Raw genomic sequence first — 144,179 nt, 5'->3', positions numbered from 1 at the left:
TCCTGAAAACCTGCATGCTTTGCAGTAGATGTTTCTCTCCTATGTTTACTGAAATAGAAATGGATATAGTGTTTGCTTCTCAAATTTTTGGTCTGACTCCTGTGACTCTGACTCCAGTAAGTAATGTCAGTAGCATGGGTAGATGGATCTGACAGGGTTGAGAACTAACAGCATGTCAGACGCTTTTCTCCAATGAAGGCTATAGATCAGAGCTGGGAATCTGCTGGAGCCGGAGAGGGTGACAAGGGAATAACATCCCTTTCTCTTCCATCGACAGGAGTAATAACTCCTGGCTCTCTGGGGACAGATTGTAAAAGCCAATAGCCAGAAGCTGTGAAGCAGGGAGGGTAGAAGAATTGAAAATTAAAGAGGGAGTGAAAATTTTGCGTAATGCTTTAGTGAGATGTTGGTATAAACCATCAAGTGTCAGTCTTTTAATTGCCTTATTGTTGATAGAAAGGGTTCTTGCAATATTAGTTTTTATTACTTTATAAAGTTAAGATATTAGTAAATACTAGGTAAAATCTTTAAGGTGTACCGTGCATGCTTTTATGTGTAGCTAGGTATCATATATTCTGTGATAACTGCTGTTATTGGAAGAGTGTTGAAAAAATGTTTTAAAAGTATAGCTCTAAAATTAAAAATCTTTGAATAGTAAAAAATTTGTTAGTATCATTAGTGTATATAGACATATTTTGAGCATGGTGATACTGTATATTGTATACAAATCAGATCATGAATTCAAATGCCTGTGTGATTTGTAGTTGATATGTCTTGGTATGTAAAATCTCGCATTGTTGAATCTTTCCTAGTTCACAAGTATTTAAACTTTGGCTGCGTTTGTATCCAGGTGGAGTGTTCTATTATGGTACTACTAGATTTTACTCGTGTTGTGATACCTGCATTATACCATGAGTCTTTCATTCATTTCTTTGCAGAGCAGTAGCTTTTAACAGCTTAATGATGAACACTTAAAGAAGCAAAACCATAATAAAAAGGCATAGCTCCCAGACTTTTAAGCAGCCCAAGTGCTTAAAAGCAGTATTCTTAATAAGAGTTGTTCTTGCTTATTTTTTAAACTGTGACTGGTGTTTAGTTAAATCTTTTACAGACTCAGTTCACTGAAGGTGACAGAAGTACTCACTTGAGCTCAATGAAAAGTAGACGTGACAGTAAATTTTTCAGTCAGAGACAGGAGATCTTGTTATAGGAGTCAGTATGGGGGTCAGGGCAGAGCCTGTTGATGATTGAGGAAAAGAGAAGTAAATTCATTCTGCTTCAGGCACTTTGTCAAGTGCCAGTAGCTTACCATTGAGAACTAGTCACCCGTTCTAGTCTTACGGCCCTAGAGGTCACTCATTTGATATAAATCATGGCACTGCATAGGCTCAGCAACCTATTGCCATTTGAGATGAAATAAAAAAAGAGGAATGCTTCATTCTGAATTGAAATGACTGTGAATATCCCACCACATGTTGCTGTTTAATGCAATATGTGGTTAGATATTGATCGCCAAAATCAAGTCATTAAAATGTGCAGTTTTTGTTTATTGGAATGAAGCAATTAAATGGTTCAGTTATGCCAGACCTTACCTTTTCTGATGAAAACTATTGATTTCTTGCCACAGCTTTATAAGCGACAATGTTTTTGATTACTCTTGACAAACCTCCTTGGAGTGTTAATTAAAATTGTACCAGATGAGCAGGTGTGGGAGATCATTAGATCGCCCGGATCACACACTACACTTCATATTCTGCAGCCTTGCATAATGAATAGGGCACAAGAGGGGGAAAACAATATCTTCATCAGCAGAATTAGCATCTCTCTCTTTTCTTTTGTAACTAGGTAGCATTACATTTTACAGTACGTTCATTTATCAGCTATTGAATAACTTCCACTGCATCCGATTAAATTCAGTTTCTTTTGAAATATTACATTACTACACAAATGAAAAAAAATTAAGTACGTGGTTGGTTGGTGTGTGAATGCTCGTAAACTCATTATAACCACTGCATTCTTTTAGAAACCAAGCAGAAACCTTAGACTTTTTCCTAGATAAGGCATGTTGTTAAAGTCTGCATTTTTCTTTTGCTTAAACTACATGACAGAATAAAATAGCATGAGAAGTATTGACTGTATTGGTTTTGAAAGGGCAAATTATTTCATGATTTATTAATTTACAATAGATTTTTTGTCTGATGCAATATTAATCAGTTGATAATTTTTTCACACCTTAATGTTATGCTGAGACAATAACTCTGTAATGTGTTTGTTGTACTTAGGTTGCACAACACGAGGATGGAGTTTGCAATTGATTATGAAGCCTGGTGTGATGGGCAGCTCTGATTAGACAGTATAAGGAAAAAAAACAGGGGGGAGGGTAAAACAACTAAGAGACTTAAGGATGTAATGTGATTTAGGATGGGATGTGTGTTCAGAACAGCAGAGAGAAATGTGCCAAATATTTGATCATAAACTGCCTGGCCTGTAAATAAATAGCTTCAATTTCCATTAACATCACAGGTGAGTCCCAGTCAACAGTTAAATGAAAGCTTTTGTGATATGTTTGTAGCTCAACCCAAGTCTTACTGAACTGACTGTTTGGGACTTCATGGTTTTAAACTAAAAAAAGGGGACGTATTTTTAAAGAAATACTTCAAGTAATAATTGGAAAAGGTAGTGCCTGAGCATCAGCAGCACTTAAGACAGGTGTTCTCTTTAACAGAGCTAAAACTAAATGTCACGTGCCCTTTGACGAAGCTGCCTTTTTCTGTGCCTGTCTACCTTTCTGGAAATTAGATAAAACACACTGTATAGTACTTGCAGTTCAATGGTACTGCAGCATTTATTTAATGTTTGTAAAACCGTTTCAAATCCTAGCATAAATGTAAATTCAGATCCCAGATCTACTGTACACTTCTTAATGCTTAATTGACTGCATCATGCTTTCCAAAATAGAAATAATGTTGAAAAGAGGCAATCCTGTGTCAACTGTTAGGATTGATAACATGTTACAAAAATGCAAGAGAAGCTTTAGAAGTTACCTACACATTGGAAATGCAGATATATTATTGTCTTCCAGCAGAAATCCAGTTAAATAACTTGAGTTGTCCTATTGATTTAGACAAGCAATACAAATGAGCTGGATATTAACTCCAGCTGGAGCAGTGACTCCTTTACAGTAATAGTGATCTATGTTGGAACGTGGTAATTTGATCATGTTTTTTGAGCTTGAATGCAGAATATGTTGATCGCCTTTATTTTTTGACCTGATGCTGTAAGATGTGGGTATTTTGAAGTTATGTAAAGCATTATTTAAATTAATGAGTTTACTACTTCTGACTTTACTAGGAGACATCGTTTCTTTTCATTACGTTTGAAAACTATGACTTTCATTCAAATGTGTATAATTTGCAGGACGATTTTCCGTAGACTTAAAATAAAATCTGAAGCCGCTCTCTGTAATCTTTTTAGAAGGCGGCATGTCTGTTCTTGGGCTATAATTTCTTTTGGGTTAAACTGAAGAAAAGGAAGGAGGAGGTTATTTCCAAACAGTGACTGAAATTGCCAGGTCCATAATGTTTACTTGGTGGCTTCAGTGTGGATGAAAGATGATAGATTCTCGCAGGATGGTTGAATGTGGACACTTCTGTATTGCCTGGTACTCCGTGGAACAGCCTTTGTGAGAGGCTGTTAAACAAAGTGGAATGGAAACCAATACGTACTCTCAGCCTCTGTCAGAGCTGAGGTATAATGTGAGAAACCTTGGAGTCGCTGCTTACATGCTACCTTTTTGGTGGATAAATAGGTTACTGCAACGGCTTGCAAGAGTCAAACTTACAAGAGCTAAACTTTGCCTGAAAAAGCAAGTAACAAAAAAGATTAAATAATCTAACAGGTATAACTGAAAGAGAAAAAAGATCATATACTGTAATCATCTAGGGTGTATTTTTCCTTCTTATTCAGTACTTTTTTTCCTGTTGATTTGAGAGTTTAAAAAAAGATGAATGATATGAAGATTTTCAGTGGCATTCCAGATGCATCAAGTGATTTATTAAATAATAATACTTCTACAGGTAGAAAAACAGTTTTGTACTACATGATCAACATCCTAAGGGAAGGCTGAGCTAAATTATTTGCATTTTCTACCCTAAAACTGAAAATACTGTGAATGCATCCAAATAAGCTTTCAGACTTTTGCCTTTTCTGCTTTCCGAAAGCTTCTGCTGAATTGTGCAAAGCTGAACTCAAGTGGTGGTTATGTGAAGATGCAAAATAGTACCGGTAATAACAATTCTCCTTTGCATATTCTCTTTAATTTCAGGAGTCAAAGCATTTCACAATTAGCAATTCAACATGAAATGGCCAACATGCCTGAACAATAGCTTTGATCACCTGCAGAGAATGCATCACCAGCTAAAATGTAAGCGGGACATAATGTAATATATTATTGGTTAGACATGGAAAAAAACCTCTCTGCTTCTAACTGTTGATTTCCTATACTTTTTTTTTCCCAAAACAATTACATCTTTGTGTTTATTAGTAACTTTATTTTGTTACATTCAAAAGACTGTTAGCTAGATTGCATGTAAAATGCGTGAAACCTGGAATCTCTCAGGATTACTGGTTCTCTTTATTCTTTGCTACATGTTGAAAATAATTCCTGTCAGCTGATGCTCTTCAAGCTGCCTGGAAGAACTTTGGCATAGTTTTCCTAACCTTTCAAACAGTAAAAGCAAAACTCTGCTTTGATTAAAAAAAAAAAAAAAAGCTGGAGGACTTTGGCCCAGAGCCATTAAGGATGCAGGCGACTGCGCTGCGGTCTGACAGCATATTCCACAAAACACTGAAAAGTTCTCCTCAGGGTCCCTGGAGTGGGCTGAGGCACTTTGCTTGTACTTAACATACATCAACTGTCACCCGACGGCAGTCGGTGTTGAACTGAACACAATGGAACATCCAGATGGTCTAAACAAAGTGAACAAATGTTCACTGCTATTAAAAGCTGTTTACATCAACTTCCAGTATTTCATGTGCTGAAGTTTATACTGTGTCGCTCCTGGGGTGCTTAACTCCATCCTCAGTTCATATCAGGGATTTCTAAGCTATTGTTGCTTATGTGTTAAAATAACATTCTGAATATGCCCTAAATACATGCCACTGAACTTTTTCTTTTTTTTAATAGGAAATCGGTCATTGTATGCAAATCACGTCTTTCAAATATTGTAATTGATTGTCCTGTCTAATTTCCCCTTGCTTTTCCCCCAGTGTAGCCTCCTTCCAGCACCCCCCTACCAAACGTGCATTGAGCATGTACGGTGCCGCTGCCGGGCCGGGCCGCCTTGCTCCCTGGAACAGGCTGCCACCGGTGCCGGCGGGCCGTCCACGGGAATGTGTGTGCCTGCCATAGTTTGCTTTCTTCTCTGAAAGACCCTGAGATACCTACTGCTGTCCTATTAGTGATTAAGATGTGCAAGTGACAAATGGACATTTTACATCTCCTTCCTCTGAGCCTTGTTCCTGGTGTCCACTCTGCTGAAAGTCCGGATCTGTGCCTTATACTCAGTAAAAAGTTAATTGGTGAGACACAAGCTTAGCTCAGTTGTTTTTTGTGAAACAGCAATGACATTCTTAGGAAGACTGCGAATGAGGAAATCTTTCCAAAACAGTGCTGTATCTTGCAAGAATGGGTCCTGGTTAATTGTATGTTGCTCTTGAAAGAATGACCAGAAGTGCTTGAAGCCCTAAAAAAAACCCCTTAATTGCACTGATTTAAAGAATTAAGAGATACAATATTATTTCGAATATTAGTGAAAAGATCACATGCAGTGAAAAGAGTGCAAGATCACATGCAAGCTGTGATCCATCTGCAGAGTGTTTTTTTGCAAAATACAAACCAACTGTTTTTTCAATTTGTTTTAAAATGAAACCTAACCAGCTCTCCCTCCTCCCCACAAACATCAGATTGTTAAGGTCTTAAGTAAGATGGAATTGGACCATTAGCTTTTTCAGGTAAGGACTTTTTTCCTGTAGTTTGTGCCCTGTAGACCTAGCTGTTACTGTTGCCATGGTACAAATAATAAAACGGAAAAAAAAAAGGCATCTGAAATATTTTTAAACCACAAGAATCTGATATTGTTGTTCACTATTTCTTTATAACACTGGTCGAATTTATCCCAGCATATGTTACTCAGCTACTTGTTAGTGATAGCACTAACCTTCACTAAGTGGACAAAACCATGCATATTTCTTCGGAGAGAGAAATCCTGTCACACTTTATAGGTTTTGAATAAGTAGAGCTCTGCAGCATTGAAACGGGGCTGCTGTGAACACGTTCTGAAGGTCTGTATGGAGTATGCTAGTATTCTAAGTTAGTGCATTGAACAAAGTGGTTAGGGAAATTATCATTCTGAATTCAGGATGTTTCTTTAATAAGCTATTAATATTTTAAAAGGATGGTAATTTTATAATACATGTGTAGAACAGCTTATGCCCTCACTTTTTTTTTTCCTCGTTCAGAAATAGTAGTTGTTACTCTCTAAGCCTGTTAATTACAATGTTGAATACCAGACTTTTATTTTAGCATTGAGAAACATGATGTGATTTGTTAATTTGTGTGATTTTTAACTGTCTCTTTGTAAGTGTATGAAAGAACAAATGAAACTGTCTCAATCTTGCTTGATATTTTTGAAAACTCACAAAACAGAAGTACTTGTAATAAAATGTAATATTTTACAGAGCCATTTTCCTTTCTGACAACAATAGGTGACCATAATGTAAGCTAAAAATATTAAGTTTTAATATCTGGTTTCAGCATTAGTTGCAAAGGTGGTACAGCACATTTTTCCTGGTGTATTTTAGCTGATAATAATTATGTTGAATACAAGACCTATTCTTGTTTTCAGAAGCATTGGACATAGGTTTCCCAGATCCAAATTTGGTATGCATAACTTTTTCAAGTCAGTTCCATTTCATTTTGAGCTTTAATAAAATATTTAACTTCAGGCTATTGATTTGAGAAATCTTGTTTGTGGACTTTTTTTTTTTTTCCCCTCCCTAAAATGTTGCAGAGAACCAGAACAATCTCCCAGGTTTTTCATGCTCTTGTCACTATTAGTTTTTTGCTGCATGGCTGAATCTCCTTTCCTTAGTGCTGTGTCTGTTGTACAAAGACCAAATCCTTGGCTTGGCAAACATCCTTAGGAATAAAGCTACTGCTGGTAATTTCCTTTGAGTTCTGCATCACCCACATCGTTTCCAGAGATGAAATGGCTCCTTACCGGCATCTTTTTCTGTGGAATGTAATGGAAGGGGTCTGATACCTCGCTGTCATGAAAGGTCTGTGATTCACCTTATTGTCCTGAGTTTTTGTATCATTTTCCTGTCCCCTGAACCCTTGAACCCAGCAGGTATACAGCACTGCTCTGCACGGGGATCATTTCTTGGCGTTGTGGTGAACGTGGCTTGGAGGACACGTGCTTTAGAAACACCAGGGTAAGGTTTTGCACAATGAACTTGCACAACACTTAATTCTTATGGGGTCAGTGTGTCAGAAGCGTATGAAATATTTAGAAGTAGTAAGGTTAAACCCTGGTGACACTGGTGGGTGTAGTATTTGAGACTTCTTTTCTAGGTCAAGCTAGTTCCTATGTTGTGCTGGGATGTGACAATAAAAGAGATGAATATTATTCTTCATTACAAAATGATTAATCTCTAATGTTTCCATTCTAGGGAGTTTGTTGCCAAAACTATAGGAAGTCATTGCATGAGGAAATGTTTTACAGTAAAGGTGACATCATTAATTGTAAGTATTTCACTAAGCAAGACTTTTCTTGACCATACAGAACGACAAAGAAAGATTTTACTTTACATAAGGGAGCCGTGAGAGGTATCAGGACAGAAAACTCTTACAAAATCACAGTTCTCATGTTCGACAGGGGTCAAGCATTGTGCCCACTGTAGATGAGCCGTTTGCAGCCAAATTGTCAATCCAAATGCAAGCTGCTCTGTTTCCTGTTTATGCCTGTGCAGAGTTACACATCCTGACCCGCTTGCCTTCAGCTGCAGGTTTTTCCGCACTCCCTAGGAGATTTCTTCCTTAAAATGGCTTGTTATTTATCATTTAAGTAAGCCATTGGAATTTTGTTAATTCCTGTTTTACTTAGCACATGCAAAATGATATCATTAGCTAAAGGAAGATAGTGTTAAGGCACTGAGAGTTACTGATACTACTAATTAAATGACCTTTGCAAAACAAAATCTGATCAGACTATGCCTAAATGTAGGGAATTGATGCCAAGTTTACTGCTTCACAGAGGCCTGGCCTATTGTATATCCGACCTGAGGCTATCAGCAATTAAAACCTGGTCTAGTAATTTAAAAATAAACTTTTTATATATTACACACTTACATTTTTCCATCTGTTGTAAGATTAATTAAACAAGTTCACACTATGAAGCGACATTCTTAGCAGAGGAGTTCGTTTGACGTGTTTATGAAGTTCCTCCATGGACAGAGGTTGTTGGGATTTTTGTTTTTCAGCAGGATATCTTTTTTTTTTTTAATCTTCTCAGCCCCCACATCTAATAAAGTGAACTGAAAACTGAACATACCTGACAGTTCACTGTGCTTTGTCCTTTCTCCTTAAATTGGAGCACAATGAGAAATAATTCTGATTATAACCAGAACTCTGTCAGAAGAGTTCTGCATTGGCTAAGTTATACCTTTCTTTCAAGCTAAAGGTTTACTAAATTTAAGGGGCTTTCTTATAGGTAGCAGAGAACTTCTGTTAATTACCTACATGCCTGGCTTAAAAGCTAAAGGAGGGTAGTTACTGAGGAAGGAGATTGCTAATTAAGCTTTGCTTCCAAGCAAATGTGGATGGTGTTTGATTAAAATGACTGACAATGAACTACATATTTCTCCCCCCACCTCTTTTGTTGCTTTACTGTAATTAGAAATTAGATCTTTAACACATGCTACACTGATTTATATAAAAGCACCAAATTAAATTTGGAAGGGATTTTATTAATCTGACAGTAGATTTTCCCACAAAAGAACTGATATATGGCATGAGAAGAGTAAGGGTAAAATAAGAGTTCAAACTATGTTGAACCAGCATAATTGCAAGGGGGGGGAAAAAAGAGACCATTTTGCAGTTCTTCTGCAAATTTGACAGAATTAGGAAGAATCGTATTTTCACTGTACTCAGTAGGAACAGCGTGGGACATGGTCTTCAGCTGCAGTCAGTTGACCCATTTTTAAAGTTAATAGCCCTTTTGCCCTTTACACTATCAAATAATATAACCTGCGAGATACTAGTAAATACTTTATCAAAATTATCTAGGCACCTATAATGAAAATTAAGAAGTACTTCACCTGATCACTTATTCCTAGTTTGTGAATAACACCCTTAAACTTGATAGCACCATCTTTACTTATTAATATGGTTTATCTCAGTATGATATCTAAATACTTACCAAGGATTAATGGGTTTTAATTTAGTAATACCTTTATGAGGCGTAAAAATCTCATTGCTTCCATTTTACAGACTGAAACTGAACAAAAGGTTCATGTATGTAATGGTTTCTGTAACTTAGCCTAAGACTGTTTGAGACATGCCTTAAGTCCTTGGTTTTTCCAGTCCCAGCTCCAAGATGGGCTCAGCTGCTTGTCCTACAAACTTAAGTACCGAAGATTCACACTTGCAACCTGTGTTCTGAACTTTGTTCCCATTCAAAACTCCCTCCCTCCCCAACAAAAAGAAAACCCAAACAAAAAACTAAACAAATGACCTCAAGCCACAAGTTCGCTTTGGAAAAGTCATTACAGAAAATATCATTCATATATACAACGGAATGAATTCCTTTTCTCCCAAGGGATGATTATATTTAATGACAGAGTAAAGCTGAGGTTTGGAAATTTGGTTTTAATAGATGTTAAACTAATCATTAAATACAATCAAGTTTATTTCCTATGTTATTTGAAGTCAAAAGGGCGGTCGGAGTCTCTTTCCAGACATTCCCTGTTGTCTTGATAAATTTTGTTAAATAACAGCTGATGAGAGTATTTATATCTTCAGTCAAGTGAGTATTGTTAGACTATAATTTTCTATTTTTATCGTCATTTATTGTTTGCTTCTTACATTATTGATGTACTTGATGTGAATTGCAGAAAAAAGCATTTTTAACCTTTTTTCCTCAATTATCTTTCCAGTACACGTAAGATCGTGAAAACACTCTGCAGTACCCAGGTTATCTTTAGAATAGTTAAGCACCAATTCCCTTGATGACCATGTTCACATTGTGAGATGCATCGACACACGTTTTGTCTATCAGGCCAAAAGAATATCCCATTTAGGGCTTTTCCCCACAGTAATCAAGGCTGAAGACAGCAAAACAGGGTTCCCTTCACAGGATGCAACAACCAAATGAACTCAGCATTTGTTAAAGACTAAGCCCTGGTATTAGTTCCTTTTTATGGTATATCCTAGTGTGACTTCAGTTCTGTTTAGCAAAGGCAGCCAAGGTAAAAAGCACAAGACTGCAGATTATTTAGCAAAAATGCATTGCTGTGCATAAAGCTCTTTAGGTTCGGACTTGTTGTTGGTCAAAGCTGGCCTATTGACCCCTGTCCACGCTAGCAGGGTAATCCTGCAGGTCTTTGCTGAGGTATGCTTGCAGCATCAAACGTCTCAGGCTCTAACCAAATGCAGAACACGTGTAAATAGCCTTTCCAGATGTGTTAGTTAATGTAATTAATATCAATCTGAGCCTAACGCCTTCCTTTATTTAGGAGGTGAAGGAGTTGGTGTGAAATATTAGTGGCTTCGAAAATATTGAAACATAGTATTTGTTTTCGCCTTATGATTTTCACTATTTTTTTCTTTTATTTATAGCAAACCCCATTTTTCTATAAGCAGCATATTGGCTGCCTTTTCCTGGGGAAAAAGACCCAAAACTGGCTGGCATAAAAGCAAATAGCCTGTAGATTTGGCAAGATGATAAACAAAAAGATTGTCATTCGTTTCGAGGTATTTGTCTTCCATTTGCAGTGGAATATTCCATTATGCCTCTAGTTGAGAAATGAGAGTAGTAATCTCACTTTTTGGTACCTTGGGATGGCTTGCTGGAGATCTCTTAGAATTTTACTTTAAAAACGAACCAAACAAAACCAAGGTAAACAAACAAAACCAAGGTAAACAAACAAAACAAGCAATGTTCACAGCTTTGTTTTAAAGTATCATAGGCATATTTTTACTACAGACACAGATTTACTAGCCTGTTCTCTGTAGAATTCCCATCTGCTCGAATTATTTGATAAAGGCTAATTTTGTCAGGTTGCTTTGCCTTTGTTTAGTTGGGGTTTTTTTGGTTTTTTTTGGTTTTTTTTGTTTGTTTTTTTTCCAGAATTCTTAACCTTTCCATACTTTTGGTGTATTTTTAAATTATTGCAAAAATTCTCCTTCCTTCTCCTGTGGCTAGCAGGAAGCCAGCAGGATACCAATACTGCTTACTCACGGAAACTAAAACCAAAACAATAGGTAAGAAAAATAGAACAAACAAGAGACACTCTCTTTTCTGTTACAGTTTAATTTGTTATGCATTCATTATTCAATACACTGGAGCTTAAAGTATTGAAACTTCCCCGGGAGTGTTTCTGCAGAATTTGGCTCCTAGTTATTTCAGTGTCTGCAATTGAAATACAGTGTTGAACTACTAGTCCTGTCTGTGTGCACATAAAATGGGTAAAAAAGCTATAAGCCAGCAACAGGAGTAGCCTTGCAGCCCAGAGTCCATATTCAAGGTACGATAGTTTATATGGAGAGGTGGTCTATTAATTAAATTGTTTTTCTTATACACCTGTAGATGCCGGTGTGTATGGGACTCGCTGGGCAGGTGATGTCAGGTTGCCTGGACGCGTGTTCATCAATGCCCTCAACATGTGAGGAGTCTCTCACTCTCCTGTCAAGTCTGTCTCGAGGTGCTTGCACTATCTCGCACTCCTGCTCCCAAGCAGACCTGCAGTGGTGCCAGGGGAGCTCTTCCCTTCAAGAGCACTGTCCTGGGCAACTCATCGCGCTGCTCCTGCTGTTAAAAATGACATTAGTGAAAAAGAAAAGGGGAAAATATGCTTCTGTCTTCATTTCTGTTTCTCCTAGTGATGCTGGTGATATGACTGTGATCAACCTGCCTATTTCCGCTTGAATCAAAATATAGATCCTTAGGGTGTCTATTTGAAACATTTTTTTGATGCACTTTGCTTAATTTTAATGGAACTTGTAACCCATCCTCCCTTCAAGAAACACTGGTTTCAAGTTCTTGGTCTCATATTTTCCTCTAGAGCTTACATATCTTATTTTCTTTAGTCTTTATTCTAAGTTTATCAGCACCATGGACATATGATCGGACGCTTGTATCCAGTTCAACATCTTCACTCTAGACTTTGGGATAAATAGACTTCTCCGTTTGCCACTGACACGTGTATGAAGAACAGCTCATAACATGATCGAACTCTATTGATTTTTCATAAAAGTTTAATAAGATGATACAGGTCAAAAGCTTTGCAAAATTTGCAATAAATTCCTGTGGTGATCTGAACAAGACTTAGTGGGGAGAGCTGACACCAGAGGAATTTAAATACATGTCGGATTACATGGTGGGTAACGAAGACTTGAAACTTTTTGGTTAATCACTTTGAACCTTGAATTTCAGATGATGAGATTTACAGCATTGCATGACTCTCCTTGTTTATATTTTGGTTTTCCTTGTGTGCCTAATTTTTACAGGCGTCTTGCGAATAACAAGTGCTTTAGTAGGCAACAGCACCCAGAAAAATACTTGAATCACTCCCCCGAAAAAGGAAATATCAGATTTGCATGTATCATTCTTTTGCCCATTTTCCTCTGAAATAGTTGACTAACATTGCATGAATCCATTCAAATCAGGTGAGGCTCCAGCTGTGCTACAGTTTTTAACGAAGTGCAGGGCACAACTGTCTAATAAGTTCCCTGAGCTGATTAGAGTATGAGTTAGATGGCATTTAAAAATTGCCTTGCCGAAATGCAGAATCAGTGGTAAATCAGTTACGGATGTCCTCTGGGCTTACAATACAGAGAACATCTCTGCAGAAAGCCTCAGTAGCTCCTCCAAGAGTTCAGAGGTTGTCCCCAGGCCCTGTCCCCTCTGCTGTGCTGGTCTGGGAGCCCTGGCCACCGGCGGGGTAAGCCTCGGGCACACGCTGCTGCGCACCGCTGCTGCGCATCGCTGCTGCTGTGCTCGTGGCCGCAGGCCAGAGTCGTGGGCTGAAGACCGGCCAGGTCGATCTGAGGCGTTGTCCCTCAGGACAGGAATTTATTATGAGCAGCAAAACCTTTTTACAGTTTTACTTGTTCCCTGAGATTGCAGACTGCGGAGCAACGGGATGTTTTTTGTTTGTATGGCGACCATTTCTACTAAGGAGCGCCTGCCTCCAGGGTGGGCACAGCTCCCTTCTGGGGGCTGCAACAACCCTGCCTTGACACACGGTGCTGTGTAGGTGCAGGTCCTGAGGACCTCCAGTGGCAATGGGGGCTGTGCCTGGGGAGTCTGTGCCTGCCTGTCCTTATTTCTCTTTTCAGCAGCAAGGAGGCAGATTCTTCTTTGCTCCTGTGCTTAGCACTTGCCTCTTCCCAGTGCCTGGCAGGCACGTTGCCTGGTTTTGCTCTCCGCACTGAACTCCGAAACTCAGTGCAGCTCTGCTCAGATGGAGGGAGCAGCACAAGGATTCAAAATCCAGGTTTTGTCCTTCACCCTGCCACTGAAGCACTCAGAGACCACTTCATTGCCTTTGCCTGTTTTTAGCTTGATTATCTCCTTTGGAAAAAAAAAAAGGCGCGCCACCCCAGAACATGATCACTCCCACCTTTAAAGACTATACTGCTTTTGGTGGGCTTTGAGCTAGGAGCGCCTTGAGTTAACGTGAGGATTTCATTGAATTGCAGCCTTGCCTGTAGCGTGATAGTGGTTCCATACAGCTTTTCAGGAAGATGCGTGTGGTGTTCTTTCCAGATGCACTAAGAACAGAATTCAGTGCAAATAAGGTGCTGTCTCTAATCCTCAGGTTAGCATTATCAAATGATGTCTTAGACATAGGGTATGGTAAAAGTCTTAGTATCATTAGCTGATGTTTTTGTCACATGTACTATATAGTTGACTTAATGAAAAGGTGTAGAATTTTCTTTTCGATTCAAAATCACAAAATGTAGTTTACTGAGAACATTGATAAGTTTTGACCACAGGTTTTGTGGCCCGGGGTAGTTTCATATTAAAGATGAGCAAGAAAGCCAACTTCCATATGAGTCTACCACTGAAAAACGAGCTTGGTGCTCCCTTGTAGCTGAGCAGTATGAGAGGGGAGAATTCAGTGCATAAATCTAAAACCCTCTGGAAAACATTCTTTATAGCTCCAATAAAGTCCTCTAGCTAGTTCAGTGTTTGCTGTTGACACCAAAGACACCTGAATATTCCTTAATGTGCTGAAGTGCCCCAGAGGGTCACCAGTAAGAATTGTGCATTTTCTGGTATGGCACACAGTTTTTAGAGGTTCCTCTCTTATCATCCTCATTGCTGTCCTATGGATGAAAAACCAGGCAATTCTCCATTTGCTTTACGCACTGCCTCAGTGCAACAGCTATGTCCCAGAGTGGTGCACTCAAACTGTCAACTATGGACCCAAAACTGTGAGAGGATTCTGCAGGTGCTATAAATTCCCTCTTCGCCAGAGGTTATTTCTGGTCTCATCCTTGGTGTGTGAAACTTGTTTCCGTGCTTGGGTTAATGTTTAGGTTTTATTTGTAGGTCATCTTTTATTCTAAAAACGAAATTGAAATTCTTCCATTCACCTATTAAATTTGTGGATTCTCTATATTGTACTATATATATATTTTAAGGGGGGAATCATTTTTTGAATTATAGTTTTTCAAATGAAATGGTTATTTTCTCTGTAATCTTTGCTGTCAGTGCCTTCAGAAAAACAGTCTAGCAATGGGTTAGCTGCTGGTATTTTATAATTAGTATCTTAGAATAAAAATGTTTAAATATAATTTTAATTTATCCAGAATGTATTTCAGGCTCTAGATCTTCGGGCAATATCTGTTGCTACTAGGACACTGTAACTTGTCAGTACTTCAGCATCTGATCTGTTCCACATTTCTTCAGTTCCTTCACACACGTCTGTCTTGATGTTTCCATTAGTATTTGTTCCGGTAGAGTGTATTTGTGTACGGAGTAGGGCCTGGAGCTGGTTAGCAGGTTACATAAGTCATCACCCTGGAGTGATATTCTAGCTACGTCAGCAAGCCCAGGTGGCTCACCCAGCAAAAAGCATCTTCTGAGCTGGGGATGGACCCAGGAAAAGGGGTATGGAGGATGGGACTCTGTTGCCCACTGGTGGGTGGACAGTGCAGGTCTGGGCTGCTGCCTTCTGCCTTCGCTCCAGCTCTGCTTTCAGTTGGAAGGGCAGGGTCCTGTGGTCACCTAGTGCTGTGATGTATGTGAAATGCAGACCAGTAAGCTACTGGACAACGTAGCAGATCAAAGTAGTTTATTTTCCATTTCTATTCTGCACATCCAAACTTACTCTGTGGCTATCCCCGAAGTCACTCAGGTTGGATAGGTCTTGTCCCCTCTGCCTCCCTGTATCTGTAAAGTGTGGATTCACCTAGGTGAAATATTTTTGGGACCTGCAGGAGAAATGGACTATATAGAACAGCTTTTTTTTTTTCTTTTTTTCTCTCCCAGGTCTGCTATATGGCCATTGATTTTACACATAAGCAAAGTTATTTTTATGAGGCATTTCCTTCCCTTTGAAAATTGTGTACTCTTTTGATGTGTGTTATTTTTTTCCTTCTCTACAAAGACTTGTCATTTTCCAAATGCGTCTGAGTAGCATTTGTGCCCCCTACCCAGTAATGCTGTGACTACTTATGTTTTGTGCTTCTGAAGGATTCAGCGCTGTTGGAAAATACAAAATGCTGCATACCAAAGAAACAGAAGAATATGAATGCATTCAAATGAAGGGAAATAAAAATTGAATCCAGACTTGCATTTGCCAGTAAATTATTAGAATGTGTACAAGTATAATTTAATAGAGAGTAACTTACCTATAGCTTAGTAATTGCATACTTTTTTCTAAATGCAAACAATACGAAGTGTGGGGTTTTTAGTCAGAGAAAACAGTGTCTCTTACAGGTTACAGTAGACCATTGGAAAATATTAATGTAGGGAATCTTAGAGATAAGAACAGAAAAAACAAGTCAGCATTCATAAAATTGGCTATTTTATGTATAAATGGATTTCTTTATAGGGGTTGAGTGTGTTCGTCTTCAGCCAGACTCATCCAAGGGAGGCAAAGTGAACTCCAAGCACTCAGGAAACTCTAAGCACTGTTTTTTGTCCAAGGTCTCTGCATTATATCCTTGTCTCCTGCTTGTCTTCTCTGCCCTCCCTGCCTCATCCACCTAGCTTTCCCCTTCCCTCCTCAACAATTCTTGTTCCCCTTGCGTTGTCTCAGGTCCGCTCACCTGCCCATGGAGGTGGACACTAATGCTAGCACGTGGCACCAGCTTCCACAAGGCAATCTAAAGGTGGAAGCACTTCAGGAACCATCGAGTTGAGAACTGTCAACACCAGCGATGCCAGGCTCTTACCATTCTCACAGTGGCTTTGTAGCCCAGCATAAATTCCACTGCCCTGAGCAGGAATGAAGGACACCTGGAGAGGCTGCAAGAGATCCCAGCACCATCAGCACACACCACACAGGTGGTGAGAAGGACCAGGGAGAGCTGTCCAGTGGCAGTGACCTGTGCACCAAACACGGCCACTTCTCAGCAGCAGGGACTTCAGGAGCACAGAGAAGGAGAGCAAAAAGAGCCTGGAGTTTACGGGGCAGTGGTGAGGTTCATACACAGAAATAGGCCACGTCTTCTGCGGTGAGAATAACCTGCTCCCTCAGACACACCACAGTGCTGAGTGGGTTTGGGGAAAGGTCCCTGAGAGAGAGGGCTTGGCTCAACCCTGGGGATGCTTGTCGGAACTTCAGCCAGGTGCTTTAAAATTAAATGTGTTCTTGTTTCCTCTCTGGGAAGAGCTGTGCCACTGGGAAATGGGCAACTCTTTGAATATGGAGGGCTTGTGTCTAAGCTAAATTTGCTGGTGCCAGAAAAGGAGCCCAGCAAGCGTGGGGCTGAGGACAAGGCATGCAGCTGAAGGCTTTGTATATGTTGCTATTGTTTTCTGCAATAATTGAAGCACCTGTGTAATTGTGTTTGAAGTGCTTTAAGTGAAATTTATGAATAATTTATGAATAAATAATAGGAGGAAAGATTTACATTGTGGCCATAAAAATAATTTTGGATCAAGCTTTTAATGTTTCACCTCTGTACATCAGGCTCTATAGTCCCAAAGGACAACCAAGTGGCTTTCATTAATTTCGATTTCCCTTTTACCATGTAATTTGGACAGTCAGTTCCTTGTCACGGTGTGGGGCTCTAGTTTGTGGAGTGATGGGCACCTTTACTTGTTCAACCCTTGTGCTTCCCTTTTGCCACCAGTCTTTGAGCCTGGGAGAGAAGAGCTCATGGTCTTCTGCTGCACTGCCTCCTGTGACAGCCTTGGTGCCTCCCAAGGTCCATTAGGAGAGAGGGGTTAAAAAGAGATTTGTTTGTCCCTCAAAACAGAGGCAAGCAAATATCAAAATACCTGAAAGCTCATAAGACCTTATCTGAAAGAAGGAGTTTCAGACAGAATGTTCACAATTACGGATGCTTCTAAGAGCTCCCTGTCCATGCTCTAATTTCTGCTTTTGTTTATGCTGGAGGAGTGACAGCAACAAAGAATCGTGGGTCTGAAATTTTCTGTTGTTGTTACTTGGGTGTAGTTTTTCTGAAAGATTTTTAGGGAAGGCACTTTCTTCTAATTTTCCATCAGTTTATTTTTATTGGTGAGGATTTTAATATTTTTTTAAAAATTTATTTTCTGTTTGTTTCCAGATGATAATTTTGTTTTCTCCCTTCTGTCTTTATTTTGCTGCAGGTACTTAATTTTAACTTTTTTACTTTCTCTTCTGTTACGTTCCAGCTTGTTATTCTCATTTTGACCTTTGCACTTTTGCAAAATACCCTTCCCAAAATACGCATGTCTGCATAATCTGATTTACTTTGTAGGCATACATGCTCATTGGTCAGACTGTTTTGGGCGTGCTTCTTGCAAGGAAACATCTAGAGGAGACCTACATATTCTATTGGAACAGTGGAATGCAATTCTCTTATATCAGAGAAATTAGAGTGATTTATTTGTACAAACATTGCCTGTATTGCCAGGTAATTGGTGTTACTGTCTGCACTGACTAAAGTCTCATAATATCATGGAAAGTCATGTGATGAAGATAATCAGTTTAAGTTTTCCTTAAAGGAATTGAAACAGGGTGGAAGACCTCTCATTTTAAGACATTTTTTCCCCCCTTGCCTTTCTGCAAATAATCTGTTAGTAATATAACATATAACTCACTAGTATGGTCTGTGTTGCGAAATGAGTAACTAAAAAGATTAAATTTTCATTTCGTTAAGGTTCTCCATAGATTGCCAGCAGAAGAGAGGGTGCTGGGCAGTGCTGGGTGCATGAGTAATATGATGAGTATGCAGCTCACTGTTTTGGTGGGTTTCTTGGTACGTCACTGCAAATGTGAGCAGAGTGTTTAAAATTAGGGAATTTTTTGGAAATCATTTCAGTATCTTCCCCAGCAACGCTTTTTGAGGAAGGTTGTCTTTAAGAAACCCTTTGTTATTGCTGAGTCTCTGCTGGCTGTTTTGAGGAGGAGCTGGTTGTGTGGAGGTTTGGTTGTGACTGCAGGACGGATGATCAGTTCACCTCCCTGGCACCCAGCGCAGGGCAGAAGGCAGGGACGCACCAGCACTCCCCTCTGTGTACCCCAACACAATCATCCACGCCGACGATTAGGGTGTATTAGGTGGTGGACTGTGAAATAGCTTCTTGGGAATATTGATATTTATCAGTAGATAACTACAGCCTTCTGTCCTAAGTCAACACTCTTGTTTTTCAGAAATTAAAAACCAAACCAAACCCCAAAACCAAACAACCCAAACTCATATAAGATAGGTAAGTTGAAAAAACTACAAAACTTGAACTCAGAGCTTTCTGGCTGTTGCTGTGTTTTGGAGTAATACATTGTCCAAGATACGGCACTGCTATGATGTATTAAACTAATATATCAGAAGAGTGTCATAGCTTTGATGTATTAATGTCATACATCATTAAGGTGCCATTGCTCTTATGATGCATTACTCAAAACATTGCCAATGGGTTGGGTTAACACACAAGCATCTGTGTATATGAAGTAGTGTTTCTATACCTAAAACTGCAATGAAACTGGAAAACATCTTGCATGTGCAAGAACAAGTTAGGAAGATCTGAAAACCAGGGGCTTCTAAAGGGAGAGCTGAGTGGAGTGCGACCAAAACTGAAGTTGGAGCTGTGGGCTTGTAAAATCTGTCTGAATTTACAGAAAATGTGGGGAGGGGAGGATAAACTGCCTTTGTTGGAAACAATGGCAAATTTTCATTCCATGTCAAAGAATAAACTGATATGTGCTATAATACGTGAACAAATTCGGCATTTTTCCAAAATGTCTTGACGTGATTTTTTTTCCAGAGTACTTTTTGCAATTTGCCTTACACCTTGCAATTTGCTGTTGTATTTTCTGGGAAAATTAGCTTGAATGGATTTTATGCAGACATAAAGCTCTTTTGCCTTGGCTTTTATTTGTTAATTTTTTTTGTTTTGCAGGTATGTCAGCCATTTCTGGTTTCAGAAAGGAAAGCAGGGTAGGTTCTGTTAAGTGTGACTGTCTTTCAACAAGGTTTGTTTTTACCACATTTCCAGAGGTATCCAGTTTTGGACATGCTTTGGAGAAATGTTTGGAAGAACACTGAAAAATCACCCTCACCCAGAAATGGATATCGAACTCAAACAAAAGGTATTACAAAACACATTAAATACTAATAATGATAAATACTGATGATGATGCTGTTAATTACTCATCTCCTTGTTTTCTATTAATAACAAAAAGGCTTTAGGTGCTAAGTATGAGTTTATGAACTTTCTGTTTCTTGCCGTCTTTAAATGCACTGTAATGTAGTGAATGTTATGGATGTTGTTGACTGCATGTATGTTCTTGAACGGACTGTATTTATTGCCTGGCTTCGTCGAAAATCCAACTGAGAAATGCTCTGGTCTTGCAATGGTACATATTGACTAAATTTAAATATTGGCATTTAATCTAGTTCATCTTTTTTGCCATTCGTAGATCTGGGTGTAAGGTTTACCCATTATTGATTTTTTTTTTTTTTTTTTTTTTTTTTTTCCCCCTCCTCTGCCGTGTTCAGAAACAGAAGAATGAAGAGACAGATGTAAAATGCCATTCTTTGCTGAACCCATTGGGAAGAAAGTTCAGGAACATTTCCAGGTATTGAAAAACAACTTTTCCAGTATAATTTGCTCCTTTGTTCTTTATGATGAGAAGCATAAAGCATCTAGTATAGGAAGTTGCATTTCTCAGGTTCCAACCCAAGCGATATTTGTGTAACTTTACCCACTTTTTTACATCATGATATCTTGACCACTAGATGGCATTGACATTGTTAGAAGTGGGGAGGAAATGGAAGATGCTCAAACCTCGTCCCTTCAATGGTTCCCATCTTCCTCCCTGCCATTCAAAAAGCACAACCAGACGACAAAAATCCTCAAGTACCCAGAGTTAAGACTATGCCAAGTACTGAATTTTCAGGAGGTCTCCACTAATTAGTGCACAGTGACTGCAGAAATGCTGACCCAGCCTACATGGCAGATTCTTGTTACTGGACAGTTTTCAATTGACTGTGCACAATCCCACAGCTGAGATGGCACCTGCAGCAACCCCCAGACAGAATCTGTGGAAGACACTGGTACATGGACTTGCCAGCTACTGTGTTATAATGTTATAATGCATTCACAATGCTTAGCAGACTTGGTGTCTTGGTGGTTTTGTTTGTTTGGGGTTTTTTTGTGTTTGTGGTTTGTTTGTTTGATTGATTTGGGGGTGGCGTGGTATTCTGATAATCTCTGTAATAGTTATAGCCATGGTTAAGTTGTCCTGATCCTGTCACCACTCTTGCTTATAATTACTGGAAATTGATGTTAGTGGGTATTCCAGGCATCTCTCATAATAAGAAGCAGTTACAGTTGGCTTTATCAACCAAGGATATTAAAACAGATCTGTGTATAATATATAGGTTTACATGCTTTCCAGGCCAACACAACAGTGTTTTGCAGCATGAAAGCTGATATTAGAAAGTCATATTGCTGACCTTTAATAGTGCTTGTATGACCTTGATCTAGTGTAACATTTTAACCTTACTTATGAAAGCCTAGATGGAGAACTTGAAGAAAATCTAGGGAAGCTGGTTGTGAGAAGTAATGCCTCTAGAAAAAAATATGATGAACAAAGTTGTATTTAAGATCTACTTCTAATATTTTTCGTCTGTGGCTCTTCTGATATTTTTGAAATTGGAATTCCAGTGGTGTGCTCCAGCCTCAGGAATAGGATTGTGCTCTGGCCAGTACATGGACCTCACGGCCTTCTCCCTTGGGCAGAAAGGGAATTTACCTGTAGGTTTCTTAGCAGCAGAGACATAGGCTTGTTTGTATTTAGTTTGAGAAACTATAGGTGTCTTCTGCTAACCTGTGCAATGCTGGAGGAATGTTTCATTGGGTGAAAGTCCTAGGAAAGTTTTTTGCTGCTAGGTTTGTCAAACTGTTACTGGTACAGAAGTGAGATGAAAAATACACACAAGCAAACCTCAAACCTTTTCCAACATCTTCTTCCGTCACGGTGGCTTCTGTGTCTGGTGTTGGCTTTCGAAAGCATCTCAAGTAGTGTAGCAGCAACAGCTGTGATAGGTCACTGGCAATTCAACAGTTTAGCATATTTTGTGAGAAGAAACAGTTCCTAGAGCTAGCAGATGTTGCCTTGCTAGTCTCTGCATGCCCTGGAGGTGCTGCTGCGTGTCTCGTTTGTGCTTCAGAGCTTGATGTCGACTACTATCAAGCGACTGCTTCTGGGACCGAGACAGCAGCCTGTGTGATGTGGGAACTTGGCATCTTCTCAGTGATGCCCTAGACCTTCTTTAAATGTCCCTTCTGACCCAGAAGGTTTGCTCTGACTGACTGATCCTGTTTCTTTCAGGATGGCTGTGTACCAAAGGGCTGTGAAAGCCATTTGTGATTGGTGATAGAGCAGGATGAGACCAGTAGTAGAACCTCAATTCCCTTCTTCCAGAAATGTGCTGATTAAAATATCCTAGGTGGGTTCCCCCTTTTAATTTGCATTATTTATGGAATTTAGATATCATAAGTAGCAAATGAATTGTTTAAGAAACAATGCTTGTGTTCCTCCAAGATAACAGTGTAGTCTGTGCAAGGAGCTGTAGTCCTTGACTGGGGAGTCATTAATAACCTGCTATTAGAAGCAATTATTTTAATGACCGTTTAGTGACATGACACCAAACTTCAGGCAGATGGGTAAATGGATTCTCAGAAAACTGTGGGTTTTGTTTGGTGATTATTATTTTTTTTTTTTCTGATTAAAATTGAGGCAGGAGGTGGCATAAGAATGGAACTAGCAGAACCTGAAAAACTGAGAGGTAACAAAGCAACTGAACTGTTTCATATAGATAGTAGTAGAGAAGTATGAGAGCAGTGCCATCTCTTGCTTGCTATTCTTTTATGAAGCATTAAACTTTTTTCAAATGCATGTTGTGGTTGCAGGCAGGTACTCAGCCAGGTCAGGGCTTTGTCGTGCTAGTGATAAACATACAGCTTCCTGCACAATGGATGAAGTTTTGATAGTTTTTTATAATGATAAAAAATGATAGTTTTTTTCTTAAAGGCAAGACGACAGAAAAGCTCACGGAAATGGTTTGACATTGCATGTTGCTGCTTCACCCATCATGTACTTACTATGAGCTGCATTATCCAGAGCTGGAGTGTGAGTGCACTTGTTCTCACTGTTGGACACTCACTATTTTGAAGAAAAAAAGGAAAGAGCTCTAGGAACTAGGCTGTGGAATTTTTACCGTTTACTAAACTATATGCTACCAATAGCAGGTCAATCCAGTCCTTACCGGTGTATCTGAAAATGTCAATTGTCCCTCTGAAACTGAGATTCCTCTCTGAAGAAGCCATGAATGTGAAGCAGGTAGGGACCCTCTCTGGGAGTTCTGTAGTTTGGTCTGTCACTCACAGCTCAGATCATCAGGAAACCCCTGGTAACGTCAAACAAAAAAGGAGACTCAGTCTTATCTGTAGTTGAATTAGGAGGTCCAATGCAGAATTTTCTTAGGGATGTATTTCCAGATTAGTCTCCTTTCTCCAAGGAAAGTTGGAAGTTGTGTTCCAGGACCCTGTATCTTCTCCTACAGCTGGATTTAGTTACTACATTGTCAACACATTTGCTTTAATATTGCAAAACAATCCATTGCCTTTCACTCTGGTTTCCCAGCTCCACATTTCTAAAGAGCCAGCTGAAATGTTTCCTGTGTGGCTTTGGAGAGAGGAGGTCGGCCAGGTTGAAGAGGCTGATGGCCTCTGTGACTTACTTGGATATACTGGTAGTAATGAAATAGCTAGGCACCAGCTGCACTGGGCTTGCACATTGGCCAGTTATTACCAAATTTTAAGCATGAAAATCAAAACGAAGTGATGATGTTTTCCACTGAGTTAGACCTGAGCTAGGTTTGAGGGTTTGTTGCGCAGATAGGTGGGGAGTGAATAGGACGAAAGTTACTGGAAGAGAGAGATGCACAAACTTCTGTTAAGTTTATAGGGGATGTTGTCTCGCTTTTGGAAAGAAATTGTGTATCTGGTATGTTTAAATGTATTTGTTTGGCTCCACTGCAACGTTGCAGTATATTTGTAACAGTCGGTGAAACTCTCAGCACTTTCATTGTAATAATACAATGTGGTGCCCTAGCAAGTTTTGTAACTTAAATTTATTGATGTCAGTGCTGGTTGTACATATCAATGATCTCAGTATTGTTGCAGCTTTGACAGTGGCAGCGTGTGGTCTTCCTGAAAATATCTTAAGTTATTATGTGTATTACTAGAAACTGCCATGTATTCCTCTTTAAAAAGAGAGGCTGGTCTCAGAAATCAAAAGAGCTCATTTTTTTATCTATTAGCTTCACAAGGAGTTCCTCATAACTATAACCACTGACCCAATGAGCCAAGTGCCTCCATCAAATGTTTCGCTTAATGATGTCTTTTATTACAGTTCAGCGACCCAATACACTGAGTATCCGCATGGTGAGCTAAGTGCCTCCGAAAGCTCAGCAGTAAAACTTTCTGCACATAAACGGCTGTGAAAATGTTCTCCCATGGCTCAAGTAGGCTTTTTTTTTTTAGTGTAGCTTAGAAGAAATTACACAGTAGCAAAACAAATCAGGATCATCAGTGACCACACCACCTACATGTAATAATCAAAGATCAGTTTGCTCAAGAGAGACATTTTACAGTGGGTTGATATCACCAAGCACATCTCTGTGCTCAGATCCTCAATAGCAAATACAGGATGAGATCCATTCCTAAACTAAGTTTTGTATTTGCAGGTGATCATTCTCCTAAGTACAGTTCTACCTGGGATGCCTTTTTTTTCTAATAACTCCATGCAGTGATGCAGTCTTTCTCCCTCCTATCTCTTGCAGAGAAGTGCTCTCTTGGCTTGATTAGCTGGTGGAGTTTACACTTTACAGTGCATTAGAGTGACCAGAAACCAAATAAACCATGTTAGGTGAATGTGCTATGGAAATAAACTTCTGCGTAATAAAGTGAATTGACTACCCTGAGTCGTTTTCAGCTACTCTCTTTGCTCTAATTGGAATGAATTACTTTGTTTGCATTTCTCTTGTGGCTTTGTGTGGCTTCTTATAAAACCTTGCCTTTTAATTTTTCCGTTCTCACTTATCTGTATAATAGATCTGCTAACTACCTATTAATAGCTCAGCCTGTAAAAGGAGGAAGATTTCCATCAGCAATGTCTTGCCGGTTGTACCCATCATACACGTGCTATGTAAGTGCTACTCATCAACCAGCCTGCGCTGGGCACAGAGATCCTTTTGTAATTTCTGAGGTACGTCGTACCTACAGGAATGAGGCATGGTAAAGGTCTAAAACTCTATATTTTACTTCTGTGGCAGTTCAGATCCTTAAGATCAATTTTGTAATGCAAGCTCAGGTTCTTGGAAAAGGCCTCACTTCATTTTACGTTAATAAAAGATGTGTATTTGGCTTCGTGTCAGAAACAAGAATTCAGAGAGTTTGAAGAACCTTTGAAGACCATTACAGCCATAATTGGTGTGTTTTGTCTTGAGTGGAGAATTTGAAAGGTTTATTTCAAGAAAATACACTCTTAAGGGCAGGAACTGTTACTCATCTGTGTTTGGAAAGCAGCACCAACACAATCTGGATAACAATAATACTACAGAAGGCTGAAAGAACAATTAAAGCGTGGAAATAATGACCTAAGGGAGGAACACTTAACTTAGCACGCCGACGACTGCACATCATGTGTTTGGGGAAATCAGAGAGGGGAGAGAGACCGAGAGGGTTGTTAGGCCAATACTCTCAGAAGAAATGTGCTGAAATCTCCGCTTACATTTGATTGAAATTATATAAAATAACTTGAAGAAAAGTCCTTTGAAACGAAAAGAGGGAATTTGTCCTCATTTGTGTTTCTTCCCAGGAGAGCTTGCCTCGTTCTTTGGTTCTTTCTCTTTCCTTCTTTAGTACCTTGGGACGGGGGAGTCTGTCAATAAAACACCGTCCCCAAAGCCAGACTCTATTTGCGAGTGCCAGGAGACGTGCACACGAGCTGCCTGGCAAATCCCATGGGAAGGCTGTCCCTCAGAGCAGGCCGGGTGCTCTCCGGGCAGCCCGGCTCCCTGCGGGGTGGAGGCACCAGGAACGCCTCGCATTCTGATGGCGCTCATCAACTGTTTCTCATGTTTCTTACGGGTTTTAAATGTTATTGTGACAAATAATCCTGTTTCTGGAACAGTGTGGGATGTAGGAGGGTCTTGGCTGTGTGCTATAGGTGGGGGGACAGAGGCAGCATATCCTGGGGATTTTCCAGGATCACAGGACAGTTTATTACTTGAAGGGATTTAGGGATTCCTGGGTTATCTGCTCTGGGTCTCCAAGGAGGCATCTCTCATACAGGCTGAACTGCAGACCTGAGCCTCAAATACCCCATGACTAACACACCTATCAAAATAGAACAGATTTTTTTTTTTTTTTCTCTTTTTTAAAAGAAAAAGTGGGATGAGACTTTATGCTCTTTCATCTATCTTCTGGAACACATCAAGTATGTCTGTACGTACACTTTTTTCTAAAATACTTCTTTAAACTACAAACAAACGATCATTTTGTTCCTGGCTACACTAGTTTGTATTGTATTACTTACGGCTTTCATGAGAAAGCATTAAAACAAAGCAGAACAACTACAAAGTAACTATCAGGAAGAAAACAGGGTTTTTCTAGTGTCCTTGGCCTCGTTTTTATCATTCTGAAGTGATCACTTCCTTTCTGGAGCTTTTTTCTTGTTTTGTGTATATTATTTCTGCGTGTAGTTGTTCACATGAAATCAGCCTCCAAACAGTGCCAAAATGTGAATTTAACAAGTCAGGTGAGAGGTAAATTGGGGTGAAGTTTGTAGTATCAGTACAGTGATCCTTTAATAAATCAATTATACTCTAAATATTTGAAAATATCTGTTATTAAAATTCTACTATTTTCTTTGCAACTCCCACACTCAATAAACGGACTATGATTCTGCATTATTAATTCCTTCCCAGTGTATAAATGGGGGAACCTAGTTCTAGAGCAGCAGATAATCTCACCAAATCTACCTCCTCTATCTGTTCCCAGGCCGGCAGCCCCTGACACCAGCGTCCTGCACCATCACTCATGGAGCAGTTGGGCTTTGCAGCGCTCGCCTGCAGCTTCTTGGCCAGAGCCCCTGTTGCCTGCTTGGAGTCATTGCTCCATCCTGAACAAACTGTTACTGAGACCCTGTTGTTGCTTCTCCGCCAGACTTCTCCAGGACCCTGACACACTAGGTGAGGTACCAGCCAGTTTTCCTGACAAGGAAAGGTGGCTTAAATCTGTCACCTCAGCAAGTGCAGTGGGTTTGCTTCTTAGTTTTCTTTTTTTTCCCTGCAGGATGCCCAAGGGGTAAACTTGAGTCAAAATTTGATATATAAAAACCAACCAACTAACCAACAAAAATCCAAGCCAAAACCAAACAAAAAAAACCCCACAAAAAAACAACAGAGGGGAAGGAAAAAAAAGAAGATTTTTGTTCCCTTTACTTTTTTTGGCAAATGCTGTTTTCCTGGTTATATTGAATATTGGTGTGTTGTTGGAGTAAAAAAGCCTGTCTTAAAATAATTTAATCCTAGCCCTGATGCCACTCCTCTGTTTAGATTCCACTGTTAATATTTACATGCCATTCTTGAACTAAAATTCTTAGATGTTTCCTATTTTCCTCCTGAAAACAATGTTTGGTAGGAATTGTTGGTTAGTCCGGTCTGTATAGCTGATCATTGTAAGCCAAGACATAAGGAGCTGACTGGTGACCTTGTCTCGCTTTTGGCTGGAGTTTCTTCAGCCTGGTCTGACCAGGCCCAGCAGTCGCTTTCCTGTTTTGACATTTGTGGTCACTTTGCTGCTTTGAAACATTCAGACAATATTGTGATGCATTGGGTAAAGTTGAATCGTGAGTTTCGTTTGTGATACAAAGAAAAGGAAAATGGAAGCAGAAATATGTAGCCTGAATTGGGGTGTGGGAATCTGAGTGGTACGAAAGGAGTGGAAAGACAGCAAGAAGCTCATGGGAAGAGCGAGGGCTGTCACTGGGAGGATTAACGGGGATTTCAGTGATGTGAGCAGAGGACGGAGGCTCTCGTGAAGAAAGAAACAGCAATCCTGAGGTGCACCCCAGGCCCAACTTCTCGAGGTCAACGCCTCTCTCAGCTTCAGTGTCTGAGTTCTGTATCCAAAGACATGCAGGACTTGGGAGGAGGTTGAGCTGCAAATCCAACCATTGTAGGGCTCATAGGAAAAGCAGGACATTGCTGCAGAATATTTCAGCTGAATTTGCGAAGTGAAAAAACAACTTCACACAGTTTGTGAGGTACCATAGTGTTTGATTTTAAATAAAACCATACTCCAATAATAAGCTTCCGTTTTCACAGCATGAGTTGAATGAATTGATTAAACATATTCAATCAATTATTCCATGCCGTGCTTCTTATCTGGAATTATACACATTGTAAAATAAAACTATGTTTATTAAATGAAAATTAAAACCAATATCACTTACTGTGGCAGGTCCCTAAAATACATAAATGATAATTTATTCAGGCCTTGTTAATACTTCAAAGCAATGATAATAATCTGGCATATTTTATTTAGTTTTTTTCCTTTAGATTAAAAGTGAATCAAGATTAAATATTTATGAAAGAAAAATATCCTTATGTCTCCTCCACGTCCATGTGCTTCCTTTTTATTACATTTTCTTTTGGAGCTATTCCTCCCGTTATGTTTTGCTTTCTACTGTGGTTTATGGACTGATCATAATAGACATTTACAATACTCCGTATTTCTTGCTGTGGAATCAAAACACAGGCAGTCCTACAGACCTCCTCTTAACATACAGCTGTAATGTGCTGCTTTGCTGTAGGAAGCGGAGCACTCAGGAGAGCTTCCCTTCTTTGAGATACCTGTAGGTTGAGATCAAGTTGTAATGAGTAGGACAAATACAGTGAGGTGATGCAAGGTAGAAATGGCACAGTATTGATGAGAAAGGCCTGTATCACTTGTCTGCTTTTCTGCACCAACACTCTGTGCTTACACGAGTAAAAGGACACCCCGGTGAAACAGGAATCAAACCGTGTAGGTGACTGAAGCTCAGTGTCCCTGAGGAGCGGTGCCTTGTGAAATTTTTGGTATAGGAACAGGAGTGCTGATGTTTGGATGTGCGTTAGGAATTCCCATAGGTGGCACGTGGTGGGGGGGTGTGTGTGTTTGTAGGCATGCCAGCAGCTACTGAATGGCCGTCAGCAGTTTCTGCTGGACAAACAGTGACTCGTTTGGGGTCCTTCCCACAAACACACTTTATTCCCTCTGGTGCGGTGTCCCTGTTTTACTATCTAATTGCAACTGACAGCCTGGATTGGTAGTATCCAGCCAACGTTCAGCAGCAGCAGTTGCAGGGTGATTGATGTGAATGCCACGCAGGGAGGCTCTTGTTCTGTGAAGGTTTTGGTTTGCAGCAGCATGATAAACAATTGGTGTTACTGGAAGCGTCCTAACATCCTGCATCTCAAACAGAGTCATTTCCCCCTTTTGCAGGGAATTCCTGAAGCATAGGAAGAGCAAGATGTGAGTAAACAAACTTGTGACTCCAACGCTAGATTTTTCTGTTGTTCATTTCACCCCGTGTCTTATTATGAACTAATGTTAAACCCACAGTCTTTACCAAGGCAGGACACTGGTGGCATGAGCAGGTCACCGCAGCTGAGCCACCATTAACAGAGACAGCATCAGGAGTCTGCATTCCACCAACATCTTGCTTTACCTTGCATCTGAACTATCCATTTGAGTGTGCACAGGACATAGATAGCAGAAACTGCCACAAGCCTGATAGTTAATCTAGGACTGAAGGAAATTACACTGAATAGGAAGTAAGGGTCAGGACCTTATTGGGACAATGGTGAAAACTCACCTAGTCTTGCAAGTCCAAGCTTGCATGCCAGACTTCAAGGCTGTCAATAAATTGGAGAGGGTTTTGTTCTGCAGAGGAGCAAAAATAAGGGGTTTGGAAAGCGCGCTTGCTGAAAGGAAGCTTTGCATTGTCCAACTGATGTGTGCTGTGTCTTTCAAGTAGCTTTGGTGTTGCTCTCCTCTGCTTGGGTCCAATGATGTCAGGGTAGGCATGTCTGTGCTCTATCTTCTGCCTTTATCTTTTAGCACAGGTTTTTCATATCGTTGGCTAGAAAATGAATCTTTTCTCCACAGGCTTACATGCAACTGAAATTGCTGGACTGGCACAAAAGTATTTGGGCTCATGCCAGTGTCACAGGGTTACCTAGCTGTAGGATCTGATGCCTCTAAAAATTTGCTTGCCATTAATTTAGTGCTTTTTGTCTACCATTCCAAATTCAACAGTGCAGCAAAAGCACCCATGTAGAATTTCCCTGGAAAACAATAGCAACTATTTTGGAGATGGTAGAAATATTCTTAGAATTTTATGGTGTATCTTGACTGCAGGCTTCACATTAGGGGTTAATAAAAAGTGTTATTCAGTATTCCAGGAAATTTGTCAAGATCACCAAGTGTTGTACTGACTTGACCTATGTTACATTGAACTCACTCTTTCCACGTTTCCAATAAAAACATACAGCAGATTGTTCCATAACCAGTGTCAAACTCAGTTAAAAATAAATCCCCTCATAATTTAAATGTGTAGTGTATAACCTAAATATATTACCCAAAAATATATATCTCGTAAAGAAAACTGTCTAAAATACATCAACTCTGAAATCTCCCCTGGGTCTTATGCAGAATCATGGTTTTCATTTATGATTCCTAAAAGTTAAAATAATCCGTCCTCACTTGTAAACCACCTAATCCTATTTGTTTTACCCTGTTTTTATTGCAACACTGAACCAGCTTTGTTTCATTGAAGTGCAGGATTTGTGAATAACTAATTATAGCCCTGTTTTTTCCTCTTGAAGCGTTAACATTTGGCACCTCAGAGAACAGCCTCTTTTCGACTGCCAGACGGCGCAGGGAGGCAGTGGACTTGGTCTCGAAGCAGGAGGGTGCTGGTGACAAGCTGTCTTGGACCACTTCACCTCCTGCTCTCACCACGGCAGTCAGAGGAGCCAGAGGGCAACTTCAGGAAAATATTTTTCTCTGGTAGCAGTAACATCTGCCTCCTTGGCAGCCTCCACTGGCAGTTGTCTTGGAAGCTGTGGGTTTGCCCCTGGCCCTGCCGCATATTTACATTGCTGAGAGGTTATCCTGAGCTCTGCTGGATCCTGTTACCTGATTTGCTTTTGTTCTGTCATTTTCCCCCTCTGATGCTTTGGCTGCTTAACTCTTTGTGGGTAACGTGTACAGCAAAAATTAAGTGTGCAGTATAAGATGAAATGCATTAATTTGTAAGTATTAACTGGCAAATTCCTTTTTGATTAGAGATTCAGCTTTTCTGAACTGTTTAGCTGTATTTACTTTGCTTCGGCGTAGGCAATTTCACCATTGCTGCCTGAGCTTTTCACAGTGCCACTCTCCATGTCTGTGTCCTGAGCTCTGCATCACATTCTCTTCGGGGCTCTTATTTCTCTTGCATTTTACTTTCTTCTTGTGAATGACTGATTTCTGACTGGTGCTTCATTTCAGTGGAATGATGTTATCATAAAGACAATTATAAAGTAATCAGCACGGGCATATCAATATTTATTGAAATACTGAAAAAAAAAATTCCATTGGTGATGAGAAACTCCTGGCAAGAACTGACATGACAATATGTATTTCACCGATACAGTAAGAGAACTTCAACTCCAACAAGTAACTCACTGCACATTCTAAGAGTTGCATGGATTTAAATCCAAGGCAGCTGCAGAACACCTGTAATACAAATAGTCAGACTTTACAGATTGTCTGTTTACAAACATAGAACATCTATAATATACCAGCCAAAGCCAAACCCTTTGAATTTTAGTCTGCTTTTACTAATATGCCCTGTGATCAATAAGGCAGTCAGAAGTAAATGTCTGGTTACAAAGATGTTAACAATTAACATGACGGGAGTTTTTTGGTGAAATTTTTGTTTTGTTTTGTTTTGTTCGTGTACTTTGGGCAATCTGGTGAGATTCTTGGAACCACAGATGTGGGCAAATATATGTTAGATTATCTAAAATTGTTTCCATAAAACTATATGAAAGTCTTCTTCTATGACCTATTTTAATGCTTTTGTCCCATATTTATGTAATAGTGCTGTGAATATAGTTAGCAACTTTTTAAAAGTTTTTTTCTTTCAATATTCAGTGAGATTCACCGAAGCATTTCATCAGGGAGGAAAAAAAAAAAAGAGAAAATTCAGAACGTAAACACTTGAAATGTGTTTGTTTTTCCATTTAAGAAGGAAGGAATGACCACACTTGTCTTGTACGCATGCGTATATGTATTTCACAGCCACTGTCTATTGCCACCCGCATCTTCCTTTCCGTTAATTTAGTTTGCTTGAGGAAGAACGCTGTCATTTAAGTAATGCTTGTGTGCCTGCTGTGTGGGATGACTACAGGAGCTGTGCTTGCTTTGCTTTTGGTCCGTATGACAGTACGTGTTTTCTGTGATATAAGACGGGCATCTGGGAGTCACAGACATGAGGCTTTCCTGTGTTTGTACTCTATGCATGGAGAGAATATTAGAGCTGATTAATACAGGTGATTAAAATAGTGTGCTCTGTACTAATGCAGGATGTAAAAACTGATGTCTTTGGTATACAACGTACAAATGGTTGGAAAAAAATACGAGAAATGCACCTTTTCAAGTTCACATGAAACAGAAAAAGCTATAACTCAAATAATTTACAATAGATTTAAATAAACTACATTTAGGATTATGAAGATTTACAGACATTTAATCAAGTGAATGATTTTAATTTGTAAAGACCCTTGTGTGTCCCTGAACTATGTTCCACTAACTTGAAGACATGCTACAGTAAACACATATATTTGGCTTCTTCATTCTGGCTATATCTTATATAAAGACGAAACCAAAGAACAATAAATTAGCATAATAATTGTCTACAGTGGAAACTATCATATACAATATAAATAAACTATCAAAAGCCAGCAATCTTCATGAAAAAAATTAAAGGATTAGGATTTTATACAGTTTCTACAAGTGATTGTGCAGCCAATAATCGCAAAAATCAAAGTCAAAATGAAATACCTCTATTGATTTTAGTGTCTCACGACGTACAGTAATTAAGTACTGGTAAAATAATTACCAATTTAAAAGAAATAATAAGGAAATCACTGCTCTGCAATTTTATCACAGTTTTTTTTTCCCCACAGGACCTAAAGAATGTAAACACTATGTCTTTGTTTGTGTTAGAGATTAATACTTTATTTTAAGCATATGTTGATCCACACCTGCAGAGTTACCTTTAAGGATAATGAAATAAGGCAAGACTTATAATGGTGGCACTACATGTTAATACTGATACCTTCATTTGGACAGAGAGAGAATTGTTTGTTCTCCTCTAATATTTGTTCTGCAGCAGACTTTGGCCTACACAGACATAGCAGTATCACTCTTCTTTCTTTGCATAAAATATGTGTATTACCTAACTTTAAAAAGTTTCATCAGCTGTTGGATGTCTGAGTTGTAATTTAGTTTCTTAATTACTGGCAATTTAAAAAAATCATTTCTTAATAAGCTCCATGACATCATCAGCTTATACAATTCATTTGTCTATTCTTGCATCACTAAATGCATTTTTTTTTTAAATTTAAGTTTTAGTTTTATTTTTTTAACATTAGTATTAGCTGTCCTAGAAAAATTTTTGTGTGTGTCAAAGAAGCTGTTTTTCATGATGTCTAAAATATCTCCATTTCCTTTATTTGGAAATGGCCATGAATATATAGCAAAGCCATATTTCAGCCACTGCACTAGTTAAGTAGATAGTTGAATTAGCTAATTTGTTTTGGAATATTTATCTTTGCTATTTAACAGGTATCTGATAGCAGCACTAGAAGAGGGATACTGCCTGACAGAGCAACATGAACACATGACAAAACAAACTTCAGAACACGGTAAGGATGCCAAGCGAACGGGATAACAGACTCTTCATTTTAGCGACTTGCAGGCCTGAGAGGCCGACAGGCACCACCAGCCTCCGGGGGCGCGGTGGCCGCACTGCATCGCATGGGGCTCGCGCCAGCTCTCTCTCACGGGTTGTTGCATGGATGCCACATCATTTATCACAGAAGTGTTGGGTCCTTGGAAGGATGACAGAAGATGCTATAGACGCAGTTTTGCATCTATTATAACTGTTTAGAAGTCCTGCTATACGGTGAAGGAATTTAGTGCACTCAAATTCCCCACTATCTTAGCTTGATAATACAGATCAGGTTTGTTGTTTTGTTTTTTTTTTTCCTCTTAAGTTTCTTCATATTGGCAATCAGCAGAGTTAAATATACAAGAATCATTCTGTCCTTTTTCATGTTGACATTGGTGATAGTATCCACTTGGTAAGTTCACTTCACTCCAGTATAAAGTCCTATATAGATTCCTTTGGGGATGTGTAGCATATGATTCACAGTTTGCAATACAAATACCCTGATACATCACTTATTTACTATTAGTATTTGATTATTATATCATTTTGCAAAGTCTTAAAACCACGTTTTAATTAGTGTTGCTTGGAGCAGTTTGGAATTTTTATTTTTTTTTTCCTTGAAAGCAGAATCTCTAATGGTGAGTATAATTTATGCTCTCTTTGCATGCAGCATTTCAATGAGAAGGTTATTACACGGCACATCCCCGTTCAGGTGTTTGTAGTAGAGGTATTCTTCGGCCTGCATACTGATGGCCCGGATTTCTGGTAGCCGCAGGAGAAGCTGCCCAAATTTGTCTGTTTGCTGTGGGTAATTACACATTGTGTAGTCCAGCAGAGCAGCATTCACTTGTTCCTGAACACCTTCCACAAGCTGGAAGTTCTCAAGATTTTTGACATCTGAATGATAATAAAAAAAACAACAGTTCAGTTACATTTTAATTCCTGTTTATGAAGGCAGTGTTTCACTAAATGGATGGTTTTTTTTTTTTTTCCTCCTGACAAAAGCATACTTTACAAGCTGCTGAATATTCAGTGAACCCTTTTGCTAACTTTCCTGGGAAAATGATCACAAAAGAACTTTAGCGGAGTGTCTTGTTGAAATTCTGCGTATACCTCAAATCAATTAGACACCAATGGAGTCTGAGCAAGGTCAGCTCTTTTCATAGCTTACAAAAAGAAAGGTTGAGGATTCCTAAAGTATAAGACCATAATATATTGCTAGCAAATGAGTCCCAAGAGGAAGCCCTATCTTTAACCTAGTATGTTACACAATTCATATAATTCTGTATTAATTTTTCTGACCCAAGGTGAAATCTGTGTCCAGGGTATGATGTAGTTAATTCTAATAAAAAGTGACAGGGTTCTTGTTTCTGTTTGACATTTTCTAAATGATTCTGAAAGCCTTTGACTTGTCTAGCCTATGTTAATGAACCATCTGGTACACTCCAGTGACTGCCAAAATAATCTTCCCTACTAGAAACTCTCTAAAATATATATTTCACTGACTAATGATCTTTATAAAATGAAATCATTGTCCTTTGGGTGGAATACCAGATAAGAATGGTGCCCTTTAACCTGAATATGGTTTCTGAAATCCAATACAAATTTTCTTTTTTTCTTTTCGTATTGGACAACAGGGGCATTTACATCAGTAAGGCAGGTACAGTTTGTTCTCTCTGCCTCTGATTATCTTCTGTTCCTATACAGCAAGTTCAAGCTCTGGAAATGCTGGTCAGAGATAAATGCCAGTAAATTACCTCTTCATTATTTGCTTCCCCGTGTAAAATTTACTCTGATGGCATTGTCTTTTGACATGTCTGGAGAATGCAGAAGTTATTCTAAAGCTTGCAAATTAGAATGCTGGTATAATGCAGAAAGACTAAAGTGATCAAAGTGCTCTTGCTGGGAGAACTTGTTTTGGCTGGTGTTTGATCATTTATACTATCAGTAGAATACTGAAACACAGTTTCTTGTAATGCTAAAGCACAGTGATACTGAGTGTAACTATGCTGCTAATTCACTTTGAATAAAGACAAATCTGCTATTCTATGGATGTTCTTGGAGCATAGGAGATGGGGAATTTGGCGGAATTTGGTTCATTGTAAATGCCAGCCTTTGAAGGGGAAATGAGTGTTTTCCTTTGCAAAACAGGAACACCCGTTGGTCCCCCAATCCATCACCAGCCTGGGAGGCTGTGTACATCGGGTCTCGCTGCGCCTTTTCCTAGAAGTGCTTTAAATAGAGCAAATATTGGTTCCTGCACGTAACTGTGTGCTGGAACGTGAGGGAAGTGGTTGGAGGGGGCAAACATTTTCCTCAGGACAAGAGGACGGGAAGGTGCCAAGGCCGCCGGTGGCGGCCCAGGGCGGCAGGCGCAGGCTCGGGGCCGGCGCAGCAGGCCGGCAGCGGGAGGCCCTGTGCGCGCCCGCTGCGTGAGCTGGGACGCGCTCCCTGCCGCGGCCCTTCCCGCCTCCCTCCTGCCCCTGCGAGGGGCCCCGCACTCGTGCTGCTTGTTTGGGAACTGGGCACACAACTTCCGGCAGAATTCTGCTAGCTGGCTTAATAGCGAATCCTGGCTAGCAATACTGAAATTGTGACGGCTGTACAACAAGAGTTGCCTGAACTTTGTGTTATCCGGAGTGAGGAGAACCGGGAGCTTCAAAGCTGCTATCCCTGGTCCCTTAACTATTCAAAGTCATTTATCCAAAGTCTTTTTGCCGTGTCTCTGGAGATCTTTGGATAATCATGTTTTTGTGTATTCCATTGGACGTTTTCTCACACAACATATAGCTGGTTTTTGTTTTATGTACCTACATAAAACTCCCAAGGTATTTTGTAGTGAGTCTAACCTGGTTTAAAAATTTTGTGTTCTAAGCATATTTTTATAAAGTTAAGAAAGGCACAGTATCAGCTATCATGATTATTTTAAATAGGTTGCTTTCAGATGCAAAATACAATCCTGAATGTATTGTTAGAACATAAATTCCCACAGAAATAGGGACTGTGCTGGAGATTAAACTGTTAAACAGTGAGATAAAATGTATAATGATTTCAGAGTCAGTATTTTGAACTTTTTTTTCAGGAAGTTTTAAAAACTGCTAGCTGATTCAACCCTTTTTAAATTCAAAGGGCATCTTTCTGTTGCTGTCTGTTTTGAATCATACTGTGAGATTAAAGTCTGTTGACTTCTTGGAAAATGGGGTTCATCCTCATTTTTGATCTCTGTCTAAATGTTACTGCATGGAATATATTGGCAACATCATAAAATCAATTTTTAACAAGAACAGTAAGAAAACCTGAGAATTGCAGATTTTCATGTTTTCCTGCAAAAGTGGTGAATTCAGTGTATGTTTTATAGAGATGCATTCTGTCTTCAGCTGTATTGGTATCATACTCCACGTCAGAAGGAGGCATAAGATTACCCTCATATACAGAATCGGTGGCTTCTGGCAGCAGGTGCACCTGTGTGTTGTACAGATGTTCCTATAAGCTCATCGGCTACGTGGCCTGGCTGAATTGCATGGAAGTTGCAGAATTATGGGGGAATATGGTCTGTGTTCTTTTCTTTGTTGTTGTGGGGTTTGTTGTTGTTGCCTCTGTTGTTTTCTTCTCCTAATGTCACTGGACAGTACTTTAAATACTCACATGACAACAAAAGCACTGAAGTCAGATGTAAAACCAAGTCCAATTAACACTAAGAGTAAACAAAAAGTAGTTGTGGGGCTTCTCTACCACATCCAGCCTGAGAAAATACTTTTAATGTATTTCCTCTGCACAAATTCTTGATATTTGTGGTGAGGCTCAGTGCTTGTAAACAAGATGTTATTAGTTCACCTGTGAAAATAAGTGGAATTTTCTTGACTGCTTCTATACTGAACCAGATACTCGTAGTCCAGATGATTACAGTTTAGGACATCACTACACAGTTCATTTGTGCGGATCTCTCCAGGACTGCAATCACAGTGGTGGGGATGTAGAGGCAACCTGATGACCTGATGATGTGTTTTGGAATGAGTCTTCATGAAGTAACCAAGATTTCTGGATACGACTTTTGATAAGTGCTCTAGTCTCATGTAGGTTAACAATAAATGCTGCACTAAAGCAAACGAGACAAATTGGACAGACAAGTCAAAGGATATGTGCTGACACCACTGGGTAAAGCTCCACTGTCCTATCTCCAGCTTTCACAGGATATTTTATATATTGTTAAAAAAGAGGTTTGCTGAACACATAGTTGAAATATAAATTATGTAGCTCTTCTTGAGAGAGAATCACAAACTCTAACAAAGATGAGTAATAGCAAAGGAAAACATGCGAATATTATTTCCAGCAGCTCCAAGTTCTGCAGGTAGAACAAAAAATGCTACACAGTTTTCCCTTCTGGTACTTAGCATTTAACTGATAGTAATATGAACGGTATTAAATAGTAACTTTGGTTGTAAGTAGGTGGTTTTCCTGTGCTTTGGGTTGGTTTGTGTTCTTGGTATTTATTGTTTAACTCTGGCTAAAGGTACATGATTTCGTTTTCCAAGTATTTCCTTTTTTTATAAAGATCCTTTGAATGCTAATGAGTTAACTTGGTAAAACATCAAGCAACGCTGAGGCAAGTCTGCTGAAGGCAGTGGTGTACAATGAGCATGCAATCTGCTGATGATGTGTACAACACAACGATCTTTTACGCTTTCGTATAATTCTTCATTCCTGTCTGCTTTTTAGAATGGGAATGTCTCTTATCAATCTTTAAATTGGTTAGTAACAATTTAAAGTACACATGTTTAAGCTTAATGCAAGAAATAATTTTCTGAGGTTTAGACACTTGTAAATTAAATGAGTAGGAGTAGGTCTCCCCCTCCAACCCACACACCCTTTTAGCAGCTAGGAAAAGTGTTTTGTGTTGCTACAGTAAGTATCAGTCTCTTATCTCTTCTACTTTATTCACTCGGGGACTAATTACCAACTTTTTACATGAAACAGCCTTACTGTGAGCTCACAGTGGGGCGCACATCTTTTTCTAGCCTTATTGGAAAGTAAACCCTTAGGTCTTCTGGAATATATTATATGTTTTACAAGAAATAGCAATTGCTTTTCTGTCAAACAAAGAATTTTTGTTCTCTATAGCTTACTTTTGACGATTAAGACAAAAACAGTATTATAGTGTGTCAGGATCTGCTCTGCACAGTAAAGATCTGCCACTATTCCCAGAAATCCCTCTGTTTAGATTATTTTCTACATCTTCTGTAAAGCTGTGCATTAAGCTGAAACTGCACACAGCATTCAGCCTGATGAGAACACTTTTGCATATTTTCCCCAAAAATGGGTCTGGTCTTTAGAGGGGGAAAATATTTAGCTTTCAGAGAGATTTTCTTTTTCTCATATTCGAAACATGAAATACTGAAGATTTAGTGGTCTACTAATCTGTAGAGATGTTCCCTAGGTCTGGGAATTTTGAAAAGAAAAATGAAACAGAATGAGAGATTTAAAATTTGAAAAATAGTAACTCCTTAAGAGCAGCGTAAGTATTTCCCAAAGAAAGCTGGTTAAATCTTACTGCTCACATCTTTTATCACATACTCTTCCTACATGAAGCAATGAAGAGGGGCGTGCACACACAGCTCATCTGCCTCTCTGCATTTTGCACTATTGCAAGCATGAAATAAGGTTGTGTTTAGGCTTCTCCGATGGGAGACATTTCTCACTTTCTTAAGGCTGGAAACAGTCTTACAGATACTACAGGCAACAGAACTCAATACCAGCCTAGGGTTGAGCTTCCTCACCCTGAATAGACTGACAAGCCCCATCGCTTAAGGACTTTATTAAAACCCAACTGATTGCCAGTCTTAGATCTTTGGAATGACTGTTAAATGCGTTGGTAAAATATGGTGTTTTCCAAACTCTAGTGGTGGTCTTTTTGGCCAGGATGGCCTTCAGGCTCATCCTCTGCGAGGTCTGTCTGTCCTTTCCAGCCAGACTGCACGGCCGAGTGAGCAGCATTGCCTCCGCTTAGAAACATGCTGTTTTATCAGGGAAAGATAAAACAAGCCGCCTTGGCCTGAACTCGGGGATCCTGTCTGGGGCTTTGGTGTGAGGCCAACGCCTGTTTGACCTTGAAGATGGAATATATTAATTCTGATGAAGGTCTTTCCCAAAGAATAGGTCGAAGAAAGGGGACTGCTCAGGATGGAGGTGACGTTACCAAACCTTCCTCTGTTCAAACACAGCTTTTTCCTAGTTTCTTTGCGCACTTTCCACTAGCCTTGCAAACCCTCTGGGTTATGGGACTTAAAACACAGGTAGATTTTTGACATGTGATAAAAAATTTGTCGAGAGCAAGAGTAGTAATGGTTGATAAAGTGCCAATCTCTGAAAATTACCCACAATTCTCCTTCATTGAAACTAATGGCAACAACAGCGGTTCCATCTAGCACATCTGTCACGAAGGCAGATGTATGCCATTCTATAGCTAAGCCTTCTTGACAGACAAAATGCTATAATGAAGGAAGATTTATGGTAAAGATAAGCTCCTTACTGCAAAATTCCCCTCAGTTTTATTACAGCAGGGTTGTGCTGAATATTATTTACTTAGAAGTCCTGGGAAACAATTTTTGATAGATGTGTTTGTTAATCGGTGGTAAGGTGCTATATTTAGCACTTTCCAAACCTTGAAAAACCTTTATATTATAACAACAGAAACCACTTTTGTTTTCTTAAGACTCCCAAGTCCAAGCTGAATGTGGAGAAAACTCTTCTGTCTTAAGAGGGATTCTTTTGGGTAGTGGTTAAGCTATCTGTAACAATGCAACGATCGATCTCTGGCTCTTTATTAGGGTCATAAAGCAATTTTCATTTTTGGTTGAACATAACATCAGATAATGGGCACATTGTTTTGAAAGTCTTGATTAATTTCTTCTATAGCAATGTATTTCATTCACACTTAAGTACTGGGCAAAATTGTACTTTTTTTTAAAGCAAGAATAAAATGCTTATGAGAGAACAAGCTGTAATTCTTAGTCTGAATCCTATTTCATCCCCTCAGTATTCAATCTTGATGGACCTTTGTTTCAGAACAACTCAGACTCAACTAAAACATATTTGGTGTTGTTTTATAGTGGTAGGCTTCTTTCTAGTGTTATTGAAAATACTGAAGCATATTCTTCTATTCCAAAAAGATTGTAAAGTGACAGATTCTTCCTGAGAACATAATCTCCTAATGTCTAGTAAGAGCCGTGCTTATTGACTTTAGCGAAGAATTTGATAGTTGCTTTTTCTACTGTAAGCAATGGAAAAGGAGACATGGGGAAACAAGCTGGATTCCTCTCCTTTTGCAACTTTGAATAGATTTTCCTAAATTTCAGTTGTTTCTTTTCTCACAGTCCAAGTAAAGACGAAGTCAAAGCCTGATTTGATCTCTCGAATCTTTGACTGGTGTAATAACTGAGTCATCACTCAGGAAAATAAAACTGCTCGACTTTCAACAGCTCAGGCTCAATTTACTGACCTGAAAGTTAAACAAACAATCAAAATCTCCACCTGCTTCTCATCCTGGCACCCCAGGAACCAACATCCTTATTACTTGCAAATGAGACATACGTGATATAGTGGTCATTGAAACACAATAAAACAAGATCCTGCCAGGCCTCTTTGGAGGAAGAGCTGCTCGCAAGTCCTGGCCCAAAGTCCACAGCCAGCTGCACCCTTAAATAAAGTCCTGTGTTTCTTACTGAGACCCACGAGGGAAAAGCATGGCCAGGTACAGCCATGCAGCCAGGGCTGTGGCCAGCCAGCTGGGATAGCTGGTTGAAACTACAGCCCAGCCCAGAAGGTGCTGGGACAGACCACAGGCACCAAGTCCCAAGCAGTGGTTCCACTCCAACGCTTCGCCTTAGCCATGCCTACACCCCAGCACCACCTCTCTTTTTCTCACTTTCTCGAGCTCCCTCCACGTCTGGAGTTCTGCCCCTGCTGATGATCCAGACTCGGTCCTGCTTTGGGTGAGCAATGCAATGTGTTGCTTGTCCCTTGCTCATCTGGGACCGAGGGCGGCCTGAAGGCTTATTCTGTAGGTATTTTAATCCATGCGTAGCACTCACTGATAGGATTAGGTTCCACATAAGAGTAGCTGCTGCTTCTTTCTTTGAAGACATGGCAGAGGAACAGGAATTTGAACAGCACTTGCTCTATCGTGTCTTCAAGGAACTTCCCCAAACAAGCGGAGTCTGTCTCTCACCATGCCCACGGGTGGTCTTGGTTATTGCAAGTTACAAGCTTTTCGCAGTGTTCCAGTCTTTGGGTTGAAGCTCTGCTGCTTCATTGAAAAAAACACCTTAGGTGGGTTAAGCCCAAATTTATAGCTTGGCTTTGTAGGCTGGTGGTGAGGGAACCTGCCTGGGCTGACGTGGGTTTCTCGTTCCTCCTTCCAGGTTTGTTTGTATCTTTCACCCGGTGACCACTTTAAGGTAAATGACAGATCAATTCTGGAAAAAATGTCTCAATCCAAGCCTCTCTTTTCCAGGGAAAAATTGTGTAACCGCTATCCTGTCGCGACATGGTCATATTTATATGCTGGCACACGTCAATCAACTGGGGCAGAAGTGATTCAGTGAAGGTCTCACAGAGAAACTGAGACAGAACGTGAGTCAAAACTCATTTTCCTAACTCCTCACCTAATCCTAGGTTCCTATTATATGTCAGAGCTATAAATGTTTGTCTTCTGAATACTCAGTTGGAATAAGCATACATAAGAAAACTAGTATGTTAATTATCGTGCTAACAGCAGGCTTCGAAAAATATATATGCTTAAATGCAGACAATTCTATGGCCATAACACTAGTTTATATCACTTTTATAGTTACCAGAGAAAGTATCATGTTTGTTAAAAGCAGAAACTAGGCCTCTGATAAGAGTTTAGAAAAAAATTAGAATAAATATTGAATTTATTGAACAAAATGGTTTTCCCAGTTAATTTCTGAAACATCATTTTAATCTTCAATAGCAGACAAACAATAGAGGATTGTTGGTGTTTTAAGGGAAGGGGCTGTCAATGTCTACAATTTGTAGGGTGTGAATAGTTTAAGATGTCATAAATATTTATGAAGTTCCTGGGAATGGTGATAGGGACATCATACAAAATCCTTGAAGTTATGAACTGAGGCAGAAAGGGCGTTATAAGCAACTTGCAATAATAGACAGAATGGTATAACATAGAGAGGAGCAAGAAGCAATCTATTATTTAGCTGAGAAGAAGCTGAATGTTTAGAAAAAAAGGAATTGAAATTTTAGAAGGATTTGCTTTTATCTAGAAAATATTTGCTCTGCTTTGCTTAGACATTCGCAGCTTTTCTGAATGATTGGATTTATTGCACTCATGAGAAACTTGCACATTATTTATCCTTTCCGTTTCTATCCCTCTCCTACTACTCAAGTGCTGTTTAAAATAGGAATAATGGACCAGATTAATCTCAGAGGTATTTCTACTGCCGCCACTGGAATTATACCAAGGGGCGAAATAGTCCTAAAAGAAGAAATATAAATATTTTCTGGAAAAATATCGAGCATAAATTTCTACTGAGGTTAAAACACAGAAGTGCAGCTGCCACTGAAACTCTTTTGAGTAGCAGGCTGTATCCTTTTATAAAGCCCATCTGTCTCTGCAGAGTATAAAAAATGCATGATCATAAAAAGCAGTACTCCTTAGGGGAAAAAATCTCGCTGTACTAATCTTGTAGTCACTTTACAAAACAGTTTTTAATCCCAAATTTGCATTTGATTTTCAGTCAGGAACTTTTGTGGTTTTTGCAAAGTTTTCTTATTTCATTAGAATAAGATATGAGGTACAGTTTGTTCAGGTGGCAAGTCCAGACTATGAATAAACCAACGTTATCATATGAAAGAGAATTAAACAGGCAGATCCAAGTGGGGATATATTAAGCCAAATTTAAGCTCCAGTAGTTGAATTTAGCCTGTACTAGATGTCTGGTTTGCCTCAGGATATATTCAGCTTTCCAGCTAATCGACTGAGGAAAACTGCCTCAGGTATGATAAAATTTACAAGAGAGCTCAGTCGAACAGCTCTTGTTATAAATACTAGCTTAAAGGCATTCTTCTGGTCTTTGGGATCAGGACTGTATTTGCATTTAATTATTATATTTCAAACTTTTTTGAACTTGGTTAAAAATATTAGACCAGCCAGTTATATCATTATAGTGGTTTCCAGATAAGGGGAGAACTTCATACCACTTTTTTATTACTTGGCAAATTTTGTTCGGCTTTATCCTCTTGTTTAGAACCAAAGTCCCACAGGAGCAAAACCGATTACAATATATTCTCTTTAAAAGAAGGAAATGTAGTTAAGCAAAGGTGTTTTAGCGGTATGCTGATCTAAGAGGTACAATACTGTGACTCTGTCAATGTAATTGACAAATAATTCAGTTTCAAGTGTCTTGCACTATTTTTAGATAAGGCTTAGTGTGAGACAATCCACTAGTCATCTTTAAGATATATTGATTTCAAAACCCTATGTTTTTCCTCTTTTTAGAGACTTTTAAAGACATGATTTTACTAGTTTTTTATGTGACAGTATTTGCACCAACAGGCTTTTTTCACTGAATTAAGTTGTATCAGTGGAAGCCGTTTCTAGTTTAGAAAGAACATGAAAAAGATAATCACCTCTGCCTGTGTAAGATATGGGAAGTGGAAATCAGTAAAAGAACTATTTTTTTACATAATTGTGTTGAGATAATATAAAGCGTTCATTTAATTGCTCAGTGCTGAAAGCGCTACAGTGAAACTACAGTGGAAACACATATGTGAGTCCTATTAGCCATCATTTGAATTTTACTCTTATTATTTAGAAGAGCTAGACTCTCTTTTGGGCAGTTACAATTATTTTCTGTGTAAATATATCTGCAGAAGCTCACGAGACCACTGACGGTCCATTGAAGCCACTGTCTCCCAGATGCTTTTTCAACTCCCTATCAAATTGGCATTGACAAAAAATGTGCTTAGATGAAAAGAGCCAATGAGTTTGGTCCCATCACATCCGCGCATGTACCAGTCATCAGATCCTCACCACACCTGATGGCAGCAGCCTGTGGATTTGCTTAAACACAATGGGCCATACCCTGGGGGACAGCAGAGCTGGTGGCCCTGGGACAAGGCTCCTGCCCTGTCCCCCTGGCTGACCCAGGCAGCCGCGCCTCCTGGGACGTTGTTCTCCCGTGCTCCCAGCCTTGCTTTCCTGGATGGTAAGCACAACTAAGGTAAGCGGTTTTCTGCTGCAGTATTTCAAAGCGTATTGTTTATGACGTTGCCTATTGGTCTGAGCGGAAATTGCGAATTTCATTTTTTACTGTGACGTACGTCTGTGCCGGGTTGTGGAAGTGGTTTGGTGAACAAGAGTAACAGAAGCCCAGATGGGGACATCTGCAACTACACTGGCACTCTATAAGCGTCAGTGCTGGCACATAGGAAATGTGTGTCAGCCTGAGGTCGATTTTTCCCCAAAGACTTTGATGTGTGTACCACTGTTCTTCATCCTTGTTGCTTACACTTTTAAAAATATAAACATGAAAGCTAAAGAAAAGCCCACCTGAAAGTCCCTCTGGCAACATGGTTACTCATCAGTGAAACAGAGAGGGTAGAGAAGTGTGGAACAGAGGAAAGACTCTTACACCCGCATTTCAAATACTCTTAGAGTTTTACTTCTCAGCTAACTCTGACTTCCTGACAAAAAGCCCTGGTCAGAAAGGACTGTAGGGTCTTAGATAAGTTAGTGCCTCTGCACATTTTTAATATTTCAATTGCTAAGTAAGGAAAAGCAGAAATAAGTCAGGTAAACTCCAGATTTGTGCTTGCTGCTCATCTCAGACTTCAGTGTTTGGTCAGATACGGATGTTTCCATAGACAACATAGTCATAGATTTAACATGAGGAGCATGAATCAAGGGACCCCAGATCCCCATTAGTCTTTGGCTGGAGCCACCCCTAACGTGGTGCCAAAAACCTCACGTGCCCTGCACAAGGGCAGAGGTACTCTTTGGTCCCCTGATGGCAGATGAAGGACGCAAGCGCACCTCGGGCACTGCACAGGGCCTGCTGCGATGGTCTGCACAGGGCTCAGGGACGTGAGGGAGCTCAGCCTCCTGCAAACTGAGGTTTGTACTTCTCCTGGTCTGGCCAAGTTCACCCTACCAGTGACACACATGCCCTTAGGGCCCTGGTGACACTCTGCTGGGTCCCTCCATGCCTTAGTGAATTAGACTGTGGGTTTTGCCTTTATTGCTTAGGATCTGGAAGGATTTTTAATTCTAGATCCACCCTCAACTAAATCAACACTCATTGGATTAAGGTCAGTTCTAGCTAGATCTCAGTGTTGTCTTCAAAGCAGGCATTTTTCCCCACCTGTAGGTGTGTTTTTTTTTTACAGACAGGACTATGAATTGACATTGGGAATGAAGTTTCTGGTAAAACTTATATGAGTTAGTACTATGAAAATTGTCAAAACAATTTGGACTTCTTTAAAGGTTAATTTTCCTGAAAGTTATGTCCAGGTCAAGAAATAGTTCTTTCCTGTAACCTTGCAGCCTCAGCAGACAGTGCATTTGGCAGCATACAATTCATGTAAGTACACATGTGCATCCTTGTGCTTTAGTCTCATGGAAATGCACAGGCTTTCAAATCGAAGGTATTCAGCAACAAACAGTGCATTTATAGCTGTAAATCACCACAGTCTCAAAACGCCAAAGCAACCACTAACTCCTGCATCAGAATTGCCCGCCCGCCCTGCAGGAACTCCTGCCCAATTGCTGGTGAAATGGCCTGAAATGCCAGTTGCCCTGGACGTGTTCAAGGCAACACGCGCTCACTGTTGTTCTTGCCATTCTTGTTTACATTTACTAGTTGGAAGTTAATGTGTTCCCAGAGACAAAGAAATAAATTTAATCCAAAAACTACACTGTTTTTTCTAAACTGTGCATTGAAAAGCAACTGGGTGCTTTTCCTAGTGCACAGTTCTAGGAGCATTTTTGAGTCTGCGGTAACACTGTAGAACCTCTTTCACCTCTATTCTATCTGTGTGTTTAACACATGTGTTCACCTTAATCGAAGTGAGCTTACTTTGACTAGTGAGATACAGACCAGTTCAACAAAGATTAGCACAATTCTTACCACTGCTGTCCAAGCAAACCTAATTAGCTTACAGTTAAACACAGCCCAGAAATACTTCATTTTGATATTAATTTCCTGTGTCAGCTTCAGGTTTAAAGAAATACACAGATCTTGGGACAGAAAAGACAAATCAAGCCTGACACGTGGAAAAAAATCATACACTGGCAAAACTTGACATAGAATCCAATGGTGTCAAAAATCCTAGATATTTGATGTTTCAAACTCAGACATTCTTCATTTAGAACAAAATAACAGACGTTTATGGTGGACCTTACTGCTGGTGACTATTTAACACCTAGGTGCTCTCACAGCATGGTACTCTTTATGTGCACAGTAATGAAAGTTTGCTATTGATTTTTCTGTAGCTGCTTGTAACTATTATAGTTGATACATCAATAGAAAAGGAAAGCACAATGTTTCACAGGAGGCAGAAAATCAGAGAATACATGATGCTGTGACAGTAAATCATGGCATAATCTCAAGAATTGATAGATGGTTACTGCTAACTTGAAACCCATGGCTTTCTCTGAAAAGACTAGCCTATAATCGCCCAATATGTTCTAACAGACTGACTGCCTGCCTGTAATAGTGGTAAAGGACACAACACAATGTTTCATCGTCAAAATAATGGTTTCCACAAGCCAGGTTGTTCTGTTGCAGTGGAATTCGTTTTGTGTGTTATTGCAGAAGGACAGAGCAAGAGTGGTTCGAATGCCATTTAGACTAAAAGAGCACAGAAGATTTTGTGCCTTTTTTTTGTTTTTAATTAAAAAAAAGAAGAAGAAGGTTGTCATTAATTTTTAACTTGCAAAAGTCTGCAGTTAGTTGAAAGGGAAACACAAGAGCTGATTATTCTTGAGATCAAAATATTGGAGCTGTTTTGTCAAGAAAGGCAAATGCAGAGAAAATACATTTACCATGGCTGTTTCCAGTTCCACGGCATCCTGAAAGGAAGCCAAAGGCACGTAAGTAATTGAAAGCTCTTTTAAGCGTCTGCTTCTCTTTGCCGCATTTTTGAGGGGCACAACGATCTCTGAATTTTATAGTATGCCTAGTGAATTTTTAGCAGGACTGTTCTTAATTGCTTTGTTCCCTCTTTACTCCCTGGTTAATCTCTGGTAGTTTTATCTATGGTTTTAATTAATTGTGAGGGTCTTTTTTCTCTGTCTCAAAACAGAAAGGGAGGAGGAAACACAGGTGAGAGCTGGTGAGCTGGAGCATAGCGTGCAGTCTAGGTGATGCCGCTCCCACAGTAAACTCTGAGCAATGGTCCTCTCTGAAAGAATACTTTCAGTCTGCAATGTTGTTTTTCCAGCACTACTTCAGGGAATGCGAGTCTGTCCTTTTCAACCTTGCTGGTGATTCCATTCTCTAAAGCCAAATGTCTCCCAGAAGAGATGAACTTAGACAAGAGGTAAGGACTTTCTTAAGCTACCACCCAACCAGCATGCCTCAGACTGGCCTTGAAGAACAATCTTATCATTTATCCTGCTTAGGCTACGGGTTTTCTTCCAGTGAAAGTCTGGATAGCATCGTCTGTCTTGTCCTGAGCAGTTTACTGATCTCTATTACAATTTTTGGTGTTGGGAGAGAGGAAAGATGCTGTTGTAATGTCATTCCCCATTCTGATGTTGAAATCTTTCTCTTTCTTGAGACTTTCCTTCACCTGGCAAGCAGAGATGCTGTGCAATAAGTTTATAATACACATCAAACCCTCCCAGTACTGGAGATGGTGCTAGAAGTAGGATTTTCCATATTAATCCTTGCATAGTCTTACAAAGAAGAACACTGAAAATATCCTTAGGAGGATGGCCACATGCAGATTAAACTTTTGCAAGCCACATGGACTGTTTTGGGGTTTACTCTTTCAGTTTGGCCCATGCTCGATGGCTCTGCACAGGACTAGAGCAATACTGCTCTGAGAGGTTCACCCAATCTCGGCAGCAGCTTTGCCAGAGCCTAAAGAGTTGCAGCCTTCACCCCGTCCCGTTTCCTGCCAGCAGAAGTCATCGGGACACACTCCAAGCTTGGGAAAGCGTTTCTGCACAGTCCCCTTCTGCCTCCCAATTCATGATCACAGCTGCATTCAAGGCTGGACCATAAATTTGTTTCTGAATTTTCCTTTATTGTTTCTTTCCTGTTTGCTTCTATTTCCTCGCTCTCCACCTCTGGCTTGGCTTTGATCACGGTTCCGTGGTTTCTCTTTCCTTCCTGGCCTTTTCCCTCTGTTTTCTTGACTCCTTTCCCATCCCAAGCCCCCGGTCTCTCTCTGTTCCTCTGATCCGCACCACTGCTGTCCCTAGTTTTCATCAACCACTCAAGGCTTTTCTCTGCCCAGATATCCTCCCTGCCCTTCTTCTCCCATCAGTCTTGCAGATCCCTTCTTTCCCCTTGCCTCCTGTTTAATTCTCCTGCTACTTTTCATTGCTTCTTTATGGGATTTCACCTCTCTAATTTACTCCCTCAGAGACAGCCATTGCTTCATTTCTCTTCCAGTGCCCAATCTTGCACAAACAGCAAAGGGGTAAGAGAAAGGGAGGAATTTGGCAAAGTCTACAGTGCGTCTCAAATAAATGGCCGACAGTCACCTATATGTAAACTTTCAGGTAAGACCCTCTGCAATGCTGGTTTTTAAGTAAAATACGTGAGGAACAGTTTTTAGTCTATACATTCTGGTATTAAGAGTATTTAATAAGTTGTCTGTTACAACTGCAAAGTGAATTTAACTATTATATTCCTCTAGCATGTTCCTCATTCAGTTAAGCATTTCAGCACATGTTCAAATTAAAACTGTAGGATGGTCTTACTGGATCAAAATTTAAGGCTATTTATTTACTTATCTATACTTTATTATATAGCCTTTTATTCCATGTTATGCTGGGAAACTTGGCTAACAAAAGCAGCCTGCTGATGTTAAACATTTCTGCCAACAGAAGCCAAGAAAATTCTACATAATCCCATACTTCCTCTGTTACATATATAATACACTCAAACTTGCATCTTAAACATCTAAAATATTTCTTAAAATCGTAAAAGTATTCCAAAAGTAGAGACACATGTACATGTGGGTGATGTGCAGGTAACTTTTCCCCCTGACAGGAGCTGTTTAAAAGCCATACTTACCACTATTCTATAAGCATGTGAGAGAGGGAAAAAGTGCAGAGCACACTGATTGGGTTGTTCTGAAATCCCCACTGTCTCCACACAAAGGCAGCAGTACAGAATACAAATATCGCTTGATATCCATGTTTCTAATTGCCTGCAAGATTTGTATCTAACAGATATATGACCTAATTTTCTCTCAAGGCTCTAATCCTATTGTTATTTCCAAACTTTCTAAAATATGCATTTTAGAAGAAAACAACATGAAAAGAAATAGTACTTGCTGAAGATGGTTAACCTTTTTTTCCGTGGCTTGCAGCTGCCAGACAAGCAGACGACATACACCAGCAATGATCAGATTGGATCAAATTCATGCCTTGAATAATGCCATTGTACTCAACAGTTACATGAGAGATGAATTTGCAACATTCATTGCATTTTATGAAATAAAATCAGGGCAAATCAACAGTGATCATTACATTTCCTCTATAATTTAGTGTCGTTTATTCAGTAAACTCAATCAGCCATGAACGAGGCGGCTCTCTCTGGAATTCCTGCAAGAAGTTCATAATTCACAACTCCTACATGCAGGACTGAGATGTATTATTAAAGATGTATTTATTAAAAATACTGGTTTAATTCTTAACTATACTCTATAACCCCAGCATTTGTATTTTATTCCATTCATGTTATGTGCTTTTTTTCACAAAAATAATTGATTGGAGATTTCATTAAGATACTTGTAAGATAGACACTGTCCTAGATTCTTTCATACTGCCTGCGTGATGTGTGGCACCTGCATGGGAAGCTGGACTAAAACCTGTCAGCTCACTGAAAAAGTGTTCTCAGGAGCCAATGGTGGTTTATCGGTTGTCACTCCATACATCATCATTTAGCATCTTTAAGAAAGTTCAGGACTGATTTTTAGTTGTTTGGCTTTGCTATGGGCTTTGACAGATCAAGTGAAGGCAATATGTCTTTGCTTTTGTTTCTCTATAAAGAAATTAGAAAAAACAGAGAAATAAAAGAACAGGGCAAAAGAAAATTTGCTTTGTCATGCATGTGCTAAAATGCTAAAATTAACTTCTAAATATAACCTCTTCAGAGATTTTTCAAATTTTTTTGCAAAGTTTTAGACCCTAGTATGAAAATACTGCGAAGAACTACTTTCATGTTGAGTAATTTTGCAAAATCTAGTCAAGATATTTTAAGCAGATTCCTTTTCACAATGGCCTTTCTTATGGTATCTGAAGATATTTGAAACAGTGTTGTTACGATTTGGTTGTACCTTACGAAGTATCTTTAATACTCTGGATTTCACCACTGCATACAAAGACAGATAGCTATTGTTTTCATTTAGCAGATAGAGTAGTTGAGATATCGTTTGAGAGACTTCAAAGCTCCATAGTCAGTAATGGAGTCAGAAGCAGAATTAGAGACAAGAGGGTTGATTTCTCTGTTGGGCAATGCTGGCTCCATGAAAGGAGAACGTCCCTCATGAGACAATTCTGAAATGAGGTTTTGTCTGTATTCATTTGCTTTACTTTCCCAGAAGATTAAAGTAGAAAAGTGGAAAAGCTCTTCCAGTGGCAGAGTGGAGTCATCTGGCTGCTTTGCTTGAGGCCCAGAGAAGAGTTACATGTTCCAGGAGCAGACTGGCTATTTAACTGTTCTCCTGGCCCTCATCATCTCGAATAAGAGATTTAGCCCTAGTTTACCAGGCAATGTAGGACTATATAAGATTGCTGACAACCGCTCACATTACAAGTTATCAATTTCAAACTCGGGAAATGGAGGAAAGTTTGTAAGAGGCGTGAAATTAGGAGACTCATGCTAATTTAAACTTCTTGCCTATTAAATTTACTTTCACTGATTTGAGGACAAGAAAGGACCCATGTAATCATCACTGTGACCTCCTTCAGCCTACTGCCCAATGCAAGCCATAGATCTCTGTCCAGCAGTTGGTCAAGTCTATAACTTCTGACTTTATAATAATAATTTAAAGAAGCAGTCGTCTTGATTTCAGATTTCAAGAAACGAGCCTCCGTTATACCCAGAGATGAGGTCTTCCAAAAGACAGTGATCTTCGCCTTTGAATTTGTCTATTTCTAATGTAATCTCAAACTAATAATAGATAGCTAATCCTGCAAAGTTATTCTCATTGACTTCATGGGATGTGCACAGGAGCCATTGTTTACTAGATTAAACTTCTAACAAATACCGTGTTGCCTCATCATATTACATCTCAATCACCTCAGCATTTCTTACTTTGGCCTTGGCAAATGGTGCTGCCAAGACACCCTTCTGAGCTCGTTGCTTCCTCGTCTTTTTGCATCTTCCCTTTTCCTTGCTACATCAGACAGAAATGGTGTTCACTTTCAAGGTCTTGTAGCTGTTACTTCCTTACCTGTCATCAGTCATTCAGTGTCACAAGGTCATCTCCTGCCTCTGACTTGCCCACAAGGCCATCTCTATTTCCCACTTGCCACCTTTCCGGACCAAGTACTTTTCTGCTCTGAAATATGCCAGAATTCTCCTCTTAAAATGCCAGAGCTCTTCATCCAGCTTCTTCATATTCCCTCTCAAATTTTTTTGCTGTGAAATTTGAGACAAACCTGGGCTTGTAGGTGTGCTGCAATTGTGCCTGTCACCCATGCATTGTCTGCCAGTCAACACCTGTTCATCAGCATGTATGTAGATTGTATACTGTAAAGGAGGTCTTTAAAATATCACCTGCCATTCAGGATTCCTAATCATAAAGTTAAGAATTGTTACTGTTAATAAGTTTGACATAGTGCAGGTATCGTCCTAGCTAGATGTCTCATTCCGCATTCATTGGTTTCATTTCCAGCCTATCTGCAGATGAGACATTAATTACAAAAAGTCTATTTGAAATACTGTTAGTACAGCAAAAAATAATCAAGAATCAAAGGGGGCAAATATTTTGTCAGAAATTAGGGTGTGGGAAAACATACTTAAATCAATCTTGTTTTTATCTATTAGTCAGCTGTCAGCTAATAATAAATTATACTCAGTCCCTCCCTTGTTATAAATACATATTGATTAGTTTTAAACTCTGAACTTCAGAATGAGTTATATCTAGTCAGTGCTAAACTGCTCTTTTCACTACGAAAAAAAATCCCCAACACCTATTACACTGCATTTAATTAAGACAAGCATCAGCTTTATGTACCATTATTTGCTTCTGCCAAATCTCTATGGTATAAATATCGAGTAGTCACATCTCCTGAATACTAATCGATCCTTCCTGAATTCCAAATGACTACCTGAAGTTTAGGAAGTGTTTCTTTGCCCGTATTATCCTCCAGTGCTTACTGTAGTTAGACATTAGGGTTGAGATATGAGCGCGGATTTGACAAGTGGGCAGTAAGTATTTTTCTAAATTCAAAAGCCTGAAAGCCCTGGCTGAACACTAATCATACAGAACCCCTCAACTGCTCGCTTGCTGGTGTTCACCAGATGTGATCTTACAAGTACACTTGGGTAGCAGAATGGATGAATACAAGAAAACAGCAAATTAGATTTATTAAAACCACCTCCTAATAACAGCCCACTTATAAATGTGTATGATAAATAACATATTTGTAAAAGACAGGTGTAAAAGTAGTTGTGAGTAACCATTTTGAAGATGACCATATTAAACCCTAAGTACCGTTTGTCACTGCAAGTAAGAACTGAACACATTCATGATGTCCATCCCTGGATAAGTGCTCTATCACTGACTTGCATTGGCTTGCCAAGGAAGACTGTTGTTTGATACTTTTCGCTTCAAATTCACAGCACCTACTTCAGATCCTAGGACTGAAGGTGCTTTGTGAAGACAAAGGAGTGTTATCTGTGAGCTGCTTTGTGTCCTGCCAAAGAATGACCGGGCTCATTTTGCAAGAAGGAGAATAGCCCCTGAGAACTCCAAATGGCTCGCACCTTCCCACTGAGAGTGTGAGAATGGCCGTGCTAGCACTCTGGATCATCTAGGCCACTGTCCCATCTTTGACAGTGACCAGGAGCAGCTGCCCTAGGGAACAATGTAAGAACAAGAAAAGCACAGAGCAATACATCCCAGGAGCAGTTGTTCAGGCTCCTGCAGCTGGAGGTTTGCAACAGCCAGAAGCAGTGGGGTGGGGTTTGTATTTTCTAGCTTTCAATGGATTTTTCTTCTGTTAAGTTCTCCAGGTGACTTTGGTAACTGTAAAAACTTTCAGTATCCTCTGCATCTTGGAGCAAGGAGTGCCAGAGTTGGATAATAAGCTGCGTTGAAGAATGAACTCTTGCGTTTTGAGCCAGTCGCCTGCTAGCTTAGTTAATTTAGTTCTGATATTAAAATATCAGAATGATGAGAGGAAGAAACTTTTTGGCTGATTTTTTTTCTTAGTAAGTTCCCATGTTTCATGGACTGAGCTTTGAAGAACTAACACAGCCTTATTAAACAGAGAGTGTAAAAGGCAGATCAAACGTTTATCGTTTCTGTAGGACCCTCTTGTCTCATGTTAAGTGAGATGTGAGATCAATAGTGGCTCGGCAATTATTTGTCCATTGATAAAGCCTTCATTTCTTAAATGAAGTACATTTCTCTGTGTCCTGACAATGATAAGGCAGCAGTACCGGTCAGCCGCTGCCTAGTCTAGCGTTTAGCTCCGCAGGCAGACAAGTGCCTGGCCACGGGTCAAATGATGTCTAACTTTCTTCCTATTGGCATTTCACTTTACAAACTGCTCTGATGGGAGGTTTGACAAATCATCCTGGCTGAGTTCAGATAATAAAAACTAGAAGGACAAATGGGAAGTTTTGGTAAAGAAAAAAACAATGGCTGATTTCAGGTTAAGTGACCAGTCTGTAAAGCTTCTGGATGGTAAAATGAAGAGATGTGTTGTGTCAGAGATGATATAAAGTATTCCTTGTAAGGAATCATTCATTTGGTTCTTCAAATATCATTTAAATTAAAGTCAGTTAGCAAATTTAATTACTGAAAAAATCATCTGAACTTTATTCTGTGATAGGAAGAAAATCAAAGAAACACCGAGGCAAATTTTGGGTCCAGTAAAAAGAGTGAAATTTTCCTTGGCTTTAGTGAGGCCAATATTGCCAGTGGAACATGCCAATCTATTTCAGCCTTAGAATTAGAGAATTCAACAGCGTATGTGGGGGGAGGTTTTTTTAAAATTTCTGATTTATGATGAAGAAAAAGGGGAATTTCCAAACTTATGTCAAATTTAGTAATGAAAATTCAAAGGGGCTTGACACATTTGTGTTTTCTGTCTGTGGTGTGTCTTGATTCAAACCAGAAATTATTAAAGACCAAGAAACGATTTATATTTATTTTTAGGCCTATTTTTTGATAACGTGTACTGTGGACTATACTGGTTATATGCTATACAAGCATCAGGTATGTTGTTATTCTGAGATTAAGGTAAAGAAATTGCATTGTCCTCAATTTGGCTAGCTTTGAGAAAGCCAGATATGTTTATTCTTGTTTAGTGGTAAATCTGATAAATAGTTACACAACTATGTGATCAGCATCTTTCTCTGATGTGCTCTTCCCATGTTTCAGACATGAGTTCATAAAGGTAAGACCTGCAGAAGTAGTGTTAAAAACAGGTTTAACACTCAAGTCTGTCCAAGATTTCTTTCTTCTTTCCTAGTTTTGCAACACGTGCCTGGCCACTAACTTTCCGCCAACTGTGTGATTACAGTTGCTGAATAGTCACGGCTCTGCCTTGGTTCTTTTTGCTTGAAAGAAACCTGTCAAATGCAAGTAAGTAGTCAAGAAAATCCAGGTTCTCATATCTGTTGAGCTACTGATTTTTTTAATTTTTTTTTTAAATCTGCCAGGTGTAATGGGCTTGCTCCTCTCCAGAGATTGGCAGTGACTGGACTGATGGATGGCATGAGGAACCACTGAGGGCAGACAGACAGACAATCACTGAAGTATGATGTACTGTGGACATCAAATGAGACCTTAACATCCAGAGAGGTAAGAACTACCTAGCTGTAAAGACATTTACTTTTTATAACTGATGGAGGGAATTTGGAAGTTATGGTAACTCCACATATATTAATATTATACAGAACTAAATTAAAGAGATGTCACACTTAAGAACCTAGTTACCAAACTATTCGGGCTTATTGGAAAACGGCTGAGTCAGCTGTAGCATTCCGTACGTGGCGGTGCTGGCCAGACGGAGCAGATCCCACGCTGGAGAGCGGAACTGCGCTCCTGGGCCCGGGGCTGTCACTCGCTGTGGGGCGACTGGCAGTACGACTGCAGGAAGAGTTGTGTGCTGCTAGCCACAAAGGTACGATAAATATGCATCTGTCTAAGCTTCAACAGCATCTTCTTTAATGCTACCAATGATCAAAAGCATTTTCCTGTATAAACCCTTTGGAACCTTTGACAAGTAGGTAACGAACAATTACCTCTCTCGTTTAAAATCTAGCGAGCAAAACTGATATGATTTAATTGTGTTTTGAAAAATTATTCTAAGCGCTTTGGTTTTTAAACATTATTTTACTGTAAGTTTACTAAGATAACAACTTCTGAAATGTTAGGAAAACAGGCAAAGTTCTTTGCCCTGAAGGACATTGTCATCTTGTGAAGAGCCAGACAATACGGTACAGCCATGAATAACAAACAGCTTTACAAGGCAGCCTGGTATCTGTACGGTTATAAAAAACAAACATCTTCTTCTGAATAAATTAATTCTGTGGATTATTGACTTCGTGTTGCCTTTGAGAGGCTTTATATTAGACTTTTATTTTTCAACCAAGCACTATGCTAAAGAACAATAGCATTAGGTTTTATTGGCTTGGTTAACACCGTGGTGTGAACACCCTTAGAAATATAAAAAGGCTGGTGTGTCTTGAAGCACTTTGTATTCCATTAAACGTTACAGGGCCAGATTTTCAACAAGAGCCAGCTGAGTTTTTTGAAATATTTTTTTGATTAAGTTATATAATTTTGGCATTAAGACCAGTTTTCTGTTGAGATGCCTCAGGGATGTAGGTATTGTATCAAGTGCACCTAGATACTTAGGTACAATAATTTCTCCCACTTATTTAGGTAGAATTTGATGCTTAGCTGGTTTTGACAGGCCTACCGAATGCCTACCAGTGTAGTCAGGCACTTCAGTGTCTTCAAAAACCTGACTCTTAGGATATGACGAGGCGTCTAACTTTAGCCAGACAATTCGTTTATACTTTTGGGCACAAACTTGAGTATTTAACTGGAAAGGGTATCTGTGTTTTTCACTTCAGTTTGTCATCATGCTCATTAAATATTTGCTTCAGTCCTGTGGGTCAGATAACGTCTTTACATTTTACGCTTTGCAGAATAACATCTAGCTTTGACCATTAGTAAGTTGAATTATGCAGTCTGCTAAACAATGAACTAATTGCTTTCAAAGGTGTGGAACCTTTCTTAGCTACATCATTTTTATATGCAACTGGTATGACTGCAAGGCTCCTATTAGCAGCAGAATAAGCTCTTTTTATAGGAGCATAAATGAGAGAAAAAGTGGATAACTTGGCCCAGTATGAGCTTGCAAGGAATTCCTGCCCAACTGCTTCAGAGGCTGAGCACACTACCTGGCAGAATTAAAAGAGCTAAAGGTTCCTAATGATTCTTAAATCAATGCCAAGTACAAGAAGTCAGTGAAAGCAATCAGACAAAAAGGCCGCCTCAATGTGAGAATTTTACAAATGCACTTCACTTTTTCAGTTAATTTAAGATATCATTGAACTTAGAGGAATTCTCCAAATATCTTATCAGAGGAAAGCTACAGGCTCTTTAGACATTTCTGTGCCATTGTCTAATGACTGAAAAAAACCTACTTATTAGGAATCAGGAAAGCTGAATTCTTATTATTCATCAGGTTAATTCATAAAAGATGATCTTTGCAACAGATGGCTTGCTTTTCCTTCTCTGAATCTAAGACATGGAAAGCAACAAAGCCCTGAATACAAAATGTTGTATAGTGTTACCAGGGAAATCATCATCATCTCATCCTAGGATTCAGGACATACGTACTTCATAACGGTAGATTCTATTAGCATCATTGTAATTTTTTTTTTCTACATGTTATGCCTCTGAAGTATTGATCTTGCATGCTCCCCGTATTTAAAGAGAGCTTCACCTAAAATCTTCCAAAGCAGGTTTAAATTCTATAAACATCACGTGGAAGGACACATTTAAGACAGTAATTGATGCTTTACAGTGTAACCAGAACTGTTCCTTTCAGTCTAATTGCAATTGTGTTAGAATAATTTACTTGTAGAATTTTATTCCTTTACAGAAGATTTTTTTTTTTTTTTAAACTTGAAAATTAAAGAAAAACATTACTAAACGTCACCAGTGCTGATATTTCTTTCATTGTTGTGCTTGGCTCAACTGTTCACTCTTTTTGTGGACAAAATACCGTTTGAGTAAAACAGGAGTTTTGGCTATGGAGGTATGGCTGGATCTGACCTTTATTTGTGTTTTTAAGTCTCTCCTTTCAACTGTCTGCCAATAAATAAAAATTCACTTGACTGAAGTTTATTTAGACTGGATTTATTAAGTCAACAAAGTGCAAATCTGAAAAATCTGTACCTGTGAAGTCAATAGGAATCCATCTCCCTAAGCCTTTTTTTTTTTAATTCCTGGCACCAGTGATTTTTCTTGACTGATTCATTGGAGGGCACAGGTTTAACTTATTTGTCTTGTGTAAGTATCTTTCCCATTCTGTGTCCTTTTCAGAAGTACAAAACAATCTTCCCTTTAAAGGTTATTTCCTAGCCAGATCTGTTATAAAGCTATTGTCAGTAATTTGCACTTTAAGAGTTCCTTTCAGTTTTTAAAAACTATGAGATACATTCCTGATTTATGGGTTACAATGTAACAGCCATCATATGCAAAGTAGGTTGTTTATACTTACCACAGGTGCCTTTGAAAAATAGGGATATTTCAACCATATCCCCACTCCCTCTGCTTTACATAACTTTATTCCATATCGTCAAAAAACATGGCAATCTGTATTTTCCACTGCTCTTTAGGATTTCTAATAGAATTTTGTCCTTGTTCTGGAATATTCAGAAATCACATACAGAAATAGGCCAAGCTTGTAATACTCCATTAAATTCCAGATGTTTTAGGAGTAATTTCCATAGAAACCCACTTTTAATCCTTATACATAATTTTCCTGCAAGTGATATTTAAAAAAAATAGTTCTCAGATTACTGTGAACCTCATTAAATATATTTCAAAATCATGTTTTTCAGGAAAAAAAGCAAAATATTTTCACTGTTTTCAGGAAAAAATTATAACACTATTAAGAAAGATATGAAGAATAGAGTGTACATACCTAAACTAAACAGCACTAGGAATTTGAGACATACAAATTCTCGTAGATCAAACTGCAGGGAACGAAGCTTTGCTACTAGTTCTTGTGCATGGCTCATAAGGTTGTTGAGGGTGGCTCCAGCTTGGGATGCTATTATGGAATAATCCACCTGTAAAAGAGAATTGTATTTCTGTCTGGTTGTCACGCCTGTAGAACCACTTCAGGATGTTTCAAGCAATCACATACAACCGGGGTACTCCTAGATAAAAGAATCACTCTCAATTTAATGATGTTATGAAGTCAAAATGATTTTATATATAAACCTATCTTAGCACAACAGTATATATTGAAAGTATTATTAAACCATGTATCTTAATGGTCTGTCACATCAGTGCAAGTGCTGGTTTGTCTGTGTTACCTTTTTTACAAGCTTTATATATGAGAACTGCTTATGACACTGGTAGCTGTGTCCCGTATCAGTTTGTTTTATTCACTTGGTGTCTCTTGTTCTTGTAATTGTCTGATCCTGTGAAGAAAAACTGATGAAGTGAGCTACACTGGCTGTATTATTCTGGAGGGACATAACCGTATTCATGGGAAACAGTCCAGTGTCCATAACTTGGCCAGAAACCTCTATTCAAGCCCAGCAATGTCGGTGTATTCCCACAGGAAACAGAGGTATTGTGTGGGTGGTTTCTGTTCTCCTTAGCTACACAAAATCCTGGTATTTGTTGGAGCTGGTTCCAGTGGGCTTGTTCTGGTGAGTCCTCCCCTGCAAGGGAAGGAGGAGCGGGCAGGTGTGTGACACAGGCCAGCTGCACGTGCGGTGTTCCCAGCAGCAGCCGTCGGGCACAAAACCACTTTCCGTCAGGCACATTAAAAATCAGGAGTGCTTTGGGGCTCTGCTGCCCTAGTCGTGCTGCCTGCTTGTTCTCGGGGGAGGCTGTCCCGTCTTTCCAAAGTGAAACTTGTATATAGACATCCAACAGAAAGCTGGGATGAGTATACCTAGTTAAAAAAGGCAACATTCACAAGCAAAGTATACCTAACGTGATACACAACCCTGAGACATCCTTGAATGTCAGGCAGCCTCCCCAATGCTTGCAGGCTGAAACTCTTCCGACTAATGCCAGTGCTGCTAAGTGGATGTTTCCATGCAGGTGGTTGTACCAAATTCTGCCCCTCTGAATATGTGTGCTAGTGACTTTTGCACGCTTTGTCATGGGATGGTGACCCTGCGTGCTGTGGGAACGCCGTGATGGATGGTGAGGCGCAGGGGCTGGGGATGGCGGCGGGGTGAGCTGGCTCCAAAACCAGGCTGGGGGGTGTGAGCCCGGGCAGCTCCAGCGCAGCGACAGCACCGTGGGGTGGGGTGGAACTGGGGTGATCTGAGCAACTGCTTCAGCTGAAATGCCTTCAGCTCAGCCCTGTTTTCCTCCTGTTAGATATCCCCTACAAGCGCCAGTGTCCCATGGAAATGGCCAGGCGTGTTGTTTGCCCCTGTGATGAACCACTCCTGGGCAGCTGGCTGAGACCTCAATGGCTTATTGACACATTTTTCAAAATGCCTTTTCTTGCCTGGCTGCTCTAATATTACCAACACCTTTCTCTTCTAGGACTCTCCACAACAACAGGGAAATTAGTGACCACGCTTCAGGTAAGCATGAAGAAGTGAAGTTTGGCTCAGAACTAAACTAAGCACAAGGGTAAGTGCACACTTTGGGTTAATGATGTGTTTAAAGGTATCCCATCCTTAAGGTCTCCCATAATGAAGTAGTTAATAAAGAATGGCCAGGTATCATCAGAGGAAACAGACCAATACTGCAAAATTTTGTTTTTCCAGGACTGATCCCTTAAAATCTGTGGTTTTTTAATAACTGTTAAGGAACATGTATTTTGAAATACGTTTTTTGATTTTTAAAACCATTGAATCGATCTTACTCAAGTATAAACAGCAGTAAAGCGGGGAAAAAAAAAAAAAGATTTTAAACCTGACAAAATTTCAGACGGGAAAGATAGATAGACAATTGAAAGGAACTAAAAATAACTTCTCCTCGTGCTGACCTTAGTATAAACAGTAGGTTACTGACTTTGAATAAGGCATTTTATTTATACGTACTCTCGGTGCTCCCAAGATGTCGGTTGAAGGCAACTGTACAAGAAAAATTAAGTTAGACTTTTTGTATGGATGTTAAGAATAACGCTGCTCCAACTCCATAAAGCATTTTAAGTTGTGCTTATGTTTCAATTAAGTCAATGGATTATGCTTAAGTGTCCTTTGAAGTAGGTTTTATTGCTCTCTTTTACATCTGTGAAAACTGAAGTAGTGACATTAAATCGCTTACTCAGGGCCAAATAAATCTCTGATAAACCAGGATCCATTCTTTGGAAATCCCAGCTAAACCACTTTTCATAAACTAGTTTCTAGTTCATCAGTTTATTTCTCTCAATATACATGCATATTTCTTTATGTGTAAGTATAGATACTTATATAAACAATGAGAAAAAATGGTAACCTACCTCAAATACATTTTGCTTGAAGAGCAGTTTAATATACTGACATGATTCTACTACTTCATATTGAGAAACTGGTCACATAAAAACATCAACTTTCACAACTTAATTTCCCTTTTCTAATTGTTAAGGGGAAGAAAAAAGCTCAAAATCCCTTACTGAGGTTCCAGTTTGTGAGGAAAATGTTATTCGTTTCATAATAAGAAGTTGAGATATCTGGATGTCAAGAATATCAGTGGCCTTAGTGCAGCGATTATGCCATAACGGAAAAACCCAGTAGGTGCCTGGATCTCCCACCATCCCTCTACTGGAGAGCTCTTGGGCAACCTGCTACGCTTTCAGGTGCATTTAATATTTGCAGCACCAGCAAATTTGTCTGGGAGGCAAGTCCTCATCTGCCACTCACCAAAAGCAGGCTGTATTAAATTTTTATATTTATTGACATTTCATTACCATAATTGACTGCAGTTGGTTCTCTAGTAGAAGGCACAGGGCTGCCTTCTAAGCAGGAGAATTGGTCCCTTGAGTAGGATTTGCAATTAAAAACAACGCAGAATGGATTTTTTTTTTTTATTGTGTAAATATGATGAGTTGAATTTTCAGCTTTAACTAGAGAATACTGGGTGTGCAGAAGGCTTTTTTTCAAGAGTGAGCAAAATTATGAGTCAGTGGAAAGACGACCCCCAAAGGTGTCAATCAGTTTATACAAAATCAACTGTGCATGAAAAAGCCTCCGTTAATGTCTATTCTGAAAAAGTGGCCACATTAAAGAGTATGCTGTCCTGCTTGCTTGATTCCGTATGCAGAAATTGATACTGAAAGGTGTATTAATTCTTTTACCTTCTAATTCGTTATTAAAAATGCTTTTAAAAGACAAAGACTGAAACAGCCTGAACCTTGAGCAGAATGCTTGATTGCATATGGAAGCCTTAGCATTTACTTTATATTGTACTGTTAATTTCATTTGGTAAAATAAAAGCCACAATTGAAATAAATTATTCTTGCTTCCAGATTAATAATATTACATTTCATAGTTGATTTTGATGTTGAAGGTGGAATGTTGACTGGCATTTTCGAAAACAGAAGCTTTGGTGTTGCTTCAGTGTTACCTAATTCAGAAGTAAAATGGTTGGCATAAGGTTACAGCTGCACAGACAAATGGATATGTGAATTCCTCGTGTACCGGTACACAGTGTTATCTTGCATGATGAATATGGTCACGATGAATAAGTAATGGTAGAGGCTGAGCTGGGTTAGCTTGGTACCAAAGCAATGCAGACGGAACAACACTGAATAGTTGATACTGCTGCCTGTTCTTGCCATTCTGGTGCTTAACCTGGCTTGTTTAAGGTTAGTACGGACATCGCTATGTATGTTACGCTGCAGGCAGTGCCTAAATATAAAGTTAGATACTTGAAATCTCTGCTGCCACCTAACTTTGTGCTTAAAGTCCTCACAGCTCCATCTTCCGCCAGCCCTTTGGGTGCCAAACTGCCTCTGGGCATGGCTTGGACTACCCAAGTCATGACAGTGGTAAGTAACTGTGTGTCCAGCTCATGCTACAGCTCTTCTCAGATTTAGGGACTATGTGGCTTTCATCTCCCTAATACAGCAAAAATACCAAAGGTGGGATTTGGTAGCAGGCCAGTGGTTCGAGCAACTAACAAATGGGAAATCTGGGGTCAAATCATCAGTCCAAAGAGTGCATTAAATAGATATGGCTATGGCCTGGCAATTGAGGCGTCTTTCTGAAGTGAGAAATATCAAGTTTCTTTGGGTAAATCTGGCACATCTTGTGGATATCTTCCGATCATGAGTATTGGGCAGAAGGAGCGTGGACCTTAGCTTGGTTTGGAGAGGACAGATTTGCTTAGCGCTTAACTCTAGGAGCGAACTTCCAGCCGGGAATCCCAAGTAGAAAAAACGGCTTAAGTCCCTTGGACAGGGAGCATTTGCGTCATGGCTCTCTCCTCAGTGTTTCTCAAGGCTGCCTCTTACAGCAGCACCCAGCTCGCTGCCGGCCGCCTCTGCTCCCCGTGTTGCAGTGGCAAGGGCTGGGCGGCTGCAGGCTCTGCGAGAGGGCAGGGCGGGAGGGGGGCACTACCAGCAAAGGAAAAGAAATCAAAAACCTGGTAGTATTAGTAAGAGAGTCGTAACTTAAATGGGACTGCAGAAAGACACGGCAAGACTGAGTGTTTTTTTCCAAATCCTTCTCTTGATACGGCTGAAAGTGACTTAAAAGTCAAAATCTCTTCAATGTCAGTGAAAGCAAGTTAGGCCAGTGCTGAATGTTTATGAAAATTCTACCTTAAAACAATATATAATAGTAAACTACTTGGAGTTCAGCAGCACTTAGATATTCAGCTATCAAATAATCTCTTATCTGATAGAGAGGTAAGAGAGAGAAGTGACTGATTCTACAGGTGTTTTCAAAACTTTCATTTAACACAGTGAGATATTGTTCAAGACAGAACAGCAGACAAACTTTTTTTACAACATGAAACTACACCCTGGGCTAAATAAATGCTCAGGCTGAAGGCCAGAAATGCAGGGAGCACTTGTACTTTTTTGTTGGCAAATGTGTTAGTATGGTAATGAGTGATTCTTGAGTCCATATCTCTGGTTTCACTGGGCTCAGATAGAAACTTCTGGTGGAGTCAGGTGGTGGCCTCTGGTATCGCCTCCTCTCTATGCCCACAAAACAGAGTCTAACATTCGATGGTGGAATCGGGTTCCTTCCTTATTCTAAAATTAAACTGTTTGATTTCTAGGATAGGACAATGGGGTCATATGACGTGTGGAAATGCTGTGTGGAACTGTGCCATCCATCTTCAATGCTTCAGCAAGCTTGCAACAGTCTCCAGAGCACTGGATTAGAGCAATTTTACTTGTTGATGGCTCTTACGAAGTACCAACCATCACTGAATGACACTCCTTTCAGCCAGGACAGGAGCTGTGCAAATTAGGAATGAAGCCCCTGCCGTGGCTGTATACAGTATCTGTATAATGAGCAAATGTTCTAGCGGACTAAGGTAGGTCAAGTTAGTGAAAGATTGATTTAATATTTAATTTAGTAAATTCGATCACTGTGTGTTTGGGGCACAAAGGCGAAGGCGGCAGCGGGTGCCTGGGTGCAGCAAAGGGACCATCCCGCTGCTCCTGCGCTGCTCCGTGCAGCCCTGGCAGCACACTGCCTGCTGCTGGGGGGGACGCTGCTCCCCCACCGCTCCCTCCTCCCTTCCAAACTGCACCAACAGGCTGGAGAGTGGCCCGTGATGGTCTGCCCTGGGTTTTGAAGTCCTGAGCCTGTGAGTTGGCTCTAGTGTGTGGCTGTGTGGGTGGATGAGCCTTTCTCTCAGAAGGATGCACTCAGCATAGCGTATAGCAAGCAAGTTAATTTACTGTCACAACCATAATTGCTCTTCCACTGCTTCCTGAAATATATATGTCAGTGGGAACTACAGTGGTTATTAAACTCATTTTGAGACTTTCATGTAATTCATACTTTCATTAAAAACATTTAAAGAAGTATTTGTGTTATGTTTCTAAGCAAGTGAACATGGAAAAACACTTTGAAGAGGCACCTAGGAATGAAATTGAGGAGGACTCAGCATGGACAAAACCACCAGATATGCTTATATCGGGTGTGGATATATTAATTAAAATTTTGATGACTTACACAGCATAAGATACTTGTCATTTTAACATGATAAACAATAATAGAAGATAATGAATTAAGTTGCCAGTGGACCTTTCCCCTAGGATGATGTTATTGTGCTTGCTAATTAGCTAACATATGCAAATAGTAACACTCCAAAGTACTGCATTTACTTTGTCTAACTTAGTTTCAGTAAAAATATTACATCAGGACTGGAAAAATCCTATGCCCTGTAGTTGATCATACAGAGATTCATTTATAGTAGATATATTTGTGTTATAAAACACATAATAATTAAAATATTATGAAGTAGCATGCAGATGGCTATTTTAATCAGTACCATTACATTTTCCCCTCTAGTAATTGTGGCTATTGGGTTCTTCAAATTATTAGTATGAAGACATTAAAGTAATGTACAGAACACAGCTAACCTAGAGTACAGTAGAATCCATTTCTTTCCCAAAGCGTTGCAAGGCATTTTGTGTTTATTACGTAGAAATGAAATTATATGGAATCACTGCTGAGTTTGAATGTCCATAAACCTCACTGGAAGACAGACCATCACCGAAAATTTTTTGTGACTGTTTAGGTAACGTCACAAGGGCTGTGCCAACTCACACTGTTTCTTCAGGAGCTTTTAACCATGTATGCTCACTTCCCCTTATTACCTTCTTGTCTTACACAAATTTCTACTCTATTTTAAATCCTTTCCCATCAGTGGAAGACTTGATATGCGTGCTTTGAATCCCATCAGTTTTTTCTTGAGTTGGGTCTCTGAACAACTTGTATCTCATGTTGGGCAAACTTAAAATCAAATATGGGACTTCGCATGATTTATATGGAGATATTAGTTCACTAGAATGGAACTTGTATGGAGGACTAGCAGTCTTGAAGACATGCTGCCAGACTCCAGGCAAATAGCTTTTGTTATCTTTATGGGAGCAACGTGTACAAAACACAAAAGAAACGTGTTTCCTGTGAACACAACAGACTTAACATGAGGGAAATGGAACAGCTGTGGTGTGCGAGGATTCGTGTTGAGTGCTCTCTTCATGACTTTTTACTGGAACTGGAATTTTAGACTTAAAACCATAGCGCTACGATGGGATCAGTTTGTTCACAGGTGTGTCCGTAGCTACTTGGAAGGCTAAAAACGTTTCGTCACTATTTGGACAAACCTGAATTGGGCACTTCATGATTATAGCTGAATTTTGATGTGTTTTACCTAGTTTTACTGAGAACATCTAGTTCAGCCCCAAAAAGCAGCTAGCATAATATCTTCATAAGGCATGAGGCACTTTTAACAACTAGCACAACCTTGTTTTCTTTTCCTTTAGGCAGAAACCACTAGAGTGAGGAACTGTGCAAGCCTGGATACAAGCGAACAAATACTACACTGAACAGCAAAGTAATCATTGCTTGACCTCATTTGTATCCACCTTGAATCCAATCCTGTGTTTGCCTATGAAAGGACTTCTAGATTTGCCCCCAAATGCCAATATACCTCTTTTCTGCCAGCTACGACTATGAAGTCTCACTGACTGCAATCACAAATCTAATGGGGAAAAAGATACACATAGATATATAAATATAGAAGTTACTGATTTCCAAGAATGTAAGAAGTAATAACTTTCCATTAGATATCCATTACTTTTCTAAACCTATGACTAGTATATGTATTTTTAGTCATTTCTTAGAAGGAATAAAAAAGCCTGTTTCCTTATCTACTATTTTTGCCAGCTTTCTCTTGTCCTTTGAAGACCCTCCTTCCTCCAGCACTCTTGTAACATTTTGTGCAACAGAGATACTTCTGCAAGAGTGATCTTTCTCTGTGGTACAGTCATCTGCAGCCCCAAGTTTGGAAGGCCAGCTGCCTCTTGAGAACCTTTTCAGTGGCAAGGTGATCCATCCTTGAACTTGCAAGTCTGTTCCCTAGACAAACAGATTCTCCAAAGGCCTAAGCGAATACAGCAACATTGGGATAGCAGAAGCCTTCTTGGCAAGTGGTAAGACTAACAGAGGCTACCTTTCCATGGAGAAATCCCCAGGGCACGCATCACCACCTTTCAATAAGGCACAGCTGAAAGATCTATAAAGTATCCCATCTAGGGAGAGGCGCAAGCCACAAAATTCTGACCTAAATTAAGTTAAATTTTGATTTGCTTTAAAACGTAACACTGTGAAGATCTCGGTTATCTCTCCTGCTCTTCTCTGGTGGTATGCTTTAGAACACAAATCCAGGTGGAAAGATGTATTCGTTTGATGACTTTAACTGAATCAGTAGCTTCAACTATCTCAAAAAAATCTGAGATTTAGGCAGGTTTTGGGATGGGCTTTTTGGTCTGAAAGGCTTTGACCAAACTCAGCAGAGGGAAGATTTTGCAACAATGAGTGGTGTATAGGTATGAACAAAATGAGCAACTTGTGTCTGGACAGTTGAGGCTACAATTCATGTGTTGTGTTTTGACTGCTGAGTGAAAATGCATGAAAAATGATATCGTATACAGAGCTTTACTATCTACCCTGTGTGTGCTGGATCTTGGAAGCTGGTAGTGTATTTGGTGTAGAAGATACAAAAGGAAAGTGCTCAAGTTGGAGGTATTAAAGTTCTATAATTAGAAATAGTCTCTTAAATTTACATGCCATGTGGCAAGCCTATGAAACTTGGTGTGTGGAGAGCATATTGGCAATAATTTAAAATTAACCACCACATGGCAAATCACTCCTTAGCTGTTTTCTATTATGAAATTTGGAGAGCTGTAAAATGCATTTGTGCTACTTTATTTCCTTTTGAAATGGTAATTGCTACTGCTGAGGGGCAGTACTTAGTGCAGAAAATGAAGTGTGCAGCGTAGGGAGGAACTTGTTTCTGAGGAACTGCTGAGGAATTGTAATGATCTGAAAAAAGTGCTTTCTTGAAACATGCACACACAAAAGAGCTTCATTTATGAAATTCCAACCAAATAAATAACAAAATAAAACACAGTCTTCCTTTTTTTTTTTTTTTTTTTTTTTGTGCAAGGGCCAGTGCTTACTGCTTTGCTGCTGACTGCACTTTTTCCCCGTCAAAGTGGGAACAGTGGATTGACACTGGGTAAAACTCATAAGCCAATGGCTTGAGGGAAATGCAGATGTATGGAAATGTGATAGGAATGCCCTAAGGTAATGGGTTTTGAGCCAATGCATTTGAAAATTATCGAGTATGCTTCTAACTGCTTTGCTAGCCCATTTTAGATACCTAGTATAGAACTGACAGTGGTACAGCCCTGGGGAGCTGGATGAAGTTTGGCTTTTGTGTCTGAGGAACAGAGGCTGTGCAGCCTCAGTGGAGAAAGCAGGTATGTTCTAATTAAGTGGTGATAAGTTCCCCCCTTGCAGCTTCCCCCTTGATTGTGATTGTAAAAAGGACTGTGTTTATGAATAGCTTTTATGGAGGGATATATTAAGGAAAGCAAGGAGTGAGGCTTCTGAGGTGTTAAATTCGCTAACTTGTGACAATAACCATGATCTCTCAGGTAATAAAGCAGGCTATCTAGCTCAGGTCCTCAGTTTAAAGTTAATATCTTTGAAAGCCAGATGATTGACTGTAATTTTGCTCATAGTGCTTTGCTAGTAGCAGTAAATAAAAACATCTACAGCACTTTTCATCAGAAGTGTCAGAGTGCTTTCCACACCTTAATCAATTAATTTTTATGAGATGGTGGCATGGTTATTTCCCTTTCTCTGCTGGAGGAACTGAAAGGATCAGAGCAGCGACCAGAAAGTATGTAGCATTTAGCGCAATAGCAAAGACTCGTAATGCCTGGGTCTAGCAGTATGGCTTTCCAGAATTATTTTACAGTTAATACATAGGAGACAGACACAGTTATAATTGTCCTTTCATAAATACATTTGAACTAGCTTTCTGAGTTGATGCTGCCAAGATGGTCAGTCTTGGCACTTAGGAAGAAAAGTGCTTGCGTTGGAACAGGTTGGCTAAAAAAGTGATTCGCAACCGAGCTACAATGCAAAAAGGCAGTATACAGCAGCTGAAGCCAGGAATGGCTCAGAACAGGTTATTTAGAGGCGCTGTCCAGGCATGTAGGGATGAAGTTGAAAAAGCCAGTGTTCAGCTAGAGTTGAGACTTGCAAGGGATGTCAAATTGATAGTTAGTGGATGAACAGGGAAATGTGGGACTGTGGCTGGATTTAGCTGGTGATGTATTGGCAGCAAACGCAGACCAGGCTGAGGTACTCAGTGCCACCTTTGTCTCAGTCTTTACTAACACAGTCTCCCAGGCTCTGTGCTTTGCAGCAGGGCTCAAGGGGGAGGAGAGTAACCAGCATCAGGTATAAGTTGAAAAAAAAAAAAATAAAGAGATTTGGACCAGAACTAAGGAAAAATTTTCACTCCATGAACATGGTCAGGTAATGGTGCTGGGTGTGCAGGGAGGTTTAATCATTAAATCATTTATAATAAATGATGTTTTAAAGTAAATGCTTTTGAATGACATCTTGCACACAACTTGCATGGTGGCACAGTGGTGGCATTTCTGCAATACCTCAACTACCAGTGGTCTTTCCATGAGCATATGTGCCATGCACAGCCCAGCGAGAGCAGCGCAGCCCTTGCAGCTGTGCCCGCTCCTGTAAGCAATCTGGCTTTTAAGCTAGCATGGCAGCGACCAGTGCTGAATGAAAACAGGACAATCCAGTGGCGTTACATGTAGATTTCAGACTCTTTCTTAGTTTCAAAGACAGCAGCCAGAGACTGTGTATTTGCTTCAGGTCTGGCGTCTCCCTGTTTCTCAAGGAGAATCTGTGGTGCATACATAGATGTTCTCCAGCTGTTAGCAATGTGAAATGGAAAGGGGCTGACCGTAGTGTTCTTGTTTGGTGTTCTCGTAATATGGCTCCATGCTCTCCAAACAGCCTAAGTGCAAAGAGGAATGTACAGAAGATGATGGGAAACTCCGGGAGTGCTTGCACCAACTTCAAAGTGACAAACTTTGGCATACAAAAGCTAAATTGGGTTGAAAGGAGGATGTATTCAACCTATTTGACAAACCTGGGGCAAAAATGGATGCAATCAGGCTAATTTAGCCAGGTTTTAATTTAGTTGGAGACTATAGTTCTGCCTGAAAATATACAACTTCCAAAACCAGCTGATGATTTGCAAAGCAGTACATTTAATAAGCACCCTGCTACCTGTTGTCCAACAGTGATGAAATGCTCAGCTTTGCCTTGAGATCATGTACAGCTAGGGGTTTTTTGCAAGAAAAGATAAAGTGGCTAATGAGGTAAGAATTATTCCTGTGGAAAATGGAGACAATAGCTAGAATTTAAGGATATTTAGATGTCTCTAATGATTTCAGTGGAACTAAGGCACTCAGTACCTTTAAAAAACTAGCTAATCACATAACAAATGAGACACTAATTTAGCAGTTCTCTCAGGAACAGAAAACGTCAATATACTTACAGCTTTATAAACAAAGGAATATGCAAGCACCATGTGTGGTAAATAAAATAATTGCTAGTACAATTGTCCGTGTTTTGCAGCTGATCAAATGGAAAGGGGATCAGTCGTTTTCTCAATAGTACCACTATAAATCAAGAGCCATGCAACTAATTTTTGCTCATGTAATTAGGGAGTACAACTTTATCTCAGATAGGTTAGTGACTTTCCAGAAAGGTGCGGGAGTCAGTTCCATAGCAAGAAATTGAATTTTCCCACTTCTTTTCTTGGACAAGTGGATCATTTGTCCCTTTTACTGTACACCTTTTACTCATAAATGCAAAAATTTATTTCTCCTTCTGATTCTCATAAACCTTTGTTCTTAGCGTTAAGAAATGGTACAGTTTTAAAAATATGATTAAAGCTGTAAGCAGATTCCACAACGTGCAGGCACAAATGATGTATCTCAGAAAAAGAAGCTCTTCCCCGTGTGTGTATATACTGAGGTAGTTCAGTATGCAAATACTGAAATACTTATGTGCCATTGTTTGTTTTCACTTTAAATTAGGAACATATGTACAGGCACACCTCTCTTCTCTTTGATACTGTTATTGTTTTTATTTTTTTTCCCCCCTGTTAAAACCAGAATAAGAATCTGTTGTGGTTTAACCCGGCAGGCAGCTAAACGCCACACACAGTCATTTGCTTATTCCTCTCCCCAGTGGGATGGGTGAGAGAATTGGGGGAAAAAAAATAGGAAACCTTGTAGGTTAAGATAAAGAGAGCTTAATAGGACAGAAAGGGAATTAATAATGATAATAATAATGATGATGATAAAAGAATATGTAGAACAAGTGATGCACAATGCAGTTGTTTACCACCCAGTGGTCAATGCTCAGCCCGTCCCTGAGCAGCAGTTCCCCCAGCCAGCTTCCCCCAAAATATATACTGAGTATGATGCCATATGGTATGGACTATCCCTTTGGGCAGCCTGGGTCAGCTGTCCTGGCTGTGCCTCCTCCCAGCTCCTTGTGCACCTGGCACAGTATGAGAAGCTGAAAAGTCCTCGAGTACTTAGCAACAACTGAAGCGTCAGTGTATTATCAACATTATTCTCATTCTAAATCTAAACCACAGCACTATGCCAGCTACTAGAAAGAAAATTAGCTCTATCCCAGCTGAAACCAGGACAGAATCTTAGGAATAAGGTTCTTGTTTTACTGTCAAGTTCTTCATGCTTTGGGAAGTATGAGGGAGACAAAAATTTGTATTTCCTTTGGATTTTATTACAGTTTTCCTAATATTTGCCACATTATTGCTCTTATGTTTTGAGAGATCTATGCATCTGACACCTGAAGAAAATTAACCCTTGGAAAGCTCTGCGGAAACTGCAGGGTTCATACCCTGAGACAACTCCTGAGAAAATACCTGCATTTATAGCTTATGGGCTGAATAATTTTCCCAGGATTAGATGTCTCAGCTGCCCAGTTTGGGCATGTGTATACTTCTCTGAAAGCAAGACATTTCTGAGGTAGTAGCTGCAGGTTCCCTAGGTTTCTGACCCAGCTAGTGATTCTTTTGAGTAAACCACAATTCTGAGGGGAGAATAAGCTATAATTGCTTAGCCCTAAAGCATCAGCTTTAGGAGTGGTGTTGCTGTCAGGAACCATTGTAGCTCCAAGGAAATACAATTTCTTGAGAAACACTTCTCATTTGATATTTTTCAATCACTGAAGTATACAAGTGTATTTGAGAAGCAAAATGCTTATGATTATATCTGCTTTTATAAGTTTAACTGTAATCAGCAGAGTAGGAACAGAGTGCACAAGTCATTTTATCTACATTATTTGTGGAGAATCTCTGAGAACACAGGAGTGCTTCTGACCTAGTTAAACTCCTGCTATTTTGAAAATTATTATTAAAAAGCCATCAATACTTCTCTGAGCCCGCATACTCACTTGTTGCCCGGTAACCAGAAGGATGGAGCCTTCTTTCCCGTGTACCACTTGCCGGTAAATGTGATCTAGAATTAAGAGTTCACTCCAGCAGTTCTGAAGCAGCTTCATTTGGTCATCAACCTGTAAAGCAAACACAAATGTTGGTGGCATCGCTCTGGGAGTCTTACATCACACTATGGAGTCAGTCCTTCTTCAAGCATCTGGTTAAAGTCATGAGAACAGAAATGCTGTAAAAAATTATGCCTCCAAAAAAATTGCTATTCTCAGCTAAAAAAATAGGGCACTGCTGAAACCTTTATCTGTGAAATGTGTAAAATATCTGCTGCTGATTACATTCTAGGAAAGCAGAACTACGCCATTGTTATGCAAAGTAATGAAGTAGTATATTTAGAAAGTGCTCATGGAAATAGAATATTATTTTTACCTGAAAAAAGAATAGCAGAAATAATGCTAACGCGAACTTCCCCATACTCCCCATCCTTGAACCTCAGCTTCTGGAAATAGTAAGGAAAGTCAGAGATAGGCCTTTGCAAAGGAAAAAGTGAAGAAAGAAGTAAACACGCCCTCTAAGAATGGTTGCGGTACTATGAAAAAAGAAGAAAACTTCTTCATTAAAAGAAGCTGAGCAGCTTCATCTGTCACTGGTAGGGTAAGCAAGGGCTGGGCACAAGGCAGGAGTGAGCAGTGAGACACATCACTGCTGCATTTGGTAATAAAAGGAACATATGGGGCACACAGCACAAGGAAACTACGTTAAGTTTTTGTACCATGTTATTCGGGATATACATATTATAGGACAACAAAGTATATCACTAAAGAGACTCTCGTGGCAACTGGATTGCATTCAGTTTTATTCAGTTTAAAGACTGACAAATAATTAAGACTTCCGTGGAAACAGGCGAAAAACGTTCACAAATTAGTGGAAGGCAGACTAGGAGTCTGAGTCATGGTAAGCATTGGTATCCTCTGGACCTGTTCTTACTGAACTTTTTGATTTATTCCTAAAATCAAACACAGGCTTTGACTTCAGATGTGTCCTGAAAGAGTTAAGAGACGCATACGTTAGCTTTGCTACAATTGTCTGGTGCAGATGTGGTAATAGCCTGTAAATAGTTAGAAGATCTCTAAGAACCTGCACAGATAGCAATTGCTGAACAGATTAAAAGTGCTATAAATTAGGAGAAGTAAAAAAGAAATTAGCAAAGAGAATCTTTAAAGTGGATAAATGCCTAGAATTTCTGAGGCGTGGAACTATAAAATTGTTTTTCAGGGGTTCTAATTTCAATTGCTTTAGAACTAGATTTCATAATGCACAGGAAACTGCATTATAAGGAGCGATCTTGCATGAGGTGTATGGGTAATGCAATAGATGTTCTCAAGTTTTATCAGCTATGACCCGATGAATTTTTGAACTTAATTCTTTCAAGCTTGTTTTTGGTTGTGTGGTAGAGAAGGAAATAATGTTTGTTATTCATAGATTTTTGTAGTGTCACCTGTGAGAGTTACCTAGTGTTGTCTCCCTCTTTCCAGTCACTTGCCATATAGCTCAGACTTCAACATCTTAAACGTTGAAGTCTCTGTTTGCCTCTTTCCCTTCTCCCCACTCACGGTCTTCTCCCAGCTGTTCTTGTCCCAGTTCCTTCCCCTCAGGTAGCTGTCTCACATTATCCCCCCTTGCTGGACTGTGCAAGCAAATGAAATCAGGAGAGAGAAAGGGAGCAGATTAGCACAAAGCCACTGGGGAGAAAAGGGCTGAAGAACCCGTGTGCAGCAGATCCTGTTCTCCCACACAGCCTGCGCTGGGACCCTTGGTTCTTGCTTTTGCCTGCTCCATGGCTGCAGCAGGCATCTGTGCTGGGACACTGCACAGCTCGTTCCCTCCACTACTGCTTTTCCTAGAGGATTACATATATATATATATTTTTTTTTTTTTTTTTTCTTTGTAGGGGTGGGGATTTATTATTTTTATTGCCTTCTCTTTGCTCTTAAAAAAAAACCCAACAAGGAAAACTATATCCTAATATTTGTGCCAAAATAATATCTTACGGTTGCAAAATCAACCACTGCAGAATTAGTTAATGCTTGTATGAAGATTGTCTTTCCTATACTTATTTTATCTTCAGTCCCATTTGTGTTGTAACAGATTTTAATGCATAGACACAGAAGGGCTGAATTAGCATTTTGCAAACACTCTCGGTTCTGATATTTCTGATGTTTTGCATGCTTTAGCTTTCCAGTATTAAGAAGAATCTTTTATCACAGTTGCTGTTCTACCTACAGTCACAGTAAAGATATGTATGCTCAGATAACCCCTATGAGCTGCCTATCCATTGGCAATGTAGAGGAAAGAAAGGGGTGTGGACTCTGTAGATGGATATATTGCTGAGCCAAAGTAAAGCTAGTGCTATCACAAACTCAGCCTTGCTCTGTCCCTATGCTGTCTGTGCCCGGGACAATTCATTTCTGTTCAGATCACAGAGCAAGGCTGACTCTGTATTAAAGTTCTCTTCCTCTGCCCACAACACGTATTTGACAACAAAACTATTTCAGCCAAGTGACTTGTTAGCTCAAGAGAGCACAGTAAATTACCACATTGATACTCTGCCTACCAAAACTTGGGCCAGGTTTAGAATAAGGCATTATTTGAAGAAAATGTTTGAAATGTACGGATTCTAGTACTCTTGCTTTTTATGTGAAACTATTTTGAGATCATTTTCTCCTCTGTACAGCAAAGTGTTACAAAAATCAATCAAATCATGCTAACATGATAATTTCATCCAAAATTAGCATTGCACACAGAGCTATCACAGCTTACATCTGAATTAAACTGTGAGACAGTTTAAAATTCAGCATCCATGTCATAACAACAAATAGCTGAATAAGAGGTCAAGCATTTGATTACATTATAAACGACATATTTCCAGCTAACCCATCTGTCTCAGCCACAAGCTTTTGAAAACAAACTACACTTTACAGGTCTGGCTTTCTGAAGGCCCCAACAGCAGCGAGTCTGCAATCAAAGCTTACCTCCCAAGCTGTATCGTATCATTACCGAGCCAGTGCTGTGAGAACAGTATGAGATGGCAAAATCACGCCAAAAAAATGTTTTGCACATAGTCTGTTCCTGCTGTTCAACAGGACTCGTAAAACTAGCAACAATGAACATCTGCTAGCGGTTCACAAAATCTGCTCCTCCGTATTCCCCGTAATTTAACCAGTGAAAGCCTATAAAATGGATAGCATAAAGAGCACAACACACATCCGCAACGCAGTATTGGCTTCAAAAGACTGTTAGATCCAGCTGGTTTTGCCATTTTACGAAAGGTGGCAGGGCAGCAGAATGCCTCCCAGTTTGCACTAGGAAGAAACAGAGATGACTTTAAGGAGGGCCATGGATTACTGAAATGCAGGGCAAGTGATCAATCCCAGCCTACTTCTGAAAGACACCTAGATGAGGAAAACCACATACTTTCTCTCTGTTAATACATATGAACTGAAAAATAGAAAATAATATAGATCTCATTGAACAAAAACAGTAACACATCGCTTCTTACATTAGAATGAGCTGGTAAATTTTATGATGTGTGTAACTTCAGCCAGAACACAAACACCTTTGTGTTTCCATCGCACATCAGTAAATGAGTTGCAGAAGCATATTATCTAGCAAAACGAAAAAATCAGCTGTTCGCCAAAACAAGTATGTGCCTTAAACTGATCCTGAAGGCCAAGAGGCTGAAGTTTTAGTGGCTGAAGTGGAGAGTGAGTTCTGAAGAAGGTCCTCTGCAGAAAAAGTACCTTGTGGACTTCAGTCTTATGAGTCCAAAGCCAAAGCATGCTAGTCCACTGCTAACAGGGTGAGCAGGAGAAAAGATAAGGTTCTTCCACCAAGATAACTTAGCTCCAGACTGGGACTTTCCTATCATCAACATCATTTTCAATCATGGTATATGTTGGATTAGAAACAAGCTCATAAACTTTTACTACTGGATAAACTTTGAGGTTTTTCAGTTTGTTGAGATCTTTAAGAGTAAAATCAATGTTTTAACAACAGCAAGAAAAAAGTGTACTTTGTCCCAGCTACTGGGAATGCCTATAGATAACAATTGAACATCGTACAGCCAACGACTGGCTGCTGAAGAACACTCCCCAAATTTGCTGCTGCCTCCTGCCATAACAGAACATTGACACGAGGATAACGTAACCCATGTCTTACCTAAGCAAGTTGTCAAATGAGACCCATTTGACAGCTATCTAACCTTGAAGCAAAAGTGTGAGTGAATACTGTGCCCAGATGGTTAAATTTAGGTCCTCTCTGGCCAGTGGCATTCAGATGAAGACACACCAGTAGGGAGAGCATAACTGGGAGTTGTTGCTGAAGAAATGGCTTTTAAGAAAAGATGTGGAGGAAACTAAGGGAGAGCATGTGACGCAAAAGAAATAGGAGATCATTTCCAGCACACAGGGTGGCATGAAAGAGTAATAACATTGTGAGCATGAAAGGAGTAAAACATCATACTGGTAAAACTGCTGCTAAGTGACAAGGGACGCAAAGAGAGAGCTTAGGAGGAGGCTTCAAAGGAGAGGAATGGGGAGGTAGTGCGATGAGAGAAGACATAAGGAAGCTGGATTTCAGATAAAAACTTGAAGGTGAGGATGATGAGATTGGATTAAAGGGTTTGTGTCAAAGTAAGTGAACACTACTGGGGCAGAGAAGGAGCAAGTACGTTGTGTCAGAGATGGTGGTCGTTGCCAGCACGGACAGGAGGTGAAACTGGGTATGTGCATTGTCTGCTCTCTCGATCCGCTGGGATACAGGGATAGCTTTCTGTTAGCGTTAATACATGGCAACAGGTAAATCCTATTTCCTGTACCAAAATCTGATTTAACTGCACTTACAATGAGGGTAAGGAAGCATGTCAAAATTTGCAGTCATCCATAACTTTGTATCTCATGCTGGTTGGACTACTTGTAGCATATTCCCCAAGTCATAAGCTGGAAAACAAATGGTCATTGCCACAATGACCCAGCACTATCCCACTGTGCTGCCTACTAAGTACTGAGTTAGCCACAATAAACTAATGTAAGAGCATAACTCGCTATGCAGAAAGGGCTTCCCAGCATCTGGAGGGCTGATAGGTGAAGAGGCAGACATGGTGAATGAGACACTGCGCGGTGAGTTTGCCCATGTAATATTCACTGATGTATTTTGTGTGCAGGCAGATGCCAGGATGCAATACGCTGTATTCTGATAAGGTTTTAAGATTCTGTCTTTCTCATACATGGAAACATATCTTCAGTGACATCAGGGTAGAAATGTGCACAGTATCAGTATTAATTGACAATATTTCAGTATCGTGATCTCTCAGAAAGAAACATTTAGCATGCCGTCTCCCTGTCCCCCACCGCAGGAGGGAATCACTACTTGCAGAGCCTATTTGCCACAGCACTAGGGAAGGGCTGGCTGCAGCCTGTGCGCTCCCCTTGCTGTCCCAGCCATTGGCCACCCCAGTTCTTTCCAGCAAAGCACCAGAGCAGAACTGGTGTATGGCTGGACTGGGAGGAGTTCATGTGTCTCAGGATAGGAATGGAAGAAGGTGACTCACAGCGCAGTAGGAGAGTCTATGCCCCAAGCATGGGAGGGTCCCTGTGCTCCCTACGTTAGTTTGCTCTGCAGTTTCACTAGAAAATACTGTTCCTCATTTAGAAAACTAAAAAAATCACGTTCGTTAAAAGAGGGATACAAAGAGATTTGTCCCCCCCGCCTCAAGTCCATTCAGCCCTTTTCCCGAGGATGACCATGGAGCCTGATGGAGCTGTGACACTTCTTTGTGTCCGCTGTGAAAGACTCACATGATATTGCTCATCTGCATGGTGAACTTTATTCCGTTAAATATCTGAATACAGGTTTGAACACAGAATTCACTGGTGGCACGCCTGAGTTCCTCCACTGCCAGCTGGAATTATAAGGTAACTTTAAATCACTTTTCTGAGTTCTCCGCTAATAAGGATTAGAAAACAAGCATGCATGAGAATACGTTTAGACAGAACTATTAGTTCATAGTTTATCTAATATGATGTAATGCAAGCCACATAGGATATTTCCAAGAGTGGAAGAAACAGGCTCTGAATTTGAAGTGTGAAGTTCTAATCCTGAGCGCTGTGGTGATACATAATCTCTTGGTGGGAGAAAAAGATGGGCTGGGGCTGGGGGCATCACATTTGTCTGCTAAGCCCCAGACTCCCACTCAGTTGGGCCCTGAGCTTTTGGTGTGGGATTTGGTGGAAGCCTGTCAGGCTCATTGAAACCTCTGTTGACACTGCACTACACAATCGCTGTTATCAATTGTGGTTAAAGGAAGGACTTATCTCAGAAATGCTGGTTACTCATCTGAAAAACTATTTGTGCTGATGTTTTAGATGAGGAAGGCTAGTGCGATACAAGAGTAGTATTGTTGTAGAGTGTATGCTTCCCACAGCACAGACTGTTAATCATTATAAACTTTTGTTTTCTCTGAAGAACAACATTGAAATTGCCAAACAGTAAAATGAAGAATAATGTGTATGCTTTGCTGAAATGCACCTTAATCTTATCAAAACCACACTGTGTCTTTCTCTTAGGAAAGTGTTTCACAATATTTAGCATACCAACAACTGCGGATTTATTAAAAAATTTCTTCTGAAGAGGTATTTTCAGCCTAGCGCTTAACGAATTACCTGTTAGAAGTTTTGGGGTCGTGCATTTTTTGTGTTGCTCTGAGTTAAATATTTTCTTTATAATTATTGTTGCAGATTCAGTTAAAGACTGTGCTCACCTTTTACCCAGTCTACACCTCCCTTTCTGAGAAGTTGGAGAATCTTTTTTCATCTCTTTTCATTTGCATCAACTTGCACTATAGCTTTAGGCTTTTCTGCTACTAAAAATCTACAAGGGTATCTAATGACTAAAAAAAAAATCCACGATGATTGAAATTTATGCGATAAAACTGTGTTGGATTCAACTGACTTGGTTTTACTTATGTTTTTAAAAGGGAAGGCTGATATAGAAATAACATGAAGTATTCATCTCATAGTGCCACTTTTAAATTCTACGGCCATTGAATAACCATTTCTTTGTGAATATGAAGTGATTAAACATCTGTCTGAATTATTCAGCCTGAAGCACACAGGTTCAAGGGATGGTTGAACTTACTTTCAGCTGTAGTTAGGAGATCACTCACAAGTCATTGCAGACGTATAGCTCGAGTTGTTACTCCATTTTCTTATGCTATAGTGAAGCAAATCGCCCCAAATCAAAGTTTTATAAGACAAGTGCACTCCAGAGGCTAATTTTCACTCCTGAATGCATGCATGGTTTCCAAATCGTTACATACGTAGAGAAGGATTTGGACTCTCCAGATGGGTTGCTGCTAACAGTGGGAAGCCTCCTGTGCAAGGTTGCTGTCAAAAAGCAGCACGTAACAGCCAATGTGGTTTTAAAAGTAAATGCACATAACTTTCAGAATCAGTGAATGCCCTAATAAAATCTGATTACTACCTATAACCTCAGTAATAAAATGCTACAAAGTTCAAGAAAGAATGATTTAATATTAACTATGATTGTTCCAGCACTCTACTAGAAACCTGCGTGTTATATAAAATTTCTAAGTAAAGGCACGGAGCGATCTTTACAAGCCCATGTAGGGTTAGAAGACTGTCCTGTTGCCATCGAGCTCTCGTGTGAAGTGAGTATAAAATCTGTCCAAGTCTGGTAACATTTTATATTTTTTCATTGTTTAAAGATTAAATAAAATATAGAAACACTTCAGTGTGTGCCTTTTCCTGCTCCTTTACGGCACGTAAAGAGACCACCATAAAGGTGCAAATATACTTGGCGTGTGCGGCGTGGGATGTGTGTGCACACTGAAAGACAGGCCAATATGCTCACCCTTTATTCAACAGCAGGCAAGAGAGGACTAAAATGTTTCATTAATTCCTTGCTCACAGAGCCATTAGTGTTTGGAATATCGAGCCACTTTTCAGTTTTTTCCAGAGAAAATAGACGAGGAATTTATAGCACAAAGCAACGTTATACCTTTGAAAATCCCCATGCTTTTACCATTTCGAAACGTGAAGTGGTGAGTATGTGGTGTCCGTGCTCCGCACGGCAAATGGTGTCTCCTGCTTAGCCAGTGCACATGTGGAAAGCGATGGCTTTGTAAGCGCTCCTGCCCTCGCCTGCCCCTGGACAGCTGTGTGTGAGATCACCGCGAGAGGCGATCAAAGCAGCAGTGACCAGCCCTTTCCCAGTTTCTGTGCTAACCTTCCATTGAGTCAAAACACTTAAATAAAAAGCAGCCTTGACCATCAAGTTCAAACTCCTCCCGTTCTCTTGCAGGAATATAACGGGAGGTGCGTGAGTCTGGGGGCCTCAGATTGCTGAAGGGAGTACAGGCAAGCGGCAGAGCTTCCTTTATGGATCTTTGGACTCCATTTAGAGAGTATTCCCCTCTATTAAGGAGAAGGTAAACAACAAATTTCAGTTCTTCAAACATCAGATGAAAGGGCTGTTACAATAAACTTCATGTGTGCATATATATGTTAAAGAGTGCATCAAATGCAACATATAACACTCCTATTTTTTTCTCCTTTTCCTGATATTTATCTCTGCGCAAAGTGTATGAAAATGACTTAGTATTTCACAGTCAGCATTATTTCTGATGAATTATAAATGCGTTTTTCTTGGGTTCTTTTTTGGGTGTGGTTTTTTTTTTTAGCTGAAAATAAGAAACAGATTTCTTTTTAGTCCTAACTGAATATTTTGCTTACAATGCAGCGTTCATTCCCTGTCAAAGTGAATGCAAAGATAAGGAAAGAGGAAAATTCTTCTTCCCAGCATCTGTTTCACAGGGTGAAGAAGGAGGTGCCTTCCTCAACACCGGACCCATAGAACTGACTTTCAAAATCCTACTCCTGTGAGTATCTCTACTGATGTTAGTACAGCCTAAGTTTATGCATAGTTGGGTCTAGAATTTTTTTTTTAAAAAATCAGATAATGCTATGTAGCTTAGGTAGCAATTTTGGTAGTAAAGCTGTTTTGTTCCCCTGAATTACTCTGGCAATATACCTGTTTTCTTCTGATGTCAACAAACTAACTGCAAAAATGTGCCGGGCCATATTCTTAACTTGCACGAACACAAGTCCTTTGACTTCCACATAAACAAAAACAGAATTAGGCCCACTTGATTCATCATTAGCCTTGTGGGCCTGTTCTGCTTTTTAGGATGCAAAATTATGTCTTCTGGGGGATCAGAAGACAAGACTGACGCTACTAAATTTTATGGTACTGCTGGTGAATTTATTCCTAATATATTGATTCAGCAGTTTCACTCTATTGTACAGTGGCCTTTGATTAAAGTCTTTGTGGTCTTCTCCAAGCCACACATATTTTAGTGTTATCTGAAAGGATTTCTAATATGTAATGCTCCTTTCCTGTTTGGTGATTTATTGGATAAATTATGATTTCATTTTCCTTACAGCTACCCCATTCTTCCAGCTGACACTTATTCTAAGACTCTATAGGTAAACTTCACCTCCTACATTAGCTCTCATTTGTAAAATTTCTTAGAAAACAGCAACATCGAATTTCGACGGAGATCAGTACAACACAGAGGGGTGGATTGTCAATATTAAAGACAAAGTCCTAGTAAGAACTAAACTTATTTTCCACAAAATAAATATTCTATTGAAACCGAATCAACTAAGTATAATATGGAAAATATTTTTAACTTGCGACACAAGAGACATGCTAATTTCAGAAAGACTCTTTAATGCGGTAACACGCAGGCAATCTCTCAACACACTTAGGGTGTCGTTCTTTCAAGTGCTGCATGCCCTAAACACTGGTTTTTGCATGCATTAACACAAGAGTTACTTAAATTGGCTCTTGTTTCAATTACACTTCTGTTTAACAGGCCTGATGGTTATTTCCAGTACAGCTGTTCAAAGGGGTGTGGAGTATGGGAAAAGGGCAAGCCATAGGAGTAGTATAACCTTACTCTTTTAACAGGTGACACCTATAAAGGTTAGTTTGTGTACGCAGCATTGGACTGTATTCACAGTTATAGCAATGGGAATATGCAAATAATCTTCTGATGCCATGACTAAAAAGGAGTTATTTTAACATTACAGCAGTGTAAATGAGAGAAAATCAATTTTCCAGGTAAGCGTTAGTGATACCCAGGGTTGGCCACTGATAAACCACACAAAGCATATAATACACTGGATGTTCCATACCATTTCTAGTTATCATCAAATCAGCAGTTTTGTATTTTAAATGTTCTTTATCTTTGGATTGCACGGCATTTCAGTCTTTTTCGGGAATTAAAATATGTTGGTTTATGTTTTACTTTTCGTAGTCCTCTTAATACTTTCGACAAATACCCAAATGTGTAAAGGCAGATATTTCCTTCTGCCCATAATTGAACCATGGAAACATATGGATCTGAAGTCTCAAGACTGGGAGATATAGTGTGCTAAACAGGACAGAAAGTCACCTGTAATACACCTTTGACAATAGAGGCTGGCGATGTTGTTATAAAATACCGCACATGCCATACATATGGACTCTACTATGTTTTCTTCTATTTTGTAACACAACAGCCACAAAAAGCCACAGCAAAAGCAGTAAGAAATAATGAGAAACAGTATCTTCAGTCAAGATGTGAAAGGAGATCATATACAGATGACGAAAAAATACAGAGAGGTTGTCTTGCATCCCCAGGGCTGCAGAGGTAACAGTAAGTCACTGGGGCAGAGATTAAATGAGAAAGACAACTCAATGATAAGGGAGAAATTGAAGGAAAAATCAGCATTATGAAGGGGACTTGTCATGTATTAAACCAGTATCCATCTGAATTGATAGAAAAAGTTGCTTAAAATCACCACCAAAGGAAGCTGAAGTCATACAAGGAGGTTGTGAAGAAGCAGCGAGCACAAGTCGTGCACGATCCAATGAGTTCCTGTACATGGGAATGATCCAGAAGGCTTAGTACTTCTCTTTACATCTTAAAAGCACTGCAGGAGGCTCTCGGCATGCAGGTACTACCATCCAGCTAAATCCTTACAGCTATGAACATAATCTTCAAAAAAAATAGCTCCTTTCCCAACAAAGTCAAGTGTAAAAGAGCAGAGAGAGCCACGCTATTAAAAACCGCAGGAAGTGCTGATTGAGTGCATGTTTAAGGAATAGGCAAGTGTGTATTAAAATATTTTTTCCATTTATCCTTTAATTTGGCATTGTTTCATTTATTCTCACTTCCTGTTTCCTGTATTCTAATTTGGAAATCTCTGAAGTATCATTAAAATAAGGTGGCCACAATGCCACCCAGGTCCTATGCAGACATTAGTACTGCAGTTAGGATTAATATTAACGTTTAAAAATATCCTTGAAGAAACCGTTTTTGTTTAGACCGCTTGTTACATTGGTGAGAGGAACTTCTGTAGTACAGAACACAGAATGAGCAGGAGCCTTACAGGTAAAAATGACTGGATCGTGACACAGACCAGTCAGGCTCTGGCTCTCTCTGCTGTCACAGCTGGACACAGGCATCAGAATTCTGAGTCTCTAAAGTGAGTTCCTGTACGCAATAGAAGATTAGTTGTGTGTTTAGAAAAAAAGGGAGGCAGTCTGTGCATCTCATTTATTAGGTCTTTCTTAGCTCATTTCTTAATGACAGCAAGGCTGATGAACAACAGAATGAGGTTTCTCTGGTTACTTGCGGTTTGATCACGTGTGCACCACACACCCCACAACTGTGCGAGCCACGTTTTAACCGGACTGGCACAAACTCAGCCAATGGGCAAGAGCTTGTAATAAAATGGCCACGTTTTCTTCAAAAGATGATTTTTTGCATAGTTTGTGTTCAAGTGTCTGGCAATCTGCTACTCATCTAGATCTGAGAACCAGTTACTTTGGTTTGTAATGAAGTTTAATATGAGTTTTATTTTTGAAGATTTACCGTGACTAAAATACGAATTTTTTACCCATACGTAAGAAGATCTATTGATTAATCCCAAATTTATCCCGGATTTGTCAGAGTAAAGTGTATTGTGACTGTGCCTCTAAGTTTTTCTGAGGTGTATTAGAACTTTTTTCAGTATGGCTACATAAGTCTATACCAAGGCAATTTTCCTGGTACATAAAATAGCCTGAATGATTTAGAAGTATAAATGAATGCAAGATTATACAAATATCCAGCATAATTTCACTGAAAGGTAATGGATTGAATTCTCTCTTTGGCTGTCTTCTTTTTTTTAACTAATCTGCCTGAGGGTCTGTTTCTTTTAGAATACAAGGTCTTTAGGGAAGGGACTGCCTATTACTATGTGTTTGTGCAGTACCTGTTTATGTTGCCAAAAATCTAATAGTAGAAAATGGTTGCCTGACTGCATGTAGCATACATGGACACTTCTCTGTAAATAAAATTCTCTTCCAATTTAAACTGCCAGCCCCCAAAAGAAACCCAGAATGTCCAATTAAATAATACAACAAGATGTTATATGTGAAGCACACTGTCTCCTTACATAAACATAGGCATCAGCTTACCAACACCGTGAGAATATTTTGCTCGATATTTTTTGTACTGTGGCATAACTGTATAACCTGACATCTTATGTAACAGCATCCTAGGTATGGTGTAGTAGAGTATCTTGAGCTCGGATGGTAGATAAGAAATTATTTAATTGTAAGTGTCTTTGGGACTGATTCTACAGTTCATACGCAGACAGAAATACAAAAGTGCTTGGGCTTCAACAGAAGACTTCAAGGAGCCAGTCCTTAGCTTTATTGCTTTGTATCTGTGAAGGCTCTGATAATGCACACGTTTTTTAAGTACAACCTAACATAATCCAGCTTCTAAATTCAGCTTCTGGCGACAGCTCCTTTTATATTTTCTCTTGCATGAGCGCACACAGCACCAAAACGCAATCTACTGTGTCAAATGTATGCATTTTGCAAATATATGACTATGTGATAAATGGAGTGAAATCTGGGTCTTTTAGGTTACTTTTAACAACAGAGAAATGCGTATAGTTTATTTTTTAGCTCACGTGTTGCTTGCAAATTGCCTCTTTCCACAGCGCAATGTGCTATGAAGTTCCCCGAGATGTCTGAACTAGATTCACTGTGAGTACTTATCCAGAATATGCAATTAAAATGTAATTCATTTCTAGATGTCATCAACATTCTGTCATTGCATAAGGGGAATGGACTAGATGACCCATGAAGTCTATTCCTACCCTCATATCTATTATGATTACCTTATATTAGTAAAACTGCTTTTTAAGGTCACTTATGTGGTGGTTCCCTTTACACAAATATTTGGTACGTTGGCTGTTCATGTGTATTTATTCATGCTCTGTTTAGAGTGGATTCAGTACAGGAAGAACATCAAATGAAGCAAAACCCTGATATTTTGTTGTAAATAATTCATAAAGCAGTGTTATGACCCTCATTCCCTGTGAGGAATCCACATAATGAGCCACCCAAATTAAGCAGCGAAAACGTCCACTTCCCCTGCCATGGGTGCACCCCGACAGACTCCTCAGGGTCAGAAACCCATCAATCTCTTTTCACACATGAGCTAATCAATTCAAAGAGGGAAGTGCCAATGAGCTATTAGATCAATATGGTGAAGTATGGAGATTGATCTTATCCCAGAGCGACTGCATTAACAGACTTGTCAGTGTGACCTCTGCCCTGCAGCGCACATTATACAGGATTGCAAGTCTGGTATCTGAATGAAGACCTCAGGTCATTGCTTTTAATAATCTGCTTTGCTGAAAGAATTAAAAGTAAATCTGTAAAGGGATGAATAATGAAAATATGAAGTGCTTGCTTCTCCTCTAATCTTGGAACGCTTGCAGAAATTATGCCAGCTTTCCACAGCAACCAGCAACATCGGCTGTCTCGCACAGACACCTGCTCAGCCGTGCCTGGCTATTGGCGTTTGACATGACACGTGTAATACAACCAATTATATTTTGCTCTCCTGGCACACAAATTCATGAAATAAACCAAATACAAAATGATGAAAAGGACTAGCTGTGTCAGAATCCATTGAAGTCTTAGGTGAATTACTCCAATTGGTTTACGTGAACTGCCAGAGTGAGAGCTATACTGGAGTCCTGCTGGTCTGAATTATTTAGCTGGTGTAAGTGGGATGGAAGTCACTGCCGCTGCTGTGAAAGTTGCTCACGATGCTGCCCTGCCCTGGGCAGCCTGCTCGCAGCGCCTGCATCAGCCTAACGGCCAGCCTTGGCGTGCTCTCGTTGAAGCCCAAAGCCTGTGACTTCAGGGGAATCGATCTGATCAGAGAAGCTTCACAATATTTAGGAACATCCTATAACACTTTCCTGTCCCTTAATCAGCCTGTGCTGGTGAGTGTCATGAGCTTTACAGGAAGTCTGTACATGAAGGGACCGCAAGTAACACCAAAAGCAACCGTTTCAGGCCTCTCATTTTAACGACTGATCTTTTTGATATATAGTTTCAGAGATGCTGAAAAAACACACACGTCGTTGTCTCAGAGCATTATACTAATATCGTTAATATTTTTGAAACCCTGAATAATCTCATTGCAATGAAATATTTATGTATATAACTCATTTTAATACTGTATTTTTATTATACCAAACATCTTTATTGTTCATTGTATAATTGAATCAATGAATTAGAAGAAGGTTACTAAAAAAGGATTAATGCATTTTTAATGAAACTGAATGATATAACTTCTGTTAGTCATTGAGAGTAATGGTAAGTCTATCAGGTTTATACAGATAAGAGCTTTGTGAGTTTATCTGAAAGCCCGCGTAATGGCTCTCATTTAGCTCTAGCCTAGAAAACCAGGCTTAGCAATCCTATCCAGGGTTTTAATTGGTTGTTTATGTGTATGATCTCTCTTCCGCCTTGTGATCAGATTACCTGTCTAATCATGAAAATATTAATCTGTTTAGCAGATACGTCTATTTCCAGCTGTAAAACACTTTTTGAAAACAATGCGCTTTTAAAGTCTAAATGGAAGAACTGAAAGAGCCTTACAATACCACTGGGAAATGTTTCTGAACTCCTGGGCTAATAGATAGGAGAACTGGTGAAAACTTTTAATGCTAATAGTGAGAATGTGGACGTTTTAATGCTTGCACAGCTCGAATCATTAATTAGTCCACCAGCCTAAATTATAAAGATTTTACAGGTAGAAACTGTTGTGCTTTAAAATATCCCAATATAAAATCCCTATATTAGTATAACAGTGATTGAAATTTTAACACTGCATAAAATGTTATATAGAAAATTAAAACAGCAGTTGAAAACTTGGCTCTGAATCCTACGCGGGTATTGCGTCCTTTGCAACGTAACATTCAGTTTTCTGTTATTTTGCAATGGAGATAAAAATAGATAATGAGGTTTTATATTAGCACAAGAAATATGTATTTTTGAGGAGGGACTTTATATTGACACCCTTAGAAATGTATTTCCGTTTTTCAAAGGGAGCTATGTTATCAACATTCTTTTAAAGAGAAGGATTCTAATATTTCTTGTGTCTTTAAGTAGAAACTGAGAGAGAGTGTATGCATAATACGTACATGTGTATGGTACACAAGATGCTGTAGTATTGCTCAAGGACTTGAGTGAATTTTGTGAGACCATATAATTCTTAGTGGTGAACCACAATTAAATAAATCACACCACCGAAATGGGGATACATTTTTTCTACCACTATGATGTAGATTTTACATCATGTTCTTTCCAAACAAACTAAAAAGCTATTCTATAATAGAAGGGGTTTAGATTTAAAAGGGTTTTAGAATTCTGATATTATATTAGTATCTTTCTAGGTATAAAGCAAGGAACTTAATACACATCCAGCAGTACCAGCCTCAGAAGGACTTCGATTCAGGAAAGCACTTTACAAATTTATTGAAGCTTTTGTCCTGATCTCACTGATGGGAAGCAGATGCTTATATGTTTTCACTAAAATGAAGGCGATTCTTCTGAACGCTGGCAAGGAAAAGTAAACTTATAGCGTATACAGAACTAAAATACCTTTTCCATAAAGAAGAATAATAATATCTTTTCTAAATTCAGTGCTTCATACTCAACAAGTGCTAGAAGTAAATGCTGCCTCCCAATGGAAATGTGAAGTTTGTTTCCCAAGAAAATAAACCACAACGTTTCTAGTGCTGTTGTTTTATCAGAAGTTTGGCCTTTAACTTCCTAGTAAGAACTGAACAATTTTCATTCTGGATTTTACAATCAAATGTTTTGTTTTATGAACCTCATATTACGCGCTCAAAGAGCACAGTTTCTGGAGTAAGGAGGATGTTTTTTCCCATTAACAACTACTTGAAAACTGGTCAGGGACCAAAAAGGGATTCGTGGTAGAGTTCAAATGAGGTCATGAAGTTCATGATAAATACAATTTATCTTACAATTCTGCAATTTACTACATAGCTCCACAACTCATAACTGCAATGTCACTGTCACATATGTGCTATCAACAGATGCATCTGTGTAGTCACAGAATCTATGGCTGCGTTAGGGATATCGGCTTGTGGCATCTATTCAGATGCTTGGTAGGTATCTGAGTACAAGTAAGTGATACACATTATTTTATAATCAATGAAACATGTCACTAGCTTCTGTGTAACACAGGAATGGCCAAATGAATTTAAAAAAACAAACCAGAACAACTCTCTTTCCAATTTCTGCTCTAAGCAAGTGCTTGCAGGCAGAGAATGTTCATGAAAACTTTCAGAATAAAAAGATAATCTTCTGGGAAAGTTACAATAGATTGAAAATACATGTCTAGAATTGAAATTCTTCCTCAGCCTCGACAGAATAAATAATAAATGCTTTCTAGGTAACTACTGCAGCTCTTTTGATAACATATATATTAATAAATTAAAAATGTCTGTAGGTTGACAAGTGTTTTGTGGGCTTATACTGGAAAGCTAACAGCTAATTATGAAAGCCTGACTTGACTAATCAATTATTCAGATGAACATTAGGTGCCTATTATATGCGTAAACATGGGAATTATATTTCCCCTAAGTAACTTTCTAAAATAACAAACCCAAAACATGCAAATTTGAAATAGAAAGAAATGGCACTATTATGCACTTATTGCACATGCAGAACTCCCACTGAATTATTCAGAGAACGCTGGATCGGGAGCCTCAGTCTTCTGACTCTGAGCAACACAGCAATAGCAGCACACGCTGTGTTGTATTTGTTATGCATGTAATATTGATTTAGCTTGTTCTTGCTGGTCATGTTTCAAATTCATTTTATGTTTAGGAGGTATAGGAAAGGAGAATTATCCCTGGATTGATAATTGCAATATATTTTTATGCCTGTTGAACACAAGATTATCTGATAAATTAATAAGACTACAGCTTTTGAGTGCAGGAAGAATAAGCCTTTGAAAAGGAGCACAAGTGAGGTAACGGACTGTATTTTGAAAAGGTTTATATTTGCTTCATCCCCCACCTCCTGTGTGTAAAGACCGGGAGAGTGCTAGTGTTACAGAATGGATTCACTGGTGTTTCATTTAATTTGCGAGGCACAAAACACAGTAAGGTAACGCGTAATTGTCCTTTGCATTTAGAAAAGACCGTGCTCTTAAACAGAATACAGCAACAGGGAAACCAGAAATAGATGTGACCAGACACCTGCTGACAAACGGTGACAAATCCCACTGACACTGCAGTGACCCCCAGTTAGTCAAGATTTAATTAAGGGGTATAATTAAGTCAGTGGAACAGAACACTAATGAGCAGTGTTTTTTTATATGGGTAATTACACATAAGAATACAAAGTAAGCTAGGCCCCTAAATATATAATTAAAATGAAAAGTACAGAGTGACAATCAGAGCTTTAAGTACTTTTTTTTTTTCTCTCTCTGCAATAACGCAGGTTGAAACAACACAGCCCGTCGAGCGTCTGTACAAACACTAACAAATGCCGTTGGCCCAATCCTGCGTGTGTCTAAGCATGTTGGTAGCATGACCTTGGTGGCACAATGCGCACAGGTTTGCTGGGCTCTGTCACTGCGTTTGCAAGTAGCTGTACCATGCAGGGGTCACTTCGGCTGGTTCGCTAGCAAATGACATTCTGTTGCTATTCTCTTACAAGTAACACATCCTCTAGATTTCACGTATCAAGTGTGTCGATTACAAGAGAGGCATACGTTACAAATTGTTCCTATGTTTATCTGCACGTTGGGCACAATATACCTTTACAGTCAAACAAAAGAGATTTCTTACGGCGGTGGTATTTTATGTCTGATCCAGTTCTCTGGAATTTACTCTGGGAATCTTTAGGCGGTTGAACAAAATAGCTGAAATATCTTTGTCTATGTTATATTTGCTTACATTTCAAACAGAAAAATATTGTAAAGTAGATTTACTAGACCAACATGTTAAACTGGGGTGGAAAACATCATCATGAATAATGATGATGATGGTAGGGGAAAAACAACTTTCCTATGGTCTCAAAGATTTAAAAGAATGCCAGTGTAGCTTGGGGCCGGCCCTCTGCCGGGATTATTCTCTCTGCTCCCAGCTGGTAGCCTGCAGTTCATGACAGCCTTTTATCTGTTATCAAAGCAACAAGTGGAAAAGCAGATCCTCCTGCCTGCTAAACTCCGTTCAGTTCTCTCTGTAGAATTTCTGCCTCTAAATCTTTCCTTTTAACAAGTCCTCAGATTTCCTTCCTACTGCTGCAGGAGATGCTAAATATGTCTCTCAAGTCTTTAGCTCACTTGTCTAACTTAAACTCTGCAGGACACTAAAAGAAGAGAGAATAATTGCATTACAACAAGACATTTTGTACAGGAACTGACTGAAATGCAGAATGAGCCTGGTCCTGCTCACACTAGAGTGCTGATAGTTAAGCAATTAAGTTCTGTGACAGCAAGATCAGATCCTAATTACTCAAACAACACGGTACCGATATAACACTTCAATTACAATTTGACTGAGACATGAGTTAGGCTTAGATATAATCTAACCTACTAATCTATTTATTTTTATAAGTACAAATTTTACTGTAACAAAGGCAAACCAAATAAACTACACTGAAACTTATGACATAAATACAGGGCTTACTTTGCTTTTTTAGTAGTATAGGAAAAATTTTTAAAAGGTAGAACTGGGAGATATTGAAGAATAATGTGAATTTTTTCAAGCAAAGTCTGTCCACCGAAACTGAACAGTTATTTGTTATTAAAACAAATCTAAATGAATATCCTTTGTATAGTAAAAATATACATCCCACTTTCCTTAAATCAAGAGTAATAGGTCTTAAAAACACAATCCTATAACCGTTACTACAAGCATATTTTAAAATGAAGGGAACAAATTAACAAGCTGTTACGTAGGCTACGCTAAACCCTAATATGTGGTAAGGGGTTTTAATTGGTTTTTAATCTCTTTGGCTTTTAAACGGATTTTCCCACGATTTACGACAGTCGTGCGACGACAGGAGATGCTGTGGGAGTGCCAGCGTGGCAGTGAGTCCAGGACTGCTTTGCCAGCGGGCTCCTCGCGCGTGCCCGGGTGCCTCCCCCAGCCGGGCAGCGCCGATGCTGCCGGCGCCCGGCCCTGCCCGCCACGCTGTCCTACCGCGCTTAGCAGAATTAGTCCTCTGTGTCTAACCCGACTCATTTAAGCCCGCTAGAGATCTTTAATGCATGCGAAATCACGGTTTGCTCTGGGTCCTCTGGTGCTTTGCTAAGACGTGGGCAGTAGCGTCACATTTTTACGAGGTGCCTGCGTTAACTGTTCCGGATGGGGCCCCGATAAACATGATCTTAAGATATGGAGTCACTTTTTTTTTTTTCCCATGAGCTGGAGCACGTGTGAAAACCCTAACAAAGCTGAAATACAATAAGAGGGGTCATAAAAATTATGTAAATGATTTATTTCCCCGTTTTTATTCTGCTGCAGGTTTGTGTAGGTATAAAATACAGGATTAGCCAGAGCGACTTCTGTCTGGGCTGCGGACACACGTATGCTTAATGGATCCCTGACATCTTCTTCTCCCCCATTTTTTGTCCCCGCGAGGCCACCCCTGCCCAGCCACGTATGAATGAACAGAAGCGTCTTTCATCCCCCACTTGCCTGGCGCTTCAAAAGGAACTACGAAAATAGCAGCAACAAAAATCCAGCCGCCTGCCAAAAGGCCCCGCACACGTCCCATTCTCACAGGCATGCGAAAGGTTGGAGAGCTCAGCAAAATTTTTATGTACGGGAGCAGGCCCAAGGAAAACTCACACGCCATAACCAATTGTGGACAGAGGATCATCTATCAGCAGACAAATGCAGGAACTCCAGAATGTCTCTCCTCAAATGAAATAATATATCTTTGAAAGCCAATGCCCGTTTTAGGCCTGAGGCCCATATATCAAGCCTGAGAGGCTTGTGGATACGCTCCAGGGCCATTAACCTTCCACCTGTTTCCCCTTGTCCTTCAGGATGAGACCCTGCCCTTGATTTTACTCCCTTCCCCTGTTCATCTTCCGACAGAGTGTAAATGTAAAGCAGAGGGCCTGCGAAATAATTCAAAGGCAATGGACCAGGGACATGGTTACAAATCTCTGCCACTGGCACTGTGACTTATGCAGGCAGTTTGTCACACATGAGCCAGGTGACCTCTGTGACATAACAGAGAAAAATATTGCCCGAGATCAAAAGATGAGATTCAGAGCACTCTAACTAACTCTGGTGTGCATCGCTGTGCGAGGTGCCAGCCAAGGGCTTCCTCCCTTCCAAACACCGCTTGCTCACGGGCCACACTCCTGCTCATTTCAGCGATCGCCTTTTCTCTTGTCTCTTTGGAAATCTTTCCGCTAATCTGAACGTCAAACTTTGCCTCCTCCTCCCGAAGCCTCTCTTTTTCAAAAAAGGTCATTTAATTGACAAGGAAATACAGCAAAATGTCATTCAGCAGGCAAAAATTAACACGTAAAAAACAGTATTATTGAAAATGGTGGAAGAGTCGCTTTTGCAAATGCGTCTATTTTAATCCAGTAATTTTTGAAATGCTAAGTAATACTAAAACTTTGCAAGAGCACATGCTGTGTCTGGTATCGCAATGAGAAGTCTTAGAAATCTAAAACATTTATTGGGATTCAGCTGTCACGACACTTAAAATGAGAGTAGGGTTAGTATTAAAAATGATGTAATGCACCCAAATAACACACATCTGTAGTGATTAGCATTTTACAAGGAGATATACTACAGAACCAGAAAAACAGTCATTTGAAATAAAGCCTAATCAGATAAAATTTTAAAAAAATCATCTTGAATTCATTTGTCAAGCTGTGTGCTACAGAGGAAGTTTCCCAGCTGTTTTGTACATTCAGGACTTCTCTGCTGGGTGCAGACAAAAGAATAAGGCCTAATGCAATGTTTCTCTTTTGCTCCCTGTAACCTAATGGTATGTCTGGTATGGACATTTAATTTTGTCTATTTCATAAATTAAAAAACCCCACAACTGTCACAGTATCCCTGGCATGATGATGAAATGAGAAATACAACTGTAGCTAGATCAGCCTAAATCCCATTCTAATCCTAAATCACTTTGGCACTTGCCAACACCTAGCTGATGAAAAACTCAGTTTAACCCATGAATGTATATAAAAATACATACATACAGACACACACAAAACTCAGCACATTGCTTACAAGTGTGCTAAAGATTATCTCATCAGATATTTAATTCTGTCTTATCACACGCTGACTTGGAAAATTTTGCACGGAGTTCACGCTGTTACCCGAAATCATCCGAAGGGGTAGTGTTCCACCATGGAAATAGATCTAAATTCACTAAATCTAAATGGATAAAAAAAGTTGAACTATGAATAGGACTTGAGGTTAAATCATGCAGTAATTATAAAGAAATGCACGGCTGAAAGTAATTTCATATTTCCTATTGAATAAAGCCTGATGTAGAGCATTAAACAACTCTGTTGCGGAACACTGCAACAGGAAAGACAGTAAATGCAAAATTAATATTACGAAAAGATTACTGTGAAGTGTTACCACATGCATTTGTAAAAACAGGACAATTCTTTGATTTTTACAGTGCTAAAATCTTTTGTTCTTGTTCGGGCTTTGTGATTACAGACACCTTTTCCTCTTTTTAATATCTCTAAAGCAAGCCTGCCAGAGACGCAACAGTCAGCAACTACACGAGAGTTTTGTCACTGGTTTCGGTGAACTCCAATTCAGACCCTGGATGTCTTCATTTTGAAAATACCTAGAGTGGTAGTTTTTGATGTAAAATATAGGTGACATATCCAAGAGTTCCGGCAGTCAGATCTTTAGCTTTCTTTGACGCTCCTACTGAATATATTAATTTGTATTTAGGCTTGATTTCACTTAGGCTTTCTGTATCCCCCTGCCTTTTTTTAAAAAATGCATTTGATGTGTATCCCTGAAAAAGTTAATATTTAATTTAAAGAGCACCTAGCCTAATCCATTGCCTTGTAGAATAAGTATGATCTAGTGCATCTGCTTTTGTAATATTCATGAAATTTGTAAATCAAGGCTAGGCATCATATACTACTTCTACTAGAGAATTATTCTCATTTGAGTGTTTGATAAGTTTTGAATACCCAAATGACCTATTAGAATTTCCAAGACATAAAGAAACTACTTTAAAATGTTGTTATATGTATAAAAATACTGTTATATTAATATAATAAATTTAAATCTTTATAAATACACACTCAGATACACATGAAATGATTTGTGCTGTTTACCCCACACCGTGTTCTTTTTTGTATAAATAGCTACTTAGCATCAAATATTTCACAAGATTAAAGGTTACGGCACCTTGATTCTAAAGAAAAGAATTTGACTCTTGTTGGTTTAAATATAACAGAGTGTCTTGTCTTGAGGAAAAAGCCTGAAAATGAGTTGGTTGACATTCTACACAGATACTACACGTCCAGTTAATAATATTTTTGAGTGCTTTTGCTTCCCTGATTTAGTGATTTAGAACACAAGAAAACAAGTATTTAACATTTAAAAGTAATAATAATAATTTGGGGCATGAATCATTCCTTACATTCTTTTCCAGCTACAGACAATTTCTGTTGGGAAAAGTGCCATATAGTATCGACAGTGACAAGAAATTGTATTGTCCAGTGAACATCTGTTTCCGACTCCCACACTGACATCGCAGGTTGGGCACTGCTGATTTAGTCTTCACAGGCTGCCCGACCACAGAGGAACTGGAAATTACTGGTACGTTCAACTTTTATTATTGGAACACAGGAAAACTTTATCCTCATGCTGGGAAGTATTGGAAAGAGGGTTACGTTAGCACAGAGAGCCACACGGGATCTTTCTGATGAAGGAGAAAAGCAGCTCCTATTCATTGTGTCTGTCAGTACATGCGGGTATGCAAGTCCGAGATAAAAATGTCAAAACGGAACAGTATTTCTGCTTTCAAGATGCGAGGTTTGATGGTGAGGGTTTGGGATGGAGTGGGGGAAGCGTGTGTGTTTGTTTGTAATAAAACCAGTGGCACTGCAAAAAAGGATCAGATTCTCCCATTCTTGCTCAACATGCAGTATTGTGTCCCTATACAAAATATCTCTGAAATCCAAAGCAGTTTCTACAGGGCGGAGCAGGCTGAGGTTTAGTATGGGTGGCAAGATCTCTAGCCCTAGAGAATGCGGTCTCAAAAGAAAGAACTGATCTTTTCTAACTCATATTTATGGCATCAAGTTACTATGATAGCAACTTGTAGAGAAAGACTGCGTTAACTAGCTAAAATTATTACTTAAAAAATAAAAACAAAGAAAATACTAAGCAATCTTTTTAAAATTGAGGGGAGTTTGTTACGATGTAATTTTTGTCTTAGTTATGCCACCCTTTGTTATTCAGCCTAGAGAAAAAGGTAAAGTTCTGCTTTGGCAGGGACAGAGAAGAAATTAAGATACATTCTTGATAAGCACCATGTGCCAGTTTGATAAAGCTCCGACGTCTGATTTGTAAATACACCAGCCAGTGCTGGGATAAAGCACTGAAAACTACCCTCTTTTACAGAGAAAGAGGGAGAAACTCCACTGAAACTCCTCTTAACACTAATTAGAGTTGCCAGCATGCAGGGGAATCAGAGGTAAAACATGTGCAGCTCCCACTGAAGTCCAGAAGAGAAGAGCATGCCTCAAAGGAGAGGCATGCAAATTAAAAATAAATGCTGTTCAGTGTTACCAAGTGTCATGTAAACGCTGACTTGGAGGTCTAACCCTTCCTACTGGGAACACTCCCTACAAGTTCATTCAAAGTCGGGAGAGAGCATTGTCCTTGACCACACTTGCAGAATGAGAACTATCTTGTGAATGACAGATCCAAAATGAAGTAATTGCCATGTATTTACTTCTACTTAAAGCTGTTATTATTGTTGTTGCTGTTGTTAATATTCTTGTTGTTTATTCACTGTATTATAAACAAAGACTATTGCTTTCCAAGTCCTGCATCAGAAATACAGTTTTTTGATGCTATTTCTTATAGCAAGTTTGGATTTCTCGAAGACTAGAAAGTCTGGGTAGAATCTTAGCAGTATGGTGAATATTCAAAATACTGTTACGAGATTCCAGATCTCAGCCTCAAATGCAGCAAATTGCCTGATCTTGCTTTTCATGAGTGTAATATGTACTTATATATGTACTAACTCAAACAATACTCCAATAGTACTTGCTCGTGAGTAGCTTGATTTCTATCTCCTTCTCTTCTCTCCACATGTAGATAGAAGGAATATCATTGACTGCGGAGTGGTTATAAAAGAAGCTAAAACCATTTTATACTGTAGTAACCTGGGTATGAGCTACACATTAGTCGAAGCTCCTACTTGCACACTAGATGATTTGCAGCACCACCTAATGTAGTCTCATGCCTCCCAGCAGCCTGTCCACTACATCCTTTCCATCTCTTGCAATTCTTCCCAACATTGGGACTGTTATGCTCTAAAACTACTGCACAGGCAAATGGGAGTAGATCCAGAGACTTTGGGCAATTTTCACCTGTTATTCTCCCTACATGTTTTTGCTGTTACCTGAAGGAAAGTTAATAGCTTGGATTAACTATCATTTTGGTTTTATTGTGATTTTTATCGAGCTCCAGGAGTAGCAAGATAGAAAGGAGACTGCTGGCCTGTCCGACCCACCCACTCTGAACCTTTTTCGCAAAGATTTCCACCTTTTCCCCACAGGAGCATGATGAGTTTAAGGGGTTGTCACTGAAGCACACTGACTGTTGTTGAAGATCTCTGCGGGATAGGTCAGTGGAGCCCAGAGCCACAAATAAGTGTGGTTACTGCCTCCCATGTAGTGACTGTGGTACTAACACAATTCCCAAGAAAGAGAAAGGAAAAGAAGAAATAAATAACAAAAGGACATTTAAAAATAACATGTAGCAAATGAAACCTAAACACTTGACACAAGCAGCTTTACAGAAGAAAACAGGAAACTGGCAGATGCTGTGAGTGAAACTGGAAATACAGTATTCAAGATCTTAACTTGCACTTCTTATTTGGACAAAACTCTCATTGGCTTCAGTAAAGTTTTCTTCTGATAAGCAGTAAAAGACAAGGCCCATAAGTACAACCTGACTTACACAGAAAATTGCTATATGCAAGACTGACTAGTTCAGCTCTCTATTTAGGTGAGTAAGCAGTGGTAAGTACACATTTATTTCCTTGTCCAGGGAATTCTGGCTTGAGGATGGTTTCCAGCACTCTGTTAGTCTTCTCTCTGCATACCTCTAAGAGGGATGAAATAGATTAGGGGATCACTAGACAGCCCTGTCCCTACCTCCCCTAAAGCGCTGGATCAGCCCTCAGACTCCTCAGCTGGTGCACAAGGGCTGCCACAAACTGCTTCTCGAGTGGTGAGGGATCAGGAGGCATCATGACTCAGCACCAGCAGTCACTGCGTTTGCTCATTACTCAGGACAAATCGCGAGACTGCAGTAAGTATCCCCCAATAAATACCAAAAGGTATCCAGATGAAACAAACAGACGGTGCTGACTGTAACACCAGAATAAATACACAATTCTTTGTCACATCCAGTGTCACTTAGTCAGGGTGATGTTTCCTGTATTCAGCAAACATGCCAGTAAAAGAATTTTCTTGGCATACAGACAACATGGAAATGTCCTTTTAAAAATCAGTTAATACCAGTAGAACTCATGAGCTAGCTGGAACCATTTCCTATGCTATGGAAAGAACACTTGAATAAGGTTAACCAAGACATTTCACCCTCCCAACCTCCCCCCTCCCCATCTATTTCTGGATGTCTTCTTTTGTTCACCCTTTGCTAATTATAGTGGCCTTGCTTAGGTGATATTTATAGTCTTAAAAGAGTTGCCTGACTTTTAGAACACTTTATTCATGTATATTTCCTGTCTTTATTGTTGCCTTAACTAATTTTTTAAATTAAATTTACTCGATCCAAGATTTTATTTAGCAACAAACATCAAAGTAACTTTTCTTTCAGCAAATGCAAGAGCTGTATTTAGATGTAAAAAGCATTTTTCTATTTCTGAAAACAGATTTTAGTTTCTTTCCCTCTCCAAGTGATGGGTATGACAGATGATACCAGAATTAGACAAAATGAAATTTCTTTTTTCGCCACAATATGATTATTTATTGGGAGTTTTTTTGTTTGGTTGGTTTTTTGTTTGTTTGGGGGTTTTTTTGTGCTTTGTTTTGTTTGTTTGTTTTAGTTTGGTTTGTTTTTGTTTTTTGTCTGTGGTAGTTGCTTTAATGACCGGGATGTTTCCAAGACACAGTGTTAAATATTTGTTTGCCCAGACTACCCTGATGTTGACCTAACCACCTATAAATGAACTTCTACCAGTTATAGAAGTGGAAAAAAAACATTGAGGATGTCCACCTAAAATTACAGCTTCACTTTCCCACTTGCACCATATTTCATCTCATTCTTAGTTTTCCTTAATACCTACTTATATCTGCCCTTTTATTTCTTCCGTAGTTACTCTATGAATATGCCTGCGGTGACAATAGCAATAGCTTTCAGTCCCTATTTCAAAAGAGCAAATAAAGAACATTTCAGGGAAAAATCTGGCACATGTCTCTCAGCTCTACTGGAAGCGGTGGATCTGGGGAACCATTCAAGCAAAGCGTGAGACTAACCCTTTCTCCTTCCCCGGTAGCTGCCCCCCACGCAGGCTGAAGCAGGGGTGCTGCACCTCTGTGGAGGGCAAACCCGGGCAGCCATGGCCAGGGCCTGGGCACGTCTCCATTTTACACACAAGCCGTGCTGCCTGGCGGGACCGGGGAAGGGCAAGGGGCCCGTTGCAGCCCGCTCCTCATGGTGACACGGGGAAGGGAGCGGCTCCTTCCCGGCGGGCTGCGGGAGCCCCTCAGCCCCGCTGTCACCCGCGTTACACACGTCTGGAGCCCAGTGCTGGGCACCGATCCCAACACACACCTCGCCCTGCCCCACAGCGGGGTCTGAGCACCACAGGGAGCAGAAACGTGGGCAGCGGAGAGCCTGGCCGGGGGACGGCATCCAGCCCCACCGGCACCTCAGGCTGCCCGCCAGTGCCCCTTTTACACAGCAAAGAGTCAGCCTCAGGTCAGAGAAGAGGAACGTGTGAGAGAGGCAAAACCACAGCCATTGAGTTAGCTGCTTTTTTAGGGTTTACTCCTGGCGTTAGTTGCCAATGTCCTTCAAATAACGCAGCTGCTCTCCCTGACACACCTGCGGCCCCTCACAGCCCTAATGGCCACACCTGCCCCCACCGGCAGCGCCATTTTGAGCTCCAGCCACGGCCCTGGGCTGCCTCACAGGTGAGGCTCCCTCGTTACCTGTGCCTGACCTTGCTTTGTCCCTTCAAATCGTACCTTGTCCCTTCAAATCATGCTTTGTCCCTTCAAATCGTACCTTGTCCCTTCAAATCGTACCTTGTCCCTGGGCTCGCGAGGCCCTGTCTGAGGTGGGAGGGGGGCTGTGGCGCCTTGTTGGATTGTGTTTTGTGGAGAGCAAATGCTTCAAATCAATTTTGTCACGTGGTAAGACAGCGTGCTGGGATACAGCTAATATTAACTTTGAATTAAACTGTGCTTTTTATTCAGGGTTGAAATGGTTGCAAACTTGATAACTAAGAGGTTTCTTATGAGGGGAAAAAAAATCAGAAAACAGTTAAAGACTGTCCTAAAGATGGTGGTTACATTTCAGCTTGCTTTTAACTGCTCTTTCCAGCCAGGTGTGGTAAAAGTGGGAGGGATTAAGTACCTACTTTATATGTCAGTTTACTAAAAGATCTGTACTGCGCTCATTTAACGAAGTACCATATTTTGGACGTTGCCACTGTCTTTACATTGGCTGTAATGGGGTTCAAACTGAATCTTTACCATTCATTTGGATAGTTCTGGAATTGCACTCAGGTTTAAACAAATTTCTGAAATATTATTTCCTCTTGTACTAAAACTCACCTTTCTTGAGGTTGCTATTTTTGGACCTTGGCTTATGGGGGATAGGGCAATAAGCAACTGAATTTTGTTTCCAGCAGATGAAATTATGCTATGCTTCCTTTTATAAGTAGTCTTGTAACTTGAGGCTATGAAATAGAGCAAACCACGATAGCTTTGACGCATGACCAAAAAAACCCAAACAAAAAACCCCACCAAACAAACAACTTACGGCTAAGCTTCTGGCTAGCATAAAATGACACGCTTCCCTGGCAATAGCTGGGTTACTCCATTTTACAAGTCTGAAGATCTACTTGTTCATTCACACTGGCCAAACTCTGGAAGTAGAGAGATACCAGATAGATATCTAAGTGCAGTCTGCCTCTCAACTTTATTGCTTCTATTTGAAACTCCATTTTATAGTCATTTTAAATTTGGAAATGGAAAAGACTTAAGTCCTGTAGTATGTTCCTGTGCCTAGATAGCTGTGTAGTGCATCCAACCTGTTCTGAGCGACCTAACAATTTATAGCACAATTTGAAAGCTCTCCACTTTAGGCCTTTTCTCCAATAATGAGTTTGATGACTGAATGTTGTGGAAACTCTTATTGGTGCTGCTACAGGAAGAACACAGTTCCTCACTCTCCAATGTCTTTGTTTTGTTCAGATGTTGTTCTTCTACATGGATGTATTTGTTGCTTCATCGAGCTATGAATATTCAGATCTCTTAATCTTGATTCATAAATCACACTTTCCTCTGCTTTTCGTGTCATTTGTTAGCATTTTTCAGCCCTAGAACTGAGTGGATTATGTGAGTTATTGACTCCATAGTGCTGTATATACAAAGATGGTCATCCCTTGATCTGGAGCAGTTTACCCCTACATATGAAAGTCTAGAATAACATCCATTTACATTAAGGGCTTCAGCTGGGCTGATAGGAAGTATGTGACTTCAGTACGGCCAGGATTTCACCCTTACCGTAGGTGATCCTAAAGGCTACAGGTTAACAGAAGAAGATCCTTAAGTCTCAGCAGCCTTGATAGATTTATAGAGGCCAACTTTCACTGTAACCGGGAACCATTCCATACAACAGAAATGTCATACAAGTATCGTACACAAGTGCTGGATCTGAGTGATACAGTTATTGTACAAAAACTCTGGATCTGAATGAAACAAGCTTTCTTCCTGTATCAAGATTTACTGCCTAGTTATAAGAAATGTCATAATTTCAGGGGAAAAATGACTTGCTGCCTTTTTTTGGGGGGGGGGGGGGGTGGTGGTAGAAACTTGTAAAAAAATAGACTTTTTAGCAAGTGAAGATCTGTCATTCTACCCATAAAACTGTGAATTTCCTAAGCAAAAATCAGGAAATAGATCTATGATTTTCCAAGAGACTGGAATTATTTAATTTTAATGTGCAAAGCTTTTCCCATCATTTGGCAAAAAAGATCAAATCCTCACAGCAGAAAATAATAGTTTAAAATAGTGGTCTGGAAATAAAATAGGTTATTAACATGGCTGTAATTCCCTGTGTCCATACTGCAGCCTATTATATCTCTGCTTGTCACCAGCATTAGGATGGGCTGGACAGCTTTTGGAATTGCTACTTGCTCAAGTTTTCTCCAATAATAAGTGACAAAACATTGTTATTGCAACATGGCTGTTCAAGGGAACCTGGTAAGTTTGTTCCCGTGAACTGGTGACTTCAGATCCAGTCTAGTGTCCAAGTGGCAGCCTTTCAAAAAAACCCTGCCCGGAGCGTGGTTCTTAGGCTCAGCAGGCTGCTGAATGTTGGGTATTAGGTGGAAAAATTATTAAATCCAGAGTGACTGAACTCAGTCTCCTGCTACCAGAGGTGATAACACCACTTGGCAGAGTGGAACTGAAGTACCCAGCTCTGACCGAATGGGCATAGGAGACTGTCATCTTTCTCTTTACCCCTAGAAAAAGTCCAGAAGCTTGGCACTGAACAAACTGTTTAGAAAAGCTGTAAAATTACGTGCCCACACACTGAAATACAGATCTTAGTCACATCCTTTGTTCAGAAGAGAGCCAGAAGATCATGAAGTTAACTTTTAACAGAGCGTTCCCCTACAAGGTTCAGCTGGGTGGCAGGTATAATACCATGCTTCCTTAAAGACTGGCTTCTCTGCTGAGGCTTCTTTCTATAGCAATGATTCTACTATTTGTGAAATTAAATTCATGGTTCTAAAGCGAAGAATGATTTGGCTGTGTAAGAGAAATACTTTTTTCCCTTTCCCCAATTTTTAAAAATATTTGAGAAATATATTTTCAGATTCAGATACATGCAAACCAGACTAAAAGTCAACAGCTACTCATGACAACATATTAACTCATCTGATTACTGATATTAAGGGAAATCCGGGATCTCAGTTTCTGGCAGCTTCCCTGATTGAAAGAATGCTGCAGAAGTTTATTTCATCAGCTTTGTTAGTTACATTGGCTGTCCTGATAAACACATACTACAAAGTGCAGGAGCACTCTGAGTTATCAAATTGCCTTTTATCACTTAAGTCTAAATAATATATCAACCTTTCATCACCCTGAAGAAGAAATTTTAAGGTATTCCACTGCTGATATATCTTCTAAAAAACAAAACGACCACAACCACCACCAACAAAAACAACAACAATAAACCCAACACCAAACCAAAAACCCAACAAAACAAACCAAACCAACAAACCCAGCCTATTTTTTTTCTATTTTGTGTTAATTCAGTTTAATAATTGGATCTCTGTGCTGTAAATCCTTATTTTCTATGCATTTCTTGATAATTACATGACGACTGAAATTTGAGATCAAAGCTGACGTATTGAGTATTGTATTACTGTATCTATGTAAACATATTTTACAGAAAAAATTAAGAGACTCCAGGACTTCTGTTAATCCTATTCACACTAAGTTTGCACTGCTTTAAGAAATAATTTGGAACTCTGCTAATATAGTAGTTGTGCTTATGGGGAATATGTAATACAAAATTAGGCCTCTGTTCACTTACTAGCTGTCAAAACATCTGTGTTACCATGTACAGGAGAAGTTCTATAGATAGGATCCTTTTGAGATACATGATTAAACCATTGTTTTTTCAAAGGCCACATTTGTGGCTAGTGTAAACATGGACAAATATGTCCTTACAGCTAGAAACCTGTCACAGAACTGATGCAGTCTGACATCAATGAACGGTCTAAATTTGCAAAGTCAGTGAATAGCTCTAGGATGAGCTTCTTTAACATGAAGTGCACCGGCTCTTCCTGCAATCATTCACTAAATGGGTTTGTGCTCACATAGTACTTTGACCTATGACATCCTCACTAAAATAGCAAAATAAGTCAAGGTAATATTTTTTCGTGAGTCACAAGTGCTTTAGTGCCTTTTTTGTAAGTATCAACATACTTTCTCCTGGCTGAGGATCAGAAAATTATCCTGAGGACTGTCCTACAGTGCAGCTCCTGGTTTTTTCCTGCCCCAGGCAAAGACTGCTTTTTTTTTAATGGGTTCAGGAGTACTGAGCTTTGGAAGTAGTTGTTGAATTTTCCCTGGTGTGTGCTGATGAGGAAAGACCAGTCCAGTGCAACTGTCTGCATCCTTCCTTGGGGCCAGGTAACCTTTGGACTCTAGAAACTCCTGCAATATTTTCTTTTTAGCTTTGTACAAAGACCTTTCAACTGACTAAGACAGCTGGCTACAAATTTAGCATCCCCAGGGCATTCCTGAGTTTTCTTGGCCGAGGATAAGATGGATATATCTTACTTTGATATTTACTGAGCTTTCAGCAACTCCAGAATAGCAAACAAAAGCCTTCTTTACTATTACTATTACTATTAGTATCATCACGAGTCTACTGGGAGGTTGTCTCTGTATTCTTATTTCATCTGTGTATAAATAATTATACAGAAACATTTCTCATTATGAATAAGCAAGTAACATGTGATGTCAAACCCCAGAATCTATGATGTAATTGCTAATTACAAAATATTCTGACTTGAGAAGACAGGTAGGTAGGTTTGAGATTTTAGCGCATTACATTCAAAGTCACTGGATTCCAACTGGCTGCGTTAGATCTTTCTCCAACATTATTACTAATCCTGACTAGTTTGCTTCATTAATGTTTCCATTAATTTCTGCTATCTGACATGAGTATGGGAGGATCTGCTCACTAGCAACTATGAGTATTAAATTACATACTTAAATTAATAGACAAGTAAAATTCTGTAAAATGCAGTGCATGCTGTAGGTACTACCATCCAGTCAATATTTTTACCTTTTCCATGCTTATGTGTATAACACATTTCAAAGAGGTGTTGACAATTTGTAGAGCAACAAGTGAGAAGAATGTGATAAGCGTAAGCTGATAAATGCTACATGAAATAACGTTTTAAAAAAATGTTTGTTATCACTTGAGATCTCTTAAAAAAAAAAAAAATCACCCAAACCGAAAGAAAAAGAGAAAACTTTAAAACTGTAGTTCACAGGTGTTTTTTTGTAGTTATCTCTAAGGTAAACATGGCCTAAACCACTGATGGACTGGGACAGCATTTTTTTATCATGTCCTCCTCCTTTTCAGTGCCTCCTGAACTCTGCTAGCTACCAGTCTCTAGGTGCAGCAGAAAGGAAAATGTTTGCCCTTTTATATGAATTGAAGAGGCAAATGTGTAAGACTAAATTCAGAACACAGTGAAAAGATAAAGAGTTGCAAACAAACAGTTTAGTAACTCACAGCCAGTTGTGCAAACCATCACTCATCATGACAATATCATGATGAATTTAATAAAAAACACATCTGTACTTTTTTACTGTTTAATTGAGTCTTTACAAATTTTAGTGCCAGAGTTCTGCTAATGCACCTGTCTTATCTGAAAGACATCTCAGTTGTTAAGTTCAGACATGTAGAAATAACACGAAAATATCTTCTCGAGCAAATACGTACTTCTCAGATGTGTATAGGTAGGGAACAAAAATTCTCTGAAAATTTAGTTGCATCTTTATTACAATCGCCTCACACTTCCTTCTGCATTTAGAATCTCTCTGTCATATCCTTAGGAGTTTTTCTTTTTCCCTCTCCCACAGAGATTCATGTTTTGTGGAGCAATGTGAAATAGCTGCTTTTGCTACCTTGGTTAGAAGAAACTGAAACCATGGATGGATAGAAGAGAGCTGCATTCAGGTTTGGAAACCCTTTGTTTAATTCTGATCCTCTCATCTCGGCTGCAAAGAGAGATGGTGTTACCTGGTGCTGTTCACAGAGTCTGATCTAAACATGTTTTGAGCACCCCGCTTTTTTGAAGTTGAGAAGTTTAAGGTTCTTAGCATTTTATGTAATCTGGTCCCTAAATATTGAGTGTGGATGGATGGATTTCCAAGTGTGTCGTTACTGTTCTGGAATGCTGTGCAGTTTAGTTGATCTTGTCCAATTGAAAAAAAAAAATCTGGATATACCAGATGGTATGAAACTGTCTGAACTCTCAGTTTCTAAGATGTAAAGGGTACAAGTACTAAGATGAAACCAATGCTTTTTAAATATGTGCAAAGTCAGTTCACTAGCCCAAGGCTATATGTAGTTAATTTCTAGAATATATATCTTTCCAGAAGTCTGTATGTACACTGTAACGTTTATATACATCTAGAGCCAGGAGAAGTTGGTCAGCATTTTCATGAAACAAATTTATGCATCTTTTGGGTCCGTGCTAGTAAACATATGTTGGTTGAAGAATATCATCCAGGCTGAGGTTGGAGGTGAAGGCCATTTCTAAAACTATTCCCAGTATAGCATGTTGAATGCTTATAAAATCTACCTATAGATTGAGCCATGGAACCATAAGAAGTAAATGTTGCTTGAATATCTTTTCGTATTCTCATTTTAATAATAACTGGAATTTTAAGGCAGATCATAACTTAAAAATTCTTATACTGAGGAGTATCTAGTTCCCCAAGTCTCAGTGATCTTTAACATGGTTTCTGCAGACTAAAGTACTCCCCAGTGTATGGGTGGAAAGATCTGGTTCCTGATATTTAGGACATATTCTATTGGAAATGTAATGTGTTTGCAATTTTAATTTTTAAATGATTTAGAATGGGTAGTGTGGCTTATAGCTTATATATTTTATAGTATAAAATTGTAAACAACTTAGCAAAGATGTGGCAGTCTTTTCCTCTTTTTAATCCATTTTCTTTTTCCCCTCTGAGTAAACTTTCCCCCTTCTTTCACTTTATATAGACAGTTTCTAATGGTTCCTGCAACCATTCTCTTGAAAAATCGGAGAGAAGCTGGTGTTGCGTATGGAACATACACACCTTGCTTTTCTCGTAATCAGCTTTTCAGCTGGTCTGCATCATGATGGCTATGACAGGAACACTGTTGTGGCAAGCATCCTGCCTGCAGCTTTTTGAGGCGATCTCCCTTCTGCGCTCTTCGTTCACGTAGATTCAATTCTCAGTGAACTTCTACTTTAATTGTTGTATTTGGATTTTGTATTATTTTCCCTCAGCTTGACAGTAGTCAGCAAGAAATGATGGCTGGTTGCAGAACAGATTTGAGGAGCAAATAGTTGTGGGAAAAACATCTCTGTGTATCAGACAGAGATTCAGTAACTAGCAATATAATAGAGAAATCCAGATGTGATTTGAGTCCATCATCTGGAGGTTTTCCTGAGACAGAAGATATTTTATTCTTTCCAGAGCTGATTTCTGTATCGAGAGAGTGTTTAAAAACTGCAGTTTATCTCTATTGTCTGATCTCAAATTTCTGCCTTACAAATTCAGACCTGACCACAACAGACTACAAAAGTGCCTTAGCAAAAAGTCCTAGAAATGTCAGTGGGAGAATTTCTAGCAACCAGAGCTGTGCATGGGGATTTATTGGGTGCTCCAACAAAATTAAGAGCCTAAAGGTTATTGTAGCCAGCCTAGATTAAAGGAAACCCCCATGTATCTGTGCTGATGAGAACCAAAAGGAGTCCTGAAAGTATTTTCTTCCTCCTTGCTTTCCGTTCTGTGTATACCCTACTTAGGATTCAGCCTTCATGGTTAACTACACACATAAGAATGCACAAAATAATACCCCAATGAGAAAGCGAATATTCAAAAAATGGCCTTGTATAAGAAGTGTACAGAGATGGACAAAATGGCGTTCCCCCATATGTTAAATGGGGTAATAAAATAATTACATAAATGAATGTAGAATGGCGTAACAGGCACCCTTACGACTCTGAATACAAGCCAGACAGTGAGCAATACTGACAGGGAAGGAATGAAACTTATGCGAGGCCCTATGCAGGTTAATAGCAGTTGTAATAAATAGTAAAATACAGAAGAGCTGAACTGGAACTTGAATCTCTTTGCTACAACTAATTACAGGCTCAGGTGGAATACAACTGCAAGTTTCTCCTCATAATAGTCTGCCTACTTCAAGACAAATAAATTAAGAATGAGATGCTTGGGGAAAAAAAAAAGAAAAGAAAAGAAAAAGAAAACCCAGACTTTCTTGTTTGAAGTACAACATTGTAACAAAAGGGGTTTTTTTTTCTTGATTGGATGATAATATAATGTAAGATTGTTACCTACCTTAAGTTCTCTAAAAAAGATGCTACTCCTGGCCCACTCAACAATGGAGAAGAGGGTTTGGTCAGCCATTTTACACATAAGCCCAAATGTGTTGAGCTTCTCGTGTTTGCTTCTGTTGGCTTGCTCTTGCTGCAGATATGCCATGATCTTGGCTTGGACTTGCGGCTCGTCTGGCTCACATTTCAGGAGTTCCAATATCAGATGTGGAATACTTGCTGGTGAGCTTGTTTGATAACTATCCATGTATGAGTAGCCCATTATTGACTCTGGTGAGCTGGTATAAGGGTCAGGATACTCGGACTTGATAGCACGGCTTGGAAAATGGCCATAGGTTTGGTAGCCTTGCAAACTGCCATGCGGTGGCATTGTCATACTAATTGGAGAGGTTACAAAGGGACTTCTGTCATAGTCTGTAGGAGGCAAGGCAGTGTGGTTCAGAGGTAGGCCTTTGGAGGCAGAATGGATGTTCTGGATTGCAGAGGATATTGTCAGGTCAGTTGGCATTGCTTGGATCACCTGAGTCATGGCTTCCAGTTTAAGTCCGTTTGCTCGGATAAGAGCTTTCTTCTGCTGCTTCAATGCCCTGTCTCTCTTGTACATTGGTCCAAACTTGTTTCGACCGCCACGCATTCGGTCCGCTCGCACAGCTGTTGGGGGAGAGGAGGAAGTAAATAATAGTTAAAACTTGGAATCAGTGTTCTTTAATGAAACGTACATTAGGACAGAGCAGAAATGTAAAAATCTAAGTCTTTTTTTCCCTCCCCCAAAAAATTCAAAGCGGCACTTTTAGCCTTAAAGGAAAAAGTTAATTTCGACGTAACAAATGTCACTTTTTTTCTGGTAATTTAAATATCACATGCATATATTACTAACATAGAAGGACTTCTCTTTACGTTGATTAGGACACAGGGACAAACACAATGGTTGGCCACAGGAATTTCACACCTGCTATGGGATCATGTGGAGATCTCAATGTATATTTGGTTTTATGTCAAGCTACTATGTCACTAAGAAACAAGGGCCGATGTCCAGAATTTGTCTGAGACGGATCCAGCAGACCACATTGTCTCATTATAATCATTCCATTACTGCCTTCCACCGCAGCAAAACATCTGAAACGTAAATTGTGAAATGTTCAGTAGTCACAAAGGGGAATATGTTTTTCTTGGCAAAAGGGAAATATTTCCTTTTGACGATTCTGTTCAGGTTGGGGTAAAACTTGAAGTGATTTCTAGTTAGCTAACAGCTCTACAGAAATGTTTAGCTGCAGTTGGAATGTGCAGAGAGAAAGCTGTCAGCTTGCTGCCTTCCAGACAGAAGGTAGAAGTGAAACAGAAACTATTGACACTGTTCTGGCTTGTAATATCTCTGGAATTAGAAATAATTAAAACAAATCCACCTCAACAGCTGCCTTGGGAGTCGTGCTGGTGGTCTCTGTCACAGCAGTGCCTGTCACCGCGGTATATATGTAATGGACTAGCGAGGAGCTCTCACCAAGCCCACCTTGCCCAACGGCAATTAGATTGAAAGAGGAACCTTTGACAGCCTGGTGACATGTTGAGACTGCTGAGATTGCTGGAGGTTAAGTTCTTGAGCTTTTTATCTTAGGGATTAGTAGAACATTAAAAATGTATTATGAACGCTAGATACGCATAACACTGTACATTATCATAAGGACTTTAACGTTTAATGATTTTTTTTTCTGTCCATGGTAGTTTATGAACTCGACTTTAAGGCTATATATATTGCTATCAGGGAAATACACATATAAATGTCACAAGTATTTAGAATGATGGAAGCACCTGTTCTTCCAATTTTCTAAACAAAGGAAAAGAAGTTGTATGGATGTGTGGATAAGGAAGCTAAAGTATCTTTTCTAGAGTACCTTTAAAACTACAGGCACTTTGCTTAATTTTGTAGTAAAAATGCTGCTACTAATATTGCTGTTGAATGTTGATTTTGAGCAAAATGCAGAAAATTGAAATAATTAAATCACTACACAGATAAAGGTAATTCACTTTAAATCTGTATACATAGTATCCTCCCAGGTATTCTGCAATTAAAAACTGTGAGCCAAATTCGATTAGCAAATACCTTTGTATAACTCCTATAAGGTGAACTACATGTAATCACAGAAGTGAAAATTTGGTCCTGTGTCACTGTCAGCAATTGAGAGGAGTTAAAAGTAGCAGATAAATGTATTTTATCCTTATTCTTAAGGTCAACAATGAGAAAAGGATTCCAAATGTCCTTTTATTGTACCACTGGAATTTGGAAGATCATGTAGTGATTCAGGTTGTTTAGTGCAGTGTGTCAGTCCCAGTCTTGTGGGCAAACACAATAGTATTGAATCCATGAAACTGATCTTTCTGTTTATCTTCAGTTATACCAACAGCTTTCCTTTGCCAGACTCAGGTGATTCGGTCTTATCCTTTATGGTTGCTCACCTTGGCCTGATTTTTCCTGGTTAAGTTTTTAGGGTGAATGCCATTTCAGTACAATTGTAAGAATAAGGAATTTAGGAACTTGTCCTTGGTCATGCAGAAATGTCATTTGCTGTGAGATCCGGATTTTAGTGTTTTATATATCAAAGTTAGAATGAACTGTGTATGATTCTCAAATTCAAGTCTGGTGATTTTGCATTCAGTTATCTCAAAGGGTGTTGTTCTCTGTACATGAGAAAGTGAAATGCAGTCAAAAAGTATACTTCAAAATGCCTTATTCTCTTTCAATTGCAATAGTGTCTCAGGTTTAGCATCACAAAAATATAGGACACAACTTTAGAGATTATTTGGTTCCTTAATCTCATAGGCAAGTCAGTGTCCTAAAACCCCTTATTTTATCTGTTTCTCTGTTTTCTGCCTTATTGTCAGAAGAATATGTATTAAAAAAAAAAAACCAAAACCAAACAACACACACAACAACAACAAAAACCCTAGATAAAATATAAATAAAATCAGATCACTCCCCATAGCTATTTTTTTCTAATCTGGACACTTCTTACGTATTTTATGTTTAATTTGAATTAAGTCTTTTTTTCAAAGCTGCAAAACTATTCTGTCTAGATCCATTCATTCACAAACTCTAACATACTGAAATATCAAATAATATATATATATGAAAAAATAGATTATGATTTTGACTAGTTCTTAGTGATTTACCATTTACTCATTAGATTTTTCTATAAAGCAACAATTTCATTTAGCACACAAAGTCACTTTTCACTATAATTTCAAAAACATGGTAAATCAGAGCATTTTTAAAATAAAATAGCCCATAATAACATATGTAATCCTATCATTTTCAAAATCAATTTGTAGCATAGTTGACAATATCAGCAAGACTATGGCTCTTACCTTCCAATTTCATTCCAACACTTAGACATTTTTGAAATCGACAGTAAGGGCATCGTTTTCTCTGTGTTTTGTCAATCTGGCAATTCTGATTTTCTATACATGTGTACCTTTTGTTATTCTGGACTGTTCGCTTAAAGAATCCCTGCATGACAGATACAAAAGTTAGCCTGTTTTGCTTGGATAGTGTGTTTCAGCATTTTATTTTATGGAAATCCTTCTACCATATATTTCAGACACCCCTTGAGCACTTATGAAGCTACACAGTTTATTTTAAACTGCAGTGAGATGTACCCAGGAGAAAACCATGAGACTCCAGAGGAGGTGTTCTTGTGTTAGAGCTATGTTTTATAGACTTATGTCAAAGCTTGGTAAGATGGGCTATAGCCTCCTGTGCCCCAGTGGTAACCGAAATAGTGAGGCTGACTAGTTTATTTTGTGTTCTTTAACGGAAGCAAGATTATTGAAGTCTTTCTTTTAAAGTAGTTTTACATGAAATAAGTAGGGACACTGTTGCAGAGATACCAGAAATGCAGAGTACCTCTGGCTACTGTACATCCCAGTGGTGCATATTAGAGGCACAATAAGTGCTTGTTGTTCACTTCTCATTGATTATTTTTTAATGAATATATAATGTGCTAAGTTAATTTTTCCATACAACTAAATATTTTCAATTGCATTGTTCTGGTAAAGGAGTTTCCTTTACAGTGCATTACTTAAATGACTGTAAAGAACTTAAAAAAAAAAAAAGACAAATTTTATATGTCATAAATGCTTAAGTATTTAAACTCTTTGGTATAATAGAAACATGCAGATATATTTATCTTCCAATATGATAAGTTGCATTTACAAATATTTTATTCTCAAAATTAATAATCTAAAACAAATCATACATTAGTTACTTGATTTTGTGTGTCAAGTGAGCTCTGACAGTTACAGATTGTATGAAAAAGGCCATTATAGTCACAGAAGTTTACATCGTAATACTGAAGGATGAAAAAAATCTTAAGGAAGCTGCATTAGATTTTGCAAAGCTGATCTGTTTTGAGCATACTTTTCGTACTTTATCCTTCAGCAACAGAAATACTCTGAATGTATACAAGTCAACTAAAATCAATATTTAGGACAGTTAGGAATGAAAATTATTTTATAATTACATCACTTCACAACAGCAAAATACTTAAAAGCAATGTTAAAACTACAATTCAAAACAGTCCAAATTGTTTCAATTTGTGCAGATGAGATCTCTCCAAGAGACTTCTAAATCCTAAAGCTTTTTGGTGTTAATTTTTCATGCAAATGTAACAAGAAACATATCAGAATGGAGTCAAATTATTACACAACTTTTCTTTAACTATCACTTTTTCCTGCTAATATTTGAAACTTTTTTGCTATTCTTGTGTCTGTATGAAGTAATTAGTACAGAACCTTGCAGCTTTCACAGGTGAGAAGTCCATAATGGTACCCAGACACTTTATCTCCACAGACTGGACACAGTTCCTCAAGGTCTTCATCGTAAGAGTAATTCACCATTTTAAACTGAGACACTGTGGAAAGGACAAATAGCACATTCAATTAGAATTTACATTAATAACTCAATTTTTTATGCAACTGTTCTCATCTAGAGAGAAAGCTCACTTACACACGCCGCTGCAAACTGGGGAAAAAATTCAAAATGCAGCCTGCATTGAGAAATGCAACTTTTCATCAACAGCAAATCTGCATACTTAGCAACTGGAACAAAAACCATCAGCTCCTCAGTTTCATGTTGTAAATATTTATATTTACAGAGTGCCCTTAACCTAGTCCTTGTGTGGAATCAAACTAAATGAATTCATTTAAATCCGAAAATGATCATGGGCAAGCTTTAAAAACCAGAGTGAAAAGATTGTGTCACTTGTGTATTTAAAACAACTCAGTTCGTTTTCTTTAAAATTTTCTTTCAACATCAGCCTGCAAATATTTACTTAGCCTAAACTTGTATCTTACAGACACAGCACTTTTGCGCCGCGTTAAATACAACTTACTTACTATTATAGCAAAACTAGCCTAAAACAACGTCCTCCGCGCCCTCCCAACCGAATTGTCTCGGGGTGACCGCCAGCCCTTCGAGCCAGCTCGCCCCCCCCCTGCCCCCGCCGGTAGGGTGAGCGCCGTGTCCAGAGCCCCGGGGGTCGCAGCCAGGTCCCTCGGCGACGCGGGAGCCGCTCGTAACCCCCGTCGGCGCGGGTCGGCAGAGCGACAGCGGGCCAGGACCGCTTTTCGCAGGGGATGCGGTCGGGGTCTGCCCAGCCAGCACCCCCGGTACCGGGTCTGGCGGGAAACCTGCGCGTGGGGGCCGCCCGAAGTTTCTGTCGCTCGGGGAAAAGGCGGGGAGGAGCCGGCCGTCAGGAGTGGGCGAGGCGGGTTACAACAAGCTGAATGAAGGCACAGAGCGCGGGCACTCGAGCCGGGTTCCCCCCACAAAGAGCCCAGTCAGCCTCACTGGTTATTCCCAAAAAGAAACCCCGCCGCTCACCGCGGGGCCGGTTTCTTTCCCCTTCCTTGCTGCTAAAACTCCGATCTGCTCGACATGCACAGCGGCGGCAGAGGGCTCCTGAGCAAGGCGAGGGGCGCCGGGCATCGCAGCGGCACCGCTTAGGATGTCGCATCTTGGCCGGTAACTCCGCGCTGCCACAGTTTGGGGCACCAGCGCGGTCAGAGTCCGCCTGAAGCCGGCGGACCAGACGCCCTGCTGGGAGTGCGGGAGCTGCGCGCCCCTGCGCCAGGGCAAGGGGGCTGCGCCCCGGCGCCCGGGAGAGCTGCCGGGGTGCGCGGGCAGCATTAACCCGCCAGCACACAACCGGGAAAACGACCTCGGCACGACCTGGGGCAGACACGGGGCGGCCGCAGGCAGGAGAGGAGGAGGGCCCGGCCCTCCCCTCCCCTCTGCTCCCGCGGCTCTAGCGCCCGGCTCTGAGACGAAGTTCCTTCTCGCAGGAAAAGCCAAGTGGGAAAGCAGGGGTTTTCCGAGCGCCGTGTCCTGGCACGGAGCCTTCTTCGCGGGCGAGGAAAAGGGCGGGAGAGCCGCCCTCAGCACCACCGAGGCCTCCGGCCCACCTCGCCCCTGCTTCCCTGCAGGCTCCTGGGAGGAGAGGGGATAATTTCGAAAGAGCAGCCGGGAAGGGAATTTCTGTCTTGGGAGAAGAGCGGAGGGCAGGGTGGGGCGAGGCAGGGAGCCGACACCCCGCGGCGGCCCTAGGACGGGATCTCCGCCGCCTCCCTCCCCGCAACGCTGCAGCCCGGAGCAGGACAGCGAGAACGGCTTCGTCCCGCCCCAGAGAGGCATTTTCAGCGCCACTCCAGCTCGGGAATCCCGCTGCCTTCCCGGGTACCCCGCAAGGGCGCAAATCTGCCGCGGCGTCGGGGCTCTCCGCTGCAAAGTTTCGCACAGCCGCCGCTGCCACCTGCGCTGTGCCTGCGGGCGCCGCACTCACGGGGCAGAGAGCCCTCGGGGCCCCGTTTCAGGAAGGTTTGTGGCACACGGGGTGCTCGGCCGGTCTTCCCCGCGTAACTCCCCCGCCATAGACTTCGAGTCAGTTTTGCGCGAACGGAGAGCCCCACGATCTGCGGCAAGGCCAGTGTCCTCTGGCAGTGACCGGTGGGGCGTCTACACCCCGGGAAAGGCTCCGGCCGGCCAGATGCTTGACAGTTCCACGGCAGCGGTTGCACCTCCTGCCGGGGTCCGTGCCGTCGCCTCGGCCTCAGTCCCCGAGCCACCCTAGAAGTTGGCCCACGGAAGCAGGGGCGCGGAGCGGGCGACGGCGGGGGAGCTTGCAGGCAGCAGCCGGAAACTTTTTTTGGCGAGGCGAAGGGGCGGTTTGCCGAGGGGGCCCGAGCGTGCGCGGAGGGGGACCGCCGTACCTTTCCCCCCTTTACCTTGCATGTTTTCCGGCATCTGTCCCTGTTCCCCATTCGACCGGGCGAGTCCCAGGGCTTCCGTCTCCACTTTGGGCAGCATGACAAGGCGACTGCGGGCCGGGCTGGGGGCTCCGTGTCCGTCCGCGACACCAGCACCTGGACACGGCAGCACAGATTTAGCTGGAGTAAGGGGCGCTCGGCGGCCGCTGCCTCTTCCTCCTTCTCCTCCTCCCTCCCTCTGCTCCACGCCAGTCCTTACTCTGCTGCAGCGGCAGCACCGAGTGGCCCCAGCCGCCGGGAAGCACCGCCGGGTGCCCGCGGCTGGCTGAGCCGCGGAGCGGTAGTCGGGCTGCAGGTGGCGGGGGTGGAGAGGAGAGGAGGAGGGGGAAGACCGGGGGTGCCGGGGAGGAAGTAGGAACCCCGGAGCCCGCAGCTTCGCCTGGGGCTCAATGCGGCGGCAGCCCGGCGCCCCGATCCATGCGGAGCGGCACAGTGCCCAGGAGCGCTCTGCCGCTGCTGGTGCTGCTGGACAGGGTTCCCACCCCCGTCCCCCTCCTCCCTTCCTCCCTCCTCCTCCTTCTCCTCCCTCTCTTCCCCCCGCCACAAGTGCGGAGGTGCCGAGTCGGGACCTCTAACCCCGGGCCCGCGGGGAGGCGCTCCCGAAGCCCGGGGGCTGCAGGGCGCGGGGGGCTCCGGCAAAGGGGGGGGCCCGACACCACCCTTGCAGCCAATAAGGCAGAGGCGGGATGAGCAACACCCACCGTGCGCACACACACACACGCACAGGAGCGCACACACTTGCCCAGCGTGCTCACCCCCTACCCGGTTGTTAAACCGGGCTGCAGGGCGGGTGCCTGGGCTGCAGCCACCCTCCCGGCCCCGTCGGAGCCCGACGGGCCGCCAGCCCCGCCAAGCAGGGCTGCGCCTGCTCTCTCTCCCGTGGTGTGCCACCTTGCCGGCGGGCAGCCCCACTCGAGCTCCCTTGTGGCCCGCGGGGGCTGCGGGACGCTCGGCCCTCGCCTTCCCTCCAGGCGGGCGGGGGTAGCTAGCGGTAACCCCTGCGTTTGGAGAACCCCAGCCCTTGCGGTCACGTTGCCGACGCACAGCCCTGGAACCTGAGAAAGGCGGGCGGGAGCCGCGCTAGAGCTCGCTGTACCTATTCTGCTTTTTTGAGTCTCCTTCCCTTAAACTTCTTTCGAAATCTGTCGGTGCCAGTTGCGTCGTTTGCACAAAAGCCAATACCCTGGCAGAGCCACCACTTGAGCAAGAGCTTCCCTTCCCCGACTCACGGTGCAACGAGTGCACTCAGTTCCAGGTTGTCCCAAAGAACTCGTTTGTCGCAAGTGGATGCCCCGGCCCGGCGGCCCCGCGGCGTGCCGACGGGCCCGGGGGCGATGGCGTGCCGACACTCACGGCGACCCGGGCCGGGGGGCTGTCCGCCCCCGCTGCCTTCCCCGCCCCTTCCACGCCGGGAGCGTTCGAGGGGCTCCGCGCCGCTCCCACTGTGGTGCGTGGGTTTGGCGAAGTGGGACGAGCGATATTTGCACCTTTGAAAGCATCCGAGCCCGCCGCCCGAGCGCTCAGCTGCCGGTACTACCCTCACACTTTAATCTCCGTTGTGTATATTAAGAGCTGAAAATATTTGCCTTGAAATTTCTTCCGATTGAAAGTGAGGCGCGGAACTGTCTCCAGCGCAGGGTGTAGCGTTTCCCATCGGTTGGGAAAGAGTTTGTGAAAACTGGCCCTTCTTGTAACTTACTAAACATTTGTGATGATGGCAAGGTGAGCAGCGATCGGACAAGCCCTCCACGTGCTGACAGAGGACTCAACTGTGCTCTTTCCTAGACAGTTTAAACTTTTCGCATCCATTAACTGGAAGATGAGACCTTGGCTAAATTCAGCGAAGATCCCAAGCCAAACACCAGTACCACTGGAGTAGAAAATGTCTCTTTCCTTCTCTATGCAGGGTTTAACTTTTTGGGGATAAACCCGAAGCGCAGAGAGGCTCGGACCTCTCGGGCTCCTTCCATTCTCAACCCCATTCCCCTTCGGGCGGGAGGGCGAAGCAGGCAAACTCTTGAGCTATATCAACACGTTCTTTCTCAAGTTATAATTTCGCAGTTCAGCAGCTCGCCTGCGACTAAGTTTAGCACAGCAAAACGACGAACTGCGGGAGCGGCTAAGGTGGCCAAGGCGGGATGGCTGGAAACCATCCCGAGGGACTGTTCTTGTTTCTAGGCAGAAGTCACTCGGGCTGACACCCCGTCTTGGCCCTTGGGAAGTTGTTCCCAGATACGTTAATTACGAGCAACCCCTCTCGCATGCGTCGCCTTCTAGCATCATCCTTCGCTGAGCCCGAGCGGCTCCGCACTGACGGCGTCCGCAGCGCAGCGGCAGCTCCGCTCCTCTCCCCCAGGCGCCCGCCGGGACAGGCTCGGGGCTGCGAGCCGGGGGTCTCCGCGGCGCGGCGGGGCCGCGGTCCTCCGACCTTATTATGAGCCTGCAGCCGGGCCTCTTCAGCCTGCTGCTGGCCCGACGGGTGGCCAAAGGACCCCGAGGGCGGCTCGCAGAGGAGTTCGGCCTCCTCGCAGCCCTTCCCCGCAGAAGAAAGGTGGTTGTCGGAGCACAGCTCCGGCTGCAGTTAGAGCAACGGTGGGAAGTTTAACACAACGGCAGGACACGGCTGGATCTGGGTCCTGCAGCCCGCGCGGCTCCGTCGGGGAAAGAGCCGGTCCCTTCCCTCCCGCCCCGTGCCCCCGCTCTCGTTATTGCTGCTTCGGGAAAGGCGCTCGCGTTTTAGGTGAAAGCCAGGGAAAGAAACCCCGCGTCCGGATCGGGCAGGCGAAACCGGCCCGAGCGCAGCCGGGGCAGGTGGGCTGCGGCCCCTGCGGGCAGCCCGGCCGGGACGGCCGCTTGTCCCCTCCGGCGGCTGAGTCGGCCTGGGCCGGCTCTCCCTGGCCAACAGTCTCCCTCGGGCACGGCCCTAGCACCAGTCCCCGTGGTCTTTGATGCTGCTTGTGGGCTTGATGTCATTACGCCGGGGAAGGGTTTGGACCGAGTTCAAACCGTACCTCGCAAAGCCACTCCGTGAACTATCGCTCTGGGTGAAAATACTTTGGAGTAGTTATTACACATCCACATTTCTCCGAAGTAACAGTTTAGGGCAGTGCATGTTATAAATGATACCTGGTCCCTTGTGCCTACGTTTAATTTAACATGGAGTTCTAGCTCTCACGATTGCCTTGAGCAACCTTAATTACCCTTTCTTCTAATCTCTTCTACATTCCTTACTAAGTTCTCCAAACTTTTTAAAATGTGGTTTCTCTCCCGAGTTTACCTGCCTTGTTCTGACTTTGCCTGAAGGTCTTGATTGACGCGTGTAATTATAATTATAAAAGATGGTGGCTCGGGGAGACTCCAGCAGCCTTGATTAGAACGAGGAGCAAGACTCAGAATATTTTATACTTCCCTATTTAAATGTATGTACATATACATTAAAAAAACCCACGGTCTAATTTTAAATAATCTGAAGCTTCTTACACTTCTTTGTTTTCAAGGTAGAAGGTTCTGTGTGATGATATTTAAAGGAAAGCTCCGATTTCTTAGAGCTTCAAAGAGGCCACGGAATCTGGGCAAATTTGAAAGCCTTTTTCTCTAAGCAGGGACATTGCCCACGTTGGGGGTCTGCTCGATGGGCATCAAATAGCACGCTCCCTTCTACCTTTGTGTCGGAAAGTGTCCTCGAGAAAGTTTAATTTATTTTCCCAGCAAACTAGCGAAAGAGTACTTTTCTGGGGGAATATTCAAGACACACTTCGCAGAAGTAATGTAAGAAATAAATAAATGGAGGACTGAAACTTTTCTCCTGGGAAATCTGAATCCAAAGCCGATCAAAAAGCCTTAGATGGAAGTATTTCAGGAGAGAAACCCGCATCCTGCCTCTCTTCCTCTCCCGCTGAGCATTCCCGTCTGCCGCCAGTCCAGAGCCGCTCTGAGCAACCCCTCACAGAAACAGGTGCCTTCAGACAAGCGCGGGGCGAATCACCGCCACGCAGCCGCTCCTCGGCGCAGCGGCACAGCGGCACAGCCCCGGGCACGGAGGGGCAGAACCCCGGGCACAGGCTGGCACAGCCCCGGGCTCAGACGGGCGCAGCCACGGGAAATGCCCCGGAGAAGGCAGCGTGTGGCGGTGCGGCAGGCACAGGACCTCTCCGCAGCTGGGAAAGTTTATAAAGCGGGTTTGCTGCTTCACCTCACACACCTCTCACGCCCAGTTTTACGAGACTGTTTACACCGGGAAAGTGTATCCAATAAAGGCTCTGCTCTACTTCTCCCCCCCCCCCCATTCTCCTCTTCTCTCTTCTCTTCTCTTCTCTTCTCTTCTCTTCTCTTCTCTTCTCTTCTCTTCTCTTCTCTTCTCTTCTCTTCTCTTCTCTTCTCTTCTCTTCTCTTCTCTTCTCCTCTCCTCTCCTCTCCTCTCCTCTCCTCTCCTCTCCTCTCCTCTCCACTCCTCTTCCTCTTCCTCTTCCTCTTCCTCTTCCTCTTCCTCTTCCTCTTCCTCTCCATTTTATCTCTCTTTTTTTTTTTTAAATTTCCCTTAGCCAGATCACCCCTTCAGTACGAGAGGGAGAGTACCTCGAAATCTTCCAAATCCCGTAGACAACGGGCTTCTCTCTTCATTTTCTCGAGGAAATATTGCTTTTAATTCCTAGGGATTCATTTGAGCAGAGGCTGCTAGTGCCTCTAGCTCAGGCTTTAGACAGTAAACTGCCCCCTCTAGAGAACTGAAAAAGAAACCCAAACACAAAAATATACTTTTTTTTTTTTTTTTTTTTAATCCACTGTCAGCGAAACAGAGTGTGTGCTTCAGGCTGTAATACTTTCTGTAGTAAAACGCACAGCATGCAGGAACGCTTTCCAAAGCCTACTGCCTTTTCTCTGCTGCGAATCATTTACTGTTGCCTTACGGAGATGTCGATCCTCTCTGATCCGACATGGAGCACCATTTCCAAACAGTCAATTATTGACCGAGAAGCTATTTTTAAAGCCCGGCCGAGCGCACTGCTGCACGCTGGAACGCCCTGCTGCCTTACAAACACCTGGCAGCGGCGGGATGCAAAACTACAGGAGACTCCGGAGCAAGGAGTGAACCGCATCAGGCGGATGGTAAAGCATGGCTGTGATTGCCTTTCTTTTATTGCTAAGTGAGTCATCAGTGAGGTGTCGTAAGGCTGCACCTCATCCTGCCGCTGGCTGCTCCCGCCCGCCCGCTGCCCCCGGTGCGCATCGCCCGGCTCGGGACGCGCACGGTGACGGTTGGTCGCTGCTCCTTGCACGGCGGCTTTCCGATGGAGATTTTGCCGAACAAACTGTAAGGCATGGAAGGGCTGAGGCACCCCTGGGGGCCTTTCGGGAGGCAGCGAGCCCTGCCCAGAGCTCGCAGGAGGGGTTCCCTGCATCGATACCAGCAGCAGCAGCGAACCGCAGCCTTTGCCACACGGCAGCCTTTGTCATTAGGACACTTACAGATCCTGTTTTGCAAGCAGGAACTCTGCTCGGTTTGGTTTTTTTTCTTCGATAAATTACATGCCTTTCGCAGGGAAAACGGGTCCTAGTCCCGCACTCGACCTGTTGCGGCTAACGGTGCGACGAGAAAGCGTGCGTGCTCTGATCGCTCCTGCGTGCTGCTGGGGTGGCGGCTCTGCCTCCCGAACGGGAGGCCAGGAGGTGAATCCAAAAGCAGGGCCCCTGTCCGCGCCGGCCCGCCCAGAAGCGGAGCCGCTGCCCGGCGCGGTGCTGCGCGGTGCTGCGCGGGCGGCAGCGCTGCCGGCGGGACCTGCCGCGGGGCCAGGCCGAAGGGACGTGCGGACGGTCCCGGCACTGTCCCCCTCCGCCGCGAACCCACCGCCTCGTTCCCAGCACTGATAGTTATTTACTTTTCTGATGAGGCTCTTTTGTTTCTGCCTGCGCTGTCCCTTTTGGAGCCGAGCGTGGAACATCTAGTTCAAAAAGCTAGAGCTTGGTCCGCAAATAGAACTCCAAATACATTTGTATATAGAGCAAGGCTCCTGTCAGGGCTGAGCTCCGGTCTCTGTATCATAAGAGATAATTGATTTCTATCCTGCACAGACGGGCTTAAAAATGAAATTTCTTTTGCTGAGGTAACTGACCTTGAACTGTTGGTGGGAAAAAAAGAGATATTTTAGGTCTGCTTCTTCCCCCTCCAGAAATTATGTTCTGAAGCTTGGAAAACTTTATTTAAAAATAATTTAATAGCTGGTTTCTATAATGAAAAAAGTTTAAGCTCATCTATATCTATATCTATATATCTATATCTATATATCTATATCTATATATCTATATATCTATGTATCTATATATCTATATATCTATATATCTATATATCTATATATCTATATATCTATATATCTCTATCTCTATATCTCTATATCTCTATATCTCTATCTCTATATCTATATGTATCTCTACATCTATATCCATATCTATATCTATATCTATCTATATATCTATATCTATATATCTCATATAAGATTTCTCCACACGTAAGCATAAAACCACAAAACAAACCATGAGAAGATAAACTAGGCATAGTTCATACTGAGAAATCTTGATAAGGATTGTGTACAGATGCATGTCTTTTTGTTGTATACAACAAGGTATTAGTATATAAGGTTGCATATCTATATAAAATATAAAATGTACTCGTGTAATATGTGAGTAAACTCTAGACATTAATAATGATTGGCATGAGAAGCTGCAACCGTTTCCTTCACAGTGCAGCCAAACACAACTCCTGCTGCAGATAATTCTTCCCTTTCACTCTGTATAAAGACAAATTTGAGAGCTGACCTTTAAATTGCCCGCACGGACGAGTGGCTGGAGGCATTTTGTCAGCATTGGAGGTTTCCCTCTGGAGACCACAGGCATCATTGGTGTTACTTTGCCTCATGTATTTGGGTATTTAAAATCAGACTAACTGGAAAAAATTTAGTGTAAGTGTAAATACTGCCCCTTTTGTAGGAAGCTCATTTGCAGTATAACGACATAAAAAGTATTTAATGGGAAGAAAAATTTACAACAGTAAAGAATAACAGCAAAAGTTCACTGTTATAAAAAAATTACCTACTACTCATGTCTTGCAGTCCTCACACAGCCCAAACTGCTCACTCCTGTGGAAGCTTTGCCTGCATCGTTGCTGGCCAAAATCCTAATCCAAACTTTTAAAGATATTTTCTGCCTTTCTTAATCACATGAAATGTCATTATATATGCATTCTAATAATAAAAGTTATACAGAAAAATAAACCCTGCCAAACTCAGGAGCACTAATTGTAATACTGTAAACTGCCTGAGGACATACATTAAAATTAAGAAGGTATTATACAAGCTGAAAAAAATCACAGTAAGAAACTACAAGTCGATTATTTTTTCCTCTTACATAACCATTTTTTCAAGTTAATGAAACAGTTATTTCTGTTAAATAATCATAGCTAATTCTTATAAAAATTGCATAGTGTCCCTGAGGACACTTAGACAAGAGGCTGATTAGAGGACAAATAAAACTAGTTAAGTAGCTTCGTATTGCCCTGGAATCTGATAGGAGAAAAAAAAATAGCACTTCCATAAAATTTTTCATAAGTCCGTATGATGTGTGTGATGTTCTTAATCTGGAAGATAGGATGTACTGTTAAGATTTTGTGAGTTCCAGCTGCCTCTTTGACTATATGACTGTGAAGCTAAAAGCAGGTGTCAACAATGGGTAGTGCCCACTCATAACTGCAGCTCCAGGCTGGTTGTGTTTGGTCTCCGAGGGGCAGATCCAGTCCCATTTAAATCAGTGGAGTCTGATTTCCACTCCTGGGAGCTGGATGGGAGAGACCTAGGTCATTCTTGCTGTGGCACGTCACCGATTTATACCAAAAACTAACTTCTTGCCGGATGAAGGAATGTATTGGGTGCAAAGCTCCCTGACAAAGGCATCTTTCAACCTCTGCAGTGGGAAGCAGCAAGTGCCCCTGGCCTAGGGATGGGCAGCGGAGGGGGCTGTGGAGGCGGTGGCAGGGACGCCCTCACAAGCCCACCCACTGCTCTGCCATGGGTTAGCCAGGAAAAAGTGAAGGAGGCGCTGGGGTGGACTGCACAGAAGTGAAAGTCCTCGCATGGGATTTACTCTTAAGAGCACTTGGCCCTGCTGTTGGTTATACTTATACCCTGGGAGGACAGCTTTTTCTTCCAAAGAATTACTCTCCAAGAGCAAATTAGAACAGAATCTAGCTCTTTCCTATTTGGTTCCCCCACCTCCAAGCAGAGGCCCACAGGGTGGTGCCAGTTACATTTAAACCTTACAGGTATGCAGCGATCAGCTAATGATGCTGAGTTAGATGTGCTTTTCAGGGATGCCACTGTGGGCTCTGATTGCGCGGTGCCATGCAAGGGCAGAATACTCTCCTTACCCAGAGCACACAGGATTTCAGAAAGTTTTGCAGGATTTAGGCGTACTTTTTCTGGGACATGCTTTGCAAATCTGTCCTGGTATATCTGTGATACGACACATGTATGGGTGCATTTTGGATGTATGGTGACAACAGAACTCTGCTAACTTATGTCTGCCACCAATCTGTTCCTCATATCCACATGACTTAGGGACCCCAGACCTGGCAGTCTTTTGAAAGCCATGAAAATGGCACTTAGTTGGTCTAAACATGACAGATAGGAGTGCCTTATTTTCTCTTCTTGGGTTGTATCATTTCGCCCTGAGAAATCTTATCTGAGTCACCACTCTACAGATACATGAGATATACTATTGTTTTGCTACTCCATGATGAAGGCTGAAGAGAGAGGACCCGAGGCTCCTCTAGCACCTTTCCCTCCCTGGCAGCCAAAAAGAGCAGAAGTCAGAGCAAGGCCCAAGAGAGTCCCAGCTGGGAGGCTGGACTCACTCCTCTTTTCCCCGTGTTTCTGGGGGCAGAGCTGTGTGAATGGGCTCCCCAGACCTGCAGAGAAGCACCAGGGGCTCTCTGGCTTTGACTTCTTTGTGGTTTTGCTGGGATGAGCCCTCCTGGCCTGGTGTGGCCTTACCCTCACCAGAGCAGTGTCCAACAGCCTGAGACCACTCTGTGTCCTCTGGCTGTTGTGGATGGGATACCCTGATGGCACTGCTGGAGGGTCCACATGGCTCCCTTCGAGGAGAGGCATCAGGAACCCATCCTGGAGCGGGGCTGGCACCAGGCACGGCCAGCCAGGAGGCAGGCAGTTGCAGGCCTGGTGGTGTGATCCACAGGGCATTGTTCCTCCAGCCACCCATTTGCAGCCCAGTAAACCTCACTGTAGTGTTGGGCATAGTTCTTGTATGGAAGGTGTAGGGCAGGTAAAAAGGATGAGAAGCGAGGACCTGGGGGTCAGCTGCCTGGGAGACTGCTAGGTCCGAGGTGGGAGCCCTTCCCGTGGGCACACATCCCTGGCAGAAGCAGCAACTCCACCCAGGAGATCAAGATCAGGTTTCAGCTACGTTTGAGTCTATTTCCTGCAGCTGTTGCTGCACCCTCCATCTCCACAGTCCCAGAGCCTCCCTTGATGGCAAGGTGCCCGTATCACAGGCAGCATCGGGGCAAGCACCTCACCTGCCATGTGATGACGCACTTTAGGGGCAAGAGGAGGAGAATGAGCCCTGGTTCCCACATGTGGGCCAAAGCTCCCTTCTTTGATCCTTGCCATAAACTGCTGTGCTGAGGTGCAGCCTTGCAAAACCCCGGGCTGTGGAACCTGCAGCACTTCTGGGCCAGCTTGGGAAGAGCTTTCTGCTCTGCAAAGGAAGGGTTTCCCTTGGCAAGCCTTCTCCAGTCCCTCTCGTCCCTGGCACAGGCTGATGGGGCAGGGGATACTATCACCCTGCCAAGGGAAAGGCACCTCACTCCCAGTGTATGGTGAGAGGCAGAACGACCCGAGATAGGACGCGCAAGGAGAAGGGCAGGGACGGGCACCCACTGGGGCTCGGCCACAGCCACTGCAGCCCTGGCAGCTGGGGCAGCCGGCTGTGCAATGTCCCTCACACCTGCAAGCCAGAGACACCCATGCCTGCCGGCTTTCTGGTGGGGAGAGGGTGCTGCTTCCATATGCTACTGAAAGTGTTCACTTCTTCGCTGCTCTGAAGTCTTAACTGACTTTTATTATCCAGCCCACCCCCATGGAATGACAATACAGAAAAGACCTGAAAACATTCCTGAGGTTTTCTTCAATGAGAATAGCCAGGCCAGAAGAAATTTAAATCTAATTTTTGCAAATATTTATACATGCACCCACACAAAATTTCACAGTTATTAGCGATCGTAATAGATAAAGATACCATTAGTTATCCGATTATATATTTGATAATCACATTATCTCTGAAGAAAAGTGTTATTCACTGAATCATCAGCTGTTTTCTTACATTTTTATATTATATAATAAAATTCTATTTTTGCCTAAATGCATGTACAAATTAATAAGTTTTTTGGCTTGCCCAGCTGTAACAATTTTTTCAGTTTAAACAGCTCCAAGTCTAATATATTTATGCAGAGTGTTCAGAACAGTTAGAAAACTGTTACTTACCAACTGATGTAGGTCCATGTTTTATAGAATCCTGTATGATGGCTGTGTGGGAACCAGAAGACATTATTAGGTGTAGATATACAGTACCCTTGGGTGCAAGGTGTGCAGCATTGAGTATAGAAGAGGTACAGCCTGTAAACTTTTCTGGCCTTGAGACCCAGACTATAATAACCTTCAGTGAAAGTCGATGTGATGAACAACAACAAAAAAATTATCCAAGAATTCGGAAAGTAACAGGCATGTCTTTGAGTGGACTCTGTACCTTTTCTAGCATTAGTGACCTGCTGTAAACCATGTATCCATTTCATGATAGTCTCTAATCAGAAGAATTGGAACTTGTGATAGGTTTGGCACTGTCACGTGATTTTGTACAGCTTGATAAGAGGACCCTGTTATAAAGTGACAGCAAAAGAGATAAGAACTCTTGGCAGATAATGGCAGAGAAATGATTAACCTAGAGTTGAGAAGTGCTATGAAGCCCAGAGAGTGGAAGGTTGTAAAGTGGTGGGGTCATAAGATCATTCTGAGTGGATGAAAAGCCATACCAACCTAAGTGTAATGACTATAAACTCAGACTTGTGACCTGTCTTCTTGATGTCATCACCTCTTTGCACAGTGGACAGCAAGCATGGTTGTTTTGGCTTCTGTAAACGCTCTTTGGCTGGCAAAACAAGCAAGCATTAATTCCTTAAAGGAGGCTCCTGAACGCGCTTGGGATTCTACACTCTGAGTCACAGCACCAGCAAATCTCTGCTGGTGGTTTGACAGACAAAACCATTTTATTACCCCAGTCCTCAGGCGGGAGACTAGTCCCAGGTTGTAGCTGTTTCATTGAAAGCATACACTGTTTTCTCAGTAAAGGTCTTTACAGCATGGTTAAACATTGATATTCCAGGATTATGATACATAGACAGTATTGCACTAAGGCTGTGGGGTACAATACCTAGTCACAGCGTGTCAAATGGCTGTCAAGTTTTTTGCTGTAAACGATTGTGATAAAGGCGGGCAGCTATGCAGATGACAGAGTGATTTTTCAGCTCAGCCATGAACGGGTCAGGTTCTGCTTTCAGACCTGCCAGGGGAAACACAGGGACCTGCTGGTTCCCAGGGCGACACCACGCTGTCACCGTGCTGCCTTCACAGCAGCCTGAGCGCAGCGTGGATCCTCCTCGCACTGCAGTGCCACCGGCAGCTTCAGCAGCTGTAGCCCAATAGATTAAGTCTGCATACACTTTGTGAGATCAGACTCAAACCTGAATAATCAGATGATATTTGATATTTCAAGTCTCTTGAAAAAGAGAGAGAAGTTATTCCACTGTGGGCTAGATCTGAAGCCTCTTGAAGTCAGCGGGAGTTTTTTCTCTTTAAATTTGCAGAGGGCTGTAAAGCAGCATATGCTTTTTTATATACTTTGTCATGGTGGTTAGACTTCAATGATAAAGTGGCGGACAGGTTAGTTCCTGCTCAAGCTGAACTGCTTTTCAGGCTTCTCCCAGCCAGGATGAGAGCTAAAGAGCAGGTATGAAAATGGGGTTGATGTGGCAAACTGTGCAGTGACTTGGGCCTTACAGCCAGGAACCCTGAGTGATCACTTGTGCTCCCCTCTACAGCCCCTTGTAGCAAGAAAGGCAGGCTGTAGAGAGGAGGCTTGATTTTCCAAATTCTTATTAGAAAACTGCATGTGTATTTTGTATGCTTTATTTACCATGCTGGACTGTATAAATCAGACATTTGTTCACCCAGTTAATAAGTCACAGTCATAAATACTCATTTTGTCTATGGTACATGTAGCAAGAAAAATCATACACATTTGTGCACCAAAAACTTTCAGAGATCAGGTTTCTCTTCCTCTTTTTTTTTATACTTGTAATTATAGTTGTAAAGTGAGCAAACTGTACCAAGCTATCTCACAGTAATGCTATGAATATTACTGGCTTGCACTGTGTATGAAATGCTTTGAAAGCAAAACATGTTATGTGACTGTATCTTCCTATTTATTACAGGAAAAAAAAAATTTACAAGTCTGGTTAAACAGATACCATGAATGTTTTTTCAGGGTCACTGCTATTTTTTATCTGTTTAGATTGAGTGAAAGCTGGAAGCCAGCTTTTACAACAGATTTCATACAAACCTAAAGAATTAGATTCTCTGTCTACTCTGATTCATTTGGTCATCAAATAGATTTTCAATTCTATTCATGAAAAATGAAAACATTACTTACTCCACCAGAAAAAGCATGTCTTTGGGGACTGGGGATAAAATAAACGAGAAATGCTGGAAATGATACTGCGGTTAGAAACTTTCCACTGTGTCATCAGAGGCATTGCTGGGGCACTGTTGGCCCATATACAAGAGTCTCTATAAAGGAATCTGCTGCATGTGGGGGAGAGAGATACTAAATCATAGGAAATATAAAGAAACTTCATGCTTTCGGCTTCAAACGCTGTCATTCCTTTCCTTTTTTGCATCAGTATCAAATGTCAGGGTCACTGAAAAATGTTATTTTTTTTCCTTTCTGATACTCTGTCTCCATGGATAGAGGAATGTATGCCAGGTGCACAACCAGACGGACTTTCTTTGCCTTTCTTTATACCTAGTCCAGTGGGAGAAAAGAAACTCGTAGGGAAACTCCAGGACCTCCTCTATCAGCATATGACCCAGCAGCTCTATATGTTTAGCGGTGATATGTTAGAAGTACATAAAGCTGTGCATAATGAGGCATACAAGTCGTACCAGTGAAGCTAAGTACCTGAGTTGATGGCTGAATAATTTGCTTGATCAGGAATTTTGAGCTGTACCTTTTCATATGGTGTAGCAGCCACTGACCATACTGGAACAGCTTTTCCTAACCGTGATTGAAGCATCATGAGCTCATTTTGTATCTCAGTGTTTTCCAGGACTGTCCCTGCACCTCTGCTTTTTAATTTTTTTTCCCTATTTTCATCCTGAGACGGTGAGACAAGGCTTTTGAAAGGTAATTTTGTTTTTTCACGTGTGTTTTTCTGTCTCAGGTCTTTCAGGAAGATAATTAATTGAAAAACATTTAGTGTTTTGTTATGTTTTGTTTTCTTTCCAGTTCTTGTATGATGAAATTGTCCCTTGTTTGTCCCTCAGACAAATGTCCCTCAAAGAAAGTGTACCTGATTTCAAAAGCTTGGCAACAATCCCTTCTCTGACTCTTGCACATCAAATTATTTTGCAACCATTTACCACAAAAATGGAGTCACAAGGAGTTTCTCCTTTTGTGGGCATTTTCACAGTGGCATTTCATTTGGTCATGTAAGGATGTTAAGAAAAAAGCTCTGGAGATGGATTGATGAATGAAGAGTGGCCTTTTCACAGAGTTTTAATCCCTGACTTGTATATGTTGGTATAAATTTAGAGAGCTCAGTTAGGAGTTTGTAATTTTCCTGTAATATTTTGGATGTTGCTCTTCTGAATCCAGTAAGTTCCTCATTGTCTTTCTATGCCATCTCAAGGTATTGTCGCCTTTATTATCAGTGCATCTCAGAAAAGGTAAGTGTTCAGCACAGCACACATCAAATGAGGAGCATCATCCTCCTTCTACTGGAAGTCCAGAGCACATGTGGCATTGACCCTGGCATGGCGCCTACTGGGCATGAGTTGTCTGCTCCTGAGAGTAGTGCAGTTGGTTTCAGCTGGAGGTTTGCTTAGGTGGAAAGAGATTTACAAACTCTGTTCTTTGATCTGGAAATCAGTCTTTTAAAACTTTTCTTCATTTCAGTCATTCCAATATTCCTCCTGATCTATCACAGACATTTAAAATTCTTTTGGAAGCTTCAGTTTTCTCCACCTTCATGAATTTTATATTATTTTATATGTGCAAAACCAAGACATTAAAAATACAGTTTTATGCCTTTTCCCTAGTAGTTCTGTAGAAGAAATTAAGAGAATCTGATGTATCTGGTGATCTTCAACTTTTGGGTTTTTCAGTGAAGTAATTACAGTACTGAAATGTAAATTTCTAATTTATTAAGTTATTTCCATCAGTTGAGTCTCAGTTCCTGTTTGGTCTTACAGTATGACTGCACTATTATGTATCTTGTTAGTTTTGTTTTCTTACATATACATGTATATTACACTATGTTTATCACCTCAACAATAGAATGTAATGGCATTAAAATACATTTCTGCGTATGCTGCTCCTTACTGGTGATTTTCAGCATGTTCAAATGCAACTTTGGTGAGCAGAAGCATGGTAAGTTCTTTGTGGATGTTCAAAATGCGAATTTTTTTTCCTGGTTACATTAATCAGAATATTTTAGTCTCTTATATGTTTCTGTTCTTTATTTGGATGAACACAATTTAATAGAAACCATATTGGAGATGAATAATGAATTGTAGGAATTATCAAATTGCTTCTGTGACTTTTCCCTAAAAGTTATTTCAGTGAATATTTCTGTTAATACATTAATATCTAGGCCAGGAGGTAAATGCAGACATTTGTAAATACTTTCTTAGGTTAAACGAGCAATCAGGAAGCCTTTAAGACTGCTTAGGAGGAAAACTCAGTTCTGCGTGGGAGGAAGCACACAGTGTGGATCGCAGCGGTCCTCTTTGGCCTTCACTAAAGGAGTAGCATGGGTCATGGTGGGACACAGCTTTAGTGCTAGCTCTCTGCACTGGAGAAATAAAACCTTTTCTTGGTCTGAGAATAGCTATATAGGCAAGTTTCATCTGTCTGTCTATCTATGTACGCAGCTTCAATTTTAATTTCTTGCACACCTCCCGTTCTTCGATGATCTAACTTATTGGCATACAAAGAGAAATTATATTAATTAGTTACTCATGGAACCTTTTCAAAGCTTATCTAGGAGATATTTCCTAGAAATAGGAGCAGTGTGTTTGGTTATGTGAGAAAAGAACAGATTTCTGTGAAACAGGCAGAGGGAAACTACTTCCATGTACATAGCAGTAACAGGTGTTGTGAACTCATCCATCATCTCACACTGCACTCAGGAGCAGAAAACAGTTTCTTCTTAGAGCACGATTAATAAAATATCAGGAATATATTACTTTGGAAGGAGGAGAGGAGAAAGGAGAAAGAATCTTAAACTGGATCTTAAGTGGAACTTAAAATCTTTTGAATTTGGTAGCAAATTCTCTGTTTTTTTCAAGATACATACATATGTGCAGGGATGACACAGTTACTATCCCCGTCTCTCCAACCCAAAAAAACCCTAACATCTTAGCTTGAGGCAGGATGGAAATACCAAGTCTTACCTCAGGAAACTAAATCCTGAAAGACTCTGAGTGGTTTGATGAGTTTCTGACTAATTTCTACCCCTGAAGGAAGCTGCCCCTTGTGCTATGCTGCACACACACGGCTTTGATTGAGACCATGGGGTAAATGTGAGCTGAATGCTGCTGGAAGGTGAAAGAATGGCAAAAGAAAGTGGTTCAGAGTGGCATTTCATGTCTAAGCAGAGACGTCTTCTTACTGAAACTTATTTATTGAACCGGGAATAGAAGGGTGTCTGGAGACGGATGAACTGTGGAACAGCATGTAACACACTTGATGGACCACATTCCAGCTGGAGGGAGGAGGAATCAAGGCCTAGTGTTCAAGCAATGGGGCAGATCTGGTGCAGAGGAGAGCTTCCACTTCTTTCTGTCTTCCCAATGAGCAAGCGCAGACTTTGTTCCGATTTCAAAGCTGACTTTCATTGGGAAAGACACGGGACAGGAGAGAAAAGTGGGGTAAAGGCCATTCAGAAATAAAGACTCCTGGTCATTTTATTAATAACTGTGAGAAATGTAGCACCTGGTAGGAGAGATAAGTGGATTTTCCTAAGCTCTGTTATAGGCAGGTAAATATTGCTCTGGTTTATGGCACTAATAATTAAACAGAACACTAGTCTTTCTCTTGGCAATTTAAAATTTAAGGTGGTTGTTTTCTGGGGGCATATGCTGAAATCTGACAACAGTAACTACTTTAGATGTAAGCTTCATAATAAAATACTATATATATTCTGTCCAATGGATATATTCCATAAGCCTATATAGCACCAAAGAAACACTTGTTTTTTCCATTGTCTTCCAAGTCATCTAGGCACCCCTTTCAGTAAATATTGCAGTTCTTAAAAAACAGAACAAGTAGACTCAAGATCTGAGAAATGCTTCTTTCCTTCAAGAACATAGTCTCCCTAGTGCAGTTACATGAATAATAGATTAGTATAACATGTTAATTAAGGTTTTTATATCTTTTTATACAATGTGTCCACAGTTTGTTAGACAGCATATTTTATATGCTTAGACCAGAGTGAAAAATGCAGATGACCCTGGAATTTGGGTGCCTATATTTCTGGGAAAAGCAGGGGCACCTGGGCTTTCTGAGGAGCCCTGACTTTCAGGGAGCTGCTTTAAATCAGACTGATAATGCATCTGCAGTGGCATGCAAATCTTTAGCTCCTGTGGAGCCATTCTGCTTGTATAATGGTTTGCCTGTTTGCCCAAACCAAGTTCTTCAGCTCAGACTAGGGCTTCTGGGTACTTCTGCCACATCAGGAAATATGAACAGATGTTCAGATACCCTTATTAACTGTCAACTCACATTATTCTCATCCTAAAACTGTTACTCTTGCTTTCCTCTGGCCAACACTGTCTACCCTCCCACTAGACTGAAATGCTTTTCAGTCACCCGGACGAGTGTGTACAATCAAGATGGAGACTTGGTCATGACCTCTGGAGAATACTATATCACAAATATATATATATGTATATGTACACAGTAAGAGATAGTTAATAGAGCAATAGTAGAAAGATGATAAAAAAGGTAGCTTTTGTCAGGGCCCCAAGGTCACTCATAGGCCTTAATGGCCCTGATCAGCTTCCCTTGGGCCCCCACTCCCAGGCTCCCCACCCACAGGGCCAGGGACTCAGCTCCTTTCCTGAGCTGTGCTGGGTGGGGGCTCGTTTCTGGATTATTCTTTGGATTTCCCGGCCTGACCTCAGACCTGGCTGATTTTATTGCTTTTGAACCAATGACTACTGGAGATCTGTAGGACGTGCTACTGCTCTGTTTGTCCAGCTCCTGCGCAGCGCGACTGCACTGTTGGTGAGTTCCCTACCCAGACTATGTTGTTGCTGCCCTTAGCTCCTAGTTTGCCTCCTCTTAGGGTGCAGCTGGTCCTTGCTGCTCCCTAACAGCTTTTGTAGGCACTTTATTCACCTCTTCCTAAGAATGGGCAGTAATTACTTCTGTAACGAAGCACAGGAACTTACTGGGTACTTGTGTGTGCCTTTCAGTCAGAATGAAGAGGTTTTTCAAATAGTCTGATTTGTCTTGGGATTCTCCCTGTAGATATACAACTTTAGATTTTTTTTTAGTTTATGTAAGAGGAAGAAATTTTGCTCATCCAGTTCACAACAAAGGGAAGCTAAGAAGAACATGCTCTTTCCCTTTGGCAGTGTTTGGGCAGAGCACCACTGACCTTCACAAGGTCTTGCTTGTGAAAATCTCGCACCAGCTCCAAACCAGGTGGTTGCTGTGTGGGCACATAGACCTTCCCATCTGTTCACTATCGCCTTGAGAAGGGACAGGGTGCTTGTCCAGGTGAGAAATTAGGACCAGGTGAGAAGTTAAGACCAGGACATGTACAATGTGCAGCTCAAGTCTTTTTCAGAAAAATAACCTCTGTGCCTTGTGTTACCATTAACTTGCTGCTGTGTTTGACAGTCATGCGTCAGTTGATGGGAGGTAAAGACTGAACGATAACTATTGATTTTTTTCCATTTCATGTTAATGGCATGGCAAGTTCTGAATCCAGTAGTGAGGGTAGGACGCCAGTGTAAACATTCCTATTTCCCTGTAAAAGAAGTTTCTTCTTGCCTTCCCTACATCCTTCCTTTGTGTCTCAGGAAGCTGTATGGAATTCTCTCATTAAGGTATTAAAGTTTCACTAACTATGAAATATACATAATTTTGTGATGATTTTCAGTCTTGGAGCAAACATCCATTTAGCTTAAAATAATTAAACGTACTGGATCAATTATTTACACAAAGCATACCGAGATAAATGACAAACACTAAACGACAGAAGAGGGGTGGAATGGGGGTAAAAGTTCTTTCTGATTCAAGATCAGTGCTTGGGCAAATGGAGAGAGACGCTTCAGCTGGGAGAGATCCCAACAACTCTATAATTTTCTTTAGAAAAAGAAATAACGAACTAGAATAGTTTCCTAACTTACCCTGGTGAGAACTGCTTTAGTAAAATCACTGACACTAGTTGTATAAAATGTTGGGAAGGGATAAGAGCTGAGACATTATTGTTTTGAAGTTTCAAAAGTTTGGAAGATGTTCTGTAATTTTGCAACAGACTCTAGGATTTTGGCAGGAAGTCAAGCATTTCTGTATCATTTCTCCTATAGTATCAGTGGACTTAAGAAACTAGTAGAATTCAAGTGAAATTGTTGTAGCTTGATGTTTCCACAACATGAATAAAAGCACATTTTGTTACTTCAAACACAAACATTTTTATCTCTTACTGCTTCTTTCTGTTACTGCTTGATCTTATTCACTCTCCGTTTTGACCCTAGATCTCATTTTGCTTTCTTTGCCTGGCCCTTCACTGTCTTCTGTTGTGGATAGCTTTTCTCTGGCTGCTGCTTCCATATTTGTCTGAAATCTTAGCACCTGCACTGAGAATCTATCTTCCAAAATGCAGATGTTGAGGATGATCCCAAGTTAGGCTTTTGTGCTGTTTGCAATAATGACACTGCTGCTGTTACTAGAAATTATTCCTTTATATAAAAAAGAGGTACAGTAAATATTCTATATATAAAACACTAAACTAGCAGGCAAGGCTAATAGCCTAAGGCTGTACTCTGGCACTACAGTTTTTGGAAGGATAAGGATTGATTCTAACCTTTGAACTTGTACTGTATTTCTTCACATCCTTTGATAGAGTTTGCCTCAATTGTAGCAGGACATCTGAATCCCCATGGTTTTGTTCTGCTGGGAAGCTGCAATCCACAGTGCCGTGTCAGTTCCCAGGTCCCTCTGATTACATTGGGTACTGGGAGCCGTTGGGACCCCATTCCTGATCTGGTCCATCTCAAAGCAGCTGCACAGAGAAAATGTGTCTTGCAAGGAGCTTTCTTTGAGCAAAACAGTTTGTGAAGCTACAGCCTCAGTGGTTCTGCGATATGAAAATGCCCTGTTCTGTGAAAACAAACAAAAACCAGGAAAAAAAAAAAAAGACAAACGACGCCAAACCACCACAAACAAAAGCAACAACCCCTCCCTTCCCAGAAAAAACCCACCACAGCAAATGCTAAAAAGCTTTAGATCTGGATCTTTATATTATGGGATTTCAAGCTAATCCTGATCCTATTGCAAAAGGTTGTTTGTTGAGAAAAGCTTCAGCTCAGACAGCCATGTCAATATGTCTAACTGCCTCATACCTGGGAGGTAACTGTGCTGATAACATCAAAAGTGAATACACATTTATCATATCTGGAAGAACTCAGCCTGTTGAGCTGAGTTCTAGACAATCTTCATGAGAAATTACCATATCTTATCTGTGAAGTATCTTCTGTGTTTCGATTGCTATGAAAACGACTATGATCCCACTTCAGTATATTACAGTTTGACCCACCTACCCAAAACCTAAGCATCCAAGAATTTCCACAGCTATATTTTTGATTCTGCCAAACTTTCTTTGAGATGAGCTGACTAGAACATACAGTTAAACATATTAAAATGAAACCTGCAAGAAACCTGAGCCTTCCATGTAAGAATTCTGTGTGCACAGGGGAACTCTGAGACCTGGCAGACTGTCACAGGTTGGACTCGTAAGCCTGCAGCTTTCTGCTTATGGAAGATAAACAGAACCATCTTTAAAGCAGATAGACTAGATAGTGAATGAGGTGATCCTCCCTTTATCTTATTTGATTTCATTACCCACAATGGTGAAAGCTGTCTGCAACATATGGTACTTTGTACTTCTCCTTAAGCCTCAATTGTTTTTATACCATTGTTCTGAGAAGCCATTTAGAGAATTTTGAATCACTGTGATGATATGATTCAGTCCTAGAGTCACTCTAAAGCACAAAGGCCCTATTGTCCTACCGGGTTACTGAAGTGTTGTAAAGCAGAGTTTGCTACTTGTAGTTTTAATGGTTTGTCATGTTTCAAGCATGCCACACAAGAGGACAATCCTTAATAAAGTACATAAGTGAGAGGCAAAGCCTACTTGGTACCCTTCCCACACAGTGTGAACATGCCTTTAGATAAGGCACCACTAATACAGTCTACATTTCTTCACAGCAAGCGTCACGTTTCCAGGACCATCCACTTGCTTCCTAAGTGGGTATACAAATTCATGAGTAAGGAACTGGGTTTTGTTAGATATATTAATGGTTTTATTGTGGCCTAATGGTCTTCACAGAAATTTCCACCAGTTTTACAAAGGTGTGATATGAAATTAGGGCTACACGATTGACAGATGTGTTTCTCCTGACATTTTAGTAGAAACACAGTGAATAGTTGTCATTTGGCTAACTCAATGGAAGTACATCTCGATGCAGAATTGTACTGTTTGATCAGTGTTTAACAAGTGCTTTAGCAACATCACAGCTTTAGTTGTACCCATCCTAAAACTGAGTTTATACAGGACAGTCATAATAACAGAGGGAGGAATTAAATGAAAAATAACACATATCTTTGGAATCAGAAAGACATTTTTAGAGGTTAATAGAACTGGTCTTGTTATTTCCTCATTTTTAGATGGGATGAAGTGTTATTAGCTGAAATTTGTTAGGTATCTTCTTAGGGTGAAACAGTGCTAGTGGATGGGAGAAGACAAGGCCCTTTCCTTCTTCCCTTAGAAATGTGACCATCAGCAGGGCACAACTCCACCTCATGTTTCCTGGATGGCTGGGCAGAGAGACCCCTGAGTACCTGAGGATCAGCCTTTATCCCACAGTGTCACATGTGTTTTTACAGGTAATTACATCATGTTCTCTGGACTCTCGTATGTCTTACTCAGAATTTTCTGTGGCCTTTCTTTTTTTTTTTTGGCTTTGTGTTACTTTGTTTCTCCTTTGTAGTTAACAAATTAATTAAATATTTATTGATATCCAGGAAAAACAATATTGTGAGGCAATGCTGTTTTCATTAATATAAGCAGCTTCTGTACAAAAAGGCTTCAGCTCTGTTAATGGGGAGGACCTATTCTGTAGTGGGGTTTCCTGTACATCTATGCTAAAGTGGAGCACATCTCATCCTAGTGAGGGAAGTGCAATATATGAAGCTATTAGAGAGGCCATATAATATGGAGAAGAAAAAATGTCCAGATGAATGCATAAAAAAACCCCCTTCGTCATGCTGGTATTTGTGTTGAAGCAAACTATTTTATAACCCAAGCTGCCCTACCAGGATGAGTACAATGAGAAGGCAGAGTATTCTGTCAATCTGTCTTTATTATGTAGTATATACAACATGCTCTGGAGTTAATTTGAAAAGTGTCAAAAGAGCATTTTTTATTGTGTGACATGATTTGTTTTACTGGAAAACACCCCACATGAGACATGCATAATGGTGTGCAACATGCACAAAGGGCTTAGAATGCTTTTGGTGAGCTTTAAGCAGTGTTCAAAATCATGATTCTACAGAATGTGTTTATCTCATAAAATATTAGTAGCATCACACCTGAAATCTATTGTGTTTTAGTGTCATGTTATTGTTACATATCCCTTCTCTGTCTGCAATGTCAGTTAATCACTCTTCAGGTAGTGCGATTCAAAAGAGTATTGTTGAAGTGGGTATTGAGCTATGCTGATTCACAGCTGCTGAAGATCTAGTCCAAGCTTCATAAAGCACATTGAAGTAAGAAATGCAAAATATTACATGACTGAGATAAATGGAAGAAAACTGTCTTCAGTTTTTACAAATGAAAAACACAAACACAAATATCTGCAAGACAGTCTTAGGCACAGTGTAACTTTAATATGCAATGACTTCTGTTTTTCTGGTATCAGTTCTGTATTTTGTTATACAGAGTAAAACATTCTGCTTAATTCAACTTCATCCCTCTGCTCCAGATTAACAATAGTCACAGTGGTCATTTTGGAATTACAGTTGCTAGATTTTGGGCTTGAATAGAGTTGTCTAATGAGTAGACTGAGGCAAAAGGATTTTAAACATAACTGTTTGAAATGCTATTTGTGCTTTCAAAATGTTTGGCCAGAAAAGTCAGCTTTATTGTGTTTGGTGAGGGTGGGAAATGCACTTCACATTGCAAACTTGACTGACGCTTCTACATGCTATCATGATACAAATAATTGTGGGGAGGAAGGTGTGTCAGTGACACATGCGGTAGGCTCTGTCAGTCTTGGGGCCTGGCTATTCTTTCTGCTTTCACTCCAGCAGAGTATCTGGGAATTTACTTTAGTTTGGGAACTTTGGCCATGGAGCTTGGGAGTCAAACCAGGAATGATGTCTATTTGAACTGGCAGACAGTGAATGACTGGCACTGAGCATAAGTAATCCATGTTGTGAAGCTTAAAGGTGCCATTAGTTTTGAAAAAGTGCTTAAAGTCGGTATTCCCAAAATGCTAACGTTTTGAGATGTAGAGGTCTGTCCTTTTGAATATTCTTAAATAAAGCATAAGGTAATCCCTCTTGTAGGTGTTATGTGTGAGCATCCCACAGTGAAAAATGCGTGTCCTTGGGCTGGGTGGGACAAATTCTTCCCTTAGTTACAGGAGAGAAAATGCAGAGTAAAGTCATAGCTGTTGCTGATTTCTTCAGTGCTCAGTGATGCAAATGAGAGCTTAATTCATCCCACTGTCTATGTCTGGTATTTTGCATAGAAATGCTCAGTGTGCTGAAACATAGTCACATTTGCAAGAATGTGTCTGTGTAGTTTACATTTCCAATTCTAGATTTTGAGCCATGTGTAAGAGGCTCTAGGGAACAGTGTGTACTGTCAGCAGAAGTTATCTTTTTGATGAATCAGGCACATTGTTTGTACCCTTGCGTTTGATAGACATGTTGTAATAAGGTCCTGAACTGCTTACTGTGTCTTTATGTACCTTCCCTCTCAGCAGTTGTAACTATTGTGCTGCTTGACCTATATTAATGGTACTACAAACAACAAGTTTAACCATTAACTTGTGAGCTCTGTTTAAATGGATTTTGCCAAGAGATGAGAACTGAAGATTTAAGGAGGTAAAAATTCAAAAGAGGGCTACCCAGTATGAAGTTTTCCAGTGCTTACTGATCCAATGTGGAGAGTGGGAAGGAGTTCAAAGACCCAAGAATAAAGCCTAACATCATATTATTATGGTCTGAACAACTAGTGTCATTCAAGGTATGGAAAAGTGCTATCCTAGATGTTTTGTTTGTTAAATAATGTGCATTTTATCTGTTTGGTTATTCCAGTGAGGCTGGCTGGCTGTAATATCTGTACCCACACATATTCTGTAGCAAGAACAGGCTGAGAGGGCGACACTAATGGCGGGTAAACATTTCCTACTACTGCTGCCTGGGAAAAAGGATGCTCGTCTTCAGTAACCTGTGGGGAGATGGTGAAAGCTAGAAAGAGTGCAAGAGAAAGGAGCCCATGTCAGACTAGTGCCTTAGATATAGAAAGAACAGTCTGATTTAGCTTGATTTAGTTGTGCTACATGACAGGAACTTAAATTTTGTGCGCAGAACTAAAATTTTAGGCCATTTAATAAAAGTCCAACCTCTAATTTCTGATATATGTGACTATATCATCTCAGGAATAAGCTACTGTGACTGCTGATCTGTAGTAACTGCACCATGTGTGCACAAAGTCAACAGCAAATGTGTGATGGTTCAAAATCCGGTATGATTTGATCCTTCATGGAAAGTGATTCTGTGTCTCTAAGTTTATTGACATTGGTGATTTTTGACTGAGACCCTTAAAGGGTGGGCACGCAAAAATTAAATGAGGGTGAGGGGGAGTGATATGCTCTGGGATGTCCTGCCAAAACCTCCATCTTCCCTGATAAAGCTGCTTCATCTTATGCATGCAGATGTTTAAATCTGCTACTGCTTTCATTTGGTGGTTATCTCCCTGCCAGGATTTCGCCATTCTGGCTCCACATATGTAGGTGTCTTGTGCAATCAAATAGTGTGTGTCCTGCTGGTTCCTGGTGATTGGCAGTGCCAGAAATGTGTGATTTAGCTACAAGTAGCAGCTGATATTCATAGGTGCAAATGTCTCTGGTTCATTCTCTGCAGCTGAGCTGTCTGGAGGCATTGTTACAGCTGTGAATTAAGCATTAAGTAGCCCTGTGCATATAATGAAAACTGAGAATCTGAGTGCAAATCACTCACATTTGTTTGAGAGGCTGTTGCACAAACACAGAATTTCCTATTTTACTTAAGTGCAGCAAAACATGCAGTTAGAAAACATGCTGTTGAAATGTGTGGTATTTGTGTATTGGTCCTTATTCTGATGTAGTTAAACTGAAGTGAGTAGAATTTTATCTGTCTTCTCACTAATATAGATTTTTGGTTGAAATACGTAAACTGAGACAAATCCTTGTCATCTCCAATCTCAGGAGTTGTTAACTAAGTAATGCTCTTTAGGCCTTGATTTGAAGATTGCAAACAGTTTAAACATTTAATTAAACCACACTGAGCTTTGTAATAGGAAGAGAAGCAGTGAGCAAGACTATTGACAATATAGTGATGTATAAGCCAAGTCAGGGAGGGAAGCCCATGATCCTGGCTGCCAGACTTCTTTAACCAGTGACTTCCTTGTCTATCTCAGATTCATAAAGAGAAAGAGGCACAAAGTCACCCTTACAAAGAAGTGATCTCAATTAGAGCCAACAGGAAAAAACACAAACACTGGGGAAGGCTTTTTGGGAGCAAATAAAAATGCAACTGTGCCAACAGAATTGTTCTTGCCTTTGGGTTTCTGTAGTTGCACTTTTCTCTCCTCTGATGCCAGTGATTCCTAAGGTTTCCATTTAAGCAAGTTAAAGTGGGAAAAGCCTGTGGACAGGCAGTTCCTAAGGCTTATTTCTGCTTACATTAATTTGTTATTCCTGAAATTCTACAGAAGCAAGTTTAGCTGAGGAAAATCTGTTTCAAAGTTTGTCCATACATGTAGCGGCATTAATTTCTTTAATCTGGATTAGCAGGCACAGTTTTGCTTCCTGGGAGCAAAGGTGGGAGCAGGGCAGGCCTCCACGGCTGTTCTTCTCCTCTTGTCTATCCCTTCAACTTGGAAACAGCTACGTTCAGAATGAGGTCACAGCATGGTGATTTTGTTCTGAACATTAACTTTTGTTCTAGCAGCTGTGTTGGCTGGCACCCATGCAAGGAAATTTAGCATTTCACACTGTATTGGTACAACAGTATGATTTTTAGTTTGCTCTGAGCCTAATGGGCACGTTCCGGCTTGTAATCATGAGAGGGCCTGGCAGATGAGCTTTTGAGATGCTTGTTCACAACTCTGGTGAGCAGCTTCCTACAGTTTTGTGTCTTCAAACTAGCTTGCAAGTCCTTAGATTTTTCTCTTTCTGGTGACTCTAGGTAGGAAGGCTTGTTTACTTACTAGTTTAAATCACCTTGCTTAGGTGTTCACATGTTAGCCTGGTACAAAAGAAAGGAAAAAATCTGAAGTTTAATAAAGTAACTCTTTTTTTATTTTAGCATTTTTAAAGTACGTGAGAAATCAAAGAAATTTAGTCACAGAATGTGACCTGTACACATATAGGCAATACAGTTTAAATTAAAGCAGCATATTTAACTTCACAGTTTGCAAAACAGTTGTCTGCCAAGACAAGTATTCTGTGGCCCAGTGACAATAAACTGACATAACAGAGCACAATCCAGTTACTTTTTGCTTGTTTAGTCAGTCTCTATCCTGCAGCAGCTGTTGTGATAGGACAGCATCTTTTAGTATCTTGATACTTTCTGTGCTAAAAGGTTAGTGTGGGCTTCTTGAGAGAATTTTGTCTCATATCAGAGCTATAAACCTTATCTCAGTAAATAGAATAAAGCTGGCTAATGATCACCAACTTTATATTCTTTTCTTTCAGGGGATAGGTTTGAGAAGGTAGTAATTTCTTTCAACAATACAAAAAGCATCTTAGAGAAAATACTCTTCATTACATATCAGTAAAGATAAGTAGCCTTTTTTTTTTTTTAGGCTGCTTATCACTAGTATTCTCATATAGAGGGAGTGAGTATGGTGTGTGTAGCTAGCCTGATAGATAGATCTGTTTCTGAGCATTTATACCTCAATCCCATGCTCTTCTTATGCAGACCTCCTATGGAAGTTAGTGCAAGTCTTTCATGTCTTAGGATGGCATGATTTTATTTTTTTATTGAATGCATCTCAGAGAAGACAAACTCATTAGAACCATCGTGGAAAAATGGAAAACACTTGTGTTCCATATGTGTCTCTTCTGAAAAGGAGGATTGCCAGCTGGAAGAAGCCGTATGTATTAGTATGTACAAGATTACAGCTGAGAGGGCAATCTAAGCTCCTTAAAAGCAACTAGGTGGTGCTTGTATTTATTACAAACTATGTGCAAGGTAAAGCTCAGCCTCAGTTGAATTCTCTCTGCACTTCTCAAAGCTTGTGTTCCCACTCTTATCACTTGCCCCTGCGGAATCTCTTTTTATGTAAGTTTCAGCTGTGCTATTCGCTCCAGCGATCCTATGTGGCAGTCATTCCAAAGGGTGCACACCAGTTTCTAAATGAAATAGTTCTGCTTCATTCGTTTCCTTGTGCTTGTATCTTCCACCTTATGAATTCTATGGTACTATTCACAGGTTACCAAAAGCTATTCTATTAAATTACACATTAACCGGCAGCGTGTGTGTTTAATGGCATAATATTACAAACTTCACATAGTATAAGGACAATAGCTCAGTAAAAAGTATATTGTTATGAACTAAAAAAACCCTGAAATAATCAGGATTTGGAACTCCGTGTAAAATGAGAAGTTTGGATAGACCAGCCTTGGGAGTTTAGAGGCTATATATATATTTATTTTTATATATATATAAAAGTACCCTGTGCAGACTGTCTTCCCAGTCTTTATGTGGGAAAACACCTTGGACTCAGT

The 144,179-nt window shown here is 40.7% G+C and overlaps 1 protein-coding gene across 1 annotated transcript; it reads right to left on the bottom strand.

The window, feature by feature from the left end:
* Positions 1-33,702: 33,702 nt before the first annotated feature.
* NR5A2 (nuclear receptor subfamily 5 group A member 2) lies at positions 33,703-116,928 on the bottom strand. The gene is made up of 8 exons (XM_065656217.1): positions 116,747-116,928; positions 116,506-116,643; positions 114,016-114,134; positions 112,591-112,732; positions 109,235-109,881; positions 73,164-73,283; positions 59,621-59,768; positions 33,703-34,899 (listed from the first exon to the last, which is right to left on the bottom strand). The coding sequence occupies exons 2-8, from the start codon at positions 116,585-116,587 to the stop codon at positions 34,652-34,654; spliced, it is 1,506 nt and encodes a 501-aa protein (XP_065512289.1). The 5' UTR covers positions 116,588-116,643; positions 116,747-116,928; the 3' UTR covers positions 33,703-34,651.
* Between the last annotated feature and the right edge of the window lie 27,251 nt (positions 116,929-144,179).

Source organism: Caloenas nicobarica, chromosome Z (genome assembly GCF_036013445.1).
Source record: "Caloenas nicobarica isolate bCalNic1 chromosome Z, bCalNic1.hap1, whole genome shotgun sequence".
Classification (NCBI taxonomy): Eukaryota; Metazoa; Chordata; class Aves; order Columbiformes; family Columbidae; genus Caloenas; species Caloenas nicobarica.
The sequence above is the reverse complement of the archived record's forward strand: the minus strand, read 5'-3'. Positions and strand labels throughout refer to the sequence as shown.

What these genes read in the sequence shown, in the direction of transcription:
- NR5A2 (XM_065656217.1), bottom strand. Translation starts at nt 116,587, where the DNA reads ATGCTGCCCAAAGTGGAGACGGAAGCCCTGGGACTCGCCCGGTCGAAT. An exon ending in TCACCTGTGAAAGCTGCAAG is followed by an intron (nt 112,733 to 114,015) that starts GTTCTGTACTAA and finishes TCTGTCATGCAG; the next exon opens with GGATTCTTTAAGCGAACAGT. An exon ending in TTCTGGTTACCGGGCAACAA is followed by an intron (nt 59,769 to 73,163) that starts GTGAGTATGCGG and finishes TCTCTTTTACAG; the next exon opens with GTGGATTATTCCATAATAGC.